This window comes from Peromyscus californicus, unplaced genomic scaffold (genome assembly GCF_007827085.1).
Source record: "Peromyscus californicus insignis strain IS unplaced genomic scaffold, ASM782708v3 Scaffold_12__1_contigs__length_115047231, whole genome shotgun sequence".
Taxonomy (NCBI): Eukaryota; Metazoa; Chordata; class Mammalia; order Rodentia; family Cricetidae; genus Peromyscus; species Peromyscus californicus.
The window spans coordinates 56,880,271-57,024,449 of NW_026294413.1; the positions used below are offsets into that span (position 1 = coordinate 56,880,271).

Below are 144,179 nucleotides of genomic sequence, written 5' to 3' on the forward strand. Positions count from 1 at the left end.
CCTTCCTTCCTTCCTTCCTTCCTTCCTTCCTTCCTTCCTTCCAGCTAAGCTCTCTCTATAGACCTAAAAATTCACTTCTTATGACTTAAGCCTTGCTTCTGCACCATCCATCAGAGTCCCAGGAAGAAGTAAAATAATCTGAGTGTCTGCAGTCTTGGGTTAAGTTGCCATTGCAGTAACTGGAAGGGTGTTTTTTTGTTTGTAACTTATTAGGGCCATAGAATAAAAACTTGCTTTCCTTCACAGCTGATGAAGAAAGCATGCATTGTGATTTGGGTGTTCAAAGCTGAGGCAGGATGGCTGTAGCGGACTGCCTGCTCTCACGCAAAGTTAGGGACGAGGCTTGCAATACTCAGCATAGGAAGGCAGGAGCCAGGCTGGCTGCCAGAAATGGAGGTCAGAGCAAGCCAGGGACTTTACCTTTTAATTCAATTAGTCTCCAATAAGTGTCTTACTCTTAAAGAAACACAAACAAGGTTGCGGAAAACAGGCAAATTGTTATGTAAGTATTGGATTACCTGCTGCGTGTTTTTCTCTTACAAGTACCTGCTAGTGGACTTTTTAACGGCCTCCTCATTTGTCAGCTTGAATTTGATCACCGCTTTTGTAGATGAAAGCTTCTCACTGACCTACCATCCGTCACTGTCCTCTATTCCTCTGCTCTTTACAACTGCTGTCTCTTCTGCTATGACATGGGGACTGGAAAGGGGGGACACTATAGGGCAAGGAGACACTATCCATTGCTCAGATTTTGATCAGTGAGGAGACAAAGGACAGACACTTTTAGTGGACCCATCGTCAACACAGAACCACACGCATTCAGACCTGTTTTGGAGTAGCTTTTGGCTCTGAACGCTTCTGTAGGCTTTGATTTCTCAAGAGGCTGTCTTCTTCCTCATTTCTGGATTAGACTAATGCTAAGGAGGCCACAATGCTCTAGCCAAGGCCACCACACTGTGATGGCTATTGCTGGACCAGAGACATTTTCCACCTGAGAGGTTCTGGGGTAGGGGCCAGGGTAGGAAACCAGAGCAGCATGCTTCAGTGTGAGGAAAGCATGGTGGGAGACGCCATCCCGTGGAGCAGCTGAGGTTTCCAAATGAGGATGGATTCTCTACTTCTTGGCAGGAACCCGGGCAGAGGAGAAGACGTTGCTCTGCTTGTCGCCACAGTGACACTGTGGGAGCAGTAAATCTGTGTACTGTAAGGGCTGCGGTGGGTTATGAAACAGAACTTCATAGGAGAAGTGATCTAGACAGTGTGAGCTACTCAGCGGCCCTGTAGAGGGGAAAGCACATCACTATGGTCCTGAGAGGCTCTGGTGGTAGTGAAAGGAAGGCATCCTCAGAGGTCTTAATTGAAATTCTTTCACCAGAGGTGGCCATCGTGGCCTTTGGTCAGGTTATTTCAGTAGATGGAACCTCATCACAGTGTTCCCAAGAGGCCCTAGTGACCCAGTTCTCAGGACTAAGGTTGCCACTGGTCTTTATTTTTATTTATTTATTTAAAAAAATTTTTTTTTTTTTTTTGGTTTTTCGAGACAGGATTTCTCTGTGTAGCTTTGGTGCCTGTCCTGGATCTCGCTCTGTAGACCAGGCTGGCCTTGAACTCACAGAGATCCGCCTGGCTCTGCCTCCTGAGTGCTGGGATTAAGCCATTGGTCTTTAATCCCACCTTCTTCTGCCTCACTCTAGCTGTGTCGTGGAGGGTCTGTCCCACTCAGTGCCGGGGCTCTGCTTTCCTGGGTGCTGATGCTTCTGGGGGAGAGCAAATGCCCACCTGACCCAAGACATATGCTCCTTGGGCGTCTCTACAGTTGGTGCATAATTAAAGTTACTAAATTTCTGGAAACTCCAGGTCTCCAACTCTTACTCTAAGCTTTCAGATTCTTGTTGGTTTGTCCTCCCAGCCACCAATTCTCCTCCTCTTGCCTGGCTGGGGGTTGAGGGTCTTTCCTCCCTCGGGGATAGAGTGTTGCTGTGTGTGTGTGTGTGTATGTGTGTGTGTGTGTGTGTGTGTGTGTGTGTGTGTGTGTGTGTGTGTGTATACTGAGTGACACAACTGTCCCTGCCCTTCAGAACTTCCATCTGGTTGAGAAGTCAGAACCCATATAAGGTCAATGTAAATGATTCACCTTTCAAAATACTTTAAGTGCTAAGGTTTTAAGAAGCATCCAGGAGATCCAAGCAAGTGCATAATTAGTTGCTAAATACATTTTACAGACAATTGGCATAAAAACTTGGGGGAGGAATAAACAGAAAGGACTGAACTTGAACTTCCTGTCTAGGTAAAGGGTTATGGACTTTTTTTGGTATGGGAAGAAAGGAGAGAGCGTATGGGATCATATGAGTGGAACTGAATGCCTCCTAAATTCCTATTTCAATTTGATCACACGTTTCCTCACAATGTGACTGTGGTTGGAAATAGTCTTTGAAGGTAATTAAGGTGCAGTGAGATCACGGGGACAGATCCTCCGATGTGACCAGTGTTCCTGTAAGAAGTAGAAGACCACACGGGAGTTCAGGGGGAAGTCAAGATCGACTGAAGATGAGACCGCCAGCCAACACCTTGATTTGTGATTTCTAGCACCCAGGACTGTAAGGACACCAGTAAATGTCATTGAAGCCACACAAACCTGCATTATTGGGCAAAAATGGAACCGGGAAATGAACATAGGGCTACCAATGCTGAAGGTGCCAGAAAAACTGGAACACTCACATGGGAGAAGACCCTTCAGGGCAGATGTTTCAAGGGCATGAGAAGGGGAATCCTAAGTTCCAGGAGCACACATGTGTGTGTGGGAGGAACAAGGAACAGAGCCATGGAAGAAACAGCATCCCTGTGGATGGCCCAGCTGAAGGTATGCCTCCTGATGGATCAGTCATTGCTCAGTGTGAAGGGGGAACTGAGTTGACTTGATGGGTTCATCAAGACCTTGAAGGCCCTAGTGAACTCCTAAGAGGGAAAGTCCACAAGAAAGAGAGAACAAAAGCAAGAGACAAAAGGTGATGATGGAGAATAAAAGTTGACTTCGAGCGCATGGGAAAGATGCCCAAAATATGAGAGGTTGATTAAAGTACTCCAGAAACCATTCCAAGCCACAGCTCCTCTGAAATGCAGCTTCACAGTGTGCTTGTGCCCTTCACATGGGGTGGACGGCCCAAGAAGAGAAAGGTAGAAATTCAAGGTGAGGGTCAAGGTTCCGGAAGGGCCAGGGCCCTGAGGATGCTCTCCCCTTGCTGGCCTCATTTCCTGGCCCAGGCTCACGGCCAAAGTTACTGTGATTGCTTTGGGAACTTGTCCTTTTACTCAGAGCATGGAGTACATATCCCACAGACAGGGGCCTAATGAAACACCTTTCATTGTCTGCAGAGCTAGCAGGAGCGCAGGGTTGATTTGTGGGGGTAGGGTGGAATCAGCAAAGGGGCCTAGAAAGGGCAAAGGGTGTAGACACAGCAAGAGGTGGGAGAAAGGCTGTGGAAGGGAAGCTGCCATTCAGCACCCACCCATGCCTTCCTTTCCACTCTCAGGTTGGCTGTGGGGCTTTCGCTGGATGGTGCCAATAGTTCCGGGTCTTTCCAAATGGTGTCTGCCTCCACTGTCCTACCCATAGCCTGGTCACTGAGTCTCCTTTCTCAATACTCAGATGCTGCATAAGTCATGTGATCTGAGCCTTATTTGCATCTGGAACCCCCCTGCTCCTCACTGACCCTTCAGGACTAGAGAGGGAAGGAAGGGGGTTCTCCATCGAAGCGCTGGCTCAGGGAAACATGGCTTTGCACTTCTCAGGGAGTGCTAAGTAAATTTTCTTATAGGGGAGCCATTTCTATTCCATTAGTGAGTTCAATTTAAGAGGAAGAGAAGAAATAAGAAAGAAAGGGAGGCACAGGAGGAGGGAGGCGTGAGAGAAAATTCTGTTCCCATTTATCTTCTGGAAGATGCTCTCTGTGTCCTGTCACTTTTCCTAATGAGTTCCAAGTAGGTTCCAAATGTCCTAAAAGAGGGCACTGTGGTCAGAGAGCCTCTTCGAGAAGCCCCAAAGCTTTCTGGGGATCTCCACTTTGATGAGTTCTGAGGACCTGGGAGAAATTTCAGGACAGCCTTGGGCAAGTGACTGCTCTGAGTTAGACAGATGTTGTAGGGGAAATTGTCTTCTAAGCCTGGAAGTCCCCTGGAGTCACCGTGGCTTCTGTTGACCTACCTGCCCATAGGACACAATGGGGGGAGTGGCATGGGCCTCCCTCTGCTCCTACCACCTGCCTGGAAATGATGAAGATGTGACTTATCGCTTTATGTAACACCTCACACAGTTTGTGAATGTTGGCTTAGTCCAGGGGAGATACACCAGTGACCTATTTTTTATAAGCATGCTGATGACCTATAGCCACATTTCAGTAGATTTGGCTCTGTACCACAAGCTAGTGATGGTGTAGAACATGGATGGAAAATTGGGCCCATGGGTTAAACCTGGTCCACACCTTGCTGTCTTTTGGGCTACAAATGGATCCACAGTTTTGAAAGTCTGCCCATAGCCTCCCACCAAAGAGCCCAAGCAGAGAACTCATAGTCCATCATGACTGAAATGTTAACCATCTAGCCATTTACAGAAAAAGTTTGCCAACTCCTGGTATACATTAAACAGACATTTATTTATTTATTTTTGGTTCCTCTACGAACACCTCCCCATTTATAACAATGCCTCTTGGAAAAACACGCAATTGACTTCTGGACACCTCAACTCAGAATCCTGCCGGCTCGTACACTGAGGACTGTCTCTACCTCCCTTTGGCTTCATGCCAGGCTGGCACAGTGAAGAGAGGCCATCTGGGATTGCTAATCAGAATGTGCCCAATGACCCACAGGTTCCCTTTGGGACCTTTCTGTTCCTGAGGACCTTAGGGTGACAGTCACAGCTGGCTTTGCCTTACATGTCACCCCATTGGGCAGAGCAGCAGCCTTCTGTCCCTGGCTAGTTCCCTGGGTCTGTAGCAGCTTGTCTGTGGAGAAAGAACAGAATGACACGTGCCTGTCTGCTAGCCAAGGAAACAAGAACTTGTGGCCATGTGCTACAAGTTCTTCCCAATTGTTGGCCAGAACAGGAGGGCAGAAGTGTGGACAGAGCTGCAGTTACATGCTGGAACTGAAGAACTGGACTACGAAAATCAGAGAGTCAAAATACATGGCGGACCCTGGGAACATGGAAGCATCGTGAAGAAGGTTGGATATGAGGGTATTCAAAGAAGTTCTTAACTCATGACTTCTATTTCTTCACATGCCAAATGTAGATAAAAACTCCTTCCTTTTCCTTATCCCACACAAGGATGACCTGAGAAAGGTTTGGTAAGTATGTAGTGATACACATATCCATATATATGTATATATGGAAACATCAAATTCATGTAGGAATTTCTGTCTTAGCTGCTTCTCTATGACATTCAAATACACTTATTTTATTCAGCCTATTTCATAGACCAGGATGTTCATTGTGTTTTTTCTCTAAGTGCAGTGCTAAGTTGTGCTAAGATTTTTTTCCCCCACCTAATTAAGTCTGCATTTTTCGTGGCTCAACAATCATCAACCCCAGCTTACAATGGGACAGCGTGGCAGTAACTCCCAAGCCACACGGAAGAAAAGGTCATTATTTTGCCTTCCTGAACAAGCCACCAGTTTCAGGACAGTTCCTTTCTCATCAGCTGTGGCAAAGCATGACTAACCCTCCCAGCTGTGAGCTGAGGCTATGGTCAATCTCCTCCCTCAATGCTCCCTGCCATCCCTACAGCCTTTGTAGGTTCAGCAGTGGCTGTTTGAAACATGACATTCTGCAGAGAGCAGGGAAGGCTCTTTCTCAGCTCACTCTCAGCCATAGGGTCTGGGAAACATGAATGAGATCCTGTCAATGAATGGCACCTTTGGCCAGGGGCCGTCTTCACATACTGAAATCTTAACTCGCTTCCTGGCCCAGCCCCCCACAGCGGTCATGTCCACTTATTCATCTTGCAGGGAACTTGGAGGGCCAGAGGCCACTGTTGCCATGGTTTTTGGAAGACGTGGCCTCAGTCCAACTCCTCAGCATAGTTTGGAGGCCCAGGGCAGGTGCAGTGATCCAACTGGGCTCTTTCGGAGCTGTGCATATACAGGTGGTTTCACGGTTAAAAGTCCTGGTAGTGTAAAAAAGAGACCAGAGTGACCAGTGAGCATCTCTGATGCCTGTACATCTGCTCCCTCTGTCTTCTCTCGATGCCCTGGTTTCCATATCTGCCTGCTTTCCACCTGTTTGCTTTTCCCTTTGCTGATGAGCCAATCTCTTCCCTTAATTAAGTCAGCAAGCATCCATCGGAGAGGCAGCATCATATTTTGGCAAGAGGATGGGGACAGAGATATCCCCAGAAGCAATTAGGAATGTTTGTTAGTGGTGTTTAAGGAATTGTGATTAACACATGAATTATTACCTGCTCAAGAAAATGGTTCCTAAAATAGCTTCACTCCCAGGCTTTCACCCCTAAACACACTGGGCTGAAAGGGCTTCATGATGGTTCATACAGAAAAGGAAGCAAGCTAGGATGCACAGCTGTCTGCCAATGGCCTGTCTTCCAAAACTGCCATGGTCTCTGTCTACCCGGAGACCAGCATTCTGAGTGGCATCCAGGAAAATCACGTGCCTAGTATGGGCTCTGCAATTCCTGGTGGGATGTCTCTAGCCTCGTTCTTTTTTGATAACTTGTAAAATAAAGGTTGGAACTGAGGGGAGCAAGAACAAGTGTTTTATCTGTTGATATATATTTTTGAAGAGGCATACCTCTTAAGTGTCCATGTTAACCATGATTGGCCATTCATGACTTCCACACACCACCCAGGAAGTGTCCCATCTATCACTGGCCTTTTTTATTCTTGACCAATTCTTCCATGTTCTGTTATACGCTCATCTTGTCCTGGTTTAGTAAACCTGTCCTCTATGCAAGGCTTTAGTCATAGCTGGGAGTACTATGTCCTGGAGAGGGGAATGCTCTCTAGTGGTTGGAATTGTAGACACAAGGTTTGGTGGTGTGTTTGCTAAGATTAATATGTAGAAAAACCCCAAGGGAATAAATTAAAGTTTGGGCATGAAATGGTCTCCTGAGAATATTCAGTTCAAACTCCCCTGTCCCAGTGTGTGAAACAGAGGTATCACACAGAACATGAATACCTAGGGGGAAACTCAGTTTTGAGCCACAGTTCCTTCTTGCCCATGGGCAAGTCCTTAGCCTTTCTCAACCATCAGAGTTTCACTTTAGAAATGGTAATGGGAGAGTTTCTAGAGGATCACAGCCACTGATCCATGATGTGCAATAGTGCTAACAGAAGCGCAGTAAGAAAGTGCCTATAACTCAGCTGCCTATCACTGTCTATCTTAAATGGACCAATCCAAGTCAGTGATGAGAGTCAGGAGCCTCAGTGCCTTGCAAAGTGTGTCGCATGCAGAGTGATGCCATGCAGAAGCAGTCTTGGATGAAACTATGACAAGGGGAAGAACTTTTCTTGCAGTGGTATAACCTAGAATTTTCTTTCTTTTTTTTTTTGAGACAGAGTCTTAAGTAGTCTAGGCTTGCTTAAACTTACTAAGTATTCAAGGTTGACCTTGAACTCTTGGTCCTCCTGTTTGTACCTCCTGAATGCTGAGTTTACAGCCATGAGTCACCACTCTTGGTTTTAGGTGCTGCTGGGGTGTGTATGGCAAGCAAGCACCCCACCCACTGAGTGACAACATCTCTGATGCCCTGGACAAATTTTTGAGTAAAGAGATCCAAGGTCCCTCTTCATACACAGTGTCTGAATCTCACACTAGTCTCAAAGTCGCCTACCATAATGCCCCATTGATTTCATGTCATAGAGAGACCATCCCAAAGTGACTTTTTTTTTTTAGAACACACAAGAGAGGACATTTTAACTGGGGTTACTCTGGGTAAATTCCTCAAACTCCAAATAGAAGCAGTAAACACATGAATATAAATATGACAATCATTTGTTTGGCTGCAACCATTTGAGATAGTTTTTGGCACACTTAAAGGTACAGACTTTTTTTTTTTGGCGGGTGATTAAAAAGAAGTTCCACTTTTACGTTGTTGACCCCCGCTTTTGACACCATGTTTTGGTGGCATTATCAATTTCTTATAAATTAGCTGTGTTTCTATTCAGTACCCTGCTATGGGAATGGAAAAAAAACTACTAGATATTTCCTCCTTAGAGGGAGGGATGCCCGCGGAGTGTGCAGCAGTTGTTTATGGGCAACCCTGTATGAATACAATTGTCACGGTTTTTATCTGAGAATGCGAAGATTTTCTAGTTGTTTTTTCCTTCCTGATTAGAACTGGCACCAATGGTACCTTTATAGTGTGCCTAAGTTTTCCCACTTTTAACATTTGCACTTATTCACCAAGGGATTTAAAGATCATCGATAACACGGGATGGTACCCTGCTGAAGAAAAGCTATGATCCTTCTTCCTGTAAGGATATTTTTCTATGGAGGCATGACAAGACCAGGGCGGGGGGTGTTTAGAATTCAAATCTGGAATGAAGTTGATTGGAACAATGAAGCTTACAATAGAGAAGATGCAGGCTTGCATTCTGAAGTTCTCCCTAGATGCTTTGACACCCACATCTGGAAGAGCTGTTAGGAGTTATGCAGAGAGCCCAAGAGAGCCTAAAATCCCAGCCAACTTCTCAGCGGCAGAAGCCAAGTTGAGAACACAAGGCCAAGTGACTACCTTGCTGGCCAACAAGAAGACACGGCTCAGGAAAAGGTGGAGGAAGTGGGTCAGATTCAAAGTCCCAAGACAACCAGTCACAAAACCCACAGCCGCACGCACACACATTTTCTTCATTGCAATGTGGATAAAGATTTGCCTTTAGAAAGACTTACAGGCAGAGTTCAATTTGATGTAAGGGAGGAAAGGAAAGAGGTGAGGCCCAGGAGCCTCTCTGTGAAGGTTTCACAATAGCATCAACCTGCTCTGAAGCTCTTAGGGGAAGAAGTTATGAAAGATGTTGGTTGTGATTCTTTTTTTTTTTTTTTTTTTTTTTTTTTTTGGTTTTTCGAGACAGGGTTTCTCTGTGTAGCTTTGCGCCTTTCCTGGAACTCACTTGGTAGTCCAGGCTGGCCTCGAACTCACAGAGATCCGCCTGGCTCTGCCTCCCGAGTGCTGGGATTAAAGGCGTGCGCCACCACCGCCCGGCCAGTTGGTTGTGATTCTTAGGAGGGTTGTTGCCACAAACATTAAACCTTATTTTACAATTCTTAAGGTGGAATGGCAGGCATGTTTTAATTTTTATGTGTGATTACCATAGTCACCATTCATAATATTGTGAATTATTAAGGATGCAAGGATTTGGTGTACACAAAGCAAAAAAAAATAGCACATTTCCCAATGTTTTGCAAAAACTAGGAATCAATTTGGGCAGTTGTTTTGCAATCAATTAAAATGTTTGAGGGTAAGCATCAGTATGTTGGGAAGCTCAGGAGGGGTGTACCTGGACCCCACAACTCATTCTACATGCCACAGCTGAACCCCATTCACTACATAGCAATGAAGCGAGGGGGAGGTAATGGAAGCCAGTATTCTGCCAGTCCTGGATTTCCATGATGGAGTTCTGGAAAAGGAAGTGGTTTGTCACATCAGAGAAGCTGCATGACAACAGAGCATTAGCCTGGTGTTAGTACCCATCCCATCCCAGCTTCTTGCTCTTTAAGAAGGTAAAAGTAGAAAGCCTTCCTTCACCAGCTCATGCAACTGCGGCCTCAGTTTCCTTCTCTTGAGGAAAGCATGCTGTCCCGGGTTAGTTCTGCTCCTTAGATCCAAGGCTGGAGAATGCACCCCACTTTCAAATGGGGATAAGGAACCCATCAAAAAGCAACCCCTGGGAAACCTGTCCAGGTTCACCAAGCTGAGAATCTGGTGGCGTTTCCAAACTTGCCCTAAAAACATGTTGGCCACTACCTTATACTCCTTCCTCTCTGGGTCCCTGCTCCATAAATGTCAAATGTAGTTGCCAGTAGGTTCAGCCTGAAAATAAAATTCTCTCTCTTCCATCAAGAAATAGCTCCAAACTTAGAGTGTGTGCTCAAAATATTCACAATGAAATCATCATCCTGTATTTATAGTCTTTTGGATTGTGTATGAAATTTTCTTTCCCATGGTATTTCTTGTTGAAAGGGTCAGTTGTGGAAAGCAGGATCAGAGAATGACTGAGGGTTTGAGCTGAAGGGAAATGGCCCTTGCATCATTCAGAACCTATGAGTTACCAGACACCCTGCCCCTTACCCTGTGCCCTACCCACTTGTCCCGTGAGCTGGTACCCTCCCTCTCCCCTTTCCCAGATGGGGACCTCCTTGAATGGTCCTGGCTTGTCCTTCAATAACTCACTGGCCTTCCCAGTGGCAATCAGCAGTACCTAGTGTTAGCCCTCTTCCTGTGACCTTTCCCAGCCTTTAGACTTCCTCCCCATTTTCACCGAGGGAGATGGTGTGGATCTTAATGGTCGGAACTTGGTGATTTTCTTCAAGGCTGGGGGTCGAGGACCCCACACAGCAGCAGACCTGCAAAAAGCTTTTACTCCTCACCCGGGCTGTGGTACAGGCAGATTGGTCCTTCGGCATTGTAATCCTGGCCGATCCATGGGGCGTGGAAGAGAAAAACTTCCACTCACAGACTCCATCTGTCTTGGAGATTTTATAGAAAGTCTCTCCTGAACCCACGGGGATACGCACCATGTCTCTGTGCTGCCCTTCCAGGGCCTGGCTGGGCGGGTGCAGGGTGTAGCCCAGGGCATGCTTAGAGGATTGCCTTCTGCGCAGACACTGGATTCTCAGCACATTCTGAAAGGCTTTCTTGAACTCCTGACTGGAGCATGGGTATATGATGGGATTGATGCAGCTGTTTAGGTACCCAAGCCAAAATACGATTTTGAAAACGGTTTCCGAGGGCTTGAAGTCCGGGAAGAAGGAGCCTGAAAGAGAACACAAAGGATTACACGTGTGATTGGCCAGTCAAGAGGCCAATCAGCTGGAACTACAAACCAACACGCATCTTTTTATATCTGTAAAGAGTTTCAAAAGCTTCCAGATGCATGCAAGTGTTTCATATTTGCTGGTAACCCCTTTGTTATGATTTCAAAGACTATTTCAGACAGATAGACTTGTACCAGCTCCCTCTCTCAGTTGTAGAGAATCATCTTTCGGCCTCCTCAAGTCTTAGAGAGTGCAGCAACCCATTTTTGGTAAAGTCTAGACACACGGTTTTGCCTGAGTTATAAAATAAGACAGGGGAACATTCAAACCCACATCCACATTAAAATTCGATTACCCCAGCCGGGCAGTGATGGCACATGACTTTAATCCCAGCACTCGGGAGGCAGAGGCAGGCAGATCTCTGTGAGTTCGAGGCCAGCGTGGTCTACACTGTGAGTTCCAGGACAGCCAGAGCTGTTACATAGAGAGAATAAAAATGCTATTACCCAGTCATATCCTCTGTGAGCAGAAGGTGCTAGACTGTCCAGCCCAGCACTCCTTATTTTTCCTCCCTAGACATTTACTAGCTCCTTGAAAAGGCATAGTATGATTTTATGTACCCCCAAAGGTCGCTCTTACTCCTTTCAGAGGAAGAAGAGCTTCATGGTCTTTCCCTTCCCCCTTCTCACTCTTGAGCTTCTCTCCTTTCTTTCCTCGACACCTGGAATAGTTTTCTGTCCACTCAGGCGAGTGGCTTTGGGAAGTCTTATGGCACCCGTGGGCTTCCGTTTTTGAAGAAAGTGGGAGGTTGAGTGAGAGTTCTCCTCACGGTCCCACACAACCTTTTTCCTTTCTTTCAGCCTATGGTCTTTAGTATTATTATTTTAATTTATTGTTTGAGAAGTTCACACATGCATATACTGTGTTTGGATCAGATCCACCCAGACATCCTCCCCTCTGATTTCTCCCTTATCCCCACCTCTTTCCCCTCCCAACTTCATGTACTCTTCCTTTACCTCACTGAGCCCACTCAGTTCTGAATGTGCTTTGGAGCAGGAGCAGCCCATCTGGGGATGCATTCCTGAAGAAAACTGATCCTCTGCCTCCTCTAGCAGCCATCAGGTGGTGAAGGACCCTCAGCTGAGAGTGGGATTTCATGAGCCACCTTCTCTATCTATGCTGGGAAGACTATGGTCTTGATTTTTTTGGTTTCTCTTTCCCTCTGAGCTGCAGACCCATCAGAGTCAGGACACATGGCCCGCATGCTGGATGCTCTTACAGACTGCTCCAGCCAACAGTATCCTGAACTCAGTCAGAGACAAAACTCACATTCCATAGAAGTCAAAACAGACAGAATGCTGCAGTGGATGATGGGAACATTTATCACCAAAACACAAATTTTGTCAAGTTCAACATGTCTCAAAGAAATCACAGACACACACAGGGTGACAGGTGTTTACTTTGAAAACCATACAGCTGAGGAAGTTTTATTCTTCAGGTTCCAAGTTTTCAGTCTGTCTAGTTGTTAAAACAAAATTTAGAGCCACCAACTATCTGTCTTGAGTCAGGCAGTGCACTTAACTTTTTGCATAGATTTGAACTATTATTAGTAATATTGTGAGTTACATGACTTCTGGGCTGAGGAGATGGCTCAGTCAGTAAAATATTTGCCTTGCAAGCATGTGGACCTGACTTTGGTACCTAGAACTCCCATTAAAAATACAGCTGTGGTGGCACATGCTCATCCCAGCACTGAGGAGGTGGAGACAGGTGGATCCTTGAGGCTTTCTGGTCAACCAGCCTAGCCTCCTTAGTGAGTTCTAGACCAGTGAGAGACCTTGTTTCCCCCTCCTCCACACACAAAGTGGATGATAGTGCCTTAGAAACAAGACCCAAAGTTCCCTTCTGACCTTTACACTCATGCATGTACACATGCAAGCATATGCACATAGGTACATGCCTATAAACACGTGCCCACATACATTCTTAATATCAATATTTCTATTTTGCTAAGAAAGAAACTGCCATTTAATGAGGCTGAGTAACTCAGCCAAGGGCATTCAGGTAGTCTCTGGCAGGGCTAAGACTTGACATTAGGAAGTTTAATTTCGCGGACTCTCCGAATCTCCTAGACTAACATGTTTCTTGGAAAGAGAACAGTATACATGAACAGTGAGATAAGTAGTCAGGGAAGGCTGTATTAGAATCAAACTTTTCAAACTTTGTCTGGAAGCAGAGAAAGTGGTCTATGTTAACAAGACGACTAGCTTTGTGCAAATACGGTCAATTCTAGGGAAAAATCATTTTGCATTCCAATGTGTATCTATTGTTCAATATTTCTCTCTCATGGTGACAGTAATGTGATTAAGGCAACCCATTTTACAAACCTCTGCCTTTTCCTGGGCTTAATGACTGATGGCAGCAGAGATGAGCTGGGCATAGCAAAACCCACCTTATCTGGAGACTTTGCTACAAACAAATCAGCTAGACAGGGGGAAGAATTTTCCTTATTTGAAGAATTTTTAGCTAACAGCAGCAACAGCACAGCCCATATGCCCTCTGAACATGAAGCTATTAAAGTGATTTGAGAGCCCTGGTTCCCTCCAGGATGCTATTTCTGCATGGAGTCCAGGTTTGCACTAATAATTCTCACTCTTCTCTTTCACTCCTCAGTTTCTGAGCCTCTGTATTCTCCCTGACCCCGCTTCCTTAACCTTGGGTCCAGATGACCCATGGCTAAGTTCCTGTGCTCCCTTCCTGGGGTCTCCATGCTGTGTCCACACTGTCAGCAGGAGGTGCAGTTCTTGTGTCTACACCCACCACTCAAAACATCCCATTGGTTTTTCCTGCAGCTGAGATATAAGGCAAGAAAAGGATTCAGTTTAAAAGCAATCAACATATTAAGATTTGGACCTAAGACAATCTCCAGCCTCAATTCTTTACAAACATTTTCTTTTTAATCCAAGAACTTCTCTGGACATTGGCTGTTCAAACGGTGAATGGGAGATACTTCCAGGCCAAAGACCTTCCCATAAACAGCACCATTTGGTTTATTCCATTAAGTGTGGGACTGTACTGGGATGTGTCTAAGTCTAGTACTTACTTGTCCACTCTCAATCTGCTGATTTCCCTTGAGGCCGGTGGCTGGATCTCCTTTCTTACATAGAGCATTGTTCTTGCTTTAGAGGGGATGCATGTGACTCTCTCTGAGTAGATGCTGATGGGTTGTGCTCAGGGGAGGGATACAGAATAGTACTTCTACTAGCAACTTCCCAGTGGGTGAGAAAGCATGGCAAGGGGATGAGTTCTCCTTTGACTATTAGGCACTCCTCAGCTCTCTTTCCTCACTTCAGTTTCCTGTTTTAGGAGGAGTGCCTGGAGTGGGCTTGGAAAAGTTACTACCACCCAGTTCTCAACAATGTTCCTCATCCCACCGTCTCCTTCCTTGCCTAGACCTGACCACACAGACCCAGTCTTCTTTGAACTCCCCAAACTTCTCTCCCCAAACTCAGTTTCTTGTCGGATCCTTTTCTCCCAGGTTCCTGGTGATGCTTTTGAGAGTTCAAGCACAGTTGGAGAACGCTGTCCGTGGTCCTCCATTAATCAGGAGCACCAGGGTGGAACTAGTCATGCTAAGGTTGTGTGACTGACGGTTCATATTGATTGTCACCTTGACAGGGTCTAGAATCATCCTGGAGGCAAATCGCTGGTCATATCTGTGACAGATTTTCTAAATTAAGTTAATTGGAATGGGAAGACCCACTTTGAATGTGGGTGGCACCATTCTGTGGGTTGGGGTCTTGGGCTGGATGCAAAGGGAGCTGAGCACCGATGTTCATCCTTCTCTGCCTCCTGGCTGGGGATGGAATGTAGCTAGCTGCCTCATATTCTACCACCACGACTTACCCACCATGGTTGACCGTATCCCCTTCAGCCATGAGCTATAAAAAGCCCTTCCTTCTTTAAATTGCTCTTGTTGGGGGTTTTGTCACAGCAGCAGACAAGTAACTAATACAAGATGGTTTCTCTGACCCAGACAGTAGGATATGAACTCCACTCCATCAGGACCTTGTTTTTGCTCACGCACACAGTTCTAGAATCCAGTACAATGACCTGGAAGGCCAACTGCCATTCCCATGAAGTGGCTGACCTGGTTGAGGATGGCTGTAGCTGACTGGATGGCTGAGTGTCCTTGTTTTCTCTATGCTTGTGGCGGCTACCCTGTGACATGGAGCTTTGTCCCAATCACCATAGCACCTTACTTCTCTCCTCGAGCCTGCCTTTCTTCCTATTGTTTTCACTTTTTGTGCACTTTCTAGTCCTCCGTTGTTTTCTGTGTTGGTATTTCTCTCCAGTTTCTCTCCCATTGCGTATCATTTGTTGTCAAATACCCCAGCGTTTCTTGTCATGCTTCATAGGAAGAGTAAGTCTTCTGAAGCCCTCCTGTGAGAAAGTCCTGTTCCTTTGGCCAGCATTGCTGTGCTTCATGCCCCAGTGACCTCTGTCCAGACTTTGCCTCCAGGAATCCAACAGCAATCAGCTTAGTTGCTGAAACATGTTGCCCTGTAGGTCAGGTCACCTTTTACATGTGAATTCGCCTAATTTAATTCTTTTTTTTTTTAAAAAAAAAAAGATTTATTTATTTATTTTATATATACAAATACCCTATCTGCACGTACACCTTTATACCAGAAGAGGGCATCAAATCCCTCTAGAGATGGTTGTGAGCCACCATGTGGGTGCTGGGAATTGAACTCAGGACCTCTGGAAGAGCAGCTAGTACTCTTAAAATGCCAAGCCATCTCTCCAGCTCCCTAATTTAATTCTTGGGCTTTAGAAAATTTTCAATTCTTTGGAGCTTCCTCTTTAAAAATTATTGTATTATTTATTATTTATTTATTTATTCATTTATTCATTGTGTGTGTGTGTGTGTGTGTGTGTGTGACCATGCCACAACATGCTTGTGAAAGTCAGAGGAAGAGCTTTATATGGAAGATTCTTTCTTTCTGCTTCATTGAGGCAGGACTTATTATTATTATTATTATTATTATTATTATTATTATTATTATTAATTTTGCCCCTGTTCTGTGTATTCCAAGCCAACTAGCCTGTGGATTTTGGATTCTGGCCAGTTTGTCTCTGCCTCGCATCCTCCTGTAGGAGTGCCAGGATTATGATGAGTACTGCTGCCTCTGGCGAAGGGTGGGATCCGGGGACTGAACTTGTTTGTCGGGGTTTTATAGTGGGTCCTTTTACCTGAGCTGCCTCTTTGGCTTGGGATCACTGAGTTTCCATCCACTATCGGTTGCTGCTGGTTTATGGACTCTTTTCCAACCAAAACACTGTGACCACCTTAAAACCAGCTGGCTAGAGACATGGAGAGCAGGTGCTCACGGCCAAATGCCAACATCAACAATCTTCTCACCTTTACAGAGTCCGAATCCTCACTTCCATTGCAGAAGCTTCTAGATTCCAAGAAGAAACTGAATCTAGTGAAATAAATTGAAGCCTCCCAGCTTTTCCTCTGAAGTCCTGATCATCAGGAACATCTGACTTCTCGTTTTTGATCTAGGGTTCCATTCATGCGTTGGTAAGAAGACACTAAAAGGCTGGGCTGTTACAGATATATTTCAGCTATGAGGCGACAGAACCATTTTCCCTCAGTGCTCTTGGGAGAAGATCAACCAGTGTTGATTCCCTTACCCACATTGGCTCCCACAGCACTTCCGTTTACTCCCAAACTCAGTGAGAGCAGAAATGGAGTGCCTCAGTTCTAACCCAACAGAGGTACTCAGAGGGCTCGCTTTTCTGGCTCAGCTGCTTCTTCCTGAATCAGGAGGACTGAGTACGGAAGCAGAAAGCTGCTAGCCTCTCAGCATGCGTGCTTCACATTACCTATCCAAAAGCTTGAGATCCCGGTGACAACTTTAAGAGACCCAAAGTTGTGATGAGTCCTAGGTAACTGAAGCCATAGAATTTCTAGGCTTCAAGGATTTCCAGGACTCTAGAGATAGCAGCCTCCCTCTGCCCTGCAGAGATCAAGACAGTTAAGCGGAATCGGCCAGTGATTTCTCCAAAATGCCTGACTCTTCTGTGACTGGGTCAAGACTAGACCCAGATCCTATTTCATTTTCACCAATCTTCACGTGTCTTTTTAGCAATCCAAAGATGGCATGGGCACTGTAGGAGCAATGCAGGCAGCTTCCATTGTATGGCACATATAATAAGGAAGCGTGAACTGGTATAATTGATACCTACATTATTTAAAAAGTTAGAATGTACTGTTCAGAAAGCTTTCTGAACATTCTTATTATCATATTTTGAAAATTAGAGTTTAAATGACTCTAGATTTAATAAAAAAAAAGCTGACTCTAAAGGAGAATCTGATGCTATGTGACCATGGGAGAAAATTACCCTTAATTGTTGATTATTATCTAACCAGTGGTCTCAGTAGTAGGCCTGGTACATAGCCAATGAACAGAGAAGAGAAACAATTGGTCCATTTGCCATGCCAAGGAGCTCCAGTGCCAAGTAACATTCAGGCCAAACAAGTTGGCACCTTAATACCAGAGAGAAAATTGCCTCATCCAATCAAACCCCAGAGAAATGCTAGGTATGACAACATAAGAAGAGACTCAAATTTCTTAGTCTCCTGGGGTCTACCAGATGACCTGTTTTGGGCTCCTCTTTTGACTGTGTCATTGTGACCTGACTGATCATCTCCTGGGGTTCATCCCGGTCACAGTTGGATAGTTCTCAGTTACCAGAAATCTTTAGCGTATCCACATGGAGTGGTGGCCAGGAATCACTGGGAATGCTGCCTGAGTTAGCCCATACAGGAACCCTAGGCTCACAACTCAAGACACATGGACAGATTCCCTGTGAACTATAATTCAAGTCTTTGTATATACAATTTACATTTTTCCTGGGAAGAGATTTCAGTTTTTATTAGCATCTTACAGTGGTCCATGGTGATAGTGAGCATGGTTAAGCCTGGGAAGCTAGTGAGGTGAAGCTGGGCCTTTGCCTGGTGCACCTCCTCCAACCTGTGTCCCATGACAGTGCCCAGCTTATAAGCAGGGCCAGCAGATGTGACTGGAGGGCCTTTCTGGAAGGATCTCTCCTATTCCTTTTTCTGTTTAACTATAACTGGAAACTGCATGGTTCTCATTGTATGCTTGAGTGTAGACAAGTGGTTCCTTCCTTGAGAGAGTCAGAACATTGGGTCTTTCCTTGCTGGCAGAAGGTGAGAAGGAGTGGTGGCATGGGAGCACAGTGAGTAAGAGGAGTGTGCAAGAGTGGAATGGCAAGCTTGGGTCCCCTGGGGGCCTGCCCAGTGTGGGATGGGATGACTATCTGTCCCCTAGACGGGGATCCACTATCACTCCCAGATTAGGAAAGACAAGAAACCAGGAAACGATAGATGAAGAGCACTTTGGCTTTCTCTGGTTAGCCAAACAGAGCTCTGCAGATCCAGGGATTTCCCCCCAAATACATTCAAGTTGCCCAAACCAGAGCTCTTCAAAAGTCCTGTCTCCCTAGCCAACAAGGCCCAGAGCATTCCTTCTCTCCTTCAAAAAGTGAAGCATATGCCAGATGACATGGGTCACACACTGACTTTTTGTTGCTAGTAAGACCGGGTCCAAGATCATTAAATAACATCCTATCACTAAAGATCCTTCATCAAGACCCTGTACTCTCTATACAAGTTTCTCTTCCATTACTTTATTTGCTTAACAAATACTTCTCTGGGTCAGGCAGTGCAGTGGAGGACTAAAGAGGGGGTGGTCAGAAGCAGGCACATAGGTCCTGCCTGGATTCAGAGTCTATACACATGCCTAGTCAATGGCTGTGCAAATGACCCGTGAGTTTCCAATGCAAAGGCTTTCTTCTTGGCACAATAGACTTGTGCTGACTCTTAGTTGATCCACTGAGATCACTACAGCCTCAGAGACATGGCTGTGGTTCTTCTCTCCATTCTCCTCTTCTTCTCAATGACCTGCCTCCTACAGATCCTTACACATAAATCTACTCAAATTCCTTTAGTTTGTTTTCAAGTCTCTGGTCAACATCCCACTCATCTACAAGCCCCATTTACAGCTGCAGTCTAACCTGCTTGTCACTGTTTACACTAACTCAGAAGCTCGTTCTTTCTCTGACATCCACTTCTATTTTCCACAATCCATTTATTTGTTTATTTATTTATTTATTTATTTATTTGTTTATTTATTTATTTATTTATTTGTTTGTTTGTTTGTTTGTTTGTTTGTTGTCCCTAAACCAGAGGACAGGACATTTCACTTTTGGCTTTGCTGTTGTATCCTCAACACTGGCGACAGGCTTTGGGATATGTAGGCTCCTGCCAATATTGTGGAATGGTGTTCTTTACCTCTATGACTCTAGACTTTTTGAAGATGCGTGTTACTTGTGACCCTTTATCTCTGTCTTGGTGACGGGCACAGTGCTCAATGAATGTTTATGGAGTCCATGGATGGCCTCTGTTGATGGAAGAAAACGGTATTTTGAATAAAATTCCTGCTTCATCAACTCACAACTATAAATACACTGAGAGAGAGAGAGAGAGAGAGAGAGAGAGAGAGAGAGAGAGAGAGAGAGAGAGAGAGAGATCTTTACTCAATTCCGAAACTGTATCTTCCTGATCCTCAAGATGCTAATACTTACAAGAAAATAAGAGCATTCTCCAAGCATTTTTATATGGTTAAGTTTCAGGCACTTCATAAAATTATTACTTCCAGTACTTATAAAAACATTTAATAGGGTCTTGAAGGAAGAGCTAAAGCTTGTAACTCAGCTGTGATAGCCATCATCTCCACCCATATATCTGTGGACGTGAGTCCAGAGCCAAACACCATCAATCCAAAGTGGTGACATAAATAACCAAAATCGGTCTTCCTAGGAGGAAGTGTGGGACCTTTTCAGGACTGTGTTCCTTTGCATTGAGCTGAAAAGCCCAATGAAGTCCAAGTCCTGGTTCGTGCCAGCAAGGTCATGGTGTGAGCCAGCTGATGTTGGGGTAGTGAAAAGTGAACAGGGGAGCTCACAAAAAGGCTTTGGTTCTGGATGCTGCTGAATGCTTTCTGGAAATTTTCCCTACTTAGAAACTGTATCATGTACTCTTGATGGTTACTGGGTCACCCATAGGCCAGCCCACTGATTCTAGAGCCACCCTCCAGCAACATGAAGGAATCTGAATAACTACTTGTTTTCCATTGCTGGCTCCTACAGGCCAAACTCCTCCTCCTGCCCACGACGGCCCAGGATGAGCCAGGGATGGGGTTGTCTATGGTCCCTGCTTCTCTCCAGCCATTGAGAGAACCAGGCATGGCTCAGGTTATACTGACTACCATTGTCCCTGATCTCTACTGGATATAGGTATTTTAACTGTTAGAGAAGATACAGCCAAGAGTTTTAATAGCTTATTTAAAAATTGCAGGATTTATTTTGGAATCTATAATATGGCTTCTAACTACAGCAAGGCTAGGCAGTTTTACTATAAGGGATTGGAGCAATTAATTTTTTAAAACAGCAATAGTATATTGATGATAGGCGTCACTGACTGAAAATGAGAGTTGGTTATAGGTCTGTCTTTCATTGTAAATTTTGTGACATTTAGGTACTTCCACTTTGCTTGAAGGAACCATTTTTTACTCTTCAAACTTAATAAAGTTTTCTATGGTCTTTCCTAGGAACTGGGGTACTTCCAGGGAGAAGACTAAGCTTGGAGCAACTCATTGATTTCTGCACCTTGAGTTTCTTCTTTGACCCATGACTCTTACATCCTCTTCCCTAGACTCCATCTGAATCCCTAGCTCCTGTCTCCAGTGCACAAACATCAGACCTTCCTCCTAATGCTCACAAACTGTTTCATCCTTAATAAGCCAAATCTAACTCATTATCTCCCATGGAGCCTACTCTTTCTTCTTATAGTCAATGGTATCCTTTCCCCTCAGTTGCTCAAACCAGAATCCTGCTGGTATCTTCAACCACTCACTCTCCTAACTCCTCCATGACAGCTAAGCAATGGGTCCTGACTGCAGAACTTTCAATGTCCTGTCACTGTCCATCTCCCCTCAGGCTATCATCTCCTTTTCTAGGACCCTGTGTCAGCTCTCCAACTGGCTTCCTGTTGTTGGTCTTACTCCTTCTGTGATGGCTATTCTTGGTTGTTAATTTGACTACATCTGAAATAACTAAAACCCCAAAATGGAGGGGCACACCTGGGAGGGATTTTCATTTAATTTGGAGTGGGAAGATCCACTTCTAATCTGGATCTTTGAGGTAGAAAGATGCACCTTTGCTCTGGATCTTGAGGTGGGAAAACCAACCTCTAATCTGGGCCATATTTTCCATAAGGATATGGAAGAAGGAAGCTTTTGCTCTTTGCCTGCTTGCTCTTTCCTCATTAGCAACTCTATTCCTTCACTGGCATTAGAACCCACTACTTCAGGATTCTGGCATATACTGAAGACCAGCTGGGACACACAGTGATTCTTGGACCTTCTATTCATAGGTGGCCATTGTTGGACTAGCTGGACCACGACCTATAAGTCATTCTAATAAATCATATATATATATATATATTCATTCTATAAGTTCTGTTACTCTAAAGAACCTTGACTTATATACCTTCCAACCTATTTTTCACACTATAGCCAGAGAAATTCGGAGAAAGAGAGAAAAAAGCAAGCCTGATTATATCCTTCCCTTGGTTAATTAAGTTCAGTGACTCTTCTCCAATGAAGTGCAAATTCTAGGAGACTGAACATCCACTTTGTTTGGTAACAAGTTAGTTACATGGTTTTTTTTCTTTTTCTTTCTTTTTTTTTTGTTTTGTTTTTCAAGACAGGGTTTCTCTGTGTAGTTTTGGTGCCTGTCCTGGGTCTCACTCTGTAAACCAGGATAGCCTTGAACTCACAGAGATCCACCTGGTTCTGCCTCCCGAGTGCTGGGATTAAAGGTGTGCACCACCACCACCCGGCTACATGTTTTTTTCTAGTGCCTACCCAAGTCTCTCGAAAGTATCAAAGAAGAACAGGGAATTCAATGTGCAGAATTTGAATACAAGTGTGTTTGTTAAGTCAGTGGTGTGATATAGCTTCTTTCACTCATTATGATTGATGTAAGGCTAGAATGCATGATATATGCAGTGGCTGATGTGTTTACCTCTAGACTAAAAATTTATTTTCTGGGCAGCAACACCTGCGCTAAAAGTCTTCTTAAGACCAAAAGATAGAAACCATGCAGAATATGTAGCAGCTCCACTGGAAGTTCTGACAATGGCTCGGAAAGTCTGGTAAAGCAGCAAAGATGAATCTAAAGCAGGAATCACAGCATTCAAGGCTGTTTGAAAGATCTAATCTTGGAGCCAGAGAGACGGCTCAATGGTTAAGTGTCCTTGCTGCCTTGGCAGAGGACCCAGCTTCTTCCATTCCCTTCACCCACATCAGGCAGCTCACAAGCATCTGTAACTGCAGTTCCAAGGGATCCATTGCCCCCTTCTGGCCTCCACGTGCACCTGCATACATGTGGTATACATACAGACAAGCAGGCACACACATATACATAAACAGAAATAAGTAAAAATTTTAGGAAGAAAGATCCGATCCTGGGTTCAGGGTGTCACTTTCCTGTTATCAAGGGCAGCCATATTTGTCACAGAAAGCTGTTCTCCAGCGTTGTGATTTCTGCCTGACATGTCACCTGGAACGCATTCCCACTAGCAAATTGCTTGAAATCACGTGACTGAAATTCTACTCATTATAGAGTGTCTTCCTGGGGGGTGGTGGTGGAAAAAGGAAGACATGAAGAAGGGAGGGAGGCACCAGGGAAAGCTGGAGCCTGGAGGGCAGTGATGGTGGGTGATAAAAATACATTGTAGAAATGCGTGACATTTTCAAAGAAAAATATTAAAATATAAATTAATGATCCATAAAAGCATGGCCTCTGGTAAGTCGATTGTTCTACAGTTCTACGGTGGAAGACCACATATCCAAGAATATTTCGGCAGCACAATTGATCTTGAGGGATTAAAAACCAAGGCAGCAAAGCTGGATGGGTAAGGAAGGGGGTGGATCTGAGACAAGTTAGTGGGTTAGGAAGGAGAGGGTGGTAAATATCATCAAAACAAGTTTTATGAAACTCTCAAAGAACTAATAAAAGCAAATTAATGAAATAAAAATACTCTTTATGAAGCCTCTTAACCCCGAAGCCTTAGAACTTCTTGAGAAGCAAACAGTACTGAGGGAAAGCTAGTTGGTTGTTTTGAATGTTTTGATTTCTTTTTAATATTGTAACAGAGAAATTGTCCACTGGAACACTTTTAAATGTACATATAAAAGAATATGGGTATTGTGTTTGCTATCACAAGTTACTTAGCTTGACTTACTTGCTTTTGGGAGAGGGTATAGTGGAAATGTTGAAAGGACTTTACAGATTTTCTTCACAGGTGTACATCTTCATCTAAATAATGTTGAAATTATTACCTATCACTGCCTCTAAACCCTTAAGGCAGGAAGAGTCAAGTTGACTGGGCTGCAAATAGGTACAGATATGACTATCCAGGAAAGTAAGGCCCAGGTGAGATGCTTTAATTTTCAAATTCTTGGCTTATAATGCTTCCTGCTAATTAATACACTAAAACTTTCATTTGCAATGGGGGAAAATCCTCTAATTATTTGAGATCTCTCAGGAAACCTACTCAAGAAACATGGGCACTTTTGAGATGACTGTCTGTAGCTGGCATTTAGCTTTCAAGTGTGAGGCCTGGTCCTTATTGTTTGAACTCACAACTTCATATCTATTTCCACTTAGATGTCTCCTAGGACATCTAAGTCCAAAGTGGCACATGTGACTCTGCTTGTCTTCTAGGGCTTCCCACTTTATAAGTGATAGATAGCAACTGCTCATTTGTCACAAAAAGTAGGACATAGTGATGGCTGATCTTTGTCTTTAATTTGGTTAGCTTTAGAAGCGCCTGGGAGATGGATAAGTCACATCTTCACTTAGGCCTTGTGAGGACATTTCTAGAGATTAGTTAAAAAGGAAAGACCTGCCCTAAATGTGGGTGGAATGGCTATAGGCTGGTGGGGGGTCTGGATGGAGTAGGAGAGGAGAGAGGGGAAGGCTAGTTAACCCTCCTTCTTGGATGCTGTTAGTGAACACTCTACCCATCTCTTCCTGGAATGATGGACTAACACCTCTCAAAACATGAGCCAAAGCAAATCTTCCTTTGTTGAAATTGTTTATCTCAGGTGTTTGTCACAACACCTGAATGAAAAGCTCCACAGAATCAATTCTGACATCTTCTTCTGGTCATCCCCAGTAGATGACAAGCCTAACAACACCCAAGTGCTCCATGCCTATCCATTATCTAAGCCAAGTCATAACACTTGTCCCCTTCAAGAGCCTTCTCATATGACTTCTGTGTGTTTTATCACTGTCCCCTTTCCCAAGGGTCATCTTAAAAGTTATAGTTCCAACTTGGTAACATTTCTGCTAATCTACTATAAACATCTTTGTGGATGCTGGGATGAAATCTAGAATCGTTAACATGATCCACGAGGATTGTTGTTTCTTTTTCCTTCCCAGGTTGCTCTGATCTTGCTCTGGCCACTCTGATTCACAGAATGCTTCTTTTCCTTAGGACCTTCTGTCACAATCTTATATGGAGTATTCTCTGCATCTCTGTGTTGATACATTGGGTCCCCCAAAATATTGTATACCCTAATAAAGCTTATCTGAGGATCAGAGGAAAAAGCCAGTCACTATAGTAAACACAGAAGTCAGGCAATGGTAGTGCACAACTTTAATCCTAGCATTCGGGAGGCAGAGATCCATCCGGCTCTCTGTGAGTTCAAGGCCACACTAGGAACAGAGCCAGGTGTGGTGGCACACACCTTTAATCCCAGCACTTGAGATCTCATGTCTTGCTTGGGAGGGACACACTCTTTAATCCCAGGAAGTGATGGTAGGAAGCAGAAAGGTATATAAGGCTTGAGGACCAGGAACTAGAGGCTTTTAAACTTTTAGGCTTTTAAGCAGTTCAGCTGAGATCTAATCGGGTGAGGACTCAGAGGCTTTCAGTCTGAGGAAACAGGATCAGTTGAGGAGTTGTGGCTTGTTCTGTCTCTCTGATCTTTCAGAATTGACCCCAATACCTGGGTCTGGGTTTTTTTTTTATTTTATATTTTTTTTATTAATAAGATCGTTTAGCAATTTGTGTTACACATCTCCATCCCCTTTGTAATGTAAGCTCCTATTTGCTGCTGAGATCTTAGCCTCAATTCCACTTTCCTCTGGAAAGGACCTCTGTTCCCCCTGTACCCAGTCACATGACTCAGACTCCAGTCTAGGAGGAGTTGTCTTGTTAAGCATTGTAAAAACAGCCTGGGCTCTTACATTACAGCATTTAGCACATTTGCTGTTCTCTGAAAATGTGTGTGATGACTTCTTTAATGTCTTTTTCTCTCTCTACATAAATTTCTTTCAGAAAGAAATTGTACTTGGTACAGTATAGATGTTTAATAAATGTTTATTCCTGAATAAAACATGTGTTGAGGTGCGTGCGTGTGCGTGTGCGTGCGTGCGTGCGTGCGTGTGTGTGTGTGTGTGTGTGTGTGTGTGTAGGAGTTTTTAGCATATTGGTTTGTGGTGTTGTCTATTGACAATAACTGTAACAGCAGTGCAATTCATCAGGTATGTTCATACAACTGTGCCGGGTGCTTGCTCTGTGTTACTGAGTTGTCTCAGCTCAACTGTGGAAGTTGCATATAGTTTATTCCCATTTTATAGGTGAGTAAAATGAGACAGAGATATTTTGTAATTTTCCAGAGAACAAATAACCACTGAGTTCTGGGCTACGCTGCCTGGCTTCAGCCCTGCTCTGTAGCCCTCACACTTGCTGAGGCCTGCGTCACCACGCCCACTCTCTCTCCATGCTGTGTGCTACTGAATGCCTGTGGATGAAACTTCATCAGCAAAAATCAGGTCTCAACTTAGACAGCAAAAGCAAAGCAGGTTCAATCAGTGATTTGGATACTTCTAGAAACTTCTCATATAGAAATGTGTAGTGGCTTTCCTTTGAGAATGAGTTTGCCTGTATCTTGGCACCAAAACCATCTGAAAAGGGGTTATTATAGCTGTGCTTAAAAATGGTTGTGTTTGAGTTCCAAATGCCAAATATGTACAATCTGTTACATTAATTCATAATTGGTGTGCCCCTCACTGTGCGTCTATTTTATGCAAGGGATGTTCACATACTCACATTCGTGTGAGTGTGTATACGTAGACATGCACACGGTAAACCAAAGCCAATTGAGATGCTATAGTCTAGAAAGACGGATGTGATGGGCCTTCCCCCAGAACTGTCTTTCCCTTCCCTTCCTTTGGTCTTTCCACACCTTGGCTGCCTCTCCCCATCCCCTTTGCCAAGAATTTGAAGTTCTAAAGGAAAGTCTCACCTAAGGGGGCTACGGTGTTCATAGTTAAATCTTTATTTATTTTTACCCAGAATATCTTTTGGAAATCGTCTTCCTGGGCTCTGGCTCCAAGACTTGATGGACGGTTTAACTGACAGAAAAAGCACCAAGTTTTCCAAAATGAAGTAGGGGAACTGCCACCCCTCCTTTGAGGGGGTGGGCCGGTTGAGTCCATTGTGCAAAAGGATACACACACCCTGAGTGAGGAAGACCCTGACTGCCACGTTACAGCCTGCTTCTTGTCCTTCTGTCCTCTGAGCTCTTGGGGTGAAGCTTTGAGGTGACAGCCGCTCTGTCCTCTAAAGACGCAAACACCATTCCTTCCTTTCAACACTCATCCCCAGAGCACTGGCCTCCGTGTGACACCCCACCTTAAAATCTGGTTACAAGAGCACGTCGTAAACAACTGGGATTGTATTTCTAGCACATGCTTTTGTGACAGCCTTTCTTTATTTTAAAACCACTAACATTCTTCTATTTTATTTTTGTTTCAGAAAACAATTTTTAATGACATAGTGTTTCATCATATGAGTCAAATGAAATTTATTTACCTACTTTGCTAATTTGAATGTTTTGCTTTTTTTTAAGTTCTGTTCATTATAAATAACCAAAAAGTAAATACATATGTATTTGTGGCTGGATTTGGAAGAGCATTCTTTTGTGTGTTTTCTCAAGATACATTCTTAGAAAAGGATTTATGAATCACATGATATATATCTTTCTAAGTGTTTGAACCCATTTTTAAAATTTTTTCTTTGAACAGAGCACACCTATATACATTTGTGCCGGAATGAAAAATAATTGCAGTTGCTGGGTGGTGATGGTGCATGCCTTTAATCCCAGCACTTGGGAGGCAGAGCCAGGCAGATCTCTGTGAGTTCAAGGCCAGCCTGGTCTACAGAGTGAGATTCAGGACAGGCACCAAAGCTACACAGAGAAACTCTGTCTCGAAAAGCAAAATAAAACAAAACAAAAAAATAATTGCGGTCACAGGGAGGTATGATGTGTACTCAATGCAAGGCTTCAAGGTCCTCACAGTGTTTTCAAAATTAAGAAATGACACACCAAATTGGAGCTACAGTTGTCAAATTTCAAGCACTAAATGATAGCAAATAGTGTATGTGTAATTAAAATTATTAGAAAAATGAAAATCTGCACTCAAATGTCACTGTCTAAAATATACATAAAACAAAATATTCGCTAATAATTTTTCAGTTGAAAATAAAAGTTGCAATGATATGGGCCAGGCAAGATTTTGCTCAGTGGGTAAAGATACTTGCCACCAAGCCTGACAACTTGAGTTCAGTCTCAGAACCCACAGTTGAAGGAGAGAACTGACCCTTAAAAATTGTCTTTTGACCTTTATAGGCATACTATGACATGCATACTAACATACACGTTCACACACACACACACACATATACACACACATATGCACACACAAATAAAAGTTAACAACCCTTCAGGGAAGCATTTGAAAACAGATTTGCAGTGACAGGAAACCTGTAGATGTTGGCACTGATAAAAAGAAGCCACAACTGGACTCCACAGAATGTTAGGTAGTCTGTGTGCAGCCAGGGAAGACACAAGAGAGAGCCCAACTGGACATTAGACCTAGCAGCCTTGAAGAGACCCAAAAATTAAAACACAGAAGGTCAAAATAAAGTCCGTGATTAGAAAGCAGAAAATCACCGGGCTGAATCAGGAAGTTTCGGTTGATTCATTGTCGTGACCCCCAGATCAGAGAGTTCCTGAGAAGCCTGCCTGAACATGAGGGACAGCACAGCCGCTTACCAACAGCGAGAAAAGATGCCTTTTCAAATGGTTAGAGGATAAAGGCAACTTTGGGAGAAAACTGGAACTAATCTTAAGATTTGGGGTAATTTTGTAGATATTTGTACAGTTTTACTCAAGGAGATATAAAACTTTTAAATAATGGAAATGACAGGAATTTACCCCAGCAAGTGCTGGGTCCAAACTGTTTATTAATACTGATACACAAATATTTCCAAAGACCTTAAATGTCCAAAGTTTCCCTGATCACTTTTTATTTTTAAAATTTTAAAACTTTGTTATTAAAAATGTTACAAAACAACAACATCAACAGACAACAGACAACAGCCCACGTGGAAATCAGCAGACTCATAGACATACAACTCGATGAACTTCTGTAGAGTTAGAAGAGCTGTTTGCAATGGAAGCTGTGGAGTGTCACATTGGGTGTTACACTCTCACTATTGAATGTATCTTTTATACTCTAATCCACCATCGCAAACAAAAGTCTATGCTGGAATTAGAACTAAAAATCAGTTAACTTTATGTCTTCTTTTATACTTCATGGTTATTTCTCGCAGTCAGTCTTTGTTTATCCCCTAATATTTAGCCTTTCTTGGTCTTTTTCCCACATATTATACTGTACCTATTTGCACATTATTAGCTCGATTCTGTGTATTAGGCATATATGCAGGATATTTTTCTTTCTAAGATTGTGTGATATCACTTAATACTTTACATTCTAAGTCTGTTCTTTTCCTGAAAATTTTGTGATTACATTTTTCTTTAGGGCTGGAGAGATGGCTCAGAGGTTAAGAGCACCGATAGCTCTTCCAGAGGTCCTGAGTTCAATTCCCAGCAACCACATGGTGGCTCACAATCATCTGTAATGAGATTTGGCTCCCTCTTCTGTATACATAACATTTTTCTTTAGAGCTGAATAGTATTCATTCATATATGTACACACACACACACACACACACACACACACACACACACAATTTCATTGTCTACTCATCTGTTGATGGACAACTAGGTTGATTCCAATTCTTTGTTATAGTGAATAAAGCAAATGAAAAGTGATCACTTTTAAAGACAGCAGAATTCTGATGCCCAAAGTCAGAAACATTTCCAAATCAAAGCAAAGGAAATGAGAAATATCAATTATCTATAAAACCACCAAAAGACAAACCTCGGCAAACGGCATCAGGTAGAAGACAAGGTTATGCGATATAACATTATATAATGTTTAATTATATAATAAACTTAAATTAATGAATGTATTTGTCTGTTTACTGAAACACAACAAGACAGAGCAGGGCAGAACCTGGCAAATGTTTTTGTGTGAAGGGCCAGACAGGGACTATTTCTGGTTTTGTAAACCCTAGATCTGGCTGCTTAGCTCAGCCATTGCGTGTGGAAATAGTTGTAGGGATGCACATGAACATGTGAGCCAATAAAACTTTATCTGTAGAAACTAAAATTCAAACTTTGGACAGGCTGTCATGACGTAGATTCTTTTGATTTTCCCCCCAGTCATTTAAAAATGCAAAAATCATTCTTAACTCATGGGTCATGCAAAAAGGGGAGGTGGACTGGTCCAGAACTGATCCAGAGACCACAGTTAACTAACAACTCAGCAGAAATTCTCTCCTATTGTAAAGGGGGATTCTTCTGTCTCCATTGTTACAAACAGAAAACAGATCTTTTAAATGATAGCCAATTAATAATATTCTAGAAGATTAAATCAGTGTAGTGAGAGAAAAAAACGGGAAACAAATAAAAATAATCTTTTTGAACTATATGCTGATGATTTGTTACCTGGAAACATGGTGTATTTAAATTTAATAATATTGTATGTGTTTGTGTGTACACGTGTGCATGCAGGGGCAGGTGTGCCAAGGCAAGTATTTGGGGACCAGAGGAGTTACCTGGAAACATGGTGTATTTAAATTTAATAATATTGTATGTGTTTGTGTGCACAGGTGTGCATGCAGGGGCAGGTGTGCCAAGGCAAGTATTTGGGGACCAGAGGATGACTCTTGTGTGTCAGTTCTCTTGTGACACCTTGTAGGATCCAGGATTGAACTCAGGTCATCAGGGCAGCATGCAAGTGCCTCTATCTCCTGAGTCATCTTGCTGCCCCTACCCCTGATAATATTAATATATATATATATATATATATGAGGAGATATATATATATATATATATATATATATATATATATATATATACCCTCATTTCCTAAATTTGGCTTCTAAAAGTACCTAGAAACAATTCTCAGTGTAGTTGCAGTGAACACGTCATCAGATGGTGCTCCACCTTCTGAGAGGAACTAACCCATTTTGAGGAAACAGCTGGTCTGTGTAGAACACCTGAGGCCAGACTGGCCACAGTGAAGGCAGCCATGAGAGACGGCATGACCATGTCATGAGGCCTTAAAAACTCACCCATAAAGTCGCCATTGGCTAGAAGTGAGACAGTGTGAGAATCAGTAAGGATTTACAGAGGATGAATAATGGTAATAGGATTAGCGATGTGTTTAATTCCATAAGTTCCTAACGATTGTGAGAGAAAAGAAACTCTTACTGAATGTCTCTGAAGGACATTAATTAACCACCTGATTATTGAAAGATCAGATAAATAAGTAAAAGTTCAGCATTAATCCTGCTTTGTGTGTAGTATCTATACCTCAAAGAGCCTATGAGCAATGTTGCTTCTTAGAGATTCTTCCAGCTAAGAAATGAAGACAGAATCCAGAGCTAGAATTTTTTGGTAATCATTATTAATATCTTTTTAATATAAAATTTTTTGAAGGTTTTTATATTCTATCTATCTATCTATCTATCTATCTATCTATCTATCTATCTATCTATCTGTGTGTGAGAGATGTGTGTAGGTACCTTTGGAGACCTAAAGGAGTCAGTCCCTGGAGATTCTGAGCATCTAGATGTAGGTGCCTGGAACTAAACTTGTGCCCCCTGGAAGAGTAGCAGGTGTACTTAACCTCTGAGCTTCTTCTCTAGTTCTGTTTGTTTGTTTTTGAATTTGGAAAAGTTTCTTTTCACAAAAATATATTCGTTATCTTCTCACATATAGGCTTATTATTAGTGCTGTTATTATTGCTGTTGGGTTTGTTTTTGTTATTTCCAATGATTTGCAACTAAAATTTTTCTCAGTTTTGATTTCCAATATGGTACATATTGGAAGATGCAATCTACAAAGACAAAGACCTCCTTGAGGTCCTGTGTGATCCTAGGCATGCAGCCGGGGCCCAGTAATGTCTGAAAACCATTGTCCATTTGTTGAGAAGAATTCCAGAGAAATTTCAAAAGAAAAGAAGTCAAGACATAAATAAATACATAAGTCTATTGGTGATCCTCAAGCACTCCCTGGGTCTGGGGTCCTGATGCTGAAGCAGGAGAGATAGAGACCTCTTCAAGTTATTAAGCTCGCTGTTTGATTCAAAATAATCAAATGGTTGCTGTTTGCACCAACAGACAGATGAGTCTTAAATAACTTTTTAAAATTAAAATTTCTAGCGGGCTTCCTTGTGACTTTTTCATGCATGTATATTATTGTACTTTGCTCATATTCACCCCCATTAGCCTCTGGTGTCTGCCTTCCTATCTCACCGAAATCTTGTCATCCCTCTGAACAGAGGACATTCTTCTAACAATACCCAAGTGTCCAGCCAGCTGGATGAGCAAATTTTATTTTTCAAATTGTTTGTAGTTCTGTATTTAGTGTGAGTGTGTGTGTATGTTTGTGAATGTGTGTGAATGTGTGTGTGTGTGTGTGTGTGTGTGTGTGTTTGCTGGTGTTGGTGTCACAGCTCAAGTGTGGAGTTCAAAGAACAACTGGTGAAAACTGGTTCTAGCCTTCTAACCTGTCCGTCCCAGGGATCGAACTCGGTTTAGAGGCAAGTACCTTTTCCTACTGAGCCACCTCCTGGGGTCAGTTTGGGAGAATGTTTGAACTTCTCCCATTAGGAAACAGCAGTTTTCTTCCCTGAGGTGAGAAGAGCACAGTGTGGGCAGGGCTGAGAAGGCAGTCGGCAGATTCGCGTGTGCGTTCTCTGATCACAGAAGTCAGGAGCGATGGCTCCTCCCCGCCTCCTGCTCCTTCTCATTTACCTTTTATTCATAGGATGTTTCTCATCTCCAAACTGTTTTTCCCAGGCAGAGATAATAATTCTGTTATCTTGACATGCCATTTAATGTATGTGCTGTGAAAGCAGGCTTGTTTGAGTCTCTCGAACCTAATGAAAAATGGAGCTGGGATGCTACCTGGAGAAAATACAACTTATAAGATTATTAAAGTTCACACAAAGGGTATTTGGGAGATTATTGGTAGGTTACCATTCTTCAGATGTGGGGAGGGAGACAGTTTGAAAGAACTTTCTAAAACATACCCACATCAATCCCATGTCAAAACCACACCCTCTGTCTGTGCTCCCAGAGGTACTTTGAACTTCCTAGTTTGTGTGTATCAGCACATGCCAGTTTGCTAATCCCTTTTCTGTTCCCCCCACATCCAGAGAGAGCTTCCCTAGAGACATTTTGACTATTGCTTTCCAACTCCTGCACAGAGCTCTCTATGCACAAATTTCAATAATAGAGTTCAAATTTAATTAGCTAAAAGTTTCTATGAGTTATCTGTGTGATGCAGGAAGCAGCTCAGAAGTTCAGTGCTGGGCCCCAGCCATGGTACAGTCACGGGTGGTGACATACCTTCCTGATGTTAAAAATAATGGATAGAATTGGACACCGCACAAACTTGCCCTTGTTTTCAGCTTTTAGGGTTTTAAGCTCCAGAGGAGAAAATGCACCACTTGAAATGAGCTCAAAGTGCTCTCTCTCTCTCTCTCTCTCTCTCTCTCTCTCTCTCTCTCTCTCTCTCTCATTTTGAATCTGTCACACCGGAAGGGAGGAGCTTGGCCAGAAGCATACTTTGGGTGGAAGAAGCAGAGATTGTTATTCAGGGATGCATAGATGGAATGCACAAGGCAAGTGTTGGGGAGGAGAGGAGAAGACCTGCACGATGCACCAGCAATCTGAAGATGGGTCCTCCCGAACCGAGCTGAGCACGGGGCTGTGCGAGCAAGAGGCAATAACTGCAGGGGAACCAAGGGATCTGTTGAGACTGGACCTTCAGCTTTGCCAACACTCTTAAAGCTTCTAAGAGATACTTTTCTGGGGTCTCAGCTAAGTCTAGATTATGGGATGAAGTTTCTACTCTGCCCTGTTTCCCTTTTAGTGTGTCCACACATGTGTAATCTCTTGAATCACTCCTTAAGACATAGACAGTAATTGAATATTTTGGATGATTTTCTAATAAATCTAATAATGTACATGAGCACATTCTTTGAATAGGCAACACCAAAACCGACTCAAGAAGATTAAAAAAAACCCCTTCAATTGATCAATTTATATGGACATGCAAATGATCTAGGATTGCCAATAAAAAAAGGACAATGTTGGCAGAGTTCTACCAACTTCGTGACTTATGAAGATGATGTAGACATCAAAGCTGTATTGTGTTAATGAGAGGATAGGGGAATGGGTGGACAGAAAAGATCGGACTCAAGGAGAAGACTGCACAAATGTAGTCAAACTGGGTTTTCAACAAAGGTATTAAAGCAATTCGGTGGCGGAAGGAAAGTGTTTTCAATGCATGGGAAAGTGAAACTGGGCATCATAACAAAAAGATGACCATTTATTTGTTCTTTATATTGTACAATAAACATTAACTTGAGATGGATTTGTGAACTTAAAGGTTTAGGCTACACAACTTTCTTCATTGTAAAGATTTGTGTGTGTGTGTGTGTGTGTGTGTGTGTGTGTGTGTGTGTATAGTGTTTGCCAGAATGTGTGTATGTGTACCCATGTGCATGTCTGGTTCCCTCAGAGCCAGAAAGAAGTCTTAGATTTCCTGTAACTGGAGTCATAGATGGTTGTGAACTGCCAACCAGACATTGGGAACTGAACTTGAGTCCTTGTCAAGAGCAGTAAGGGCTCACAACTGCTGGGCTGCCTCTCCAGGGCCCTGACTACAAAGCTGTTTACAAGAAGATAGGGAAATCTCTTTGTGGTCTTAGATTCATAGAATTTTCACAGGACATAAAAACCAATAACCACTAAACTAGATCAACCAGCTTGATAACAGGGCATTAAAAATGAACAGATAAAACAAAACATGGGAGAGATGGCAGGCGTTGCCAACATCTTACGGAATTTGTGTCTAGAAAGCCTGCATGGGGGTGACTACTCAATAATAAAAGTGCCGATCCAGAGAATAGAAAAGCAACGTGAATAGACCCACAGAAGGGAAGATACACAACTGGTTTAAAAGTACATGAAAATATACTTAGCATCATCTGTTCATCAGCTTTCTGTTCCTCTAACAGAATATCTGAGATACTATCCAATCAACTTAAAAAGAAGATAGGTGCACCTTGGCTCATGGTTTGGGAAGTTTTGGTTTGTGGAATGGTTTGGATAAGAATGTTCCCCATGCCGGACGTTGGTGGCATATACCTTTAATCCCAGCCCTCAGGAGGCAGAGGCAGGTGGATCTCTGCGAATTTGAGGCCAGCCTGGGCTACCAAGTGAGTTCCAGGAAAGGCACAAAGCTGCACAGAGAAACTCTGTCTCGAAACAACAACAACAACAACAAAGAATGTTCCCCATAGGCTTAGGTGTACCACCAACTTGGTCCTGTTGGCGGTGATGTTTGGGAAGGTTTAGGAGGTGTGGCCTTGTTGTAGGAAGTTTGTCACTGGAAGTGGGCTTTGAGAGTTGAAAGAATCCAGCTACCTCTAGTTTGTTGTCTCGGCTTCATGCTGTGCTTTAAGATGCGAGCCCTCAGCTTCCTGCTTTTGCCACAGTGCTCCCTGCCAAGAGGGACCCTTAAGTCTCTGGAACTGTAAACCCAAACAAACTCTTCCTTAAATTGCCTTGGTGGTGCTATTTTATCCCACCAACAGAAGAGTAACTAACAACAGTATGTGACAAACTGGCCTCTGGTAGCAAAGCATATCCCCAAGGGAGTGTGTGGTGGAGGAAGCCTGTTTACCTCACAACAGATGCTAGACACAGGGAAAGAGGACGAGGCCAGCATCCCACAAATCCCTTTAAGAGCACAACCTCCCATGACCTAAAACCTCTCTTAGGCCCCACCACTTAAAGGTTTCTGCCAGATTCCTATAGCACCCCAAACTGGGAACCAAGCCTTTAATACACCCCCACTCTCTCAGTTCCACACAATCATGGCATCTTTAGTCATTGGGGACATGGAAATTACAATCTCAACATGATACTACTAACATTGCCTTCACTTTGCGAAAGAATAAAAAATGTGATTTCTTAAAAAGCTAAACACACACCACATTGCCTCTCATCTGATCCAGTGGTTTCTCTCCTTGATGGTTGAGGGAAATAAAGATACATAGTCACACAAAGGCTCCTACTTGCATATTTAAACATTATTTGTAAAAGCACCAAATTGGAAACATACATACATGCTCATTGAAAATTATTCTCTGTACACACATACACATTTCCAGAATAAAGAAAGAACAAGCAGCATGCCTCACATGGATGCATCTCAATATCACTGTGGTGAGTAAATGAAAAAAAAGGCATTTACTGTACGGCTCCTCTTGTGTCCAAATCTAGAAACGGAAAGCTGATGAGGTGATAGATGGCACAGCAGCATCTGCCTGGTGACTGAAATCCACATCGCCATGGGTTGCATAGGCATCTGGTTTTGTTTGGAATCACCTTGCCACGTATCGACGTTTAATCAACAAATGACCATATAAAGTAGAAATCTCTACACTGAAAATCTGGGTCTAGCTCCAGAGTGACACAGACCACCTCTATGTGTTTACTTGGCAGAATAGAAGATGGCTATGGTGGAGTCCAAATGAAACGAGTTATGAAAATAATTGCAATGATAAGGGCTGATGGAAATTTAATTTATTCTTATTGTCTGACATTAACAGCTGAGAGAAGCCACAAAATTGGAATTTCATAGCTCATCAGTGAGCACAGCTTTGGCTTTGTGTTAAAATTGGCTTTGAACACACACACACACACACACACACACACACACACACACACACACTCACTCACTCATGTTCCACAGATTCTGATTCTAACATCTGAGGCAAGGCCTAGATTTTTCTTCTAATGCCATTGGTGATTCTGATGAGCATTGCAGGGTAGGAATCGAATCCCAACAGACCAAATAGATGAATACTCTTTGTGGTCACTGACAATGAGATCTCAGGCATGTCTACACCAGTTTCTCATTCTCTCTTCCTAGTTTTCCCTAGGCAGTCTCAATATATCTATGTCACCTTGGTATAGTAGCTAATTATCCTGGTTGGCTTTGTCAACTCATTATAACCTAGAATCATTTAGGAAGAGAGTCTTAGTGAGGGGTTGTCTACATTGGGTTAGCCTGTGAGTATGCCTTGGAGGATTGTCTTAATGAACTGAATTGGTGTAGGAGGGAAGACCCAGTCCACTGTGAGTGACACCATTCCCTAGGCAGGAGTCCTGAACTAGATAAGAGTGGAGGATTCTAGCTGCGCATAGGTAGGCAAGCAAGTTAGCATGAATGCATTCGTTTCTTTTTGCCCTTGACTGTGGATATGATGGGGCCAGTTGCTTGAAGTTCCTTATAATGATGGGCTTTAACCCAGAATTGTGAGCTGAAACAAACTTTCTCTTAAGTTGTTTTTGGTCAGGATATTTTTTATCACAGCAAAGGACACACTAGTGGTTCTTTATTTCATTCTCCAAGGTATCACAGCTGGATAATAAATTAACGTGAATAATGTGGACTGGCTAGAATTTACAAGGCACAGCCTATACCCTAATTAGAGCAGATCAGCTGTGTACCAGACTACCACGTTGTTACCATGGCTTGAAGTGAAACAGAACCTAGTAGTGACTGTGTGATCACTCTGTGCCCCAGAACTTTTAAATGTGGTTCCTATTATATTATCTCATTTAACTTTTCCAAAGAAGGATGCTAATAGATTAGAATTTCAGAGTAGAAACAGGAATGTGAGGCTAAATTACCTGCCCCAAACTATGTGGGCAGGGGTGGGTTTGAACCCTGGCATCTGACATCTTCTTCTATGCTCTGTTCATACAACAAAGTGCTAAGTCCATCTCTGGTTTTTCTCCTTTGAAGGATGAAAGAAATTTTTTTCCATGGTCTCTTTCCTCCCCATCCCTGCCCTCTCTTCCCTCTAAGCAATACCTAGACCTTGGGGAATTACTGCTTTCCTGCTTTTAATTCATTTAGCCTCCTGTCTTTGAACCAAACTCTCCCTCTACAGCCTTCCTGACTCTAGACGCTAGCTAAGCTTTCACACCTAAGTTGACCTGTTTTTGCTCGTCCTTGTAGGATAATGAACACTAAGAGCATAGGTAACCCTTCATCTAGTTCATAGTGCCTCTAGGTGGGGGAAAAAGAACAGCTCAAGCTTTCTGTGACTTCTGGCCAAGTTTTAATGGAATGTAAGTGCAACGCCAGAGCCTAACAGGAATGAAAACGTTCCAGTGTTCAGGGCCCTGTCTAGGCAGTGAATCACTGCTAAGAGGGTCGTCACACAGTAGGGGATAGATGTCAGGCCTCGATGCATGGGGACGAAACAGCCTACAGTTTAGTGCAAGGCCTCCAACACTGTGGATGGCTCCCCCACTCTCTTCAGTTGCTTCTGAGTTCATGCATTACAATAGGTGCGGTCACCTCTGAGAATGAATCAGGGATGGGTTGTGAGGAATGGAACAGTGACTGTGGCCTGGGCAAAAGTGGTGGAGAGAAAACCTTAGGAAAGAAGAATTGGCTTTGAATCTTCAAGGATGACAAGTGATTTTCTAAATCCAGCTTAGGAGAATTAATTAAGAAATGGGAGAGGCTACGGCCACAACTTACCAGAGTGGGTGCAGGTGGGAGCCATCTACAGACAGGACATATATGAAAGCTATGGCAAGAGGGCAGAGATTGGTCATGTCATGGGCCATGTGACTCTTTTTATTTATTTTATTTTATGCATATGAGTGTTTGCCTAACTGTGTGTGTGTGTGTGTGTGTGTGTGTGTGTGTGTGTGTGTACCATGTGCATGGAGAATCTGAAGACCTGAGCTTGATCTCAGAACTCATACATAAAGACTCATATATGATGACACATGCTTGTAATCCTGGCATGAGAGAGGTGGAGACAGACAGATCTTTGGGGCTTGCCAGGCACCCTGATAGCCTAATTGGTGAGTGCCAGGCTAATGAGCAACCCTGTTCCAAAATACAAGGTGGATAGCCCTTGAGGAATGGCGACTGAGGTTGTCCTCTGGCCTCCACACACAACTGTACCGCCCCCCAGCCCCCAAGAAAAATATGTGTGCTAACTGAATGAGCTTTTGAAAAATCCAGAAGCCTTTCGATCATCAAGATTCTTTTGCAAGGAAAGAGCCTTGCAATCCTCTCAGAGCAAGTCATTATTTCTCTTTATAAGGCTCACGAAGCTAATCTTACTCCCTAAGTAGGGAGCCTGGTAGGGCACACCTGTAATTCCAGCGACTCAGAAAGACAAAGAAGAACTCTAGTTCAAGGCCTGCTTGGATAATTTGAAAAAGATAGAATGAAAGAATAGAATAGAACCTTGATGAGCCAAAGACTTGTGTAATTTTCCTTCTCTTCTTTCTCCATACAATGAGGATGATCGTGCCTATATTCACAGGTCTTATTTGGACAGTTGTGTACCGGTAGAGGTACAAGAATAAAGGAGGGTGACTAAGCCCATGGATAAGGAGATACGGATTGAAGAAATCAATCAATGCCCATGACCAGTGCCTGGAGGCTCAGAAGAGTGGGCTCGCTCTGCCCCTTTGTTTCCTTCTGGCTTGATGAGAGGGAATGTCTTACCTGGTGATGTGTTCCTAGAGTAAATGCCACCTGTCTGGGAAGTTGTTTTAGAAGACCGTGCTGCCCATCAACCCTAACCTTTTAAGGGAGGGACTGGGGCTTGCTCAGCTCTGGGATTCTATGGTGTCTTGGGCAGGTGGGGTTTGGGTGACAGAAGAGTCTTGTGGGTGGGGAATGGCTGGAAGGATGCTCGCTTTGGTAGAACAACAGTATGACCAAAGTGGGAACGTGCGACGAAGGTTCAGGAGAGGACAGAATAAGGACTGTGGGGGACCGACCAGATGGATGTGCCAGAGGGGCCAAGGAGCATCCATCTTTGCCCCCCACCTGTAAATTCTGACCCTGCCTCTTCCTTGTCAAGCTCTTACAGGATGGACAGCTTTCTCTGCTGTCTCCCGTTCCTCTCTGGAAACACATGCTTCTTAAATCTCTCCCACCAGACACATGGCTGTGCATTTCGCACTGCCTTATTTTCCTAAGTTCATGCCCTGAGAATTTAACACTTCCTTGGTTAAAAATTAGAACAATGTACACGATGCACAATGAGCTGTTCTAGCCTTGACCCCATCTCCCCTGTTCTCCTCCAGGCCTGCAGGGGGTCATTTTTATTAGTTTCTTCTTTATACTTCTACTGTTTTTTTATGGAAATATAAGAAAATATGTTTGTATATTCCTACTTCTGACATTGTCTTTCAAAAAGGTACCATGCAACATGATTCTACATGTGTTTAAAAAAATTAATATAACCTAGCCCTCTCATTTCTGATCATGTATAAAGATCTTCAATCTTATAAGCCATTGTCTGTATTCGTGTGTGTGTGTGTGTGTGTGTGTGTGTGTGTGTGTGTGTGTGTGTGTGTTTATTCAACCAATTCCTATTGTTGAGTAGCTAGGTTGCTTATTTTTCACGTTCTATACACTGTGGAAATAGCAACCAACCATGAAGAGCTTGTCATCATGGTTCTTTACATACTTGTTTTCTTTGTTTCCATGGTAACTTGGCTATTCTCGGGACTCTGCAGTTCACATCTGTGGCAGTGATGAAGTTCTCTTGCTCATATTTGTCTCTTGGCCTGCTTCTGGATGCCTGTCTAATATTATAGTGTTGGTATCTCACACACATCTCAACTGCCTCTAAACTCATGTTGATCATTCTGTTCATATTTCTCTGCTATTCTCTTCTCCCAATAAAAAGACTACACTGGCATGCCTCACTCGCTGCTCTCACTGAGCTGAGAAACCTCCGCTGTGGTTGTCTATGCCAAACAGAGCAATAAACTTGGTCTTGTTTTTCGTACAGGGCTTTTCTTTTCATTCTTGTTTGTGAATACCATTGAACTCCTTGGTCTCACTATACATTCCTGTCTGATTTGTAAATCACTGTGTAGACTGGGCTGGCTTATAGACTTGCAACAATCCCCCTGCCTCTACATCTGAGTGCCGGGATTACAGGGTTTACTACCACACCTGGCTATACCTAGTTATTCATAAAACAGTGAATAATTAACCGATAATGAAGTTGCTGAGAAAGAAACCAGGAAGACAGTCCCAACCTCAAGCATCTTACAAAGAAAAAAAGTTCTTAGGCATAAGCTTAGCCAAGGTGGTAGAAAACTTGCACACCAGTGAGGAGAGCAGAAGATGAAAGGATAGTTCATGTCCACGGAGCAGCAGGATCAGTACCGTTAAAATGAGAACGTCACTGAAAACCATCTGTAAACCCAATGCAGTCCCCATCAAAATACAATTGCATTTCTCACAGCTCTAGAAAAATAACCTTAAAATTCTCTAATAGCCAAAACGAACGTGATGAGAACAAAGAGCTAACCAAACCATCACCACACGACACAAAGCAAGCACCTCGTGGAGAACAGCTTACTTAGTACTTGAAACTTGGTACTCAAAACTTAGTACACGAAACTTAGTCCACAAGGGCAGACATGCACAGGAGGGGGATGGAGGAGAGCACCCAGAAGCAACACACACACATCCCCCTGACTGATTCGTAGCAGGGTGCCAAACACATTCCTGGGAGAAAAGACAGTGTCTGACAAGTGGTTCAAAGAAAACAGTGTATCTGCGTGGAAACTAGACCACCATCTCTCCCCATGTGCAGAAATCAACTCAGAATGGACCCAAGGGCTTAGTGTAGGCCTTGAAATTCCTGGAGAAGAATGTAGGGACAAAAACTTCAAGATAGGGCGTGTAGGTACGACTTTCTGAATAGGACTCCAGTAGCTCAGAAGCTTCATCCAAAACTGACAAGTGGGATTTCGTGAAATTAGAAAACTTTTTACAGCAAAGGAAACAACCAAGTGAAGAGACAAGGCTACAGAATCAGAAAAATATCTTTACTAGCTGCATATTCCACAAGATTAATACCTAGAACATATAGAGGAATAAAAAAATCCCTGAGCACCAAGAGATTAAGCCAGTTATTCAATAAATAGGTAAATAAACTGAGCAGATAGATCCCCAAAGAAAACATACAAATGGTATGAAACAAAAATCAACATCCTGAGCCAGGCGTGGTGACACACGCCTTTAATCCCAGCACTCAGGAGGCAGAGGCAGGTGGATCTCTGCATTCCTGGACCGCCAGGGCAATGTAGAGAAACCATGTCTTGAAAAACCAAACCAAACCAAACTGAACAAACAAAACCACCACCACTACCACCAAAAACCCCAACACCCTTAGCCATGATGAAAATGCATATAAAAAACATGCTGAGATTTTGTCTCAAGGTGATCAGAATAGCCATCACCCAAAACCACAAATGCTGGTGGGGATTTGGGGGAAATGAATCCTTCTACACCTATGGTAGGAACGTGAATTAGTCCAGCCACCTTGGAAATCAGTATAGAAGTTCTTCAAAGAACTAAAAACAGAATTACTGTATGATCAAGCCTTATTGTTGTTGAATTTATATGTAAAGGAAGCTAAAGTCAGCCCACAGTGCAGGTGTCTGCTCACTGTGCTTACTGAGGCATTATCACAGCAAGATATGAAATCAATAGATGAATGGGTAGAGAAAATGTATACATCCATATGTACATACATACACACAGTTATAATTATTATAGGAAGATGTGATGGAGTACTATTCAGTTACAAAAGAGTGCTGTTTTCAGGACAATGCTGGAACTAGGGGTCACTGTGGCACCTGTACTAAGCCAAATATAAACAGATAGGTATGACATGTTTTCTCTCCATGTGGAGCTCAGGACAAGTTGATGGGAAAGGAGAAAGGGCACACTAGCTGAGAGGAGGGCAGGAGGAGAGGTGTGTGAGGATAAGGAGGGTAAATGTTTACAAAGGGTTCCATATGGTGCCTAAAAATGTCACGAGGAAACTTTGCATTCTGTACAGTTAATACGCAGTGGCCACAAAAAGCCAGGAGGTATTGTCAGAAGACACCATACCATGAGAAATGTCCTAATGTGAGGGAATAAAAAATATATATACATCAACCTAAAAACAATAGTAACAACAGTAAGAAATAACAATTGATTTTTTTAACCACCCTCTATGTCACTACTACAATTATGTAAAAGGCTAGGAAAGAAAACTCCCACCCTCTTAGGGGCCATCGTGCCCATCACTGGGAATGCAGTTCTTGCTGGTAGTGAAGGAAGCCGCACTGTTGCTTGTCACGAGAGGCCAAGGCTTGTCCATGATAATGCTGAGCTCTGCCAGCCAGGGATTTTGCCCCATTCGCCACTGTCCCCTTGGAATCTGCCATGACGCAGAACAATGCATGTACCTGCCCAGCACACATTCGCTGACCTTGCCTCTGCAGTGTCTTTAACGTGCACTTCCAGCCTCACTGCTTGCCGTACCCCAGACTGAATTTTACGTCACAGCCCATTTGAACTACTACCAAAGATGTCTCCTGGCTCCCATGGCTTGGACGATGCTGTTTTCTCTGCCTAGAAGACTTCTCTTCTTGAGTCTAATCTAAAGTGTATCAATTCCCAATGCCTGGCATCTCTGAAAGGATTACCTAGTTATCCTAAAATCACCAAAGCCCAAAAGAAAACATCTTCCTCAGTAGAGGAATTAGAACCAGGATCCTGCCTGGAATCAGCAGGGAGCCACCATTCCATTTCCCAACAAGCCTGCCACCTTGCCCTTGGAGGCTGAAAGATAAGTACTTTACAACCATGTTGGGGAACAGGGAGGCGTTGGGACAATCAGTGTAGCAACAGTGTATAAAGTCGGAAAGTCTTACATACTTTTGTCAAGCATATAGGGCATGTGCAGTCAATTAAATGAAAGTATATTAACTTTTATTTTTATATTGAGAAAGGTGCTATATGTGGAATGTTATCTTTTGCTGAAGGGAGGAAGGTGGGAAGGAGGGAAAGAGGGAGGGAAGGAGGGAGGGAGGAAATGAGAGAGGATGTGGTAGTTTGAATGTAATTGGCCTCCATAACCTCATAGGGAGTAGCACTATTAGGAGGTGTGGCTTTGTTGGAGTAGGTATGGCCTTGTTGGAGGAAGTGTGTTAACTATGGCTTTGAGATTTCATATATGCCCAAGTCATGCCCAGTGCCTCAGATCATTGCCTGCTGCCTGCCTATCAAGATGTAGGACACTCAGCTACTTCTCCAGCACCATGTCTGCCTGCACGGCACCATGTTGTGCCACAACAATAATGGACTAAACCTCTAAAATGTAAGTGAGCTACCACAATTAAATGTTTTCCTTTGTAAGAATTGCCATGGTCATGGTCTCTTCATAACAATAGAAACCCTAAGACAAAGTGGGAAACAGAGAGGGGGCCTGGAGAGGACTGACAATGAATTATGGCTACTGATTTAGTCTCAGTACATGCAGACTAATGCTACCAACCCACAGGATGATAGCAAAGTGATAGTCCTAGACATGACTTACATCTCCAGTCTACTTGTTTGATTTTGGCAAAGTCTTCAATGAAGTTGGGCCTTACATTTCATAGATGGTCAATGGAAATTCCCTTAGATTGCCTCTCTGTCTTCAGTACCGAGTCCCTGACTTTCGTCACAGCTGTGGAAGTTTGGTTCTGAGAGAGGAAACTTCTGACAGAAGCTGGCTGTCCTGTTACTTCCTGCTTTTCCCTGAACAGAGTCCTGCTGGCTTGTACAAGTCTTTTCTTAGGGCCAACTATTAATACTTAAATATGTTCGGAGGTCATATCAATAACACCAGGATCTTGACCAATTGTGGTCACCACCAAAGCAATTTTTACAAAGGGGCCACCGTGCAATTTTTATTAATTCAGACAAACTTCGCCTCAGACTAATTTCATGCTGCATGTCTGAATTCCCACCGAGTCAATCACGAGTGCAGGATTTTTGTTTTCTTTGCTCCATCTGAAGACTTGGTGACAGGCAACAAGCCTGAAGCAGCTGCTCCGCCTCACTGGGGAGAAAGGCTGCACGTGTTTCCTGAATGGAGCCATCTGCTGGAATCTTCCAGCCATGGGCAAAGGGACGAAGCAGTGGGGAGTGCTTTCAAGAAGCTCAATTAAAGGCAACTGATTACTCGCCATTACTCTCATAATGTTCTGAAACACTCAAATAAGAAGGGACACTTTGGGCAGCTAGATGGCTCAGAGGGTGAAGGCACTTGCTGCCAAGCCTCATGACCCGTGTTGTTCTCTGGGACTTGACTGTTGGAGGGAGAGAACCAGCTCCCACAGGTTGCCTTTTGATCTCCACTTGTATGCTATGGCCTGCCTCCCTTCCTCCCAATAAATAAGGAAACTGTTAAAAAAAAAAAAAAAAAGGAAGGTCTTCATAATGTACCAATACTACGGTGCTTTGGTGATGGTGTTCTGGCACGATCCAGTTTATAGCATGCCCTTGTGATTTTGCTTGTAGGAAATCAACTACCCATCCATCAAATGGTACGGAGACTCTAGAGAAGCAATTTTCAACTTGTGGGCCGTGATCCCTTTGGGGTTGAATGACCCATTCACGGGGGTCGCCTAAGACCATCGGAAAACACAGTTATTTACACTATGATTTATAACAGTAGCAAAAGTACAGTTAACACCGAAAATAATTTTATGGTTGGAGTTCAGCCCAACATGAAGAACTGTATTGAAGTGTCACAGCATTAGGAAGCCTTGAGAACCACTGCTCTAGAGGATACCAGAAGTCGTATTTTGAGGTCATCCTCCTGCGGTAGCATGCCCACCTCTATGTAATCACATATGCTCTCATGACTTTGTTCCTTGAATGGCAGGTTTTGCAACTAATTTTTAACAAGCGTGTGTCATATTCAAGTGAGATGAAGAGAACTGCTTTGATTTCAGCGGCCATCAAGCAATTCATTGGAAAACCTGTAACACTCCCTCCCGCAAAGAAAAATCAGGATTTGCTTGGTGTGGCATTTTAGTTTTTCATCCTTTCTCAGCAACATATTCAGCTAGTGTTCAGGACTTAATTAATACACAATCACGCACTGAAAGGAATGGTTTGAATCCACACAGGACATTCTACAGCCCTGAGTTGATCGACAAACCGGCTGTGTTCATCATTATTTTAGTGGGCTCTTAGAGAAACAGTGACATGGAAGACTGGATCCTGCCTAGGTGAGCTCACTCTCTGTCTGTGCAAAGACAAATTATTCCTGGCCTGAATCTCCCCTCATTTATGGCCACTAAATATCCATCCACTCAGAGCCCACTCCTAAAATGTTTCTCAGCTCTTTATTGAGAGTAATTGATGTTTAGAGATCAACTTGGGGGTTCCTTAAAAAGTTAGGAGTTGAGCTAGAAATATGATCTAGCTGTACCATGGCTAGGCATCTCCCCAAAGGACTCTTTGTCCTACCACAGAAACGCTTGCTCATGCGTGCTCATTGCTGCTTCATTGGCAAGAGCTAGGAAATGGAAACAGCCTAGATGCCCACCAGCTGCTGGACAGATAATGGACATGTGGTACATACACAGAATGAGATTTTGCTCAGTTAGAAAGAAACAAATGAAATTATGAGATTTGCAGGTAATAGATGGAACTGGAAAAATGACACTAAGCAGAGTACCCTGGGTCAGGAAAGACAAATGCCACCTGCTCTCCCTTGGACGTGGATGGCAGCTTCCATTCTTAAGGTTTGTGGTGTAACTTGGAGCATCTCATTTGGGGATGGAGAAAGATTCTAAGGGCACAGTCCTGAAAGGGTTATGTGGTGGTCCTTGGGTACCACAGATGTGTTTTGTTTGGCCAGCACAAACATTTTATGAGTTTAATGTATTACCTGTCATTTGTTTTCTTTGGTTTTTGGAACAAGGTTTCTCTACATAGCCCCAGCTGTCCTGGAACTCACTCTGTAAACCAGGCTGGCCTTGAACTCACAGAGATCCGCCTGCCTCTGCCTCCTGAGTGCTGGGATTAAAGACATGCGCCACTATGGCCTGCACTTGTCAAATTTTAGAGTTAGACTACTTCACATAAAATATGAGACAGGCTTATCTAACGAGAAGAGGGTGTTGAACGGTTCTTAATTCACTTTTTATTGCAGTACTTTTAGTGGGTGTGATTAGATGAAAGTGAGTGGACGGCAAGTTTCATTTTTCAGATTCTAAGATGAGTTGGAATCCAAACTTCACCGTGGACAGGCAGCCTCATTCCTTAGCATAAACTCTTCAGCTCTCAGATCGTTTTGGTGTTTTAGAATGGCACAGTCTCTCCCTTTCCGTCCGTCAAGATTGTTTAGATGCATGGGCCAAAATGTCAAAGATTTCCATTAAACAATTCTCACCAAACCGTACTGGATTAAATCATGTGGGAGAAGACAAGGAAATGGACATCTTCCACTGACACCTGAAGATCATATTTTAGACTTCCAGGTTTGGAAAGAGAACAGTCTAGAAGCTCACGAACTCTCCTGTGGCAGAGCATTTAATTGCTAGATAAATTTTGTCAGGCTCCCTTTGGAGCAGGTGGTTAAATTGGAAAGACAGAAAGATCCTTGTTCAAGGATCAAGAGGTAAGAACGAATAAGAAACGGATGAAACACTGGCCCCAAGCTAGCCTGTGGAGGACTTGGTAGTGTTGATGAAGAAGAGACTGTTGACTAAGAAATAAGTCTTCTCCCCTTCCCTCCCCTCTCCCCCATACTTCTTCTATTTTTGAGACAGGCTCTTGTTATCTAGGCTAGGCTAGAACTTGCAATCCTCTTTCCTCAGCCTCCCAAGTACATTTGTAGGAGTGCATCACCATCACGGGCAGGAAACGTAACTTGCTCGGAGCCACACTGGGACGAGAGATAACGATTTATGTAATATTAGGAAATGTGACCGGTGATCCCTGAATAAGAGCTGGGATCCCATCACAGGGGGGAGAGTCTTCCCACAAGAAGGCCAACCGACTGACTGAAGGACCCTCGTCCGCCTCACAGCATGCAAGACTGTGCTGTGTGGAGACCTGAACGATAACAAAAATACATCGAAGCTTACAGAGTACAGCCCAAGCAGCCATGGGAAATTCGCCGCCTTATGTGTTTCTCACAGGAAAAAAAGAAAGCTGAAAATTGATAGGCAGAGTACTTGTTTCTGCTCCCTATAAAATGGAGGTCAAGGCAAGCGGTGCAGTGCTAAGGCATCTGAGACGTCCAGCCCCAGGGCTGGGCTAGCTGAAGCAGAGGCAAATGGGCCAGGAAGACAGAGAAACAAGGAGAGGTGATGTGTTCAGGCACCTGTTGCTTACTGCAGTATACTCAAGCTCTGGTTGGCCAGCCTTGGATCACTCAGTCACTGCTCTGGAGCTGCAGAAAAGCTAAGCAGAGAACAATGTTCAACCCGTCCCGAGTAGCACTCTGCCCAGCAGGCCCTGGGGAGAGGTGCATTTGCACCCGACATCCATGCACCTTTGTTTCCAGTACAAGAGCCTTCAACCACAAACCCTGTCCCTTTTAAGAAATTTGGAAAAACCATGGAAACCAGGGAAGGGGCTAGGGAAAACCTCTTTAAGGGAGAGGCATTCTTGCTGGCTCAGACTTACAGGATGGGGGATCAGTGAAAAAAATCGAGTCCAAGGACAGAGGCCTAATCAGAACACCAGGGAACACCCCGTCCTGCTCCCCCGGCACCGTCCCACAAACAGAGTAGCAAGTAACTGGGGTTTTCTTAATCTGTCTCGTGCTGCCAAAACATAATACAAATTTACTAAGAACACGAAATTTTAGAAAATCGTTCTGGGCTGGGAAGCCCAAGATCAAAGGGCCATTACTGCTAAGGGCTTTCTTCATTCAAGGTCATCCTATGGGTGCCTGGAAGACGGGATGGCAAGGGGAGAGGGCCAGAGACAGGGTTCAGCCTCAGGCGCTTTGATAATGACATCAATACATTCCAAAGGGTGGACCCCTCAGGATTCAGTCACCTCCCATCAGCTCCCACATCTCCGCACTGTTGCATCACTTGCTTTGTGGGGAGACATTAAACTCTGGGTTACAGCTAGGGGGAGAGGAGGAATGAGAAGAGAGGACCTGGGTGTGGTTCGTTCACAAAGGGAAGACCCAAGCTGAAGACTCAAGTGTGAGGACCAGAGTTAGGATTCCAGGAAGCCTTGGATAATCTGGCTGGGCATGGCAGCAGCCTGTAATTCCAGCCTTGGAAAGCAGAGACAGGAGGGGATTCTCAGAACAAGCTAGTTAGCTAGACTGACTGTGTCAGTGAGCTCTGGGTTTGTTGGAGAGACCCTGCTTCAATGAATAAGGTGCCACAGCAGCTGGGCGGTGGTGGCGCACACCTTCCATCCCAGCACTCTGGAGGCAGAGGCAGGCAGATCTCTGAGTTTGAGGCCAGCCTGGTCTACAAAGTGAGTTCCAGGACAGCCAGGGCTGTTACACAAAGAAACCCTATCTCGAAAAACAAAGACAAAAAAAAAAAAAAGTGCCAAAGTAAATGAGGATGATTCCTGACAGCAACATTGAGCCTCCACGGACTCGTGCAGAAATGTGTACATACCAACACACTCATTTACATATGTGCATATTCATACATGTACAACCTCTGCCCTTAACTCAAGGAAAAGACAACAAAACGTGTTGCTTTTAGTGTCCACTAGGAGAATGGAAGGCAAGCTACAGACTGGGAGGAACAGATTTGCAAATATCGTTCTAGTAAATGACTTGTATTCAGAATACACGAAAATCCTCCAAACTCAACAGTAAGATAACAACTCAATAAAAGCAGGTGCAAAGGATTTTAACTCACAGTTCACCAATAAATGACAACAGCAAATAGCTAGCCTGCTCCATTAGTGGTCTTTAGGAAAAGGGAGATTAAAACAATGAGATACCATTATGCATGCATTAGAATAGTTAAAAACAAGACCAAGCTAGTTCCCCTCCTCAACATGGTTTGAATATGAACGGTCAGGTGTTGTAGGCTCGATCTCCAGCTGGATGATGCTAATTTGGGAGGCTCTGGAAACTTTATCGAGATGGGGCAGAGCTGGAGGAAGTGGGTCACTATGGGCGTGTCCTCGGGGACTGGTAACTAGTCCTGTTCTCCTCTCTGTCTGTGCATCTCTCTGCTTTCTGGCTGTGGAGCGAACAGCCCGTGCCACATGGGCCGCCATGATGCGTTGTCGCACCAAGAGCCCAGTGTCAGTGAAGCCAAGGACTGACTGAAGACTGACGTCTTTGAGACCGAGAAAACACACATCCCCTTCCTTCGCGCGAGGCGCATCGGACATCTTATCGCAATGTGAGGCGCTGGACTAACACATCCTTTCCAACAAAAAACTTCCTTGACAATCCTATCTGAATTGCTCAGAGTAACACAAGACTTTACTGTCACATTGGAAAGCAGTTTGACAGTCCCAGGATGTTAAACTACAGTACTAAAAACAACCCAGCAATTCTCTTGTAGATGTTCACACAAATGAGCTGAGTATTCATTCAGAGATTCATATGTGAATGCCTACAGCAGTTTGGTCGGAAGAGTCAAAAGCTGAGAATACCACCAGTGTCCTCTAGCTGGGAAACAGAAAATGTGGCCTCTTCACACAACAGAGTATGCCTGGGTTTGAGTAAGAAGAATCGTCCACATAACACTGAGGGATCTAAAATGTGGGTGCTGAAGGAAGCCAATTGTGGATGCCTTCATGACTGCATTCTTAGAAAGATAGCATTGCAGAGACAGGAGAGTCAGAAATTGTGTGGTGGGGGCTGGGGTTGGGGGGCAGAAAGCAAGAAGTGGGGAGGGAGGGAGAGAGAGAGGTAGAAATGTGTGTGCTGTAGATGTCTGAAAAGGAGTGCGGGGAAAGTCCTGTGGGTGACAGAACATTTCTTTTTTTTAATTGTGATGGCAGTTACATGACTATATACATTTGTCAAAAACACCTGTAGAACTCCCTACATTAGAACTTAATACATTTTATCGGCTATAAATTATACCTCCACATAATGCTTAGTGGGAATTTTCTATATGAAAATCGTTAACCATTATCAATTTCTTTTAACATGGTGAACTCTAGTTAGCATTTCTACATGCATCCTATCATTTAATTTTTTATAGTTGTCTTAGGAAATGGGTGTAATTATTGTTTCAGTGAGAGAGGTTAAAAGAGACTTTCATTCACTCATTTGTTTCCTTCTGTGTTTCCTTGGGTTGTTTTAAAAGCTTAGAGATGGAATCAGGAAGTGGGTGGGATATGGGGTAAGCATTTCTCTCTTTCACCTCATCTTCATAGAACTACCTGTTTGAACAACACCTGCAGAGGAGTTTCGTGAGCACTCAGAAGCCCAGTAAGGTGGTTCCATGACTCTCTTTCCCCTGCAGCAAAGATGATCTGTGGCTAGATGCACCTTGGAGGTGAGGACGGTTTCACTTCACCTAGGTTACCTTAAGGGTAACTAGAGCCATAGAGAGATCCCTTCAGGCCAAAGAGATGACCATGACTCCCACACACCTCTAGGCCACTGCACAAGAGACCCATTTCTCACTTTACCATGAACACAGAAGGAATCTGCACAGTTGAAGAAACAGTCTGGCAGAAGGGAGAGAGGAAAAGGTGGGGGGTGGGGGGAGGACCCCACAGCAACTGGAGTGTCGACCCTACCTCACTTTCTACTGAGTGCCCTGTGAGGGTTACAACGAGGCCTACCCACAACCCACACCTGTAGAATCCCACATTGCCATCCTCTTCAACTGGTCCACCCTCACCCCAGCACTTAGAGCTTCTCTCCCACGTAGTTGGTACCCACCTGTGCAGTCCTCTAGCCAGGCAGGGCCTATAGAGAAGGCACCCAAACTGAAGGGCACCAGAGCACTGGCCATAGAGAGAAAGGCCATTCACTGAGCACCTCAGAGGTCCCCAAAGGATCAATCAAAAATGATGAGGAAACACATCTAATCAAGAGTTTTGAAAGCTGCTCATGACATAGAAAGCAGATGACATCAGACCACTAACAGCTTGGTCAGTAGATATATTGAAAGACAGGGAAGAGTGGTGTGGTGGACACAAAGCCCTAGGAGGAAGGAAGGGAAGGAAGGGAAGAAGGAAGGAGAAAGAAGGAAGAAGGGAGAAGGAAGAAAGGAAGAAAGGAAACGCCCTGCCAAGTAGGAACTCTATGCCTCACCACGTTGTCCTTCAGAGTCGACAAACAGAAACATTTTCAGGTGAGCAGAAGCTGTGAGTTTGTCCCACCATGCCTGCCTCCCAGGAAACATGAGGGAGCCCTTCAAGTTGAAATGAAAGGACACTAACTGATAACAGGAAAAAACCACAATGAATTGTAAAACGTCCAAAGACAAATGAATGTTGAAACTCGGAATGCTCTAACATTATGAATTATAAATGCCCTTCCCTCTAGTGCAGAAGCACAGGATGCATGTTTTAAAATGACAATAGCTATCTTAACTTAGGAGCTGTGTGATTTAAAAAGGCTTAAAGAGAAGCTGGGTGTGGTGGCTAATGCCTTACCATTCCACTGCTGGAAGGCTGAGCTCCAGGCAGCCTCAGGCACATGGTGAGGCTCTGAACCAACCAACCAATTCTTTGATGTACATTTGAGTTCATTTTTACTGTTCTATTTTTACATTTTTATTTATTTTTTTTCTCTGTGTGTGTATGTGTGTACATTTTTATTTAATTTATTTGCTCTCTCTCTCTCTCTCTCTCTCTCTCTCTCTCTCTCTCTCTCTCTCTGTGTCTGTGTGTGCATATGTATGTGTATGGGCATGCCACAGCACACATGTGGAAGTCAGAAGACAGCTTGTAGGAGCTGGTTCTTTCCTCTCCTCCACCCTATAGGGCCTGCGTATTGAACACAGGTCATCAGGCTTGGGTGGCAAGAACCTTTACCTGCTTGAGCCATCTCTTATGGTGTTTTGAGATCAGGTCCCATGTAGCTAAAGCTGGATTTGAACTTGATGTGTAGCTGAGGATTGCTCTGCACTCCTGAGCTTCCTGCTTCAACCCTCCAAGTGTTGGGATGACAGGCAGCCATCACCATCCCCAGCACTTTTCTATTTCCGATTAGTTTGTGAAGGATTCTTGGGTTATAGTCACACTAGACTCTTAGACTGGTGTTTATTTTTAACGGCCTCTGGTTTTAGTATCAGGGCAATATACGCTTCATGAGAATTTGTGAGGGATTCTACCTTCTAATTCCTGGAAGAAAATGCCTATGATTGTTCTTGACTCTTCTCTTGATTGAATTCTTCAGTGAAGTCATCTGACACTGGCTATTTCTTTTCTGACAGTTTTAAAATTATGAATTCAAGTTCCCAAATGGTTAATGGTGGGGCTGCTCAGTTCATCTATCTGCGGGAGTTATGGTATTTCCAAGACACTAGTCCACTTAATCTAAGACAGTCCTCAAGCTGCCATGGACTGAGTTGCTGGCATTAGTTCTGTACCTTTTTGATATTTGCAGAGCCTGAGGGAATATCCTGCCTCACTTCTGATATTTGAAGTGTATGTCTTCATTCTTAGCTTCTTCCTCAGACTCGTTGAATGTTTGTCAGTTTTATCAATCATTTCAAAGACTTAGTCCTTTCTGTAATTGATTTTTTTCTTTTCAATTTCAGTGACTTCAGATTACTTTCTTCTTCCTCTCCTTTTAAATTTAGTCCTCACTTGCTCTTCTCCTCCTCCTTTCTCTTTAGAAATTATTTATTTTGTTTTGTGTGTATGAATGTTTGCCCCTGGAGTATGTGTACCATGTGTGTGTAATACCCATCAGTGTCAGAAGAGGGCACCAGAGCCCCTGGGACTGGAACAAGCAGCAGACATCTCCATGATTAACTCAGGAGAAATGCAGAGGAGACAGGAAAGAATCATCTAATTGGAGGACAGAGCAATAGCAATGATTCACCTGGAACAGAGGAAGCAAAGGGTTTCTTTGTAGGAGCAGAACCTAGCTTCAGGGACCAACACAACCACAGAGGAAAGGCCTAACATTGTGTCACTAGAGCCTTGGAATGAGAAGAGAAATAAAACTAAGTCAAGAAACCATGCATAGAAAAAAATGGCAGCAATGTCCCCAAATTTAGCAAAAGAACTAACCATACAGATTCAAGAAATGCCTGGAGAGATGGCTCCATGGTTAAAGTACACACTGTTCGAGTGTGAAGACTTGGGATCGGAGTCAGAGATGGCCATGAACTTCATGTGGGTGCTGGAAACTGGACGAGCCATTTCTCTGGCCCCCTATTCTAACATTTTTTTTTTTTTTTTGGAGACAGTCTTATGGTATCTGTAGAGGACTTTTTCTAGAACTCAAATCCATTGGTTACCAGGATACTAAAGTCAGCAAATGCTGAAACTCCTTATATAAAAGGTACCATGTTTGTCTATAACCTACGCACACTCTTTCATAGCATTTCTAGGGGATTTATAATACATGACGTAAATGCTGTTATACCAGGGCTGGAGCAATAGCTTAGCTGTTAATAGTACTTGCTGCTTTTGCAGAGGACCTGGGTTCAATTCCCAGAACCCACATGACAACTCATAACCATCTGTAACTCCAGTTTTAGGGCCTTCAATGTCTTCTTCTGGCCTTTGAGACACTGGACATTCATGTGGTGCATGCATATACATACATGCAGGCAAACACTCACATAAAATAAAAATAGATCTTAAAAAATTGAAGTGGTTATACCGTATTATTTAAAGAATAACCATGCGGCTAGAGAGATGACTTAGTGGTTAAGAGTTTGTGCTACTCTGGCAGAGAACTTGAGTTCAATTCTCAGCATCTATGTTGGACAACTTACAAACACTTGTAATTCTAGCTCCAGGGGATTGGATGCCTCTGGTCTCTTGGGACACCTGAGCTCATTCTCTCTCTCTCTCTCTCTCTCTCTCTCTCTCTCTCTCTCTCTCTCTCTCACACACACACACACACACACACACACACACACACACACACACACACACACACTTAAAAATAATCATAAGAAAGTACTAAGGCTATAACTCTGTATGTGTTCTATAAGATGCAAACCCAACACCCCAGTCTAACTACTCAGCACACATTAGTAGCAATGCCCCCCCCCAGCTGGCTAGAAGAGGAGAGGACTCCTGATAGATGGGGCCTAGGCTCCTCAAGTGTCTCCATTAAGGTCATGGTACATATGGTGAAGTGCATTTTTTTTCAGCTGATGGAGATCAAAGTCCCAGCTCCCTAGACCAGGGTCAGGTGCCTCATCCAAGCCTGGAAAGGGTAGAAGTCTTAGCTACATACTCAGCCTCTGTTGACACGGGTGGGGATGGGGCTACGGGTTTTTTCCTTAGTTGTTTCTTTGAAGTAGAGGAATTATTGTATAAAAAAATGTGTCATACTCTATCTGCTTCTATCAAGGACGTGCGGCTGAAGAAAGCAGCCTTGGCTCACAGTATTTTTTGTTGAACCTGAGTTTCTGCATTGCTGGCTTCTTTAGCTCCAATGAGGTGATTGATGCATAAGGAATAAAGAAATCACAGGGGGTCTGTCACCAGATCACTTCTCAGGTCTCAAGGTCTGTAGCCAGGCATCTCTGTCCAACTCTCAGAATCTTCTCATGTCTACAGCATAAACAGTGCCTAGAATTTTCTATTGTGCTTTTAGTAAGAAGAGCAGGTAAAAGACCTTGTGCCCCCCCTCAGAAGCAGAATGTGCCCAAAGCATCCAGTAAGCATCCTCATGGCTATTTCTCCATCCTGAGAACAGTGTGATAGGATTCTTTAAAAGTGGGACTCAGGAGCCCGACTAGCCAACATCCACCATGCCTCTGCTGTATGCTCTTAGCTCCAAAGCCCAGAATCTTATCTGTAAAGCTGTACTTGCTTAGTGGATCATTTTGCTAAGTCTTGTGAGGGCTAAACATGATCACACACATGTGCTTAACTATTGCACGTGGCTACTGAGAGTTGAAATGTGGCTAGTGTGTGGAGAAGTGAAGCTTTCTATTTGCTCAGTTTTGGAGTCCTTTGAAATGGAATTGCCATATGTGACTAGTGGCTTTTTTATTGGGCAGACAGGCTCACATTTCTATAAAATAAAATCCAATAATCTTTACAGGGTGATGCAAAGCATAAACAAAGATGGGAATGTGCTTTGTAAACATTGCCGCGTACAAACTAAAGTGATTTTACAGTCCATATAATAGCTCGAGGATGTTTGAGTACAGGACGACCTCACCCCCAACTGTAACCTGAAATTCTTTGTTACAAGCACGGGTAGAAAAGCAAGAAGTGAACAAAAGAAGGGAGGGTGGTGGAGGCAAACCATGTGGCTGGTCTTTCTTCAAAGTGTGCCGTTGCCTGTGATGCACACTCAGGCGGCCACATTCTGTAGTGCCCGCCTGCCACATTTCGTCACCTGCTGAGTTTTGCCTTACGGGGCAGCATGGGTGACGGGGGGCTGGGTACTGGCAGTGCACTCTACTCATAACAGGTAATTGACTTTTGAGGCAGGTGCCCAATGATTCCCCTGGTGAGCTTTGTCTCTAGAACCTCCAGAGGAGCCAAGGGAAGTTAGAGTTTTATGGTGGAGAGCTCACAGATCCTCTACAAAGGGTGTGATTTCCATGAAGAGAAAGGAACCTTTCCTATGCTCTTAAAAATGGGGACAAATGGGCTGGCAGAGTTCTCCAGGCGTGAGGCCACCATCATTTGTGCAGAACCAGGAAATTCAGCCCCACTTCTTGCTCAATAGAAGTTTGGGACTAGAAGGCCTAAGAGTCCTGGGACTGTAAGTCCATCATTTACACCTGATGTTTGGAGGATTTTGTGACTTTGAGGGATCAATCCCTTCTATTGCAATGATAAACACCATGACCAAGATCAACTTGTGGAGAAAAGGATTGATTTTATTGTATAGCTTGGAGTTCATTGTGAAGGGGAGTCAGGGCAGGAACTCTAGGCAGGAACCTTGAGGCAGGAACTGAAGCAGAAGCCACATAAGGATGCTGCTTACTGCTCTGCTTTCCTTGGCTTGCTTAGATGGATTCTTATACAACTCAGGACCACCTGCTCAGGGGTGGCACCGCCCACAGTGGTCTTGGCCCTCCTACATCACTAATCAAGAGCATGCACAACGGACTGGCTTGTGGGCCAATCTGATGGAGGCACTTTCTCAATTGAAGTCACCTCTTTCCAGGTGGCTTGTGTCAAAAGTTGACAAAAGAAATCTAAACAGGACATGATAGCTGCAGATCATGATAGCTGGAAAGGTGACACAGAGTGAGAGGTGTGATATCCATATTGGATGCTTCTCAACAAAAAAGATGACGAGGAAACAGAGACCGCAATTTCACATCTCATTCCCATGTTGCTTTGAGCTCATTTAGAAGCAAGTATCACCAAGCCCTAGAAGACTCCGTGATGAACAGAACTGCCTCTCTTCTTCCCAGTCCTTCCCCTCTCCTACCTCTGGGCCTGCTACCCCAGCTCTGGTTTAGATGTGGAAAGAAAGGGAAGAAGAAGAATAGCACAAAAGAGAGAGGAGGGAGCAAGGAAGAGGAAAGTCAGAGAAGATGCTCAATAGCTTCTGCTCAGAAAGGAAAGCACTCGGACACTCAGCAGAGCTGGTGTCTGCATGTTACCGTGAACAGAGCAAGCAAGGGTGGAGGGGCAGAGTGGCAGGTTCCAGGAACCCCAGGTGCATACAACAGATCAAACAATGATAGATGGGCACCGAGGAATCAAGGCCAAGGAGAACTCTGGTTCCACTCTTGTTGCTTCCCAGCTAGGAAACCTTGACCAAAGCAGCCTTTTGGGACTCGATTTGCTCACCAGTGTGAAGGAGGGCATGATGCCAACATTGCAGGGTGTGGGGTAAGTGAGATGAGTGCATAATGCAGCCGTCTGAGGTAAGAATGTAATAGGAGAGAAAGCTTATTAGTTTGGATGAGAACTTAGCCCATTTCAACCAATTCTTCTGACATTATAACACGCTGTCTCTCCTCTTGCCTCCCACACCCCCTCCCATGCCAACTGCTCCCTTAAGCCCTCTAATTAGCTAAATAAAGAGTGCAGACAGGACCTATGTTAAAAAATGATTTCTGAGCCCAGTGAAGTCCCCGGGGAAGCAAAGAAAACCACATGGCCAATTACCGTGGCATCATTTCATTTCCTCAGAGTGACTAATACCCAGAGACAGTCACTTAAACACTAATCACAGGAGAACAGGTAGAAATTATGTTAAATGAGCCCATCTTTATTCCTGAAAGAAAAAAATCAGTGATGCTCTTTGATCCATGAGCACGCTTACTCCTTAATCGTGGGCAAAGAGAAGAGGGTGGCTTCCATTTCTGGTCAGATGCTGAATCTTGGTCGCATGAGGAGTTTTTCTCAAGAACAGATTTAAACATCTACAGTGTGGAGCCCAATCACCATTGCAACTGAGGCGGCTCCACGCTGTCTGCTTTTGGTTTTTCTGAACTCAAGAACTGTATAAAACAATGGTGACTACGTGTTGCAAGGAAGCCGTGGGAACCCACTCATCTTGCCCTCACTTGGCTGTAATTTCAAGGTCTTGGTCCATGCATCTATGATGAGAGAGAGGTAGGAGAAAGTGCTGTTTTCCCGGGGATTTGTGTGTGTGTGTTCATGTGTCTGCACACACCTGTGAATACAAGTGCACAAGTACCTGGATATGTAGGTGCAATTGGAAGCCAGAGGCCAGCCTCAGATGTCATGCCTCAGTTACTGCCCAACCTGCTTTTAGAGACAGGTACCCCTTGCACTAGGACCCGAGGCTCACTGGTTGGCTATGCTGGCTGGCCTGTGAGCCCCAGGAATCCTCCTGTCTCGGCCTTCCAGGTGCTGAGATGACGAGAAGGCACACCATGCCTGGCTTTTTACATATGTCCTGAGAACCATCTCAGGAGTCAAGCACATCACCTACTGGGCTGTTTCTGCAGGCCCTTTATGGGTTGTTTTAAATGGTGGAATTATTTCCTAATGGCTTCTGTGGGTCATCAATCCCTTGCCTGTTTTCTTCTCTCTAGCCCCCTGTGGTTTTCTCCTTATTCCTGCTCATTTTCCTCATATCTTCAATGTTCCTCAGAGACCACAGGCCAAAGGCTTGGCTGCTACTGGGAGATAATGGAAAGTTTAGAAGGTAGGGACTAACTGCAAAAGGAGATTTTTGGAGTCATGCCCTTGAATGGTATATTGGAGCTGTGGTCCCTTTCTCTCCTCATTGCTTCTTGGAAGACATGAGGTGAACAGTTTCTCTGACCATATGATCCATGTCACTCATGATGCACTGCTTTGGCAACAGGAACATGTGGTCAGTGGACTGGCATCTCTGAAACTGAAGGATAAAATACACTTTTTCTCATTTTTAAGTCCACAATGGACAGGTAACTATAGCTTTCTCCTATCAACTACCAAGAGTTTGGGTTGTTTTAAGACATGGGAAGGGTGGGTAGATGGCCTTCCTTTCTTCAGTTCAGAAGTGGTCATGGACATTCATTCCGTGTTGGTTATCCTAGGGTCTCTTGTTCCCCAAAGCCATATTGACCTGTTAAGCATTCTTTTCAAAAACATCCTAATTCCTTCTGTGTCTGTTCCCTCAGGCTCCTGTCACCGTTTTATAATAGATCTGAAATTAGCTCATGACATCATCTGAATTGTATCCATCATGCATGTCAGTCCTGATTGATAATCTTAAGAGAAGGGATCAACCTTTGGTGGTCATGACTTGTGTTTTTGCTATAATCAAATAGCTAACAAAGTCACCTTGAGGATGGAAGGGTTCATCCTGGCTCACAGTTCAAGTACACAGTCCATCATGGTGGGGAAGGCAGGACTGGCGGAGCCTAGACATCTGGTTACATTGTATCTGCAGACGGCTGACAGCTGGTTACATTGTATCTGCAGAAGCAGGGAGACAGATGAACGCTTATCCCTCTGCCTTTTATACATCCTGGGACCCCAGGCCATGGTGCTAGTATTGCCCACTTCCCATCTCATTTAACCTAATCTAGAAAATCTCTCCCAGATATGCCTAGAGATTTGTTTCCAAGGTGACTCTAGATCCTGTGGAGTTGACAAGCACTAGGCACCATACCTTCCACCCTCCGGTGTTCTGCAAAGGGTGTGTTAGCACAGTGCTGGGCAGCGTGGAGTTGTCTATGGAATGGTTACTTACAGAAGAAAGCCAGTCTCTAAGCGTGCTCACTTCGTTTGCATGAGGAAGCAAACTCCATTTCTTGAATTTCTCCAGTGTTCCAGCTACTGAGCTGGGCTCTGGCCCTGCCAGAATCACATTCTGCTCTGTGAGCACTTCCCTCCTCTTCCTGTGGTTGAGGCCAACACCCCCACAAGTTGACCTCATTCTCCTTGTGGAGACAGTGACCATGGGCAGGGCTCCAGCCAAGCTACCACTTTCTGCCTGTCATGGCTCAGAGCTGACTGAATTTCTTTCTGTGGCTTTCCTCAGAATATATAACTCTTAGCATTCTCATTTGTCAAGAAAAAGGCACAAGGAATGCTAAAGCAATTGGTGAAGGTCATGCGTGATCTCTTGAATCTATTTCTAACTGGTAGTTGGGCCTTTGTGGTTGGCAGGTACATGTGCTATAGGAGGGATCCAGACTCTTCCTATTTGTGGCTATACCACCACCGAAATGACTTTGGCTGATCAGCGTCGAGGAGACCACAGGAAGATGGCATGTGGCTTTGTGAGTGCTCCAGCCCAGCTACGTTTGCTTTCATGGGACCCTTCTGCCATGCAGAATACCAACAATAATATTTTATAGCTCTTATTGGTACAAAGATGACTTTATTGTGCATCAGTCCATCTTATTTGACCTAAGGGTTTTTTTTTATTCTGATTTTAAAGGGAATAGAGCATTTCTCTGAGGCCTTCAAAATGTTGTGGTATAGAGCTGGAGCCATAGCTCAGTGGGTAGAAGTGTTTGCCCTGCAAGTGCGAAGACCCGGATTGGGATCTCACCACCCATGTCCGAAGCCAGGTATGGCCATGTATTCACCTATAACCCCCAAACTCTGAGGGATGGAGACAGGAGGATTGCTGGAGCTTACTGGCTGCCAGCTCAGCTCTAGGTTCAGTGAGAGACTCTGTCTCAAGTGAACAGGACAGAGAGTGCTATAGAAGGACACGTGATCACGTCTCCTGGCTGTTGTGTGCATACGAACACACACACACACAAAGATGAGACAGAGACAGAGAGAGTGCATTGTAGACATATGCTTATCAAATTTATGCCCATTATCATCTCTGATCTCACTCGGCTCCACATCCTCAGCATCATCTCATGCTGCCCTCATGGACATCACCTCCCACAGACAGACAGCAGGGAGTGGGTCTCTTGCCTGCTTTCCAGCACACTGTACTGGGCTTTGTCTAGAGCCAAGGCACTGTGCACATGGATGGCATGGCCATGCATGGTTGAACAAGTTTGTGACTCAGTGTTTTCATCTATAAAATGGAGTACAAGAACGTAATTCTTTCGTGGGAGCATTAACTGTGACCACCGTACCCCCGTGATTCAGCACAGTGGCAACTTGTAATTATGGAATACTTAGCCTTTGTAAGAACTGCCGCCGGACAACAGATCCCAGGCTATAATTTCTGCGTCTCACTGTAACCAACAGTTTTGGATCGAGTGTTGAGTGTTGAGGTTTTGTAGAAATGTTTTGGGGTAACACAGGCATGGGTTGAGATCTCAGCTCTGTCACCCACCAGCAAGGTGGGGTGCAGGCCCCATTTTGTTTCTGTCTTGGTTCATTCAGGAATCTATAGCAGAATAGCTCACATTACGTGGCATATAGGTGATGGAGATTCATCCTTCATGGCCCCAGAGGCTGGGAAGGTCAAGATCAAGGAGCTGGCAGAGTCAGTGTCTAATAAGAGTCCATTTCCTGATTCATAGGGGCCATCTTGTAGCTGTGTCTCCACAGGTGGAAGAATTAAAGAGCTCTGTGGGGCCCCTTCATAATGGCAGTGATCTTAACCATCAGGGCTATGTATGTCCTCATGACCTCATCACCTCCTAAAGTTCTCAGGCCTTGCTGCCACCACACTGGTGATAAGGTTTCCTCATATGAATCTGGGGATTCAAATAGTCACACCATAGCACTGAGACCCCATGTTCTCAAATGTGAAACTGTGTGATACTAACATGGTACTTCACACAAAGATCAAAACCCTGTCTCAGATATCCCAGCCACTCCCTCCTCTCTCTCATATTAAGGAATATTGGTGTCTAAACAAATTCTTCTGACTTATTTGTGGCACTTAATCCCCAGGAGCTCACTGGGGACCAGATTTGGAGCTAAGCTCAGGTACGCCGGCTCCCTTCCCTTGTTCCCATCTCTGTTAAATAAAAGCAGTCTTCCTGGAAGAGGTAAGAGGCCATGTACATGTCCCTCATCAGGCACTAACACTTTAACTCATATGTGTTTCTCATTTCCCAGACTAACTGGGGACTTGTGGAGGATCTGAGGATGTAGGCTGGGGAGAGGTGGGAGGTTGGGGGTGTAAGCTGGGACAGGTGGGGGAGCTGAGTATCTAGGCTGGGGGTAGGTATGGGTGTGAGGATACAGGCTAGGTACAGACACGGGTATGATAATATAGGCTGGGGATGTGAGGGGATGTGAAGAGGTAGGTTTGGTACAAAAGAATCTGGGGGGTCGGGTGGAGGTGGCGCATGCCTTTAATCCCAGCACTCGGGAGGCAGAGGCAGGTGGATCTCTGTGAGTTCAAGGCCAGCCTGGTCTACAAAGCGAGTTCCAGGAAAGGCACAAAGCTACACAGAGAAACCGTGTCTCGAAAAACAAAACAAAACAAACAAACAAAAAAAGAATCTGGGACTGACTTGCTTTGTTTTTTTCAAGTGACACTGGCATTTCCACAATATGACAAAAATCCACTTGTTTTGAGAGAGCCTCATGCCCTGAAAAGCCCTTCCCGATGAAGCCATGGCTTGCTATCCCAGTCCTTTCACGTCCTTGTACTTCCTGGTCTGATATTTAGTTGAGCTGAACAACGAAAACAACTTCACAAAGCAATGCCTATGGCCACTTGTCAGGGGCATGTGATCGTCAGACACAGGGCACCCTGGGTAGGAGGAGCCCAGGACCTGGCTCGAATTCTGCCTTTCTCGGGTGCCAACTCATACTGTCTTCGGATTTCCGTGCCTCTTCCTTTACAGTGTCCACCTTAGGAGGCTGCATTCTCAAGGGAGTGCTTGACAACTATCCTATATCTGAGATATATGTAACTTTGCCACGGTGGCAGGTCTCAGTGCTGCAGAGGCACACTAGATCATGACCCCTGGGATCTCAGAGACCTGTCACCTGAGCTGGGATTGGACCATTATCCACAGTGACCAATACAGTATAGGCAGCCCGCTTGTCCTATCCACTGTTAACATCAGAGTCCGGATAAATCCTGCTCCGCACAAGGTGGTTCGGATAGGGAGTTGATGAAAATATGACCACAGCCGAAGCAAATTCAAGTGTGTATGGATATTATCTATTACACAGAACTGCCCCAGCTCACTGACAGTCTTCCTAAAAAGCAAGGAATAGAGATATATGTATCCCTTAGACAAGACAGCAAAGCACCTGGGAAGTGGTGCAGTGGGAAAGTTTCCTTGTGTACAAGCACAAAGACCTGAGCTTGGGTCCCCAGAAACCATTTAAAAGATGGACGTAGTGGCCTGTGTGTAACTTCCAGGTCTGGGCACAGGTGAGAGCGGGGAGGGGCTGAGGACAGGAGCACCACCGATTCCCCAGCCAGTCAGTCCACCTAGCCGGATCAGTGAGCCCTGGATTCAGTCAGAGACTATGTTTCAAGAAATGTGGTTGAGAGTTATACAGAAAGATACTCAATGTAGGCCTCTGGCCCCCACATGCACACACACACACACACACACACACACATACACGTACACACAAAAAATGAATACCAGCATCTGTGCACAATATTGCAAGTTTCCATGTTTCATGTCTTATCTTTAACAGTATGTTATTGTTATAATATAATATATGGTGTATATATACAAATTTGCATGTACATATATAAATACTATATAATAAAATGTAACAACATGTAATTCTAATGAAATATCCCTTGGCACAAATGGAAAAAGGATGAGAATCAGCAGCAAGTGTCCAGCCAGCAACATGATAAGATGCTCAATAAGACATCAAAGAGATGCAGCTAGACATCTCACAGTCCTGCACACCAGGTGCCCTTCTCACACTTGGGTTCATTATAAAGATGAGCAGGGGGCTAGTGATGGGATTCAGAGCAGCCTAAGAGAAAAGGAAGACCTGAGGGAAGGTGAAGATACACCAAGCAGAAGCTTATTCATTTGGGGACTCACGGCTCCTTATTTGTAAATGCTGAGTGTGTGTATGTGTGTGTGTGTGTGTGTGTGTGTGTGTGTGTGTGTGTGTGTGTCTGTGTGTGTGTGTGTGTGTGTGTGTGTGTCTGTGTCTGTGTTAGAAGTTGATTGGGGTGTTTTAGGGTGAAGGAATGTCACATGCTGGAGCAGTGTGTGAGGGTGGCCATTATCTTGAGTTTCTAATATACTCAAGTGTGTGGCACGTGGGAGATCCGCTGAGAACCTGCTCAGGCAGGAAGAGTTGGGCTTTTAGGTGAAAGAATAGGGACTATGTTCATCAGAGTGTGAAAGTTCACCTCCTGCGCTGAGTGTCCCCTGCCAACTACTACCAGTCTGTTTCTGAAAGAACAAAGAAGGCTGGGTAGACACTGGACAACACTAGAAAAAGCCCTGGCAGGCACATTCCTCTTGCACCTGCCATTGAACCTGAGGGTAGCCGTGGGGGTCCTCGTTTCAAAGGAAAGGAAGAACATGACTGTGAATGGCAGTGTTCCCTAAGCTAGTCCTAATGACTGGCTTGAAACGGTGTTTCCTGCCATCTCTAGAACTCCAAATGTAGTCCCTGCAGCTACCTTGTGTCAGGATACCACACATTTGGACCCCTGAGAAGTGACCATAAAAGAAGGTACCATGGGAGCTGGGAGAGATGGCTCAGTTGAAAGAGTGATTGCTGTGAGAGCATGAAGACCCAAGTTTGAAACCTGAACCCACATTAAAAAACAAACAAAAACTCAAACAAAAAGCTGAGTATGGTGGTGTGTGAGCCGAGCACAGGGGAGGCAGAAATGGTGGATGGCTGAGACTTAATAGCCAGCTCACCTAGCTTCAGGTTTAGTAAGAGGCTGCCTCAAAAAAACAAAACAAAACAAACAAAAACAAAAACAAAAAAGAAAATGAAACAACAACAAAAAACACAAAAACAGGGAATGGTAGCAAGGTTGTTCACTGGCCTTCGCACATATGTGCACATACACACATGCACTCGCACGTGCGCGCGCGCACACACACATGCAGATGTACACACATTAGCACACACTCATCCGCACAGATGATACCCTGGAGTCAGATGATACTCCTTTAATACAGAAAAGGCAGCATTAGTACAAAAGAAAACCAAAGACGATCTGGCTGGATGGACAGCACAGTTGGACCTTCTCACCAGTTGTGGCTGCAACAAGAATCTAGGGATATGATGGACAGTTTATTTAAGGGATTAACTAAGAAACGAGCCATTCTGTCCACACCCAGAAGCATTTCCTACCCTAGCCAATCCTCCAAATCACAGAGCCAATTCTACCCCTGAATGTTCTGGAAGCTTCTTTGCCACCTACTGGAGTTGGCCCACATTGCCACAGCAGGCTCTGAGAGGAGATCAGGGTGGGTGGGGGTCTCTCTCTTTCCATTTGTTGTTTATCTACCGTCTACACAAGACTGGATGACTGGGTGAAAACACAAGATGTTGCTGCATATAAGTGCCTTTGTTCACCCTGACTCGTGATCATTCACAATTCCGTAGCTTCTCACGGTTAAAGAAGTATACATTTGAGAGATGATGAATCTGGGGTGCAGATGGTGGGAGAGGGGGGTTGAGGAGCCCCAGATTGTGGAGTTATAACGTAATCACATTTTCTTGGCAGCTGCACAGAGAGCCCCTGCGGATCTGTCAAGCTCACATGGATCTTACGAAGATTAAGATAACAGCATGCCTAACGCAGCTAATGAGGGGGATCTAAAAGAACTGGGAAAATAGATGGAGTTATGAAATGCTTGTTGTGGATAATGACTCTGCCACAAATCAGCCTATAGGGTCAGCTCCACTTCACACATGGATGAGGTGGGGAGAAGATGCCAACCATGCAGAGGCAGGAGCACAGTGATGATGATGCTGTGCCACACGTGCTGGCAGTGAGCCCCTCCGAACTTGCCTGGGAGCCAGCCCTTGACAACACCCCTTCACTGACGATGACCAGTTTATGAAATGTTTAGAGGGGGCCCAGGTGATTGCTTAGCAGGCAAAAGCACTTGCTGTGAAGGCAGGTGTGAGGACCTGAGTTTGAACTCATGTAAAAGCCCAGCAGTGGTCCTGTACATTTGTAACTCCAGCACTGGGGTGTGTGCGCATGTCAGAGGAAAATCACCAGGGTGTATGGGGATGTCAGAGAAGCATCACCAGTGTGGGGATGTCAGAGGAAGATCACCAAGACTTGCTGGCCACCAACTCTAGGTTCAGTGAGAGATAATGTCTTCAGGGAGTAAGACAGAGTGTTACAGAGCAGAACACTTGACATCTTCCTCTGGCCTCTGCAGTACACACACACACACACACACACACACACACACACACACACACACACACGGTTGGGAGGTCATGAAAATTCCAGAGGACACTTGGTGTCTTAGACATTGGAGGAGGTGTGTTGTGCTGCAATAGTCCAAGTGGGTTTTTCTAAATTTAAGAATAGTCATCCTGATTGTCCCCCTCCAGGGCTGGACAGAGGAGCAGCATCAGAGTTCTTTTCCTGTCCTCTCCTCCCCCAGAGAAAAACACAGTGACATACTCACAGGGAACTAAGGACTCTGGGTGTTTCTGCATGCATCTTTCTGCCTATCCTTGCTCCATCTTCAGCTTCTGCCCTCCAGTGCCCCCCACCCCTTTCTGGGGGGCTGTCAGCAGTAGTAGCAGCCTGTGCACTCTTGTGCTTTTTGTCTTGGATAGCCCATACTCCAGGCTGGCTCACCCGGTTTGCAGACTGGGGAGGGGGAGGGAAGGATGCCCTGCTGGTCTCCCATCTGCTTAGAGGAAGAGCCACCAAGAGCCTAGGCACTTCCCTTCCTTGGAGACCACCGGTCTTCCTTTTCTCCTGGCAAATTCCTCCTTCCATCAACATGGGAGCAGTGAGAAGCGATGCAGCTGGGAACACAGTGGCCTGGCTTGCCCATCGGTTTGCAGGTGGGATGCTTACAGGGCCAAGAAACAGCAGGCTGCTCTCCTTCATGGCTAGAGAAACATGCTCCAGCTTCCTAAGAAAGGGAACTGGTGACATTTTTGTCTTACAACTGTAAGCATGCCAGCCCCTTCATCTGGCACTCTCCAGTTAGAAGTCTATCTCATCATAGTGAAATCACCTATGCCCATTGAGGCACTGTTAGTGGAGTTTGGTGTTGTTCAAATCTTAGATGGTCTTTTAATAAAAAATCCAGAGCCAGATATCAGGATGAAAGCTGAAAGATCAGAGAAGCAGAACAGTCAGCCACTGGTTCTTACCTCTACGAAATCCTCAGCCTAAAGAGAGTGAGTTCCTGTTTCCTCACACCTTACATACCTTTCTCTGCCCTGCCATATTATTTCCTGGGATTAAGGGCATGTGTGCTTCCCAAGCAAAGGCATGAGATCTCAAGTGCTGGGATTAAAGGTGTGTGCCACCACTGTTTGACCTCTATGTCTAATCTAGTGGCTGGCTCTGTCCTCTGATCCTCAGGCAAGTTTATTAGGGTACACAATATATCACCACAGTCTGGGGCAAGGTAGGTGGTTACAGAGGAAGCAAGGTCTCCAAGACACTATGGATAGCTTTCACTGAAAATGTGAAGAGAAAAAAAAGCAGGTACAGATTGGATTGTACATGGGGCAAGAGATGGGGAGAAATAAAAGGTGTGGTGGAGCTGGAGAGACCATTCAGTTGGTAGAGTAATTGCTTTGCAAGTTCAAGGACCTGGGTTTGGTCCCTAGAACCCATGTAAGAAAAGCCAGATGTGGTGGCATGAGCTTGGGAACCCAGTCCCAGTCGGGGAGAGAAATGCAAAGCCTTGGGCTCACTGGCAGGGTAGCGTAGTCTACTTGGCAAGTCCCAGCCCAGTGGCAGACACTGTCTTTAAAAAGACCAGGATGGATGGCATTTGAAGAAAGACAACAGAGGGTGACTTCTGGCCTCCATATGCTCGTATACACACACACACACACACACACACACACACACACACACACACATGCACCCATGGGGATATACATGGATAGATATACATGAATGTACACAGAATGACGTCAAACAAATTGTGTAGGCTAAGGGAGGAGGCTGAGTTGGACGCGCACCTCCAGTCAGCTTACTGGACCTGTCCCCAGTGTCATACCTGAGGGAGCAAGGTGAGTCGAACGCAGGAGAGAGAAGAGCTGGTCTACAACAAAGCCAGGACCAAGGCCTTAGCCCACCTCTAGAGAGTGGGCAGTCTGGGCTGGTCTTATGTCAACTTTACACAAGCTAGAGTCATCTGAAAGGAGGGAACCTCAATTGAGAAAATGCCTCCATAAGATATGGCTGTAGGGCATTTTCTTAATTAGTGATTGATGGAGGAGGTCCCAGTCCCTGGTGGGTGGTACCATTCCTGGGCTGGTGGTCCTGGGTTCTATAAGAAAGAGGCTGAGCAAGTCATGATGAGCAAGATAGCTCCCATCTGCAGAGGGCAGCCATCAGGGCTGACACTCAACTGTCTGCTGTCAATCATCCACACACACTGGAGTGGATGTGAATGGGCTGATGGCTCATCACAGCACTTGGGGTATGGGGGGTACAGGTTGTATAGATCTGTGAAGCGATAGGCATGTGTGTGCAACTCTAAAAAAAAACAAGCAGAAGAAAGCTCTTTAATTCTTGATTCATAAAATATATCAATGCCAATCACTCTAAGGCTGACAGGACTCCCTTTCAATGGGGGAGAGACAAGCCCCTGGCTGGTTCTGTCTCAGGACCGATGGTTCTCTCTGACCTTGTCACAATGGCAGCAGGTGCTTGGCCTCCTGGCTGAGTGCAAACCAGTTCCTGAGAGCTCACTGCTTTCTATTTCTGAATGGGATGAAAATAGAACCAAGGGATAAATTTTTATCTCCCTTTGACCTGTCTGCAGTACCTTGAATATGGATTCATACCAGCCCCGAGGATAAATCACAGAGTAAAGGCCCTAAGCAGACACCCCACTGTCTGCCTTAGGCAGAGAGTGACTCAGAGTACTGAAAAAATGAAGGTACTTTCTCTACCTCTGCCCTAAACAAGCAGCCCAGTGTGACTCAGGCTCTCCTCCTGAGACTAATTAAGATGCTATAAAAATGGAAGGACCTCATCACTAGACACTTTCTCCCCTAACTGTATCACCAAAGCAAGTAGAAATGATGCATTCAACCTGTTAGTTCCTCCCAAGATTGCTGTTCAGCGTGGGATTCTGTTTTTATTAGCAAGTGTTGGAGGGAGGATGAAGGTAAAGAGGAGGTTCTCCCACAACCTCAAAGTAACCTGTTGCTTTTGACATGGGAGTAGCAGTTCAGAAGATTGTCATATTCTAACTGGGTATTTTCATCTATTTGGTGCTGGTGATAGTGTTGTCACCTTGATAGACTCTATTATTACCCAGGAGATAAGCTTCAGGGCATACCTGGAAAAGATTAATTCCATTGCCTTAATAGGTGGGAAGACCCACCCACTGTGAGTGGTAGCATTCCCTGGGCAGAGATCCTGGACCACATAAAATAGAGAAAGCAAGCTGAGCACTAAGGAACATTCATTGCTCCATGCAGTTTCTTGGCTGTGGATATAACATGACCAGTGAGCTTCAAGCTCCTGCTGCCTTGATTTCTCTACCATGATGGCCTGTACCTTGAACCATGAGTCAGAATAAGTCCGTTCTTCCTTAAATTGCTTCTGTCAGGGGATTTTATCACAGTAACAGGGAAAGAAACTAAGACTGGGCTGTTCTGGAAGTAACAGCCAGTGCGGCCAGCCAAGAGAAAGTCCAATTATGAGTACTGGAAAGAGGAGGCAGCTGGTCAGTTAGGATGGTGTTTATATGCTTGGATAACCCATGGGGATTAGCTGGAAGTAATTAGCAGTATAGTAGGAAAGCAGAAACATATCTGGCTAAACAATAAATGCCTAAAACCATGTGGCTTTATTTAGTAATGACACAACCAGAATTTGGCACAATGGAAGACAAGATTCCATTCATGTTAGTAGCAAAAACATGAAATACCTAGGGATACACTTAGCAAAGAGATACAGCATGAGCAACAAGAAAAACTGCGCAAATGGGCCGACTCACAGGAAACTGTTACTTTTTTCAAGAGGACATGCTTACACTGTGACTGTATCAGTTTTATCCATTTGAATATATTAGTGAACAGAATCCCAAACTATTGAACGCCGGACAAAGCCTTCTTAATTCCACCTGGAGGAATCAATGTGGGTGAAAAGACAAAATGAGATGGAGCAGGGGATGAATGCTGACTGGTTAGATTTTAAATTGTGTTTTAAAGCTGCATACAGGCCAGCAAGATGGTGTACCGGGTATAAGTGCCAGCTGTGAAGCCTGACAGCATGTGTTTGATCCCAGAGTAGCTGTAAAGGTGAAAGGAGACAGAAAGATCCACCAAGTTTTTGTCTGACCTCCATATATGCACCACAGCATGCACAGTGTACACACACACACACACACACACACACACACACACAAATAAAATATGTGAAAATAAAGTTGTGTATATTATAAACACTTGTAATAAAATACAGATCAGGCTTTCTGTTGATTACCCTGTGGTGTTAGTGTGTTCCCCAAAATATTGTGCACCCTAATAAACTTATCTGGGGTCAGAGAACAGAAGAGCCACTAGATATAGAGGCCAGAAAATGGTGGCACACACGCCTTTAATCCTATCACTTGGGAGGCAGAGATCCATACGGATCTCTGTGAGTTTAAAGCCACACTGGAAACAGCCAAGCATGGTGACTCACGCCTTTAATCCCAGGAAGTGATGTCAGAAAGCAGAAAGGTATATAAGGCATGAAAACTAGGAACTAGAAGCTTTTGGCTGGCTAAGCTTTTAGGCTTTTGAGCAGCGGTTCAGCTGAGATCTATTTGGATGAGGACTCAGAGGCTTCCAGTCTGAGGAAACAGGATCAGCTGAGGAGTTGGTGAGGTGAGGAAGCTGTGGCTTGTTCTGCTTCTCTGATCTTCCAGCGTTCACCCCAATACCCAGCTCCAAGTTTGGTCTTATTAATAAGACCATTTAAGATTCATGCTACATTACCCAGCCAACATTTCTGGACACAGAAATCAGCAGTCTCTCCTCAGGCAAGTGGGTTCTCGTAGATATCATTTTGCACAGGGGCTTCTTCTACCCCAGTCCACCAGCCCAAGAGAGCCCCCATCCCTGAACTCTCCAGGCATTATCTTAGACAAAGTAGTGCAGGCCTACAATTTGGACCTTTGTCTACTGATGACACTGAGAGAGCCTGTAGCTCAGTGCACATCCTGTGGCTGGGTCTCCATGACAACAAACATCTGGCTGAGAAGTGGCCCATCCAGCTGGAACACTGGCTGCTTCCCACTTCCTGTGGGCCTCATACCTCATGGGTGAAAGGTATAGACCTCAGTTTTAATTTTTAATGTGCCTGGCAGACTTTTGAGGCCTCACATGGTGGTAATGGCCACATCCTTTGTGTGGAGAGCCAGCATTTTCAAATCTATCAGGTGCTCATTGTAAATGTAAGAGAAACAAGAAAAGCAGCTGCTGGTTTTATTATGTTCGGCAGCAGACAGAAGGTTGGTCTCATTGTTGCTATTAATGTCTCCAAACACTTAGCTTTCTTAGGCGGCCCTCACTGACTGCTGTGTAACTCATCAGAGAAAGCCTGGCTTCCTTTGGAGTGGGCAGACCTTCATGCCTCATGATCTATGCAACACTGTCTTATAAATCCATAATGCTTCATTGCCTATGGTATACAAATCGCTTCTCTTTTGGAAGTCCCCAATAATCTATCTCTGAGCTCCATGGGGAACTTGTTACACACTCCATTTTGTGGGTGCTTAGAGAAACACTCCACAGCGTACCCTGAGTGGGTAGTGTCTAAGCCAGAATGTGTTCTATAGTGTTCTCCTTCATGATCCTGGGTTCTTCCTACTCCTCAATAGAGTCAAGTATGTGGCAAAGGACTGGGGCCTCTAGTCTGCAGCTCAGTGAGAAGATCTGGCTGTGGTGCTGGACACATGGCCATAAATGCCAAAGCCCCTTTCCTGGGACCAATGCTGAGGCTCCCATGCGGTATCTGTGTAAGAGGAAGTGGCAAATGACCTGTCAGTCAGAAAGCAGGTGTATTTCAGAAACAATAAATATATCACATTGTTGCTAAGTCACTGAAGACTTCCTAAATGCTAAGAGCACAGATGTGGTTGGGTATGGTGGTGCCTGCCTGCAATCCTAGGGCAGGAGGATGAAGAGTTTGAGGGCAGCCTGGGCTGTAGTAAGACCCTTTCTCAATAAACACAAAATGGGAGGGTGGGGGGGCGGCTCAGTACCATAACTGTAAACAAAGCAATTTTTGCAAATGTAGTATCTGCCTGCATAAACACGTATGAGAGCAAGCCAGTAGCTCTCATATGCCCAGTTGTAAACCACAAACAGATTTCAGAACTGTCAAGCAAAACCCAGGTGGTTGTTCAGAAGCGGTGCTCACCCTGTGTTGTGCAGGTGTGCTCCCCTGTGTTGTGCAGGTGTGCTCTTCAGTGTTATATAGGTGTGCTCTTCAGGGTTATGTAGGTGTGCCCCCCTGTGTTGTGCAGGTGTGCCCCCTGTGTTGTGCAGGTGTGTTCCCCTGTGTTGTGCAGGTGTGCTCCCCTGTGTTGTGCAGGTATGTTTCTCTGTGCTGTGCAGGTGTGCTCCCTTGTGTTGTGCAGATGTGCTCCCCTGTGTTATGCAGGTGTGCTCCCCTGTGTTGTGCAGGTGTGTTTCCCTGTGTTGTATAGGTGTGCCCCCCTGTGTTGTGCAGGTGTGCTCCTCAGTGTTGTGCAGGTGTGCCCCCCTGTGTTGTGCAGGTGTGCCCCCCTGTGTTGTGCAGGTATGCTCCCCTGTGTTGTGCAGTTGTGCTCCCCTGTGTTGTGCAGGTGTGCTCCCCTGTGTTGTGCAGTTGTGCTCCCCTGTGTTGTGCAGTTGTGCTCCCCTGTGCTGTGCAGGTGTGCTCCCCTGTGTTGTGCAGGTGTGCTCCCCTGTGTTGTGCAGGTGTGCTCCCCTGTGTTGTGCAGGTGTGCTCCCCTGTGTTGTGCAGGTGTGCTCCCCTGTGTTGTGCGGGTGTGCTCCTCAGTGTTGTGCAGGTGTGCTCCCCTGTGTTGTGCAGGTGTGCCCCTCTGTGTTGTGCAGGTGTGCCCCCCTGTGTTGTGCAGGTGTGCCCCTCTGTGTTGTGCAGGTGTGCCCCCCTGTGTTGTGCAGGTGTGCTCCCCTGTGTTGTGCAGGTGTGTTTCCCTATGTTGTGCAGGTAGGTGTGTTTCCCTGTGTTGTGCAGGTGTGCTCCCCTGTGTTGTGTAGGTGTGCCCCCCTGTGTTGTGCAGGTGTGTTTCCCTGTGTTGTGCAGGTGTGTTTCCCTGTGTTGTGCAGATGTGTTTCCCTGTGTTGTGCAGGTGTGTTTCCCTGTGTTGTGCAGGTGTGCTCCCCTGTGTTGTGTAGGTGTGCCCCCCTGTGTTGTGCAGGTGTGTTTCCCTGTGTTGTGCAGGTGTGTTTCCCTGTGTTGTGCAGATGTGTTTCCCTGTGTTGTGCAGGTGTGTTTCCCTGTGTTGTGCAGGTGTGCTCCCCTGTGCTGTGCAGGTGTTCTCCCCTGTGTTGTGCAGGTGTGCCCCCCTGTGTTGTGCAGGTGTGCTCCCCTGTGTTGTGCAGGTGTGCTCCCCTGTGTTGTGCAGGTGTGCCCCCCTGTGTTGTGCAGGTGTGCTCCCCTGTGTTGTGCAGGTGTGCTCCCCTGTGTTCTGCAGGTGTGCCCCCTGTGTCCATTACCAGGGGCCATGTGGGTGGTGAGTCAAGGTTAGTATCAAAGTCACACTGGGCTGTGCACAGCTAAACGAGGCTCTAAAGGGCAGAGGAGAGAACAGAGGTCCATAGCAGACCAGGAGAGCCACGCAGCTGGGAAAGGCGCTAACTCTAGACTCTAGAGGTCCTGGGTAGAATGCCAGCCCAGCCACTTCCTAACTCATGATCGTGTATCTGCTGTGCCCAAGAATTATTATTAGTAAACAATGAGAAAAGGAGCTTGACTGACACAGAGTCACCAGTTGACCTTGGGAATTTTAATAAAACTAACCCTCGTCGATTTCATCTTTTTCTGCTTACACCCCTTCAGCCCTATCTGAAGAGACTGTCAAGTCCTTTTGCCCCTATAATTTTCATACCATGTAGGATGAAACAGTTTCAGGAGGAGAACAGATTTTACATTTAAAAAAGTCCACATACACAGAGAGACGGAGAAATGAGAAGATTAATATGAAAGTCTCTAATAGGCATGGGAACAGAGCGACTGAAGGCCCTGGAGATGGACATCTTGAATGGGAGAGGCTGCTTGATGGAGGCTGATCAGATGCCTGAACTGGTGAGCTAGCCTGTTTGCAGATGACTCTGTGACTGGACACGTGACTCAGAATGGTCCCAGCTTCAGTGGCTCCTCCCACCCTGCACACGCGCGTGTGTGTGTGTTTGTGCGTGTGCGTATGCACGCGCCGCATGCATGCATGCATGCATGCACAAACTTTCTCATGGGCTCCAGATATGGAGGCCAGAGAACAACCTCAGGTGTTATTCCTCAGTACTGTCCTTTTTGGGGGGAGGGGCAGCAGCTTTTTCCCTGGCCTGGAACTTGCCAACTAGTCTATACTGTCTGGCCAGAAAGCCCCAAGGATGTTTCTGTCTCTGTCTCCTCAGTGATGGGATTTTTAACATGACTTCTGAGGATGGAACTGAGGTCCTCACAATTGTAAGGCACACATTTGCCAACTGCGCCATCTCCCCGGTGACGTTTAGTGAGTGACCTTGATGTCTGTCTTTCTGTATTGCTTTAGTCTTTATCGAAGTACCGCAGAAGGCAAGGAAATCAGATTCATCAACTTGTTGTAAGCGGGACACACAATCAGGACAATTCAGATTTTTTTTCCTGGCTTGAGTTGCTCCAGCTGGCTGTCTACACCAATCACAAGACTCCTGCTTCTCCAGGCTGTGGAAAGTTAAGCCAAGTAACTGAGTACAAACCAGGCAGGCAGTTAATCATACAGATGTTTCACACCATTTTTTTCCCTCCTAGGCATAAAAAAACTGCTAGGATACATGTTTTTTAAGTTTGTAGACCATACTTAAGCACCTTGGATAAACGAATTGCTTTTCCCATGTGTATTTACATATTCAACAACATGTGACCCAAATCCAGGACTTGTCTGAATTTCCATCTTAAGAAGCCTGCTTGGACCTAGTTAAAGATCAAATCACTAAGGCCACCTTTGGAGTCTAGGTGACAGGCAGAAAACCCAAGCTTCCTGTATTAAACAAACTACAGCTGGCCAGGTACTCTCCAATGAAATACAATGAGACTTTCATTCTCTTTAATTTAATTCAATAAATATTTATTCAGCACTTACTACTGATGCCTAGTAGGTCTTGAGAATTCAAATATGATTAAGACAGATCCAGGTTAGGCCCATAGAATAAGTTCTGGGGCTTAAGTACTGATCCCTAAGCCAGTCCAGCTGTCCTGCTGATGGAGCACAGAGGCCTGCCTGGAGACAAGGGAGCTTTCCAAGGGTACACAGGGCAAGGGAGAGTTTGGGCAGTTTAGATGCTGGAATTCATCAGACTGTCCTGGATTCCATTACTACAAAGTAAGCAAGCAAACAAGCAAACAAAAGCAACGGCAGATAAAACCCAAGCCCAAGGTGCTCCTCCGTAGCCCTGGGGTTCAGGGAACCTCCCATCCCTTCTCTGGATACACACCTCCAGACCACACAGGGCCACCTCCTCTCAGAGATAAGCTCTCTGTCCTCCAACCAATCCTCTCCGATTTGGAAGTAGAGTACAATTCATTATGACTGATTGTGTTCTTAGCTGGGTAAGTTAGATATCGAACTCAAACTAGTAAAAGACTAAGTTTTCATATGGAAGATCTGCTATTAAGGGACAGAGAGAGTCCGGTTGCTTGCGAATGTGGGGATCTAAAGTATGTGATACAGGGCTGGGGGTGATGGCCCAGTCCACACAGTACCTGACATCTAAGTACAAGGACCTGAGTTTGAGCCTCAGAATCTATGTTTTAAACAAAGCCAGGTGTGTGGGTAAGCGTCTCTAATCTCGGCACTAGAGAGGCAGAGGCAGGCAGACCTCGAGGACTCAATGGCCACCCGGCTTAACCTACTTGGTGAGCTTCAGGCCGGAGTAAAACCCCGTCTCAAAGCATAAGGTGAGCAGCACGGAAGGAGCAGCACCTCAAATTGACTTCTGGCTTCCATAGTCCCCTCCCCCCATAGCCGCACCCGCACCTCCCACCCAGCACACAAAACAAACTTGTGGGTCAGAGAGACCGCTCCTTTGACAAAGTGCTTACCACGCAAGCAGCAAGACCTGAATCTGGATTCCCAGTGCCCCTATAGGCTGCTGGGTGTGGTGGCATGTGCCTGTCATCTCAGTGCTGGGGAGGCAAAGACAAGAGGGTCCGTGGGGCTGGTTGGCCAGCTAGTCTAGCCGCATCAGTGAGCTCCAGGTTCAGGGAGGGACCCTGTCTCAAAACGTAAGGTAGAGAGTGATTAAGAAAGACACCCAGCATCAACCTCTTGTCTCCAGAAGCATGTTCATCCACACATACACACACAGCCACATACACACGGACATGAGTACACATGCGCGCGCACACGCGCGCGCACACACACACACACACACACACACAGAGAGAGAGAGAGAGAAAGAGAGAGAGAGAGAGAGAGAGAGAGAGAGAGAGAGAGAGAGAGAGAGAGAGAGATTGAGATTCAAATGCCCACTAATAGTCTCAGCAGGTGATAGGTTGTGAGCCTAGAGGGATACTCTGACCCCCTTTGACTATACCTGTGACCATCAGAGCCCTGTGCTGAGCTTGGTCACAGGCCAACTGTGAAGGCAGAGGTTTTTGGAGTCTGGCATTCACTAGGGTTTCAGTGTGTTTCTTAAAGCTATTCGGAACCCTAGTCCAGTCTGGGATAGCTCTCCAGAAGAGGTGCACTGGAGTTCATTTTAAGAAGTAGAACTGATGTGGTGAAAGGGGTGTGTATTTTTCTCTGTCCTTCCCAGAGACTAGAAATTCGAAGAAAAGATGGACTGGGGATGGAGAGAAGAGCATGGAGTCAGGGGCACTGTGTAGTCATGATTTCATGACTCCTAGGTGACTGGAGGGTCAGGCAAGTTAAGTTAGCCAAGGTCAAGAGAGAGAAAGGCCCTTGGCACTACCTCCTGCCATATGTTCTCCATATGAGACACTTTGGCATGGAGCTGCACACTGACCTTGGACCTCGCTTCCATCTGCGAGCCTGGGTGAATCACAGGAAGGCAATACGCAGTTTCTCAAGTTTGTGTTTGGCTCACGCTGTCAAATCTCCATCCTGACCCTTGTGAAACACTATTACCCAAGAACACTCAGAGGGAGTCAACATTAGTAAACTAAGGGCCTGTGGCTATTATTCGCTTCTAAGGGACACAATTGGACTATAGAGATGTTCACAGTGGGATGCAGGCAGTGGGCTGACTTTGAGAGGACAGTGATTCTGGGTAGCACTGAGAACTTGGTCCACACAGTAGCAGGACGTGGGAAGGCAGTGACTGGGTGGGAGATGGTACTGCGCACAGGACTTTTCTTTCTGGTGTTTGTCCCAGAAGATCCATTTGATATTGGCACCTGACCTTTGACACACATCCAGTTCTTGCCAATGGCTTCTACACAAACATCATTATTTATATCAGCCGAGATAAAGGCAGTTACCATGAAAATCCCAGACTTGGGTTTGGAGAGCATAAGTGAGATTTATGTTGACCATGGAGATGGCTTATACCAATGTACTTCTTGGGGCATTTCTTTTTTATTCTAAACATTGGCATTCTCTTTCTTTCTTTCTTTCTTTCTTTCTTTCTTTCTTTCTTTCTTTCTTTCTTTCTTTCTTTCTTTCTTCCTTCCTTCCTTCCTTCCTTCATTCCTTCTCTCTCTCTCTCTCTCTCTCTCTCTCTCTCTCTCTCTCTCTCTCTCTCTCTTTAATATGTTGTCCTGTGGAATTTGGCAAAAGAAAAATTTTAAATCAGATTAGAAATATCACCTTCCCAGTTACATAGCTGAAGCAGGAGGTTTTGATTTATTCAGACTATATTTGTTTGAAGACAAATTTAACTCTAAACGGAGAAACTGCTCAAAGGTCAAGCTTGGCCTTAGTTACTTTAGAGGAGTTGCTAAAGCACTTTTGTCCCCTGTGGAGGCCAGGCCGACACTGGGAGGTGTTATTTGTGTTATTTCCCACACCCATTTTTCCACCTCTCAGTAACAAGACAGAATTACGGCTCAAAGGAGCAAACGAATCCTTATGTGGGCATGGGCACAGCTGTGGACATGCCACTCACCATAGCAGGAGAAGACTGGCCTCTCTAGCATGCTTGTCTGGAGGGCACAGGGGACATTAAGGGCATGAGTTTTGGCACCAGGGAGATCCAGACTCCAGCTCTCGCTCTGCCACACGCTGGTTGCGTGACCCCGGGTGAGTTACTTCATCTCACCCTGCCACACTTTCTTTTTCAAAATGAGAACCGAAATCGCTGCTCTAAACATCTCCAAGGGTTGCGTGAGTGAACAGATATAAAGGACTGCATATCAGATAGCAGTTTGCTAAGGTCTAAGAGCAAGTCAATCCAAAAGAAGAATCCAGGGAAGACGGAAATGAAAGTGATCGGATGCGCTGAGACATTTCTGTCTTCCAGTCCACCTGTGGCTCCTTTCACCCGAGACCCCAAACTCTACCCCCTCCCCCTTCCCTTCCTCATCCATCCACATGTGGGGGCAGTCATTCCTGTGGATACTGCCGTGGCCATACTGACTGACTGTGTCACTCGGCACTGTGTAGGAGACAGACCTCTGTGTGCCTCTGTGAGGAAGTTTCTAGATTTGGATAACTGAGGTGAGAAGACCCACACTGAAGGTGTGGGGGGCACCATTCCAAGGGATGGGGTTCGGGGCTGAATGAAAAGGAGAGAACAAATGTGAACATTCATCTCCCTGCTTCCTGACAGCAGGCACAATGGAACCCCAGGCCTCATGTCCGTGCCACCACGGCTTCCTGACTAGGATGGACTGTAACCTCGAACTGTGAACCAGAGTAAACCCCTTGCTTCCTTAATCGCTGTCTTAGTTGGTGTCTACCTGGGGAAGAAAGGGTTGCTTCAGCTTGTGACTATTAGGCTACAGGCCATCACTGAGGAGAGTCAGGGTAGGAACTCAAGGCAGGAACACGGAGGCAGGGACAGAAGCAGAAGCCAGGAAGGAACTCTGTTTACTGGCTTGCCCCTCATTGCTCACTCAGCCTGCTTTCTGATACAATGGAGGACCCTTCTAGGGGTGGCCCGGCCCACAGTGAGCTAGGCCCTCCCACATCAATCATGAATCAAGACAAGGCCCAACCGTCTTGTCTACAGGCCAATCTTTTTTGTTGTGTTTGTTTTTTTATTTTTTCAAGACAGGCTTTCTCTGTGTGGTCCCGACTGTCCTGGAACTAGCTCTCTGTAGACCAGACTGGCCTCAAATTCACAGAGCTCCACCTGCCTCTGCCTCCCGAGTGCTAGGATTAAAGGCGTGTGCCACTACCACCCAGCTGCCTGCAGGCCAATCTGGAGACATTTTCTCAGTTGAGAAACCCTTTCCAGGTCCTGAATGCTACACAGCCTGAGATGGGACTTCGCTGCCAGTGAGAACTCTTTCCCACTCTGCGCGGAGTCTGGTAGGTTACAGACGACCTCAGGTGACTGCCGCAGTGTTCCTGTGGCTTTCTTCCCCTCTGCCTTTATTGCTATGTTTGATAATTGTCTCTTTTTTTCTTGTATCAGGATTTTATACTATCCTAAATGTCTACTTCCCTCAAACCTCAGGGAGATTATGTTTGTTGTTCTGTTCCTTCCTTCCAATTGCACCCATGTCCAAAAATTCATCTCCCAGCCCTCCTTGAGAAATGCCCAGTGTCTTATATTCATGATTTCCCCATTGGCATCAGGAACAGGGAAATGGGTTGCTTGCTCTCTCCTCCTCAAAGCACCGATATTGGTCCTGATCGCTAAAGCAGTCTTACCCAAAAGAACACTTTGAGGAGATGGGCTATTTATCTCTACTGTCCAATATGGGCGCCACTAGCTCCATGTAGAGATGGAACACTTGGCAGTGTGGTGACTGACTTTTAACTTTACCTAATTTAAATTTAATTAGTACAACCCTTGGGAAGTTCTTAGTCAGATACCATGTGTCTAGGGGCATCTTGTAGGGCAGCACTTCTACAGAATAATATTGGTTGAATATTATCAAAACTCAAGGTCTGCTGGGGCCGCCTGTTTGCCCATCACCTCTACCTATGTAGTATTCCACATGGCCCTCCACCCTTGAATGCCCGTGAATTTCACTCTGATCCTCCTGCATGTGTGTGACCTCTGGCTCCTTCTGATCTGCCTTGAAATGTTTCTCCTCTCTTCCCTGTCTTCTGCGTCGCCCTGTCATATCTCTGCCATTAAAATCTGAGAATCAGCCTGAACTTCTCATCTCCACACATGCTTCTGAACTTACTCTAACCCTGTTACTTTATGTTTCTTAGCTGTTTGCAGATTCTCAGTGGTTTCTCACTTCTTCTTAGTTCAAGACTCAAATGTTTATCTGATTTTCAAAAAGACTTTAAGAATAATGTCCCACCCAACCCAATCATTGTTTACTCCATGACTCTTTCAATCTATATGACACTTCCCCTACACATGCACACACACACACACACACACACACACACACACACACACACACACCCCACTGATTATCTCACTAGGCTATTCTCATGCATCTTCTATGCCTGCCCTTGGCATTTTGACCAGCTTTTCCAATCCTACTTTTCAAGACCCCATTGAACTCCCTTTCTCCAAGGAGTATCTTGTGACTACCTAAGCTCTCCCTCCCTGCTACATCGTATCTCTGAGCTTCTGGACCATTCCTAATACACATGATTTCGTCCTGATGACTGTTGTTTCATTTGCAGAATGCTTTTTCTCAAAGTAGGCAGTGGGTCTTCTTCCAAGTACCTCACGAGACTCAGCTCAGGACTGAGGATACAGTAAATACCCCCGTGCTTCCTAAGACCTCATGATTAATCAGCAAGTTCAGGGTCAGCACTGGATATGAACAAACCAGAGAACCCAGTGGACATTAGACTACAGAGTTAATCATTTGCTCCCTGCTTCCCTGATCCCCTGCTCCTCGTGGCTTTCTCTGGCTTGAGCTCCTTTGTTTCTCCTCTCGTGCTGGGGACAAGAAGAGCTATTAATATCTGGGGTGGGGTGGAAAGTGTGGGGTTGTCTGTTTTCTCCTGAAATGACGGCCACAATTAATGCTGCATTTGCCAAAGAAAATTAACATGACAAGGAAGAAAACACCGGCAGAGCTTCTCTTGCGTAGTAGCTTGGTAGCATCAGCTAAATTATTTATCATCTATGAACCCCATTAATAGGAGCAGAAAATGTGACAAAAAAAATACTCTTAAAGTCCTACCGGCAAACTATAGAGTGAGTAAAATAAGCTATGATCTTTGACTGGTTATGCCCGAGGCAGAACATATGCACCTCAGGGATGGCCTGGGCGTTGTGATCTGAAGGGATAATCCAGAAGGGCAAAGCTCAATCAAAGAGACTGATTAAGGTTCAAATTTGAAGACTGTAAGCAAAACAGAAGGAGGAGAATTGTCAGGAATCACAGTGGATCCAGGAATAACCCAGAAGCACGCCATGCCTTAGCCAGCAGAGCTCAGGGGTGCCGTCAGTGTTAGCTGCACAAACCAAATGTGGCTATTAATCATCTTGGTGTATTTCTAAGTGGAGACCGGAAATCCTCAGAGTTCTGAGCCCTGTGAGGTAACTACCTACAATTCCTTTCCCTGAATCTTTGGAGTTAAATCTGTTTTGGAATTTAGATTTTCATAAAGGTAAGGAGTTGTATACTACATATTGTGTAATATTTCTAGTGAGGTATGTGCCCAAATAAAATATGAACACTTGTGAAACATATTGTATGAGTTTAAAATCTACAAATAGGTTCATGAGTTCAGATTGCATTCTCTGCCAAGAGAGTTCTCAACAGGTCAGGCTATGGTCCCCATTATTATTTTAATTATAACTATTTATGAGGTGCCTCTTGATAACTTACTGTGTATAGACACTGAGTGATCCTATCAGGAAGGTTAGCATTTTTATATCTTAGAATGTTTAAAAATAATTTATCAGCACCACAACTTGCTAATATTGAACCTTCTGTCGTGGTAGGTTTTAGAATTAGACATTCCAAAGAAAACGTGATTCCGTACCACACTACACAATTTTCTATAAGAAGTAATAATTTTTGAAAGCTTCCATTTCGTGTCCAGAGATATAAAAAATAGTGAGTAGCAATTTCAAAACTTACTCCAAACTACAATAGTCAGAACAGTGTGTTGCTAAAGTAAAGATAACATACCTATGGGATACGCAACTGGACTCCACATAGGGGGGTGGGAACCCGTGAGATGGCTCAGTCAGTAACGTGACTGCCAAACAAGCATGAGGACCCCAGTTCTGATCTCAGGCACCGATGTTAACAACAACAACAAAAAAAGAAAGAAAGAAAGAAAGAAAGAAAGAAAGAAAGAAAGAAAGAAAGAAAGAAAAGAAAAGCAAGCTAGGAACCGTGTCTCATGACTGTAACCAGTGCTCGTGGGGCAGAGGCGGACACAGCTGGCCTACGCAGAGTGGTGAGCTGTAAGTCTACTGAGGATATGAGAAGATGGCGGACAGCAGTTGAGAACACAGTCACCCTCAGGCCTCTATATGGGCATATGAGCAATGTGTCTGCGTGCCACAGCTGCTCAGTGGGGGAGAGAGCAGTCACTTCGGTCATGGCGCTGAAACAGCTGGATCTCTCCATGCTGAAGAAAAAGGGTGGGACCTTACCTGACACCAAATACAAGAATCGATTCACAGCTAACCGTGAGAGCTAAAGCATGAAATTCTTATAAGTAGATGTAGGAATAAATCTTTCTAATCTTGGATTAGGCAGTGGTTCCGATATATGGCAACCTGATACAAACCACAAAAGAAAAAGAAGATGAACTGCATCACATAAAAATTCAAGACAGGCCGGGTGGCGGTGGCACATGCCTTTAATCCCAGTACTCTGGAGGCAGAGCCAGGTGGCCCTCTGTGAGTTCGAGACGCGCCTGGACTACAGAGTGAGTTCCAGGAAAGGCTCAAAGCTACACAGGGAAACCCTGTCTCAAAAAACCAAAAAAATAAAATAAATAAATAAATAAATAAATAAAAAAAACCCCTCAGTGTCCATGGCTGTAGCGATTACAGGCAAGAAAAGAAGATGTGGTGGCTGTGGTGACGGAACTGGGACCCTTGTGCATTGGGTGGCTGCAGACAGTGGGCCAGCTGCTGTGGGACACGGCTGGCCAGACCCTCTGCAAATCAAACATGGAAGCCTCAGATGGTTCAGCGATTCCACTTCTGATCATGTATCCAAATGAACTGCAACAGAATATTGGCAAATATTCAAAACTAATCCAAAGGTGGAAACCATTCAGCTGCCCATCAGTGGATGGAGAGGTAAGTAAAACATAGTATATCCACACGATGACATATTAGCCAATCACCAACAAAGCGACTACATGCTGACAAGTGTCACGACAGGGGTGACTTTCAGAAGAGCAGGCTAAGGGAAGGGCATACAGAAGGCCACACATTGTGTCATTCCTTATGGATCTGGTACTAAGGACAGGCCAGTCACGGAGAAGGATGGATGACTGACTGCCAGAGGCAAGAGAGGAGTCACTGCTGATGGATACAGTTCCATGTGGGTGATGGGACCACAACCCTCAGTGTACTGTTCAATGCTACTGAACTGACGCTTGAAAATGGTTAAAACAGCAAGCTGTATGTCATGTGAATAACCACAGGTAAACACACACATAGACACAGGACGATGGAAAGACTTTTTAAGAACCTCCAAGAATCTGGGGGTTAAAAAATCATTATTTAAGATGTGGGGAGCACAGTAGACTACGGTGGCACATGCCGGTCATTCTTGTAGCACTTTGGAGATGGAGACAGGAGGGTCAGACGTTTAAGGCCATTCTTCACTCCATAAGCAGGTTGAGGTCAGCCTGATATGCATGAAATATGGCTCAAAATTTTTCTGTTTCTAAGATTGCCAATTAGTAATTGGCCAGTGATAGTGAAACACAAGAAAAATAAGCCAACACCATTGTAGACCACAGGGATCCTTCCAAAACATTTCTCATAATGAGGGACAGATCTACACAGTCAGCTCGTGAATAGTAGGTTTCTAACTTGCAACTAGATGCCTGGCAGTAAGCTGAATGTGAACAACACATTTAAAAAAAAAAGTGAGTGTGCAAACTGTTCCCTTCTCAAACCCTTTTTGGGCAAAGGCTACTGCTCCGCAGGCATTCCAGAATAAGGACAGCCTGTGAGCCCAGGTCAGCTCTGTCCCCTTCCTTCTGGAGAAGGCAGGCTGCTCTCCCTGCAGCAGTCTTCTCTAGACCGTTTATTGAGTCTGGAATTTGACACCCTTGGTGAAGATCAACCTGTGTTCTGATCCTCTGGCAGGGCTGCCAGCAGGAAGCGGCAGGGGGTGGGGTGGCACTTAGTGCCCAGGACTCAGGGTTTCCAGTCTGCTGTCACCAGCAAGGCACCGCTTGTATCCAGTTTATATCTTGGGTATAGTTTACACAGAATTCTGAAAGTCGGTTTGAAAGCTACCAGCCTAATGCAACGCCGCTCCCTCCTCCCCGGGATAAGCAGGCAGAGTACAGAAGATGGGCAGTGTCCTGTGAGGGAGAGCCTAGGGCATGAGTTGGACAGAGAGGCCCTTTGCAGGGTCCCAGGCAAGGCGGCCACCCAGGGCTAGCAGGAAGTCACTGACTCCCCATTGGATCTCAGTTCTCTCACTTTCTATCAGTGCTGCAGCTTCTATCCTGAAGTCTAAGGATTAAATTGATGCCATAAATGACGTACACACACACACACACACCAGTGGCACAGAAGCACCGGGTGCTCATGCTCCCCACTGGTATGGTGAAGCTCCTGTCTTCAGTGTGGCGGGGTGTGGGCAGATGAGAAGTTACTAGAACTCAATGAGGTCGTGGGGTGGAGACTTATGAGGGGACCGATGTCCTTATAAGGAGAAGAGGGTTTAATTCTTTTGCCATGTGAAGACACAGGGAAGGTGACTGTGAGTCTGGAAACTGATCCTGCCTCCTCCTGAGCCTGAGCCCAGCCGGGAGTCATCACAGCCTCCAGAGCTGCGAGGAGTAAATGATGCTATTTAAGCCTCCAGTCTGTGCTACTCTGTTATGGCAGCCCCAGGCTGACAAAGACAGTTTCCCATCAGGCTACACAGAAGTACCCACAAGCAACCCAGGAGCAGTGGGAGTGTACCAGCCCTCAGAACATTCGGCAAACTAGATAATGGATAAGGGTAAAAATGAGAGAAATGAATCGTCAACATGCATCTATTGAACGCTAAATCTATGAAGCATACGAACTATTGATCATCTATTAATTCTAAAAGCCTCAATTATTTCCATAGCTAAAAAGTTACCGAGTTTACATTTTCTGATTAGAATAGAGTTAATTAGAATTAATTTTAAGAAACTAGGCAATAAATACCAATTATTTTCAAATTAACCACTACCAAAGGACTCCTTTGACATCTACACAGAACAAAAGAAAAACCAAAATTAGAAATATAGACCAAGGAGATGAGAAAAGACATTAGGGGAAGAAATGAGAACTTGCTTAGAGGAAAATGAATAGCTTTGATTGTTTTCAATCTCCAATAAGAGAGAACCAAAACACACAAACATTGTGGTCAGGTCCAAACTGAAAAACAAAACTGTAACCAGGAAATGAAACTGGTAGAGACGAAATTAACTAATTGGAAAACAGATGAAAATAATAAACGCTGAATCTGAAATTGTTGAAAGAAAATTTAAAAAAAAAAAAACCTAAAAAAATTGACAGTCTTCCCGTTTGTCACAGTGAACAGGGATGGTGTCAGAGAAAGAGGTCGCTGTTGTCTAACAAGGAAGATGAGAAAGGTGTCCAAGAGAGGGGAAATTATAGAACGCCATGTATAAATCCAAACTGAAATGTTCAACAGCAAGGCGAAGGAAAATGGAAAATAAAAGAAAAAATTATCAAACCTGACAATCAGAATAGATCAGTATCCATGGAAGGAATAGAAAGGAGCCTCAAGGACTTACATCCATAAAAGGAGCCGAGCCCAAGTGTTTTATGGGGCAAATTTTTCAAAGCTTCAGGGCACACATAATTCTTATGCTAGTTCAACTGTTCCTGATGGTCGGAAAAGAAGATGAAAAGTGTCACGGTTTTCTTCATAAAGCCATTTCCCAAAAGGAGTAAAGATGATTGACTGCGTGTGGAAGCTGAAATACAACTACAAGTTAAGTATTTAATGGGGCGGCTTTCTAGTCCGTCAACACCTAATCCAAAGACGTAAGATAGGACAATGGGATAGGAGGAAGTTGTGTCAATGTCACCAAAAGAGACTGAAAAGAAAACCTGTGCTTGACGAAGCTGTAGATCCAGCTCTGATGAAACAGCGTTCCAAATTGGAAATAAATTAAAATGCACTTTCTAACAGGACCTGAATAGTTCTATAAACTATGCAAAGGTCCTTCCTCAACTTGAGGTGTACTGACCCATAACCAACAGTCAGTGTCGTGTGTGTGTGTGTGTGTGTGTGTGTGTGTGTGTGTGTGTGTGTGTGTGTTTAAAGTATCAAGGCAGAACCACCTAAAGCCATTGTCACAAATGGGTTTTGGGAGACGTGTGCCCGAAGCCGAGAGACAGCAACAGTTGTTGGGTCCAGAAGAACAGTGACACCAAGAGCCCAGAGGATTCTGGGAAGAGTAGACACTCAAAAATGCATGGAATAATTTTGAAAAGGAATATTCACTCAGGAGTCTTAAACCAGGAGGTCTTAAACGGATCAACGTCCCTTGCAAACACATAAGGAGCTGTGGAGGAACGTAGGAAAATAAAGTAATACAGAGGCACAACAACTCAGTCAGTGTGGCACCAACACCCAAGTACAGAGGCTGATGAATGGGAGAGAAGTAAAACAGATTCACTGTCCCTGTCACACGACAACCAGCAGTTTCAAAGTATGATCCGATCCGATAGATTATTCAATAAATCTATGGAGATGGATCTAAAACCATTTCAAAATTAATACAGTTATGGGTCGTCTACCAAGATACAAACAAAAACTTCCAGATAGGATATACACCATGCTTTGGAGGAAATCGGCTATCTGACTCACACTGGGGAAGCGTCTCCAAGTGTCCCCAGAGGACACATTCCATGAAGAAATGGATTAAAATATTTGCCTGCATCACTATTTTCTATGTCTACACGACCGAAAAAAAATAAACCCCATAAAACTCAAATAAAAATGGTCACCATGTATAAGGATTAGACAAATATATCTCCAGTCTTCTCTTTAAACCCATTTTTGTCTCTCAGCAGTTTGTTGGCTATGGTTGTTCTATAGAAGCTGGGTGCTCCCTGGGAAGTTGGGGGGCAAGATTCAAAGCAGAATCCCATTTATTTGCCAAAGGAAGAGTCCTCAGCCTTGTCTACTCTGGGGGACTGTGAAGAGAGAGAAGGAGATGGTGGAAAGGGCAGGTAATCATTTGTTCTGAGCTCCTTCCTCAACACAGCTCCAGGAGCCAATAAAATGACCCGAGGACAAAGGAGGGCAGGGAAGGTTCTCACACTCTCCATTCCTGGTGTGTGGGGAAGGCAGTCTAGTGTGGAGGGCCATGCAGCTGACCAGAGACAGAGAGCAAGCCTGGGCCAGTACTGGGACCAGGATGAAAATGCCACTGAGACTTTGGCTTGGGAGTTACCAGAGGTGGGCAAGGGGGCTCTTGGGACAGAGTGACTCCCTGCCTAATGGCAATGAGCAAGTGGACCCTAGCCAGGGCTGGTGGCATCACAGTCAGGCCTTGAGGGTCTATAATTGAAGGGAGGGTAGAGTGTGGCTGGCTTACCAGGTGAGGAGTAGTTTGTGTGTGATCAGCCTGAGGTTCCTCAGGTGTGAGAGTCAGAAACTAGATATCCAAGGGCCAGTCACTGTGCTAACCAACCTCCCTGTGCAGGACACTAAAAAACCACAAACTAACAAGACAAACTTAGGGTCATAGTCCGTATGCTAAACATCTTGTAATGGGTTCCATAAAGGCTTACTCCCAGGACTGGCAGTTTAGGGTGACCCTGTGGACCTTCAGCAGGTGGGAACTTACAGGAAGTCCTTACGTCACTGTGCATCAGCTCTAAGGTGGATAGGGGATTCCTGTTCTCTCATCTTTGGTTGATTTTCTGGCTCACGAAGTTAAGCACTTACTCTGCCATAGTCTCCCATCATGGTGCACTGTCTTTATCAGAAGCCCAAAGTAGTGAGGCCACTAAACCTTGGACTGCAATCTGCTGAGCCATGAGCCCAAACAAGCCCATCTCCTTGGGTAACCCATCATAGCAGTGGTTCTCAACCTCTGGGTCACGACCCCTTTGGGGCTGAATGACCTTTCACGAGGGTAGCCTAAGATCATCAGAAAACACAGATATTTATATTACGATTCATAACAGTAACAAAATCAAAGTTACAAAGTAGCAACGAAATAATTTTATGGTTGGGGGTCAACACAACATGCAGAACTATATTAAAGGATTGCAGCATTAAGAAGGTTGAGAACCACTCACTGCCTTATAGTGATGGGAAGCTGACTAACACAAGCCCTTATTTCCTGTCTCTGACAACCCTGGAGTTTTACAGGAATCTGGCATAGTCAGCATGTTCGAGGAAAGTTCTAGAAGGCCAAGTCCTCTGCTCTGAGGGCTCTCTGCTCCACGTGTGTATGTTGACATCTCAGCCTTCAATAGAATGGTGTTAGGAGGTAGGGGCTTTGGGATGGGATGAGGGAAAAGGCCCCCAAAACTCCCTTCTTCCATCATGACAGCTAGAACAATGTATGAACCAGAACATCTGGCCTCGCTACAAACCCAATCTGCTGGTTCCTTGATTTGGACCTACCAGTGTCAGAGCTTTGGGAAATAAGTTTCTGTTGTTTAGAAATGACCTGGTGTAGAATGACGTCAAGGTGGACCAAGGCACCGAGTCAGGTGAAGGAGACAGGGCAGGTAGGATGATCCGATCTGAAGGAGCTAGTTTGGGATGTTATTAAAAGTGGGAGTAGCTGTGTGTGTGAGTGTTTGTGGTGTGTCTGTGTGTGTGTGTGTGTGTGTTGCTGTGGAAATGAAAACAAAGCAGCTCTGACTCCTCAACCCATATGAGTTCTGCAGAAGGCAGGCAAGCCAGTAGTTATGAGTGATTACCGTCTTCCATGGACGGAAGACCATAGAGAAACAGAAAAGTGCCCTCAAAGCACAGACAAGCAATTTCGCCAAAGGGAAGGAAATATAAGTGACCAATACAAACGTGCAAAGAAATGTCCGAAGAGCAGAGAAATCCGCTATGAAAAATGAAAGGCCGCTATGTAAGTGTCAGACGGGCGAGCTAAATTGTAGAGTGGGAAGAAGAGAAATTCGTTAGACAAAGAAAATGCCTCTGCAAACATCCTCTCCCCCACCTAAAGCTCTGAGGTACGGCTATCGCTGTGTTCCTTACGTGGTGCCTCCAGAGTTAGGCTTCCTCGGGCTAAGACCTTGCCAGGCTAGGCAAGTGCTTAGAAAGAACCAGCTATTGTTCAAAGCACTGCGGGAGTCACGGCCAATAGCTCCCGAGCCAGTAATGCGTTCTTTTGAATATGGCCGTCCGTCTTCAAGACGGATTGGTCCTGTGGAGGGAGCCGACGTCAATTTAAGGCCAACCGCGGGTATACTATTTGTGAGGATGAGATATGTTCTCTTGTAAATCAGAACGCAGGAGGCGCTGACCAAAGAGGCGCCCACGAGCCGTGCAGAGGCTCCTGGAAAGAACACGTGATGCAGACCACGCCTGGCAGGCGATAGCTCAGCCTGTCCGATGGATGCAGAAGTCTCACAACTGGTCTAGCCCCAATCCTGCTTTCATCAAGTCTGTGAGATGTTGGAATGTGAGCTTGTCATCTTTGTCGCTCTGGCTGTCGCTGGATTAAAAACAACTTGTAAAACGGCTCTCAAACCTGGCCTGATCTGGTACCTCTCTTTGCAGCTTCATCTGACACCCACAGGAGCATCTGGAGAATCCCTGGGAGCATCAGGCTGGCCCTGCCAAACTCTGTATACATTCTGGTTTTTTTTTTTTTTTTTTTTGATAAGGTATCATGTAGCCCAGGCTGGCCCTTGAACTCACTACATAGTAGGCTTGAGCTGCTGAACCTCTGGAACCTCCTGCCTCCACCTCTGAGTGCTGCGATTCCAGGTGTGCACCACACGCCTGGTTGATTCATTGCTGGGGATGGAGTCTAGTGTGCTTCCTGCATGTTACAGGAACGCTCTACCGACGGAGCCACATATCCAGCTCTCCCACTCACTTTTAAGCACTAGTGATCAACCAGTTATGTAGATCTTGACCCAAAGGTTAGGTCATTCTGTGAGAGAATTTCAATCTTTGATGCCTAGGACCATCCTAGTACACTGTATGGGTTTTTAAAGTACCATCTAGACCCACTTTCTAGCATTGTATATGGTTTGGGGTTGTTTGTGTGTGTCTGGAAATTGGAAACCTGCAGGAAGGACAAAAAAGACCTTGAGTGTTATGCAAAGTACAGCTCATGAGAAATTCTCAATGTAGCCAGTAGATAAAAGAGAGAGGCTATTTGACACATCCATGATGAGCACTTGGCAGGAAGACGACAATTTTCCTTCATCCCTATGTGGATTTACTCCTCCCATATCAAGACACTGACTGGTCTGCTTCTCTTTGGACTAAGGTGGGTCTCCTCACTTGCTTTAATCCAGAAAGAGGAAGTGGTGATGTTGGGCCCAAGGTAGATGTAGCTTGTTCCACAGAGGCCTGGTAATACTCTATCATGGAGACAAATGGTCCCACTATAAGAAAATTGATATAAAGCATTGGAGGAATGGAGGCCACCATTGAAGGCCAGCCAGTTCTGATCACTATCCAAGCTGGGTTCTGACTTACATCCACAGACTCACATGTGGTTACAGTGGATGCTGTCTTGTGGCACTGTGTTGGGGTGGTTTGTGATGAAATACTGGTCTTTTATTTTAAACCCTGATCATGATTAAATTGTCTTCACACTACTGTCTCTAAGACTTCAACCCTTTCTGTAAGAACTAGGGGCCCGGTCCCATGTTACCTACAGGGAAGCAATGACTGACACCTGTTACCTGGGCACCTATTGAGGAACCAGTCATTATGTGACAGTAGAAGCTGTTCTATGCATCAGTGGTATATTTTATGCATCTTTGGTATATTTTCAGCTGTCTGAAGCCTTTGCTACATATTCAGTTGTCCTGATTTTCAGGGGTTTGACATCATTATCTCCAGTGATTCTCTAGCCACCTAAAACGGAGTAGATAGTCTATGAAACTGTATTGAGTAAACGCATTGTTTTCTCTGTTCCCATTTGGTAAGCATCTTGCCAGCTCTTCCTTCACCCCAGCATCCCAGCTTAGAACACATTCTCCCTCACTGCCGCTATACATTTTCTGTCTTCTGGGAAGCACAATTCTCAAATGCTCTCTGCCCATACAAGTCAAAATCCAACCTATTTATTGTCTCCTTTGATGCAGAAGCAACAATATGGATCCAACAGCAATGCCAGGCATTGGGTTGAAACAGGGTACTATACACAGAATTCAGGCATGTAACTATATGTTTGATAAATGGTGCCCCCTCTTGCTTTCCAATGCGCTCTCCCTCTCATACCCCCAGGGACATGCACCATCCATGGCAACAGCCATCCCCCCATGGCAACAGCCATATGTCAACATATCCATAATAATTTGTAGCTCATATGAGTCCTAATAAGATCAGTAATTGTCATTTGCTCTGAGCTAGGCACTACTAGGAAAGTTGGTTTGTATGGCATCCTCTGTTTTATGAGAAAGGGAGCTAAGTCTCAGCCCTCAGGAAGTGGTAGGTGACGGACAAGGGGTTAAGTACCAAAGATGATCTCATGCAGCTGCTGGACCTTCCCTAGGGGACAGTCTCCAGCCTTTCTCCCTTTCCACAGTTGAAGGCTGACACCTTCCTAGCCTCTCCACACACCTCTACCGCCAACACTCACTTTTTACAAGCTGTCACTGCGACTTCAGAATGGCTGACAGCAGCCTCCAGTGTGACCTCCCTCAGCTGAATGGCTTCTGAGTTTCAGCCGAACAATTGACTCGCAGAAAGGAAACAGGACAAGCAAGACTTGGGTTTGAAAGCAGTTCAGTCGGACTCTCACCTGCAGACACACTATTCAATCCAGCATGCATCCCAGGCTCGGTGGGGAGAAGCTTGGGGGGAAGGGGCTTGTCCTAGCAATGTCAGAGTGACAAAGCCTCTTCCTGGTCTCCATGGGGACTTTTGAAGGACAGGTCTCTCGTAACCCAGGCTACTCTCTAACTCACTGTAGTTTGAGTGTGGTGTAGTGGAGGGTGATCTTGAACTCTTGGTCTTCCGGCCATCACCTGTCAAGTGCTGAGATCACAGGTATGAGCCATCACACCTCAGTGGTCAGAAACCTTTGGTAACGAAAAGGATTCCCTCATTTGGTTTTCCTTAGACAGTACGCATGTGGGTGTTTCACTCTCAGCTTGCCACACCCCCTTCCTTTGAGACCCAATTTTCTTTCTATCTTTTCATTCTCGAATTGCCTAATGCAGATTGATGGCCTCTTCTCTTGGGGTTTGGTAACATAATGGCGTATTTATTTTTCTGTTCACATCTTGTGTGAAAAATGCATTTGAGGCTGCTAATGAAAACAAATAACATCTCACTGATGTCTCAGCTGAAGTAGTGCTGTCTTAAGAACCTGCTCCATCAGCAGTGGTATTCTAGAAGCTTCTTCAATGATTTCCAGATGACTACAACTGCTATATTCCTCACCACAAGGTCCTAACACTGTTTGAGCATCAGTCTCTTGGGCCCATGCTAATTACTCACTTTGTCTCTTTAACTAGCTTGCCAGGCCCTGGAAAGCAAGGGCATGCTGTATGCATCTTTCCACTCTTTCTGCTTTGGTATTTGGGATTTATCACCTGTCCGCATCTCCTGGGAGAAACATCTTCATATTCCTTTGGTGTTAGAAGGAAATTACCAGTCACTTATTGGTGAGTTTAGGGGTCTCCCACCTCACTGAGCGGCCTTCTGACACACTGTTAACTGTAGCTTTTCAATTTTCCTCTTGACTCCGTGTCCTTTTATTTTTTATTTTTTTACATCACAAGTCCCTCTGTCACAACATCTTTACCCAAGCATTATCAACTCCTTGAGAGTGCACGTAAGCCCAGGAGAAGACTCCATTAAGTCCCAGGCATCCACCTGCCCTTCAGGATATCAGGACTTGAGTCATTATGTCCCATCTCTTTTAGAACCCGTCACCAACACAATCCTGAGGTCCCAGGTATCCATCGTCTCTAACCCTTTCCACCATCTGCTCTGTGTGGGCTGTGATCTGACCTAGTCCATGTCCATCCATTACAGATGTGCCCTCTTTACCCTGCTCCCTAGAACTCGTATCTATCCTCAACCACATTCTTGTAGCCATCAGCCACTTAGCTTTGGGAGAGCATCATATAGCCTTCTTCCCTGCTCTGTTTCATATTCATGATCATAAATTCCAAATGGGCCCTTGGGACTTTACTGTCTTGACTAAATTTTCATAATACACAGACTCTCGTTCCTAAGATATTTCGTGTCTTTTCAACAGACACGTTCCTCATTCCTTCCCCTCTCTGCTTCTCAGCTCACTGGGGGATATTGAAGCATCCTGAAGAGATCTCTAATGCTCTCCTTCACTCCTTCTTGCTACGGTGCTCACGTCCTTGACTTCTTTGTCGTGTCCTTCTCTTGGACACTTCTCTCTGCTCTTGCCTATGTCATCGCTGTCCTGCTCTATCCGATCTTTCCCATCAGAATACAAACACCATGGCCTGTCTTCTGCTTTTGAGAATTGCCTCTGGATCTCTCCAGCAACACCCTTTCCCGACTCTACTCTAGCAAACTCTTCCTAAGAGCTGCTTTTCCTCACCGCCCTTGATCTCCCATTCTTCCTCGAAGATGCACAGTTGGGCTTTTGTTCCCATCTCTTTACAGGAGTGACCAGCCCCGCCTGACCACTGTCCATCAGTTAGGACTGCCTCATCATCAAGGCCACTGCTGGTGTCCGGTCCTCCACTTGCTCTGCCCAAGAGCTGTGTGTGACACAATTGATTGTTCTTATTTTTGTTGTTATTTTTTGAGACAGGGTTTCTCTGTGTAACAGCCCTGGCAGTCCTGGAACTCACTCTGTAGATCAAGCTATTCTTGTTTTAAACATTTATCTTCTGCCTTGGGGATTCCACATTCTCCTCATTTTTCTCCTACCTCCTGGGCCACATTCCTCCTCGCTCCTCTCTGCTTTCCTTCCTGCCTGACACCTATGAGACTCAGTTCTTCTCTGTCTTTTCTCTGGATGCCTCCTCTCTGGTGGATCTCCCCATGCCTCTTGATGTACACATGGATGTGTCCAGTGTTTTACTCTTAGCCCATGTCCCTGCAAAGTTCCAAGTTCGCACCACTACCCACCTTGTAGACACTCAGATGTCTAATAGACATTCCCAGCATCGGTGCTATCATGTGCCACCTTCTCCAGCCTTTCCCAGCTCTCTCTCTCTCTCTCTCTCTCTCTCTCTCTCTCTCTCTCTCTCTCTCTGTCTCTCCCCACCCCCATCCCCCATCAAATATATCACCATTTACCCAGTTATTCAGGTTCTGAACTTGGAAATCACACTTGATTTCTCCTTTTTTTTTTTTTTCCCTGTCCACATTTGTCAGCTCTACCTTTGAGGGAAGTGCCCAGTGTGCTCCCTCCCCACTGCCTCCACTTGCCCAGTAGTCCAAGGCCACACAACCTCTCTCCCAGACCTTTCCGCCTCTTCGCTGGTCTCCCTGTTTCCACTCTTGCTTGCAATCAGCCATTCTCCACCCAGCTACTACAATAATCATTACAAAGTACAAAGACGAGCCACTTAGTTGCTTAAAAACCCGCCAACGGCTTCCAACAGCTTCCAACCGCAAGTAGACAAGTACGCGAATTTTACTTGACCAAAGAGACCTCACATGCCGTGACCTCATCTGCCCTCAGCCTCCTTTTGCCCTTGCCTCTTGCCCTTGCTTGAGCAGATGAAGCTTTCCTATCTCTGCATCTGCTGTTGCCTCTGCCAACCCACTCTTCCTTCTGGATTTTACAAGCTCAGTTGAGTCAATGCTCTGCTTGAATGTCTCTACACTGCATAGAACTTCCCAGACTGATCCATCGTCCTTAGGCTCCCTGGCCTCTCACTCTGCTTGCTCTCTGATAGCTCTTATAAATCCTTAACCTTTAGGGCACATTTGCACATGTCTACTTCATGGGCAAAGGCTTTTCTGCCTTGTTCCTCGCTAGCAGCTAAAACCAGGGGTCAGCGAGCATTTGTAGAGTGAGCAGGTACAGCTATAATAGTGTACTCTCAGGGATGCAGAAAGAGGAGGAATGTGGGAAAAGAAGTAAGCAGAGAGGCTAAAGAGTGTCCTGTAAACTCAAAGCTCCAACATCCTTCCAGGAGAAGAGTTAGGAACAGTGATAGGCAGGCACAAAGAAGGTCATACGGCGAGTCGCCTCTCCGGTAGCCTTGTTCTACAGAAATCCCACAACAGTAGAAATCACCTGTGTCCCTACTGTCTCAAAAATGTAGCTCCTGGTCATAGCTGGTCATTGAGCACTTGAGAAGTGGCTAGTGGGATTGAGAGATGGAATTTGGGTATAATTTAATTTTAATCCACACTTAAACAGTTACACATGACTGGTGGCTATATCATTTGATAGAAATTGAAAAGTGTCTTTCTTCCACCTGTGGTGGCTGGATGATAGTTTGGTTGAAAAGTCTGGTCAACATCTGGGGCACTGCTGGCACTCAAAAACTAGACCTATTATTTTGGCGCAATGTTGCAAAGTATGGTACTGTAGTTGACACTGGCCTCATAGGAACTTTAGAGCGGTTGTGTTATTGTCGTTATTTGCTATAATTTATGTTTGTTAGAGTTCGTGGTAACCAGCCTGCGAGTCTGGGTTTTAGCTTACAAACTAAAAATAGCAAAGAAGTGCTTTGGGATTGCATCGAAGGCCTTCCAGAGACCGGGGACTGTTCTGAGTAGATCAGCTTGTTGATACTTAAAATGAGCTAATTAATTTTGATAACAGCTAATTTTGCATCTGCAAAAATTGGATTTGCAGCATTATTGTACTGTTTTCAAGCTGTCATCTGTAACTTCCGGGATGATTTTGGGTAAGAGTGATGTCTGTTTTCAAACTCGCTGCTGAAAATGAAAGAGTATTTGCTTACTGGGATTGATATGGTGGATTCTTTACAGTTTTTAATTGGTTTGCATGTAAAAAAAAAAACCAAAAACCATTTCTGTTGTCATGGGTGGCTTACCATATTCTCTTCCGTAATGAATTCAGAAAACAAAATGGGCAGACAGAGCCTAAGCAGACGCTAGAACTAACACAATGGAACGAACCATCTAACCCAATCCTGCTGTCACACATTTGCCCAGAATTCAGCATGGTGGTTATTTACAAGCCAATGGGACTTGCTTCCCCACCCATCCTAGAGCACAAGCAGTATTCTGTAGTCTGCTTTGGGGACACTAAAGGGAGTGAGTAGATTTAAAATAAACAGGCTTAAAAGCAGTAGGAAAAGTTGACATTCTCGATAAAGAGACCAGCGAATCTGGAGCAGCCTTCTTTGCTGCAGAGGACCGAGTGACCTAGGACCCAGTGCAAAGGAGACTGGAATAGAAAGAGGGAAAACTCTAATCCCCACCAGGGCGTCCTTCCGTGCACTTTGAAATGCAGACCCCCTCCTCCCACCCTAGGCGAGGTCTCCCGTGGAGACTCCCCTCCCTGTAAACCCTAAGCAGTGGGGCTGAGAACACTCACCAATGGGCATCACTAGGAAGAAAGGCAGCCAGCAGAGAACGAAGCAGCCCACCACGATGCCCAGAGTCTTGGCGGCTTTCTTCTCTCGGGAAAACTTGAGCAGCCTCACGGAGAAGTGAGTCTTATTCTTGGCACCATTCACCCCACCGCCTCCTGCCGGGACATTTTTCCGGTGGATACGGAGCGTCACTTGCTCTGAGTCCGACTTGTCGGTCTTGAGGCCGGACTTGAGGCCTCGGCTTTCTCTCTTGGCTACCACGTAGACTCGGCAGTACATAACCAGGATGATGGCCAGTGGCACGTAGAAAGAGCCCAGCGCGGAGAACAGCACGTAGCCAGGTTCCTCATTAATCTGGCAGATGGTCTCATCCTCAGGTGCCGGCTGCCTCCAGCCAAACAAGGGTCCGATGGAGATGACCAGGGAAAGCGCCCAGACGCAGAGCAGAGCCCTGACGCCCCTCCTCTGGGTGACAATGGTGGGGTAGCGCAGCGGGTAGCTCACACCAATGTATCGGTCGATGGAGATGATGCAGAGGCCCATGATGGACGCTGTGCAACATAGGACGTCCACCGCCGCCCAGATGTTGCAGAAGACCCTGCCGAAGGCCCAGTAGCCCAGGATCTCAAAGATGGCCGAGAAGGGCAATACGGTGGAGGTGAGGAGAAGGTCTGCCACCGCGAGGTTGACGATGTAGTAGTGAGTCACCGAGTGCAGATGCCGATGACAGGCCACTGAGAGGATCACTAAGATGTTCCCCAGCACCCCGAAGAGGATGAGTCCCCCCAAGATCACCCCGAGCAGAATGGCCTTAGAAATGTTCACCGGTGCTGGTGGGTGGGTGCAGTTGGAACCTTCGGAAACATTTTCAGCGAGAAGCACCATGATCCCAGGGAAGGGGGCTAGGTCCGGCTCTGGACGGCCACCCTCTGGTGGGGGGCGGAGGTGGGAGTGAGGAAGCCAAGTCAAAACACCTCAGCTTGGGGGAATCCTGCCCGCTGGGTTGGGCTGGGGAAGGGAGAGGACACACCTGTTGGAAACCACCCTGGGCAGCCCTGGCAACCCTCAGAGGGCCACACTAAGTCACAGATCATTAACGGTGACATGGCCAGAAAAGCTCTGGACTGCTGGGGACACCTTCCCTACCCTAAGCATGCAGCGAGGTTCAAGGGGACCCGCTGTGAATGCAATCCCAGAGATTACAGGAGCTCACTTTTCTGTGTGGTCTGATCCATCCTGTGCATTCACAGGTAAATTAGAAATCCACAAGTCTATTGCCAGTCTTTGCCGAAAGGGTAGCAGCTAAGTGTGGCTCAGCCGTCGAAGTTCAAAAGGAGGGACGCTGGGCATCTGGGCGCTGCAGCTGGCCGGTGTTTACTCTCAGCTTGGTCGCCCAACTATGGGCTCCTGCTAGCTCCAGCCTCTAGGCGTTCTGGCGAGGTTGCATGGGTCTGAAATATTTGCTGAGACCAAAGCGGCCCTGGAGCTTCGTTCATCTGAATCCAGCTGAAAATAAAAAGCGCAAAGAAAAAGGCGGACAGTGAGCCAGGGGCCCTAGACAGTCAGGCCCTGCTGAGCTCGCCCAGTAACCAGACTCCTGCTGGGAGCCCGCTGCTCTGCAGTCCAGGAGTGGCTTTGTGCGGCCTTGACGCAGGCGATGAGTGGACACAGGAGGGGATCGCGTGCTCTGTCCCTTTTCTCAGTCCTCCCCAGTCCTCCCCTCTGGGAGGCTGCCTTCGAGTGCTCCACCTCCCCGTGGCTGACCAAGTTCAATACCCAAAACAACCCCCCCCCCAAAAAAAAAAACAAAAAACAAAACAAAACAACATCCCCACCTCAAATAATGACAACCAAACCCCAAGCTGCAGTAGCTGGAAGCTGGATTTCCGAGAGCCAGCCTGGAGAAAATAAAAGCCCTGAAACGCCCCCCTCCCTGCACCACCACCCCAGCTCCACAGCCTCATCTGCGGCGGCGGGTTGTCGCACAGAGTCTAGCGGGCGGAATCTGGAGGATTCTCCGGGTCGCCTTTTGAACAGGTTGCTCCACAGTCACCTGGAGAGGGCGGCCTGGGAGAGCGAACCTCAGAGAGCACGGAACCGCAGGGCCACGCGCACGCTCACTCCCGCGGAATTGGCGCTCGTGGGAGCAGAGCGCGCGAGTCTGTCTACCTGCCAAGCTACCCGCGCGCGAGAGCCAGGTTCCCAGCAAAGCCGATCCCCATGGCTAAACAGGGCCCTGATGGATTCAGGCAAGATCTCCAAGGGGCGTCCGCCCTACGGATTCCAGCCTCTAGCCACACCCGGGCTTCTGGGGGAGCTGAATAGGAGCGCATCACTCCTCGGACCAGGCTTTGCGAGTAACAGTCACTGCGGATTCCCTAAGGGTCTTAAAAAAAAAAAAATCAAACCTGCGTGCCAGCAGTCGGGGATGTCTGGGACTTTCTGGGCCAGGGGTCATGATCTACCTAAATAACCTTAATAACTACCTAAATAACCTAAATAGCTGCAAAAGGACCCGGAAACATGGGACAGGAGTGCCGGGCTTGGGGACATGCACACTTGTCTTTTGAGGTTGAGTCCCAAGGCAGGGATCTCTGGCGAAGGCTGCTGTGAAAACCCCAAGTTCAAGCCTTCACAGGCGATATCAAAACCACGCCACTGCGGAACCCGCTTTCTCCCATCTGGGGTCTATAACTGGGTTAAAATGACACTTGTTAACTAGAAGGTAACTTCTCATGGCAAACCAGGAAAACACAGAGCTCTGGGGTCCTGGTATTCAAGTCGGGTCCCAAAGCGGAGACGCAGGGCTAAGTGGAGGTCCAGTGTCAACTGGAAGCCAGGCACACCTGCCCACCCCCACTCGGCCCTGCGGGATGCCTGCGCCCGGCACCGCAGCGCTACTCACCTGCTGCGCGGATGCAGAGGCCCCGGCGTGGGGAAGAGCGGACCTTCAGTCCTTGCTGCTCCAGCTGCTTCTCTGCAGGGAGGAGAGGGGGACTGTCTCCAAAGACCAAGTCCCAGTCCTTAGCACCCGCTGACTCACCCACCACTGCCGAGCACCTTAAACTCCGGGCTCGCTTCTGTTTCTCCTGGATCTTTTAAAAATAAAGACTGGTAACAGAGAAAAGAAAAGACAAATATAACGAGTCAATAACTCCGCGATCACCGGTTTGATATTCAGTTCCTGGACACCAGAAAAGAGAAGCGAGGAACTTTGCGGCTCTGGTTGACGTAGTACAGGCAGTAGCCCAGAGAGTACCGTAATCTCCAGCTGTTACCGTATTCCTCTGCGGCAACCCGCACAATCTCGTAAACCTCGGAGTTGGTGTCTTTCTCCTTCCTGCCTGGAAGTGGATTCATCTTGCCCCTCTCTGTTTCTCTGTCCCTCTGTGTCTCTCTTCCCCTTTTCCTTTCCTCTCCTCCCTCTCTTCACTCTCGACCCCTTTCCCTCCTTCCCTTCTCTGGGTCTCCACCTATCAAGGGACTGATACATACATTAAAAACAAACCAACAAACAAACACAGTCATCCTTCCAAGTTTTTACTGAATACACCATGTGTTTACAGAAATTCCCCAAAGGTTACTTTAAAAAGTTTAGTCACGGCCCGGGTTTGTTTAAGTCAGGAAGTGGTGTCAGAAGTGTAAGTGCATGGCATTATCTGCAGATGTTTAAAAAGTACGCAAACCAGAGAAGACTGCTTAGGTTTGATTGCAATAGTTTCAGGAAAATAAAGTCTATTAAAAATATGATACAACTTGCATTTGGTTAGACAGGGTTTTAAAAATTGTATGTTCTCAAGACAGTTTCTACCACAATGTAGTATCTTTAAACCTATCTGTTCCCAATTCTCAAAAGAAAATGTATCCTTGGAGGAGAATTTCTTCTCTTCCGTTTTTTTTAATAGTTTTTGAGTGGAGGGCTCACACAGTCTTATTTATTTATCTCTTCCTGACAAATTCCATGGTCTGCTTAACTTAGGACTACTCAGAATATTAAGAGCAAACAAGAGTTTGCCCAGTATGGTGCCCATTTCTGAGGTCATCCTCTTTTGTCGTTATTGACTCAGACAGAACATAATTTTTTTGAAGTGCTTTCTAGAATCCCTTAAGTCTGGTATACGAAAGTAGCCTTAGAAGAACATAGGGCTGCAGCTGCGTGTAGTAGGTAGAGTCTTTGCTTGCATGCGTGGATGAAAGCCTGGGTTGGACCACTAGAGTGCTGTGCCTGTATTCTGTCTCCTGAGCAAAAATGTGTTAATACTATTCATTTTCCAAAAAAGATGTTTACAGACTTTTTTTTTAAATAGCAGTATTCAACAGTGTGCAGAGACACAGTCATGTGGTGAGGTCAGGGGTCCTTTAATACTGAATAACTGGTACTTAGAGTTCTTTCTCCTCTATACATAAAATCCCCCAACCCCATGCCTGGAGACATAATACCCACACCTACTACGTTTGATTTGACTTTACATTAGTGGCATTGAAAGAGTGTGTGTGCAAATGGCTTGCTTCTTCACAAACTGACTCTTGGAGTCTAGAACAAGCCTGGTGAATGTGCAGACAAGAAATTCGGCTCTTTTAACACTAGCCCATTAATGACTAGGTTATATGCTTTCTGAGATTCTCCTCCCCATTTAGAGGAGGCTGCTCTACAACTTCTAAGACTTTCACCCCATCTGATAAATGTGTAAGAGTTCTTCGGGAATCTCGCCCTCTAGAGGGAGAGCCATTGTTCAGATTTGTATCCTTTTACCCTGCATCATGAACATTCATTCTCTTTAACATATGTTCCATGGTAGAGAAGGGAAGTGGTTTTATCTGCAAGAAAACAAGCTCTGGAAGGGGAAAATGAATGAAGGTCTTTGGAATTCCTGAGTCTCTAAGCCCGACAAATGGGAACACATCCATCCCAACCACTAACTACCTGTTGCCCAAGTCTAACATCCATTCTCTGCAACCAAGAAGGTTTCAGCTTTCAGATGTCAGTCTTTACAAAGAAGACTCTCAACACAAGCCTTCTGGTTGCTAACCACCAACTCACAAATGGGAAACTACCTACTCTTAGCTGTTTTTTAAAATCAGCTTATATTTATTATACAAAATGATAGCTTTAAAAATGATGTTTTTATTAAACTATGTCATGCACTTTGACCATATTCACCCCCATTATGCTCTCCCACTAGTTCCCTAAATCTTCACAAATTGTTCCCATTCTACATTCGTGTCATATACAATATTTATGTATTTTATACTCATATATGTATAGATCAAGTTGCGCACATGAAAGAAAATAGGCAGTGTTTGCCTTTCTGAGTCTGGCTTATTTCACTTAGCATGATGGTTGCCAGTTCCATATCTTTCTTGTAAATGACATAATGTTGTTCTTCATGGCTGAATCAAACTCCATTGTGTGCATACTACACATTTTCTTTAGACATTCTGTAATGCATGGTTGACACCACAGACTCCTGGAAGGTGTAGGGAAGAGACAGTGGCCATGGAGACCTGAGGAGCAAGCCCCACCTCCTGTGAGACTTTTCTGGGTCTTGATTTTCTAATTTTTACAGGGAACAGTGAAACCTAGCAGAGTTGCTAGTGAGCTCGAATGAAATTAACTCTCTGAAGAATATTGCTCCTGGTCCTAATTGGCTCTCACTACTAATCTTATGAATGAATTAATCATGTGAATTCCTTTTTCCCCCTGTACATTTTGGGTTACTTTAAGTTGAAATATGCATCTAACCTAACATAGGCCGTGGATGCTCAGCTTGAAAAGTCACTTGGGAAAATGATGACATCAAAAGGATCCAACATGGCACACTTGGACCTGCTCTTCTTCTCTCCCTGTGTCTGCAGGGGTCATGCAACTTCATGTGAACCCCTTAGACCAGACATCCTGAGAGCCACCTGTTGGCAGTGGATCTTAACAAGTACAAATTTGTGATGTCTGTCCAGAGAGGATGGAGACAGATGAAATTCCTAAAGGCTAGAAAGAGAAGACTGTGACTATTCAGAGTTCAGGTGTCAATAAGACAAGACTTTAGTCCCTTGGACCCTTTATAGCAAGGAGAAGTCTGTGGCTACAGGGAGTCAGAGCTGGGTTCTCTTACCTAGAAACCCAACCCCAGGAGAGGCTCCTCTTGCTCCACTCTGAAGTATGTGTGGCCAGGTGTGATGGAGGTCAAGAAACGCTGTTGGTGGTGAGGTTCTGGGAAAGCCTGTGGGCGATGCCACTTGACTGAAGGATCTCAGGATAAGCCAGATTCAGTTGATAGATAGAAATGGGAAAAACAACTGATAGAGTTGAGTCACAAAGTGTGTGTGTGTGTGTGTGTGTGTGTGTCTTTTCCTCAAGCATTCAGTAACATTGGAAGAACCGTTCTGATTGGAGAAGGACTGGCCAGTCAGCACATATCTGACACCATTGGCTGGTAGGATTGTGTTAGTGATTAGGGAGAAAGTAAGAGTTTGAGGTTTGGAGGATCAAAAAAAAAAAAAAAAAAAGGCAATCTATCAACCTGCTTCTTAAAACAACGCACAACAGAATTGGGACCATTTTCTGGGATTTATGATTTGAAGTGGCAGAGTAGATGGCTTAACGTTAGTATCCACCATAGCGACCTGGCCTTATCCATCAATTCTCTTAAGGCTTAGCAAGTTAAAGCGAGAGGAAAATGAAAAACATTGCTCAGAAGACTGTGGATGAAGCAACAAATCACACTTCCCCAAACGAGCATTATGTTCCAGTCCTCTGACAACCCGTGTAAACCGCACAGAGCACAGACACTGTGGAAGGAGGCTTCGTGAGATCATAATTCTGACTTCGCCATCATTCCCCCAAACCGCAGCTACCTGGGAAAACAACCTGCTGCCAACTGTGTGAATCCAGCCTGCCATCTTCGCCTTGTAGAGCAGCGCAGTACAGTCCAGACAGCCCTTTGCCGCTCAGGCAACTTTGCTCTTGTAGAGCACATCTGACTTGATCCATGTCAATCAAGTGCTCTTGGTCCCTCGATCAAATAATACCTCAAGCCTGCTAAGACTGAGCATGTCTGACACTCTACTAACCACCCAGGCTTCTCATTCCTCTCCACGTCCTGGCTGGATTTGGATCTCCCTGCCTTCTCCATTTCCACCTTCCTTTGCCCATCACAGGTATTTCCTCAGCAAGCTACTTCTCTGCTTAATCACGCTCTCTTCTCTGCTTCTTGGAGGAGTGAAATTAATGCATGAAATGAGTGTCTGTGAGATGTAGCCATTCTTCTCCTCACAGGCATTTAAAGAAACATGTTATATATGTGTTTATATGGAGAGACTCTCCACTTTAGCTATGCTCTAACCATCACAGAGTGTCGCATGTATGCCTAGGTCACTGAAGAACTGCATCTGTCTGTATTTCATGCACACGATGCAGGAGTTTATGAGATCCTCCTTCTGTGATGAGGAACAGTGATCTCGTGGAAGAGCTTACCCTTATCCTCTCTGAATTTCCCTTGCACGTTTCAGACTTACTTTAGGACTGAAATTAAGTCGTGTGAGCCAGACGAGAACTGACACTAATTTTAAAGGTTCCCTGAGGGACAGAAGAGATGGCTCAGTCAGCTAAATGCTTGCCATGCAGGCATGAAGACCTGAGTTCAGTTCCCAGAACCAGAAGAAACTGGGCATGATGGCACATGCTTGTCAACAACACCGAAGAGGATAGACGGGAGGATCCCTAGAGATAGATAGCCAGCCTGGCAAAACCAGCGAGCTCCAGGCCAGTGAGGGACCCCTTCTCAACAAATGAGGTGGACAGTGACTGAGGGACACGTGAGGTTCATTGACCTCTGACCTCCACAAACACATGCACACACATTTATATAAGAATAGACATAATTCTTTTTTTTCTTCCCTAGACAGGGTTTCTCTGTGTGGCCCTGGCTGTCCTGGGACTAGATTAATATGCCAGGTTGGCCTCGAACTCAGAGATCTACCTACCTCTGCCCCTCAAGTGCTGGTATTAAAGGCATGCACCACCACTGCCTGACTGAACACACATACTGCTCTAAAATCTTTTTGGAAGTCTTTCTGAAATGAAGACCAGGTAGAACATTGGAACAGAGATGTTTCTTAGTTTCCTCTTGCTTCAGTTCAGTAAAAATATGACATCATCTGAAGGCTTGAAACAGCAGAGGCTTTATTCTTTTTATTGAAGGCTAAGCTTGCACTCTGGATCAATATCCAGACCTCTATCCAGTCTTGTTAATTTAACTGCCAACGATGCAGCCCTTCTAGAAGTCATGAGACATAAATTGGTAAGACGGTCTTGTTCCTCATATCAGCAAAATCAGGGTACAATAAATTGTACTGCTTTAAAAAAGTTCTGAAGTGGGCTTTATTATTATTGCACTCAATGGGAGCAATCAATGTCCCCACTGGGGAGGACTCTAATATGCATAAGAGAGGGGGAAAAGGAGAAAAGATAAATTTAAAAGTTGGCTGATCTGATGATCACACCAACAGTAACTAGAAGCCACTGAAAACCCACCGGAACTGTAAGCCCCAAATGTGCTCTTCCTTCTATAGCTGCCTTGGTCATTCATGTCTTATCACAACAATTGAAGAGTAAGTGAGGCAGGGGCTTACATAATCAGCTGAGGGAAAACAAATAAGATGAGGTCTTGAAAACAGAGACTCCTCAGCATTTATTTGCTCTTTTCAGTCAATTTCTAATGAAGTAAGTTAAATGCTATTTCATACTAACATGGTTGGGGTTGATGTTCATCAACCTTCTGGATATGACCACACCAAATATATAACATTTAAGTTAAAATGATGTATTCATCTTTTAAACCAAGCTTCAAGGTTAGATATCCATCTCTTCTCCCATAAAATGTGTTCCTTAGTTCCCATCTCCAAACATCCTGCAGCTAACAGTGGTCTATGGGGAGAATAGCAAGATGGATGGATAGTCAAATTATTGATTAGGATGAGTCAGCATGTGAGATTCTAAAAAGTTCAGAAATGACTGTTGTCCTTGGTTATAAACAACGGTGAGTTAAGTCAGTTTCTTACTTCAGTGCAGGTCCAGATGCTGAGGGAGGAGATCGGACCCAGAAGGGCTTCCCTGGAGAGGGTGGGGCTGCGCTTGGGATTTTGGATAATTGGGGTTAGGGGAATGTTTTTTTCTTTTTTCTTTTTTTTTTTTTTTTTTTTGGTTTTTCGAGACAGGGTTTCTCTGTGTAGCTTTGCGCCTGTCCTGGAACTCACTTGGTAGCCCAGGCTGGCCTCGAACTCACAGAGATCCGCCTGGCTCTGCCTCCCGAGTGCTGGGATTAAAGGCGTGCGCCACCACCGCCCGGCTAGGGGAATGTTTTTAACAAGACACCAAGACCTCTGGGTTTGTGCGGTGGTTCAGCCACAGAGGCGCTTGCTGCCGAGCCTGCAGACCCGAGTTTGACCCCCTAAAACTCCCATGGTGGAAGAAGAGAATCAACTCTGCAAGTTGCCCTCTGACCCCCACACACAGGCTGTGGCACACACAGGGCTCACACACAATAAGTAGACATTAAAAACCCAGAACTTGTTAAAAAAAAAAAAAGGCAGTGACTTGAGCCACATGAATATCCAACATGTCATTATAATAAAAAGGAGAAATTGGCAATGTTGAATCACAACTTTAATTGGGAGAGAGATATTTAAAATACTTTAACAAACAAGATTATTTTTGGAATGTGTATATTCTCTGGTTTTCTGTACACTATTGTCCTGGGAGTCTGTCAAGTGTCCATTACTGAAGGCAGCAGACTATGTTTCTCTTCTGGTTCTAGCATTTTCTCTTTGACCTGTGTCTGCTCGGCTAGGATGCATGCGTGGTTTTATAGTGGTCTCGTCGAGCTCCTGGTTCTGTACATTTAGTTTCTCTTTTGTTTATTTCACTTTCCTATGTTTATTATTCTTTATTATTTCTCCTTCTTATTCATTTATTATTCTTTCAGATGTATAGTACCTTGACTATATCCTTCCCCCATTACCTTTTCTGTTCTCTCTCTTATCTTCTTGTTAAGGCCACTACTGTACCAGTGCACACATGCTGCCTGGCAAGTTGGCACTGGAGTTCTGGTTATCAGACTGTGGTGTGTGTGTGTGTTGTGTGTGTGTGTGTGTGTGTGTGTGTGTGTGTGTGTGTGTGCTATTTTTCACTTTTAATGAGGAGAATGTTTGGGGACAATAGAACAGCCTGGAGAGTTCTCATGTCTTTGAGGCCCACAGAAGACCCAGGGAGTAAAGGAACTGGAAGAATCAAATTTTAAAATGTCAAGTTGTTGTTTTTTTAAAGCTGTGGATGCCAAATGCTACATATAAATAATGATAAAGCATATTAAAGATAAAAAGACAAAGTATAGAATTGGAGATGGCTTCTAATACATATTTTATAAACGGTCTTACTTTGCCTTCAGTACACCTTTAGAGGGTTGTAGGAAGAAGATAAAGTCAGCTTTTGTCAGTGGCAGTTCAGTGATATTTAATACTGTTTAATTCTTAAATGTGTTGGGCAGGGAAGCCTTGCAGTTACTGTTATTACCCATTTACATGGAACTTTTTTTAATGAGGTATATTATGCTAATTATCAGCAAGATCTAAATTTTTCTCAAGCAATAAGTCTTCAGGCATTTTATTTTTAGGAGGATGAAATCTTTGGCATTTATAATTGACTTCTCAAAATATTTGCTAGAAAAATAATTTTTTCTTTTGTGGTTTTTAATCCATCGAATGCAGAAAGTCAAGAAACCACAACTTTTCCCCCAAAAAGTAGTTTCCCATATAAACAAAATAACAGCTTCTAAGAAAAGCTCGGTGCTTCCTAATAATTTATGATTCAAGCCAATATTTCTTTAGGATTTTCCCACACTCTATCACTGGAACCAAATCCATACAAACTAATCCATGATGTCTTCTGAGAATTAATATCTTCTTGGAGTTCAGTGACATTCACGGTCCCCAAAGCAAGGCTTTACGTGCAGTTTGGAGTTGGTAAAGAATTTTCACATTCCTTCTCTAAGGCACTATGGATCATGGTTTTAAGACAATTCTAACTGGATAGAAGTTCACTGAGTGTATAGGCTTCAGGCCTGGTTAATCTTGGTGTGTGATATTTCTATTTACTTGCATTTTAAAAAATAATAAGGCACCTTAACTTTTTTTTTAAAGACAAAATAACTGGGACCTGGAGAGAGGCTCAGTGGTTAAGAGTACCGGGTATTCATGCAGAGGACCAGGGTTCCGTTCCCACCACCCCCATGGTAGTTCACAACCATCTGTAACCCCAGTTCTGAAGGATCTAGTGCCTTCTCCTGACCTCTAGAGTACCACATGCTGGCACCACACATGCATACCTGTAGGCAAAACCCTCAAATATGTAGAATAAAAATAAATTTTAAAATCTTTAAGACAAGGTAACTAAATCTTAGAGAAATCAAATGGATTGAGGGCTGAATCACACAGAGACTCCGAGACAGACAGGTTTTTGGAAACTAAACCACTAGCTCTTTTCAACATGAAAATGTCCAAAATAAAGTGAAATTCATGTCATGTTGTGTGCATCATCAAATGGAAAGAATAATGCCATCTTCTAGCAGCTAATTTGACATTTCTCAGGAGTTAGCAAAGCTATATTTCAAGGGCAAAATATGACCCTCTACCTTATTCTTATTAATTATTTTTGAATGTTTGCATTTATTTATTTGTTTGTTTATCTTGTGTATGTGTGCGGGTGTGTGTGCCCACTGCACATGTGTGGAGTCAGGAGACAGTTTGTCTGAAGTCAATTCTCTCCTTCTACCACATGTCTCAGGGATCAAACTCGGGTAGTCAGGTTTGGTGGCAAGCACCCTTAGCCAATGAGCCTTCTTGCCAGCCCGGTGAATTTTTCATATTCAAGTAAAGTGGCAAGTTTTATCATAGTGTTTTCGGCATATGTGACATTATATGCTACAGGAATGCACTCCCCTCCCCCACGTGCTCTCCCACGCTTTCTACACCCCCTACCCCCATCTCACTTTTTCCCTGCAGTAACCCTCCTTCTGCTTTCATTTCTTCTCTGTTCCATTATCCTCTCCTCCCCAGGTTCAAAGCTCTTCCCCCGCTCTCAGGATCCCCTTTCTAGTGTCCTGACCCCCACCCACACATATAAACAAACACATGTATACACACACATATCACACACACACACACACACACACACACACACACACACACATATGTATAAAATTTAAACTCTATGTCTCACAATGGGAGAAAATGTGATAGTTCTCATTTCGAGTCTGCCTTATTTCACTTAATATAATGATTCTAGCTCCACTTATTTTTTCTGCAAATACCACAGTTTCATATTTCTTCTCAGCAGTTTAAAATCCACTGAGCCTAGACTACCACACTTCCTTTAATTTTTTAGTTTTTGATTGTAATTTTGTTTTTGTTTTTGTTTTTTGAGACAGGGTTTCTCCTTGTAATTTTGGTGCCTGTCCTAGATCTCACTCTGTAGACCAGGCTGGCCTCAAACTCACAGAGATCTGCCTGGCTTTGCCTCCAGAGTACTGGAATTAAAGGCGTGCACCACCACTGCCCGGTTTACACTTTCTTATCTGTGTATTTGTTGATGGCCATCTAGGCTGGTCTCCTCCCTGGCTATTGTTACTGGTACAGCAATGATTGTGAGTGTGCTGTAGAGCATCATCCTGGAGCCCCGTACAGTCTAATGTTTTTATGATTCTCCAACTAAGAATGTTCTATATATTTTTAAAGTTTATAAAAACAGCGAGCAACACTCGCCCCACAAAGAACATGCAACTGAGATGTTCGAAAGCCATAATGGCTAAAATAACTTTGTTTTAGTTCTTTTTTAGATTGGTTTTGCAGAACCTTGCCTGGTCTGTGGTGTTGTAGGTACCAGGGACAAGAGGAGTAGGAAAACTGTTGGCTGGCAGATGTTCTTGGAGGTTGACATCTTTGCGGGGAGGATTGCCTGGAGTTTTTCAATGCGACACTGCAGGTAATATGCATAGAGAGACATATCCCATGGAAAATCTCTAGAAATCAATGTGCCATGCAGTTTTGGGTTGAGATTACTGAACTTCAGTAGGAAAGGTCATTCGTTCTGGGACTGGCTCCCCCTGGGCTTCTGAAAAAGGCTCAGGCTGGCTGTGCATTTGCCCCCATGAGTCCTTTGGGTCTGTGTGTGAGAGAGCAATCATGGAGCTGCTATGTATTTCAAGCTTGTCTAGCAGAATTCTGAGATGCCTGATGCAGTGCCCTGCCTCAGGGTACCAGAGAGGACAGTTCTCAATGGTGAGTTCAAAGGTTACCTCATTCACTGCAGTGTGAGAGACAATGTAGAAGAGACCAAAGATGATCTGTGGTGGTATTGTGTTCCCCAAAATATTGTGTATCCTAATAAATTTATCTGGGGTCAGAGAACAGACAGCCACTAGATACAGAGGCTAGAAAATGGTGGCACTCACGCCTTTAATCCTAGCATTCCAGAGATAGAAATCCCTCTGGATCTCTGTGAATCCAAGGCCACATTGGAAACAGCCAGGCATAGTGACACATGCCTTTAATCCCAGAAAGCCAGACTTTAATCCCAGGGAGTGGTGGTAGAAAGCAGAAAGATATATGAGGCGTGAGGACCAGAAACTAGAGGCATTTGGCTGGTTAAGCATTTGGCCTGGTTAAGCATTCAGGCTTTTGAGCAGCAATTCAGCTGAGACCCATTCTGGATGAGGATTCAGAGGCCTCCAGTCTGAGGAGACAAGACCAGCTGAGGATCCGGCGAGGTGAGATAGCTGTGGCTTGTTCTGTCTCTCTGACCTTCCAGCATTGACCCCAATAACTGGCCTCGGGTTTGATTTTATTAATAAGACTCTCTAAGATTCATGCTACAATGATCCCATTCACTGTGGTGTGAGAGACGATGTAGAGGAGACAAAGATAATCTCACTCACCATGGTGGAAGAGATGATGTAGAGGAGACAGGCTTGAGTAGACATCCTTTCATTCAACGTATTCACCTGAGTTTATTGCTTCTGTTATTTAACTATTTAACATGAGATGAAGCTTGCTAAGGATGTCTTTTTCAACAGACTTTTATTTAATACCTGTTTTGAAAAGTATTGTGCCAAATGTTAAGAATGGTGAAGGTGAGAAAGACAACTGAGGACTTCAGAGACACACGTGTAATGACATTAATATATTGTAGTAATATTGAAGGGAAGTTTAACACAGACATGATCATATTTCAGGTCTTGAATATAACTGGGTTGTGACACTTATTGCTCTTGTATCTTCTTTATTAAAGAGTTTCCTGCTATCAATGTCTTGTCAGTGAAGGGGCACTAAATTCTACAATCACTCATCAAGTACCCACTGTCACCAGGCAACTCCCAATGAGTTCACCTAAGAGAATTTAATAAACAAGGTAACAATCAACTCTTCAGTCTCCAACAGAGTGTTGAGCCAGAGATCTCACCACTGGTTAGAACCACCTCAGACAGGCACCACCAGATATCAAACCTATGTGCCATGTTGCAGAGGGCACAGGACCTTGTTTGTGTTCCTGAGCAGGCACTCGGGAAACCAGGAATATTAAACATGCAGAGTTGTCTCTTCAATGAGAGATGTAGGTCCAGGTTTCCACCCAAAAGGCTGGGAATGGATGTGGTTAATAGCCTGGTGAACTCTGCACTATCTATATGACTGAGACCATGACTGCCTCCCCATACTCTTACAATCAGGACTGGAGATGGTAACCTTTACACTGTCGGTATGACTGAGAACACAGCAGATCCTCCCGTAGGCCCTTAAGATGACACATGTAATCTATCTACAGAACCATCTTTATGGAAGAGGTGACATGTACTTTGAAAAGAGTTTCAATGCAATTATGCCTTAAGCTGTATTGTGCATAAAGGATTGTGTTACACAAGGAAACTTCTTTCTAACTTTTACTGTACTTAATATGCCTAAAATAAACTACCCGGCATCAGACTAGAAGTTTGACCCAGCACAGTCCACTGAATTGTGTTGAACTGAATTCCTCCTTGCCTCTCATAGATTGACACTCTGTGCTGGCCACGGTGTTTGCAGAGACCCCCCACACCATGTCTGCTTGGTGACAGTCTATACCAGCAGTTCTCAACCTGTGGGTCATGACCCTTTGGGAGGTCAAATGACCCTTTCACAGGGCTTGTCTAAGACCATTGGAAATATCAGATATTTATATTATGATTCATAGCAGTAGCAAAATCACACTTATGAAGTAACAATGAAAACAATTTTATGGTTGGGGGTCACCACAACATGAGGAACTGTGTCAAAGGGTCACAGCCTTAGGAAGGTTGAGACCCACTGGTCTATAATGTATAGCTGGCAATCAGAGCAGGTTTGGTACAGGGAAGTCTCTGTTACATGAGTTCGTGTTGCTAAATGGCAGTTCCTTGGAACGGCTCTGTCCTCGGTGTTTTGAGTCACATGCAAATGTGATCTTCATCTGCTGCCATCACTGACTGGCTCTGTTTCCCACACACCAGTTTGCCCATTCACCTCCCAGACATCCCAGCTTCTACTTTGCACAAGAGCAAAGTCATTTTCCCTGCCACTGTTCTTGCAGTTCATCCTCTCCTGGGTCAGCAATTCCAAAAGGGAGATTTCACTGCAGTGAAAACAGGTCTCCTGGCTCTGTTCACAAAATTTCCCTCACACTCTGGAGTTAACTTGGGCCATCGAGGCATTTTTAGCCACTCTAGGCTTCAAGAGGAACTATGGGAATCAGCAGTGAGGGAAGGGTTGATGCCAGACCAAATTCAGATAGAATGATGTCAGTCATTCTCCTTGGAGACCCTTGCAAACTTGGGATTGTGCAAAGCACACACAAGAGGCCTTCCTGTTCTGCATCACCCAAAAGACATGCATAGGCTGCTGCTCCCAGGTCACTGCATCCAGAGGGACCAGAAGATTCTCTTCTGCAGCAAGAGAGGTCACTTGGAGCAAAGTCAGCTGGAAGAGTAAGAGAATTTAATTGCAAAAGGGACAAGCGAGACTTTTCAGAGTTTTTGTGTTTATTAGAAGAAATGCATGTGTATGTAAGAAAGCCCATGCCACATCCATGTTGAGCCATAAGCAAGGTGTGCAGCAGGGAATACAGTGACAGCTGCTACAGATGGGGCAGAATTTCAGTGGCAGGGGCATGAGGGTGAGGATGCACTCTTAACGGTGATGACTTCAGAGGAGCCAAGTGAAGGATTTCCTGTCTTCCGATTGCATCTGACTCAAGACCACTCCTTCCAGCTCATTTTCAAGGTGCTTAAGTAAGGGATGGCTCAGCAGTGGAGAGCAGTTAGCTGCTCTTCCGGGGGGACCAGAGTTTGGTTCCCAGCATCCATGTTGAGTGGCTTACAATTGCCTGTAACTCCAGTGCCAAGAGATCTGATGCCCTCTTCTGGCTTTCATGCGCACACACACACACACACACACACACACAAAACCAATCAACCAACCAAAAAATCTCAAATCTCTATATCTTCAGAGCCAAGTGCCAGTGGGGTAAAGCAAGGGGACAAGCAGGCAGTTAGTGGGAATCACCTCAGAAGCCAGCAGAGCAGGTGATGTGCTTTGTGGATGGAGTCTGCCTGGGGTGGTTGATGCTTTCCTGTGGATACATCTTTATCTGTTTGCGGTGAATCTGGGGATAGGGACCACATGCAGCTAGAAAGTAGCAAGAACCTAACAGCAGAAGCTAATTCTCAGCTGAGGCAAGGAGACTAAAGTTTCTTAACAGAATAGGAAACAGGCAGGTGAACAAGAGAGAGCAGAGTCCTTTTAGGCAAGTGAGGTTTTAAAGTTTTTCTCTCTCTTTCCTCCCACCTCCCCACTTCTCAGCATGGAGCATTTTGCTTTATCTTTCCACCCATTTTGCCTTCAGCGACTCTCCTCATAGAGGTGTGAAGGGGAGGTAAAAGTCAAAGAGGAGGTGGTTTCACAGCACAGGGCTGGAGAGCTGAGGTCTGGGCCTGAGAGGCCGTCCATAATCTCATACCATGTGCTGCAGATTTGCAGCGATGAGAACAGAGAAGGGAGGCGACTCCGTGAGGTGATCCATAGGTTCGTTTCCCTGGCTGTAGCAAGCATCTCCCTACTCGACCGACCGACTGTGTGTCAGAACACGATGTTACACACTTCAAAGTATAAAACAAACTAGGGCTAGCACCCCGAAGTTCAATTGCAAAAAACAAACAAAAGGACGAATGGGGGGTGGCGGAATGAAGATTTAAATGTAAATATGTTAAATCTAGAGTAGCATCTGAGAACTGAATTTTTTTAGCAGGGCCAGTGAGATGGCTCCCAGGTAGGAGCGCTTGCTGCCAAGCCGGACTCCCTGAGTTTCATCCCCCAACCCCAGACCCCACGTGGTGGGAGGGGGGAACTAATGCCTGATGGCTGTTCTCTGACCTCCACACATGTGCTGGCCATTGCACACACCCCCTCAAATAAATAAATGCGACATTTTAAAATTTCTTCATCAGTGTCACCTGTGTGACCATGTTTGGTTTTGTTTTTACAATTTCAGACATTTCAAAATTCCCTAACTCATCTTAGCAGGGTCTTCTGGCTGAGGAAACAATACATTTAACCCCTGGAACCACCTTCCTGCTCACTGCTAATGCATTTTGAAGATGCCCACCCCTTCCCCCCCAAGGCAGAATCACTTCTTTAGAGAATTGCAAAGTTAGCTCATTTTGTGTATCTCATGGGAATAAAGCCATTTTGGAGGAATTTTGCCTTACTAAAAATGACAAGGAACCCTCCCTGGACTCTGGCGGAACTTTGGTGATCCAAGATGGAAGCAGTCCAAGGTTTATACGGAAGAGGGGCTGAGCTAGCTGTCCCACCGTAGAACTGCTGCTAGGGACAGTGCCTAAGAAGGACACAGAGGTCGTGGTACTTCTGTCACTGGACAGTGGCAGCAGGAACAACCCTGGTGAAGATGCCTGAGACTACCGCAGGTGGCGGGAAAGAGGTGGAGTTGATGGTTCTGTGGTGGCAGCCATGTTGGGTGAGTCTAGAGCCTGCGGTGGGCAGGGCCGATTCTAAGATGTAAAATACAGCTGCAGAGCTGAGAATGTAACTGTCAGGAGAAGAGGCCTTGCTTCTCCTTTGGGTTCTTCCATCAATCTCTTATGTATTCTCGGAGAATGTTGCTATCATGGGAAGCAGCATTTTCTACAACTTTAAAGTGAAGGTACGGAGATATGTGTTCTTCGGGTGGTGGGGAAAGGGCTCGGGGGTGAAGTTGCTTTGCAAGCGCAGGGACCTGAGTTTGATTCTCAGCACCCATGCAAAACTCCTAGGCACCATGATGCATTTTACAGTCCCAGCACAGAAGGTGAGAAGCGGAGATGGGTGAGTTCTGGAGGCTTGTTGGTTGGTCAGCCTAGCCAAAAATGGTCTAAAAAGGAGAAGAGGAGGAGGAGGAGGAGGAGGAGGAGGAGGAGGAGGAGGAGGAGGAGGAGAGGAAAAGAAACAATTGGGGGAGTGGACATCCAGACATCAGCCTCCTGGCGCGCACACACACACACACACACACACACACGCACACACATGCACACACACACACACATGCACACGCTCACACACACGCACACACGTCCACACACACGCACACGCACATACACACACGCATGCTGTTCTTCGAGTTCCTCTGGAGCTCTAAAAGTCTCTGATGTGTTCTACCTTACCCTTGAAACCTAAAGAAAAGCAGATCAACTGTTATCATAATCATCCACAATCTGTCATCTTTATTCAATAGCAATTTACATCTTGCTACATCTGCTTTATCTAACTTTTGACTAATTTAAAAAAAACCACACATGTCTTGACATTCACCTCGCTAAATGCTTTAAAGCACTCTTCTGAAAAGTGGTTACTTTTGCTGAAATAAACACAGCATCATTATCACAATGAATATGACAGTTAACTCCGTTATATTGGTTTATGCCCAGTCTGTAGTTGAATTTCCCTAGTTCTCCACAAAATATTTCTGACTTGTAGCTGGAAACAGTTGTTGATACCCACACATTGCATTTGGTTGTTGGTGCATTAAAATGTTCTTTTAACAACAACCAGTACTGGGGCTGGAGAGATAACTCAGTGGTTAAGAGCACCTGATGTTCTTCCAGAGGACCTGGGTTCGGTTCCCAGCACCCACTTATTGGCTTACAGTCATCTGTAACTCCAGCCCCAGGGGATTCAATGCCCTCTTCTGGCCTCTGAGGGCACCAGACGAATGTGCAATACATAGACACACAAGCAGACAAAACACCTATTCACATAAAATAAATACTAAATAAAATAAAAGCAAGTTCTTTGGATTTGGATTTGAGAGATATCTGGGCTTTGAAAGTGATTGCTGTGCAAACGTGAAGATCTGAGTTTGATTCCAGAACCCACATAAAAAGTCTGACTGTGGATTATTAGCTCATGCACAGACACACACATATGCATGCACATATCCTATTTGGCCAGTTCCAGATCAACCTGTCTCAAAAATACAAAGTGGATGACCCTTGAGAAACAAGTTCCAAGGTTGACCTCAGTCTTACACATACATATATGTGTGCATATCACACATGCACCTATACACACACACACACACACACACACACACACACACACACACACACACACACACATACCTCTTTTTCACCTTTTTTTAAAGAAAAAAAACCATTAACTTATTGAGGAAAATATAGTTTTGGTGACACATAAGCATTCTCCTCCTCGCCACAGGTGCAGTGCTGGGCTGCGTCCGGCTGGTTTGTAAACACCACTGGACTCAAAGTGCTGTCTCTAGGAACCTCGCTCTAAGTAAGAAGCAAACAGAACAAAACTGACATCTTGGGCTCAGAGAACTATGACTCAAAGCGACGAGCTCCTGTTCCCAGTCTCTGGAGTCACAATTCGTCAGAGAGCCAGACGGGGGTGCAGAGGGTCACGGCTGGTAAATGCACATGGAGACAGAAAGAAAATGTTTTCCTTGCAGTATGGGGAGACATTTAATGGGAACATTAAACCTGCAATATCATTTTAAGGAGTTTCTATTTTATTAAATACAAGCTTCTAGTTCCTTCGGTCCCAGGGGAATTCTTAAAAACATCCAGCTCTGCTTCTTCCATTACAAAAGCTGTAACTTTTAATTCACTTCTTGAGGATAATTTAGAGAATGATTATGATTTTTTTTAATGTTATTGAAGAACACGAGGTTTGGGGAGGGGAACTTTATCTAAACACCGATCAAACCATTTGGAACCAGACTGCTCCTTCTGTAGATGTCTCGGCAGAGTGCCCTATGCCAACGCTCTTTTCAGTTGGAGTGTGAAATGTCCATGTTTTGGCATTTGTTACCATGTGAGCACTTGAATCCTTAATACTAGCTATCCATAAGCTGCTTAAATGCTGGTCCCTCGGGAGCTGGAGTTACAGGTAGTTGTGAGCAGGCTGATACGGGTCCTGTCTTCCGCCAGAGCTGCTAGCCAGTGCTCCTGGCCACTGAGCCCTCACTTTAGCCCCGGGGCTGGGATTTTTAACTAGCTTGAGAGTATGAATCTTGTTCCCTTATCTTCGTCGGAAGGCTTGTTGGTTTGGATGAGGTGTCGCTCATCTTCTCAGGCATTCGAATACTGGGTCCCCAGGGGGTGGCCCTGTTTTGGTAGGTTTAACAGGTGTGGCCACGCTGGAAAAACTACGTCACTGGGGGCAGACTTTGAGATGCCAAGTACCACTCCTAGTTAGCTGTTTCTACTTCCTGTCACTGCGATGACAAGACACTTGATCAAAACAAGGCGGGCCAGATTTATCTGCGCTCACACTTTCAGAGGTTTCAATCCAAGAAAGCAACTCGGTTGCTTCCAGGAGATGTTCAGATATCACTACCGGAGGGTGTGGTAGTGAGGAGCTGCTCCCCCTGTAGCACTGGAAAGACAGGAAGGAAAGAGACAGAAGATACACCACCTGGAAACCACCTCCCAGCTAGGCCACACCTTCCCCATTCCCCTGCCTTCACACTGTCTACTCCGATTTTGAATCCAGAATGGATTAATCCCTTGATGAAGCCATAAACTGGTGGCATTATTAGGAGGGGGCTAGAAACTTAGAGGTGGGACCAGGCTAGAGGACAAGGAGCATGGGGGATGCCTCCAGAGGGTTTGTCTTATCTGTGTCCCTTCCTGTCAGAACTTCTCTGCTTCCCAGTAGCCATGGGGTGAGCACTTGGCTCTACCAGGATGCTCTGCCATAATAAGGGAGCCAGTGGACCAGGGGCTGAAATCTTTCAAACCAGGAGCCAGAATAAATCCATTCTTTAAGTTGCTTTGTTAGGCACTGTCACAGCAAAGAAGACACCAACTGATGCCATCACTGGAGTCAAAATTTGTGTTTACTAAAACTCCATGGGTCAGCATTGGCGTCTTCCATCAGTGAGAGGCAATCTTCCATGCTATAGGGACCAGGGCCACAAACATTTCATGATCATGGTAACACTAAATCTCACATCCCGGGCACATTAAAGAGGATTACATAGTTACCTTTACAGCTCTTAGGGTGGGTCAGTGACACCAGCTTCTGTATCACCAAGCTGCAGTGGGAGGGAGAGGGTGCCCTCTGTGCTTTGGGAACCTCTCCTTGCCTTATGGTGAACTTCAGCATCTTGGGGTACCATCCCTAACTCTTCATGGACTGCAGTGACTTCCTGGACTCTGTGTCTGGATTGACCTAGGTCGGATCCCTGTTAAACTCTCACTTTAGAGTCTCTCGTGCTCTCTGCATCTTTCTGGCGCTCTTCCCATGTACCCCTAACAGTCTGAATTAGTGAGGTCTGTCATTCTTTTCAATGTTTATTTACTTTTATAATTTTGTGTATGTGTGTATATGCTCATGTGTGTTTGTATGTCAACATCGGGTGTCTTCCTCTATCATTCTCCCTTGTAGTTTTTGAAGGAGAGTCTCTCATTTAAACCAGAGATCAGTGACTCAGCTAGACTAGCTTGCCAGAGACTGCCAGGGATTCTGCTGTCTCCGCTCCCTAGTGCTAAGCTCACAGGTGTGTGCTACAGTGCTCAGCTTTTTTTTTTTTTTTTTGGTTTTTTTTCGAGACAGGGTTTCTCTGTGTTGCTTTGCGCCTTTCCTGGAACTCACTCTGTAGACCAGGCTGGCCTCGAACTCACAGAGATCTGCCTGCCTCTGCCTCCCGAGTGCTGGGATTAAAGGCGTGCGCCACCACCGCCCGGCGTGCTTAGCTTTTTTACGTGAGTGCTGGGGGTTGAACTCGGGTTCTTGTGCTTGCATAGGACTGACTGAGCTGTCCTCCCAGCTCATGGAATACCATTCTTAATTAAAGCCTGCAGTTACCATCGGGGGTAACTCTGGTGCTGTACACTCTATTGGTTTGAGTGACAGTGTAATGACAAGGTCATAGAGGATTTCACCAGGCCCAAAGGTCTCTGAAGCTCCACCTACTAGTCTCTCTTTCTCTCCAGACCCTGGCAACCACTGGTCTTTTGTCTCCATAGTTTTGTCTTTTACAGAATAGCATATAGTGATGCTATACACTTCTATGTTGTACTCCAATCCATTTTAAAACTGCTAGTCTCGTTCTCAGCGCTCATTGTCCCAGCTGCCTCAGCTTCTTTCTTCCTGAGTTGACTCACTCACCATTCTTAACTTTGTATATTCTGTCTGGGGGTTTCTGTGCCCACCAGGTGTGTAATTTGACTCTTGCCCTGGATCAGCACAGGGAATGAAGTAGATAGAGATTACTATTTATCAGTGCTGCTCATCACTGTCTATGAATACTGACTTCCCTAACAGTGGGGCTGAAGGTAAGCCAATGGAGTGATGATCTCAGATTGCAAGTCTCCAACTTGGTGTGTTATTTACCAATCTCATCTGTTCCAGACATTATGCCAACTGAGAGGGCCAGCTGGACTCTTCAGTGGGTCCCCCAAGAGTCTTGTTTAATACATTTTATGTCACATCCATCTCTAGCAATAATATTTAGCTACTTCACAAAATGAAAACTTCAAGCAGTCTAAGGGTGTTTTGGCCACTGTTCTATTGCCGTGAAGAGACACCATGACCACGGCGACTCTTACAAAGGACAGCATTTAATTGGGACTGGCTTACAGTTATGGAGGTTTAGTTCATTATCCTCATGGTGGAAAGCATGGCAGCATGCAGGCAGACATGGTAGCTGAGAGTTCTACATCCAGATCTGAAGCATCAGGAAGAGCCAGCCACTGGGCCTGGCTTGAGCTTTTGAAAGCTCAAAACCTGTTCACAGTGACACATTTCCTTCTACAAGACCGCATATCCCAATGCTTTCAAATAGAGCCACTCCCTGGTAACTAAGCATTCAAACAGATGAACCTGCGAGGGCCACTCTTATTCAAACCATCACAAAGCGTGTGCACTTCCTTTGAAGGAGAATGAAAGAACACCAGGAGTGGTGAGCTGGCCATGCTCCCTTATGACAAAATTGCTTGGGTTTCTTTCTTGCTGACTGCTGGCTTCCCTGCCACGATACCTCCCATTACAGTGCCATCCACCATGATGTGTTGCAGCCCTGGGGGTTCTCACCAGAACCAGTGCCACACTGACTGAATTTTCAGCCTATAAGAGAGTGAGCTACATAACCTCTCTTCTTTATAAGTCTCCAACCTCAGGCACTTCATTACAGTAACAAAATGTGGACCAAGGCAAGGAATTACCTGTAACGAGGACTGGTCAGTAAGTTCACTGGTTGAACAGACAGGACAAAATACAACACAGGCAACAATAACCCCCAAGAATCCTGTGAGGTGTTTATAAAACAAATGGACACGGTCTGAAGTCTTTAACCCTGCATAGTAATGTAAGGATACAACCATAAACAGCTTGTTCATACGCTGCTGCTGTATAAACTGAAACACAGAAAGTGATCTCATATACTGTACAGTTCATTATTTAAATTGTTTTTATTTCTCCTAAAAATGCCAGGGTTTTTGCAATATACTAATAGAAGAATGGTACTGGTTATTAGTTTGTAAATGTTTTTATGTACTGAATATTACTTCTCTAACTATTTAAATACCGATATTGATGTTTTTAGACCTCTAACGGGACCACCATGTGTATTTTCTTTTTGTTTTGATGATGTGATTTGTGTGAATAGATTTCCAAATATGAAGTCTTCTTTCCTGTTTTCAGATCGGGTTTTCTTGATAGAGTCATTCATTATTCTTTAAGCAACCTAACCATATTTTCTATAGTCTTTCTAGAGGTATCATTTTAAGGACTGGATACTAAAGTATGTTAGCTTCATAAAACACATTGGGAAAGGTCATGGACTGAGGCATTCCTTTGCAATGCTCTGTAGTTGTTTATATCACACAAGAATAATTTGTGCTGTGAAACTTTGAACACACATTTGGGTGTAATTTTGTATGTAAATTTTGTAGTTTATAAATATGTGTATTTTATAATCCCAACAGTCTCTGGTGTAGTGTTTATTCCTTTCTTAGCTTTTGAAGATTTCTCTTTGTTTTTAATTTGTGTATATGTTTGTGTATAGGTATGTGCACAATAGTGCAGTGTCAGTGGAGGCCAGATGAGGGTGTCAGGTCTCCTGGAAGTTGTTGGTTCAGGTGGTTGTGAGTCACCCACTGTGGGTGCTTGGAACTGAATTCTGGTCCTTTGCAAGATCATACAAGCTCTTAATCACCAAGTTACCTCTCCAGCCCCTGTATTGGTCCTTGTTTTGATCCCGGAACACTATCCAGGAGTTTGAAGATACTTTGCATATATGATTCTCTCTCTCTCTTTTTTGCTACTAAGTTTAACTTTATTATATTGGGCAGGGGATCACCACTTGGACAATTTCTACTCTACCCTTTTTCAGTTTGTTACTATGTACTAAAATGGTGCCTGAAAGTGTGCCAGTAACTTTCCTACGCTCAGAAAAGGTAATTTATGGTTTAACGGCAGTGTGTCATGGAGAATGATTCAGTCATTCCTACTCTGTAGATTGGTTTGTCATGGACCAGGGACACTCCGTATTTGAGGGCTGGCCAGTGTCATTTCATGTCTGTCATTTTCTTTCATCTTTGCAGCAGATTTTGCTGTACATATTTTGGTACAAGTTTCTGGTGCAGAGAAGTTAGTGATAATGACCTTTTCATTTTAATCATAAATTTAGCAGTATAATATAATCTCTACCTGAGCCTCTTGCTCCACCTCCTTAGCGCTGAACTACAGGTGTGCCCGTCATGCCCGGCTTTAGCCTTCCTTTTCATGTCCTAATTCATATGTTTGTTCCAATCGTTTCTTCTGGTGTCTAGATTATCTCGGGTTTCTTGTCTGTGTTCAATGAGATCACGTACAGCATCCCCTCAAGGTCAAGAACACACTGCACCTTCCTCTTCAGGGTCTTCTATAGTTGGTGTCTTATGATCGATCACCTGCCCTGGTCTCATATCCAAAATTCTGCTTTAAACTGTAACAGAGATGACACAACTTCCTTAACATTCCCCTGTTTTGGCTGACTGTATCAGAACATGGTCTCTTCTCTTGATACAAAGCATGGTGGTTTTAATGGCTTTCTGCTTATCCTCCAAAAGGAAGGTTTGCCAAGTGTTGGCTTTTAGACTCATATTTTATGGCATGTGTACTTTGAGACTAAATTAAACAGGGTCTGGAGAGATGACTCAGTGGCTAACCACCACTGCGCACATACATATACACACATGTGAATACACATATGTGGACGTGGCACTGGCTTTTCCTTCCTCTCAAACCAGAATGTTCAGTGTGTGTACTCACATCATCTGTACCTCTTGGAATCATATTGCTTTTGGATGTTTTCTGAGAGTCTCATGCAGCTCGCTCAGCAGCCAGCAGAGAACTGAACACAGACTTCCTTACATTTCCCATAGCCTAAGAAGCACATTATAAGGCAGTTACGTTTTGCTAACAGGAGATGCATTGAATTCTAATACAATCTTCTCCATCTCCCCACTCCCCAAATCCAGGCTTTGAATATCAATATTTTTTTTGTGGGTAGGGATTCTTAGAGCAGCAGATAAGAGAAATTTTCTGTAATCCATTTAATAAAATAATTGGGTTAATATGCCTGGGTGTGCGGCATTGTGGATAAAGCTCACGCTTCACCGCTCCTGCCCTGACTGGATTGCCCAGGGAAGCTGATAGATTCTGGTGAGAATAGCAGCCTGTCTCCCTGGTCACCCCTCCCCCACCATCATATTCTGCTTGTACCCGAAGAACAAGACAACAATCGAGAGCGGTTTAAATCTCTTCTGAGATGTTTACAAGGCTTGGATGCTGGTAGCTGCTGTGAAAGTCAAGGCTAAGCCAGTGAATTACTTGAAGACATCATCTGTGAAGGCCGTGTCTGAGGATGTGAGCCCACTAACGATGGCTGGCCTCAGGAAGGACATCACTCTGAAATGACAGACTGCCTTCTGGCTCTTTCTTTAAAGACAGAAGTAGTGTGTTTATTTGTGTGGGAGTGCGTTTGTTTGTGCAAGGCATGCTTATTGGGGTTAGAGGGCAGCTTGCAGGAGTTGGTACCCTCCTTCCACCATGTAGGTTCTTGGGTTTGAACTCAGGCCATTAGGTTTGGCAGCAGGCTCCCTTACCCATGGAGCCATCTCACTGGCTCTGGTCTTTTCTTACAAAGGCTCTAATCCCACTGTTACATCAGGTCCCTTTAATTGTCTCTTCACAGGCCCTAGGAGAGGTTAGGGCTTCAAATACTGTCCTGAATTTGAAGGACATTATTTACCCTGCAGCAGCTAGACTGATGGGATGTGTCATATGTGGAGAGAGTGGGATTGAGATCCCAAGAATTTCTTTGCTTCTCTAGGAACTGTGAGCATTCCACAAGTCATCTCCTATTTTGAGTCTCCATACTGCCGTGTGAAGGACATAGAACCTTCTCCCCTTCTACTCCGTCCAGGACAGTCTACCTCGCTGCCTTCCTTGACTTTTCTTCATAGCACAGATGACTCTTTGGGGTGTTGTGAGTTTTTTCCATTGTCATTGTTTACTGTCCCTGCCACTCATGGACCCCAGCTAAAGACCAAGCACCCTTGGGGGAGGGGCAGCTCCCAAACCCACACCATCACCTGGACTAAAACAGTAGACGAATTACAGAGTGAAAGAGGCTGAGCAAGTGTGGTGTTTCTGAAGGATGAGGGAGATCTCATTTGCCATATAACAGAAGGGCCTTCTGGACACAGTGATTTCTGTGCACAAATGAGGAATGGCTCATCACAAGCCATCAATGCAGGTGTGTGGGGCTGCACTGCTCTGGAGGCCAAGGTTCTAGGGTGCAGAGGTAGTAGCTAATCCAACCGCTCTGTACTTGTGGGCTACACACTGGAGGGACACAAGTGGCTTGGCCCACAATTACATAAAGGGGGTGGCAAGGAGCTGGGAGGGGGCTGGGGAGGGGAAAACACAATTCAACTATATTGTATGAAAAAAACAGTTTTTTTTTTTTTTTAAAAAAAGTTCCTATACCTCTAGAATAAGAGAGAACGTTTTCAAATAATAAATCTGATAGAGGACAGGTATGTGAAATATATAATTCAGTTCCTTAGGAAGAGAAGCAACCTGGCCTGGCATGGTCATGCACACCTGTAATATAAACACTTGGGATGGCTAGACAGGCCACATAGCTAGACCTTGTCACAAACAAACAAACAAACAGACTTCCTAATTAACGTATGAAGAGTTACCTAAATACCGAGATAAATAAACAGCCAGAAACGACATGGAAAAAAAAATCTCTCAGCATCATTACCCATTCAGAAAATGTGGATCAAACCCAGAATGAGAAGCTTCCTACCTGCCAGGGTTGCTGGAAGCTTCAGTTTATCATGAAGTTCAAATAGTCTTGGAGTTGAAGCAATTTGTGTCCAAAGCCTGCATCTGAGTACCTGTACACAAATGAACTGCTCATTCAAGACACAGCACATCTCTAGTGACAGCGGACTCCTGGCTCATCAGCTCACGCCCTTTCCCATACCTCCACAGCCTCCCAGGCACGGCCAGCAGGAAGTTCAGCAGCTGTACTCCCAGAGACCTACGTTATCCTGCCCCACTTGGAACCCTATTTAGTTTACTTACTGTGCAGTAGACAGTCATTGTTGGGCACTGAGCTATCTTTGGTTTAACGGACCACCTTTTTTCTGTTGTCACAGGTACAGTTGTTATGATTTATTTATAATACATCCTGTGTGCACATAAATATAAATTTCAAGTTGATTTTTTTTAATGGTAAGAGAATAAGCATGGGTGAGATGCACAGAAATCAGAACCTTCATATGCTGGTGGTAGCCAGTTTAAAAAAAAAAAACCAGTAACAGGAATCTAGAGTTGGGGATGTGGCTTAGTTGGTAGAGTGCTTGCCCAGCAGGCACAAAGCCCTGGGTTTGATCTCCATGTTGCATGGAGCCAGATGTGGTAGTGCACAGCTGTAATCCCAGCACTTAGGAAGTAGAGGCAGGGCATCGGAAGTTTGAGGTCATCCTTCGCTATCTAGTGAGTTAGATGCCAGCCTGGGCTGCATGAGACCCTGTCTCAAAATAAAACACGCTCCCATCGCAGGAACAACCGAGACACCGCTGAAGAAAGCACACACAGAGTTATTTACTCCACTAAAGACACTCCTGAAAATAGACACAGCAATGAGAGCAGGTGTCTGCCTAGAAGCTGTGTAAGGATGTTCAGAAAAGCATTGGCTAGAACAGCAAAAAGAATGAACAAGCCAAAATGGCCATCAACTGATGGATTGATGCAACAGAGTCCCTCCATAAACTGAATATTACTCAGCTATAAGAATGGAGTACTGATACATGGATGGACTTTGGATGGAAAATTATGCTACACCAAAGAAGTAAGTTATATGAGGCCCCTCATTAGACAAGACTGTTGGCGTGAAACATGCAGAACAGATGTGTACAGTCAAGAGATGGATGTGTAGAGTCAAAGAGCTGACTAATGATGGTCCGGCGCAGGAGGGTGTGAGCAAAGGGAGTTGATGAGTAATGGCTAACAGCTACTGGATGTGTGTGTGTGTGAATATGTGTGTGTGGGTACAAACATGTTCTAAAACTGGGGTGATGGCTGCATGACTCTGAAAATACTAAGAACACTAAGTTGGACACTTTTATGTGGTGGACGACATGGTATGTGACTCATAGTTCAGGAAGTTACTTTTAAAAAGGTCCTGAGGTGACTTTAATGTTCAGCTAGAATTGAAAATTTCTTTCTGGAACTGGAGAGATGACTCAGCAGCTAAATCTTGCAGAGGACCTACAATCTGTTTAATAGCACCCATATTGGATGACTCACAGCCACCTATAATTCTAGCTCCAAGGGGATCCCATTGTCTCTGGCCTCTGTGGGCACTTACATGCACATGTACATGCACACACATAATTGAAAATAATACAAATAAAGTATTTTTTAGAGAGAAAAATCTCTCTTCCTCCATGCTGAGCTGGCCCTGGTGTCCTGGAGTCCAGGGTGGTAAAGTGCAGGCTGAAACACGCTCAGTCATTAGGCTGTAATATTGAGAGACCAGATCGGTTTGGACATGAGATAGTCATAACTGAGGGTTATACAGATATGGTGGCTGTGGTCGTCCCTGCCTCATGACACTGTGACAGGCTTGACAGGTTGTTGAGCCAGTGGGAGAAGAAGGCTCCATCTGTCCAAGGCCACTTCCAATCCAGGGAAGACAGAGTGAGCAACACTGGCCCCTCACACACACTGAACACCCTGCCCTACAGACTCACCATGCCTTGTCGGCTGGCTACCGCCTGAAGTGGACTATCCTTCAAGGAAACATGGATGCCATTTACGGGCCGATCACAGGACTCAGGGATGGGCCTGTGAGAAGAACGGGAGACAGAGCACGGGCTAACCTGTGGGCTTTATTGAATTTAATGATGCTGACATGGTGTTAAAACAACAGGCAAAAGTCTATCTTAATGAGTAATGAGAAAATCAGTCACAGAACCTTAAATATGGATTAGTCTTCAAGGAGCAATAAATCGGAGTTAGATGTTTCTGATGATCAAGCAGGGGGCACACAAAGGCTGGTTGACCACCCCAGCACATCTCAGGCATTTCCAAAACTGTGTAGGAGCCTCCTTCCACCTTGGGGCAATACCTGAAACCCCTATAGGGCTATGTGAAGTTGGAGTTTCCAGGAAAACAGCACCAATACATTGGAAATGTGTGTTGTGTGTACAGTCTCCTCAGGTGTCTAAGATTCCCTGAAGGATGGAACCAGATGCTCATCTCTCGTATCTAATGGTACCTTAAAAATATGTCTCCTTGCCAGGTGGTGGTGGTGCACGCCTTTAATCCCAGCACTCGGGAGGCAGAGCCAGGAGGATCTCTGTGAGTTCAAGGCCAGCCTGGGCTACCAAGTGAGTTCCAGGAAAGGTGCAAAGCTACACAGAGAAACCCTGTCTCGAAAAACCAAAAAAAAAAAAAAAAAAAAAAAAAAAGTCTCCTATGCACATCTTTCTGCCTACCCTAAATCATTTCTAGATTACTAATGCAATGCAAATACTAGATTACATAAGTAGCTGTTATGGTTTGGGGAATAAACAAATATTAATTCAATGAATAGAATAGTTGTGTTATTTAGGGATTGATGACAAAAAAGGTCAGGAATTGTTGGGTACAGGTGCAGGCCTATCCCCAGAATCTTTGACCTGTGGTTGTTTAAAACTGGATGGCAATGAGGGGCTGAACGAACATGACGGGTTATGGGTTATCAGCAACTGGCTCCTTTGGTCGTAAGGTCTGCCATAGGCAAGCTGGAGACTGACTGCTGCTCAGTGTTGCTCATATGAGTTCAAAGCCCCAAGAACCAAGATTTGGTCATATGAGTTCAAGCTTGGGTCTAAAGTCAAGAGAAAAACCAGTATCCCTGAGAGTGTATGTGGGTGTGTGTAGTGTATGTAAGTATGCGGTGTGTGTATGTGGTGTGTGAGTGTAGTGTATGTGAGTGTGTGGGGTGTGTGTGTAGTGTAAGTATGTGATGTATGTGGGAATGTGATGTGTGTGTATGGTTTATGAATGTGGTGTGTGTGTGTGTGTGTGTGTGTGTGTGTGTGTGTGTGTGTGTTTGTGTGTGATGTGGTGAACATGCAAGTGTTGAGATAAGAGGTTGCTTTCACGTGTCTTCCTCAGTCTCTCTCCCCCATATTTTTTTTTGAGACAAGGTTCACTGAACCTGAAGCTTGCTGTTCTGGTTAGACTGACTAGCCAGTAGTCTCTGGGATCCACCTGTCTCTCTCACTCTTTTTTTTTTTTTTTTGGACAGGGTTTCTCTGTGTAGTTTTGGTGCCTGTCCTGGATCTCGTTTTGTAGACCAGGCTGGCCTCAGATGCTCAGAGATCCATCTGGCTCTGCCTCCCGAGTGCTGGGATTAAAGGCATGTGCCACCACCACCTGGCCCACCTGTCTCTTTCCTCTCAGTGTTGGGATGCAGAAATGGGCTTGGTTTTTCTGTAGGTTCTGAACTCCTGTCTTCATGCTCTTCCAGCAAACACTTGACCCCTGAGGCCCCATTTTCATCCATTGTTTAATTTAGATCTTCAACAGATGGGATAGGGCCCATGAGCATTGAGGAGGGCAACTTGTTTACCCAGCCTACTGATTCAGTTATTAACTCTGCCTAGAAACAGCCCCACAGACACACTCAGACCATTGACCAAATATCCGAGCACCCCGTGGTTCTGACAAGTGAATTCACAAAATTACCAGTCATAACTCTCGGTTCTGATGACATCTGGCCTTACACAGCAACACCAGTCACTTTACAGACTGTGGGTTTGGAGTCTCCATGTTGGCATCTCCATACTCCATGGTGTCGATTCTGAGCAAGACTCTTGCATGAGGCAGAAAACTGGACAAAGGCTGGGGACACAGGAGGCCACTGTGGCACTGTAAGTAGAGAGAGGACCTCACAATGGTAAGATCATTGAGGTCCAGAGTGGATGGAGGAGACTTCGTGAACCAAAGAAGCTTTAAAATGATGGCACTTTTTCCAGGGACAGGAGAGAGAGGTGATCCCGCTGAGGAAGCAGTGTAACCAGGTCTGGGCATTGTTGTGAAGGAATAGATGGAGCAGTGGGCAGGAAACAGCCTAAGCAAAGCAGAGCATGCTGGGAATCAGAGAGAGTCACACACAGATGAACGGGGCATCCGAGAAATTCTAAGGAAGAACTGAGACTTCCTGCAAATCGTAGCAGGAAGCCACATCGCCAAGCCAGGGATTCCCCTGACACCTTCTAGAAAAGTTGTCTGCTTTTTCAACTCAATTCTTAGCCATGAATGGCTCCCACAGTTTGCTGTGGGATGGTCTGTATGTCAAATTGCTCTGATTGATCAATAAATAAAACACTGATTGGCCATTGGCCAGGCAGGAAGTATAGGCGGGACTAACAGAGAGGAGAATTGAGAGAACAGGAAGGTGGAGGGAGACACTGCCAGCCGCTGCCATGACAAGCAGCATGTGAAGATGCTGGTAAGCCACAAGCCACGTGGCAAGGTACAGATTTATAGAAATGGATTAATTTAAGATGTAAGAACTAGATAGCTAGAAGCCTGAGCCAATAGGCAAAACAGTTTAAACAATATAAGTCTCCGTGTTTACTTGGTTGGGTCTGAGCAGCTGTGGGACTGGCGGGTGACAGATTTGTCCTGACTGTGGGCCAGGCAGGAAAACTCTAGCTACAACAGTTAGTCACCCATGCAATCATAATTAAATGTATCTCACTAAAATACAACAATGGGAATGAGGGCAGTAATAACAAAAATTCTATTTTTTATTCCAATCTTCATGTACTGAAAGAACTCAGAATAAACTCTCGAGACTTTGTGTGAAGTTAAGAAACATATGGGAAGTGGAGGCAGAGTATAGCATATGGAATAACAGTGTAGACTTTCTAAGCCTGGTATAGTAACTATCATTTTTAAAACTCACCTTTAATAGTTTGCAACAATATAATTGACTGGAATATAATTGACTCTGGGGATATTTTATTTACTTCTTATTTGTAGCCCAACATTACAGGATAATGCTCTCTTAATTACTGAACAACTGTATCATGCTCCTGGCTTACATTTTACCAGTGTAGTTTTTCCCCAGCACCTGCTCAGAAAGCAGAGCTGACAGCACTGGGAGCCAAGCAGAGGAACGTAAAAATTATTTTACAGCCTGCAGTTCTCCGATCTTCCACGTGGAAGGGACATTCCTAGGTCACAAGTTCCAAGAGCTCCTCCAGGGCCATCCCCAGCTTTGTAACAAACAACAAACAAACAAACAACAAAGCAAAACAGAGAAGCTGTGTCATGGGCGCTGTGTTTATAATTTCTGTAGGGTGGGATGATTGCCCGCTGGTATTTGAAGATAGATTTGAATGGGAATACCCACCTTACAAGGCTGATATCTGTATTTGCAAGAAATCTCATCCAGGATGTTCACCTTCCCCTGTAAATGTCAGTATGGACCCTTTTAAAGACACAAGGCAGGAGGAGCAGGGGCAGAATCTGCAAGATAGCGGTGTTCCAGAGAGGATAATCTACTTGCTGGTACTCAGCTGCACACTGCAATTACCTAGATTTTTCAGACCCTCCCTTCCCCTCTCCTCTTGGCCCCTCCTTTCTTTCCCTTCCTCTCTCTCTTCCTGGAAAGTCCTTATTTCTTTTTAATTGACATTTCCTAATCATGTCTATTCATTGGCTACAGAGTGATGCTTTGGTTTATGTGTGTTGAAAGATTCAGTTCAAGGGCCATACCACCCTGAATGTGCCTGATCTTGTCTGATCCCAGAAGCTAAGCAGGATCTGGCCTGGTTAGTTCTTGAATGGGAGGCCACCTGAGAATACCAGGTGCTGTACGTATGGTGAGACACACCCTTAATCCCAGCCCTTGAGAGCCAGAGGCAGGTGGAGCTCTGAGTTCGAGGCCAACCTGGTCTACAGAGTGAGTTCCAGGACAGCTAGGGTTATGCAGGGAAAGTCTGTATCAGAAAAAACTGAAAAGAAAAATTTAGTTCAGCTGATTAACTTATCAATTACCTCATAAAGGTAATAGTACTTTGTCTTTAGGACCGCCATCCCACAAATAACAACATGGAGACTTCTTATTAATTATGCAAGCTTGGCCTTAGCTTTGGCTTGCCCCCAGCTAGCACTTATAACTTAAATTAATCTGCTTCTATTAATCTACATTCCACCATGTGGCTTTTTTTAACCTCTTTTCCGTTTCTGTATGTCCTACTTGTTCTTCATCTCCTCCACATCCAGACTCTTTTTCCCAGTTTCTCGCTCTCTGCCTGGAAGTTCCACCTATACCTCCTGCCTAGCTATTGACCATTCAGCTTTTTATTGCACCAGTCACAGCCATACATCTTCACATGGTGTACATCAACTTACTTATTTTTTGTTTGTTTGTTTGTTTGTTTTTGAAACAAGGAGACAGGGTTTCTCTATGTAACAGCTCTGGCTGTTCTGGAACTCACTCTATAGATCAGAGTGGCCTAGAACTCACAGAGATCCTTCTGCCTCTGGCTTCCAGGATTAAAGGCATGTGCCACCACTGCTCACAACTTACTTATTTTTGTGTTGAGGCTAAAAACCTATTTTTCCAGGGCTTAAGCAATGGCTCAGCTGTTGAGAACACTGGCTGCTCTTGCAGAGGACCAAGGTTCAGTTTTCATCACCTACATGGTAGTTCACAAGCACCTGTAACTCCAGTTGCAGGGATTCCAGCACCCTTTTCTGGCCTTAGCAGGCACTAGGCATGTGGTGAATATTTGTACAGGAAAGCAAGCACTCACTTACATAAAATGAAAACAAACAAAAAGCAATTAAAAAATCTATTTTTCACTGCAGGGCATTAGGTCCCTCTTGACCACACCTGTCACCCTGCAACATCCCCACTTGTCTGCTGCCTTTCCATGAGACCAGCAGTTTTGAGACTTCCTCTGTGTGTGGGATCACAGAGTCTTTGTCTTCCTAGGCTTGGCTCTTCTTATTCCTGAAGCCTTGGCCTTGGGTCCCAAGATTCTGTTTTAACTGTTGTGGAGCACAGCCTTTCCCAAGGCCCCCAGGTGACATTCACTTACACCCCAGGCTGAGACACTGAAGAGTCTTAAATTCAACTTAAGCAGTCTTAAGTTCAAGTGGAACCTTAACTGTGGGGTATTGGAGGCACCACATGGTCTGTGTGAACCCTCTCTTTCTTGTGTGTGAAGAACAGTAAACTGTCTTCTACAGGGCCATGGTGAGCATCAAATGGAATATTGCTGAAATATAAAGAACTCATCAACAGGTGAGTGGATGGTGAAAATGTGGTCCATGTTCACAATGAAATTGTGTGTGTGTGTGTGTGTGTGTGTGTGAGAGAGAGAGAGAGAGAGAGAGAGAGAGAGAGAGATAGAGAGAGAGAGATAGGGTTTTTATTGCTGTGAAAGGACACCATGACCACAGCAACTCTTTTAGAGTAAAACATTTAACTAGGTGATTACAGTTTCAGAGGTTCAGTCCATTATCATCATAGCAGAACATGATGACATACAGGCAGACGTGCTGGAGAAGGAGCTGAGAGTGGAGAAGTAGCTACATCTTGATCCTGCAGGCAACAGGAAGTAGTCTGAGACTCTGGGCATTGCTTGAGCATATATGAGACCTCAAAGCCTGCCCCCACAGTGACATACTTCCTCCAACAAGGCCACATCTCCTAATATGGCACTCCCTTTGGGGGCCATTTTCTTTCAAACCATCACTATATATATGTGTATATATAGTATATATCGTATGTCATATATTATATATTATACATTATATATTACATATATAGATAGATAGATACAGATATAAATGCACTCAAGAAAGGCAAATGCCTTCTTTCATAGACAGAGCACGGCTTCCAGTCATGTATGAACATCAGTGTGTGAGGCCAAGACACAAGAAAGGAGACCATGAGATGGGAATAAAAAGAGTTTTGAGGGAGGAGGGTGAGAGGGTACTAGGACCAATGTGTTCTGAGAGTAGAAAGGGGAGGCATACTGGGGAACTGAGGGTGGTGGGGTACAGTGTGGATGGGGGTCAGAGACATGGAGAGAAGTGCAGCATGTATGAAATACAAACTAAGTATTATGAAAAGTCATAAGGAAACTTGTTACTTTGTATTCTGATTGAAAACTAAATAAATTGGGCTGACAAGATGGTTCAGTTGGTAAAGGTATTTGCCATCAATCCTGACAACCTGGGTTCGATCCCCAGAACCTACATGGTGGAAAGAAAGAACTGACTCCTTTGAGCTGTCCTCTGACTGCCACATGCATGTTGTGGCATGTATGTGAACACACATGCACACATACACGCACGCATGCACACATGCACGCACGCACGCACACAATGTAATATAAAGAAAAACACAAATTAAAAATATATATAAAGGACTCCACAATTTTACATCCCTAGAGATCCTGGGGTGTTTTTTTTCTATAAAGACATTTTATAAATTTCTATAAAAACATTTTAACAATCTAATTTGTACAAGAAAACTGTGATTCAGTCACAATAGCGGGAAACAAATGTCCTACCAGTGGTTAAGACTCATCTCCCTGGTAGATTTCATACCAACAAGAGAATATTTAAATACTATCAATGAAGCAGATATAGACACAATTTATAATTCTCCAAAATTTTCTTTTTCAAAAAATAATTTCCCTTAGTGGGAAAAGGAGGTAAGTATATTGGCTGCAGGATTTTATCTTGACATAAATTAGATGCAGATTTTTTAAAAAAAAAATCACAGGTAGAATATAGAAAATGAGCTGATGAATGTGAAAAATTCTCTAAGGGCAGAAGAGTTCTGCAAATAAAAATTGGTGAAAATGAAGACAGAGAGGTGGACCGTGCAACCCACAGCACAGAGGGGACTTGAGACACATGTGGGGATGGTGTCTACAAAGAACTGGTCGATAAAATCCAAGGAAAGTGCAGAATTGCCATGAAGACGGATGGAGGTGGGAAAAAGCGTCACATGAAGGACATTTGAGGTCAAGTGAGGTTTCCCCATAAGATCCTGGAAACCAGTGGGGTGATGTCTGGAATTAAGGGCTGAAGTTGAAGAAATAGGCTCCCTGTGGGTGAGGTCTTCCAGAGGGCTGGTGAGGGGCCACTTCAACGGAGAGGTGTTTGATAGGAAAAGGGCCCGCCCATCTGCAATAAGAGCAGAAGCAGAGGCAATGGGTACACTCTCTGCTGGGCATGAATGTGAGGACCCAAAGACTGAACCTGATGAGTGAGGTGTGCTGCAAGACTGCCATGTGGGGGTGGGGAGGAGGACGCAGAGAGCAGGAGGCAGGAGACTGTAGTGCTAGAGTGTGAGAACAGACACGTTGTAAAGTGAAAAAGGACGCTCGTGGGTGTTTTGTGTCAGTTTCTTAGTGGTGGTCATGAGTGGATGAGGTCAGCTGGTCCTTGAATGGCTATATCAGAACAGGCATGGGAAATGTGGGTAGTCGAGTTCATACAAGACAATGATTTTGACTGGTAAGTGTCATGAAGGAGTTACAGTAGCAAAGGGTTTGCCTCCAGGCAATATTTAATGATCACTTGCTGGTGGTGGAGGGTACAGAATGATTCCTGATAGAGGTTGTGTGACAAATGTCTCCTGAAGGTCTGTGTGTCAAAGGCTCGGTCCCTGGGGTGGTGCTATTGGGAGATGGTAGAATCTTTGGGAGGTGGGTGCTGAGGGAAGGTCCTTAGGTTAGGAGGTTCTGTGTGGGTGCTGAGGGCAGGTCCTTAGGTTAGCAGGTTCTGTGTGGGTGCTGAGGGAAGGTCCTTAGGTCATGGAGGTTCTGTGTGGGTGCTGAGGGCAAGGTCCTTAGGTCATGGAGGTTCTGTGTGGGTGCTGAGGGCAAGGTCCTTAGGTCAGGAGGTTCTGTGTGGGTGCTGAGGGCAGGTCCTTAGGTCAGGAGGTTCTGTGTGGGTGCTGAGGGAAGGTCCTTAGGTCAGTAGGTTCTGTGTGGGTGCTGAGGGCAGGTCCTTAGGTCAGGAGGTTCTGTGTGGGTGCTGAGGGCAGGTCCTTAGGTCAGGAGGTTCTGTGTGGGTGCTGAGGGCAGGTCCTTAGGTCAGGAGGTTCTGTGTGGGTACTGAGGGAAGGTCCTTAGGTCATGGAGGTTCTGTGTGGGTGCTGAGGGAAGGTCCTTAGGTCATGGAGGTTCTGTGTGGGTACTGAGGGAAGGTCCTTAGGTCAGGAGGTTCTGTGTGGGTGCTGAGGGAAGGTCCTTAGGTCAGGAGGTTCTGTGTGGGTGCTGAGGGCAGGTCCTTAGGTCAGGAGGTTTTGTATGGGTGCTGAGGGAAGGTCCTTAGATCATGAAGGTTCTGTGTGGGTGCTGAGGGAAGGTCCTTAGGTCATGGAGGTTCTGTGTGGGTGCTGAGGGCAGGTCCTTAGGTCATGGAGGTTCTGTGTGGGTGCTGAGGGCAAGGTCCTTAGGTCATGGAGGTTCTGTGTGGGTGCTGAGGGAAGATCCTTAGGTCATGGAGGTTCTGTGTGGGTGCTCAGGGCAGGTCCTTAGGTTAGGAGGTTCTGTGTGGGTGCTGAGGGAAGGTCTTTAGGTCATGGAGGTTCTGTGTGTGTATCCTGAGGGAAGGTCCTTAGGTCAGGGAGGTTCTGCCACCTAGGTAGAATTGTGGCACCCCATCTGCTCTCACTTGCTCCTGTTGCAGTTTACTGCTCTCACCAGTGCCCCAAATCAATGATACCACATATCGTGGACTTGAATTTCCACCATGGACCCCAAATAGCTCTCCTTTCATTTCATAAGTGGCTTGTGCCAGGTGTTTATAGTGCTGGGAAGCTGACTAGCATACTGTCATAGAAACTCCTCTTTCCAGTGTCTCTTCCTTAAGTCGGTACACAATGTTTGTTGTTTCTCTAGCAATAGCTAGATTTGGGGTGGGACTAACTGGACATGCTCAGAACAGGAAGTGGTCTCCATGGTGCTCTAAAGCATTAACATGCATCAGAATACAGGAGTAGCCAGTTCAGATTTCCACGTGGGCTCCTTACCTGCCGGTATTTGGTGGAATGGTTACTGTTTAGAAGATATGTCACCAGAATCTGCACATATGACCTTCTTTAGAAAAACAGTGTTTGCAGATAGAATTACGGATCTTGCGTGAGATCATCCTTAAAGCCAATGACAGTGACCTTATAAAATAAAGCGTGGGGAGTACACACAGGGGAGAGTCATGTGACCGTGGAGGGGAGGTTAGGATTATACAGCCAAAACCAGAAGCTGGCAAAGGCAAAGAAGAAATCTTCGGGGCCTCTGAAAGACGCATGGCTTCATTGATACCCTGACCTCGGGCTCCTGGCGTCCATACGGAAGGAAAATGAGTTTCAGTTGTTTTAAGCCACTAAGTTATAGCAATTTGTTAGAGGCTCCACACGGTACACTAATATAACTGTCAATGTAAATAGACCCTGCTTCCAAGAAAATGAACAGAGTCCCCAATTAAATAAGAAAGTAATAAAAATAGTAAATCTTGCCTGGTCTCATCTAGGTGGGTGGAGTGGCCTCATGGCGTAGATTCTGCAGCTTCTAAGACTATACACTAATCCTTATCTAGTCAGTTGACAGCGTCTGATGACATCAGCAGAGCCATCGAATTCTGACACGACACACTACACAGCAAGGAGCTATTCTCCAGGAAGATGGTGACTCATCTCCTCAATGCTAAAAATGTAATAAAGTTCCATCTGAGAATTTTGTCTTTTAGAAAAGGGAAAAGGGAAAAAAAAAACCCAATAACTTTTGAAATCCTCAAAAAGAGAACAGTGAAGAAAGAAAAGGTATGTCTCAGCCTTTTCATTTTTTTAGTGGAAAAAAATTTAGCAAACGCTTTTGTTCCTGCTTCCCTCTCATGGGTGGGTGGGCCCTCCTGGCACAGGAGTCGACTCCTACCTCAGTCTCAAGGAGGAGGGGAAGTGGAGCAACATTGGACACGTTGCTGTTTCAGGTAGTGGATGCCAAGAGGGCAGCTGAAGTTAGATTGGGCTAGAGCACTGCTCTCACCCACGCCAAAGGAAGAAGATGTCTTTCCACTGTGCTACCTTCAGCATGAATAGCTCACTGCATGGCCCGGAACCTGACAGCCCCTGGATAGTGTGAACGGCACCAGAGCAGGAGTCCCAGTTCATCCCCGCTTTCCTGCTCTGGCTTCCAGAATGTGGGGAGGAAACATAGCATAAGATCTGGGAACCGAAGTGCCAGGTGTGCTGTACATGTGTGTGTGTGAGTGTGTGTGTGTGTGTGTGTGTGTGTGTGTGTGTGTGTGTGTAGAAATATGTCTATGATACATATGTGCTTGTGTGTTGAGGCTTCCTTAATCCGGTGTCTTACATCATCATCATCATCATCATCATCATCATCATCATCATCCCACCTCTACTTATGTTTTCTAGCAGGGTCTCTCACTGAACCTGGAGCTCAAGGATTCAGTTAGACTGAGTGGCCAGCAAGCCCCAGGAATCCTTCTGCCTTTCCCTCTGCGATGTTGGGACTAAGTGAGTGTAGGGTTTTCATGTTTACATGACAAGCTCTTCACTGACGTGCTCTTTACATGACTGCTTCTGGCCCTCCCAGCTACCTACAGCTTTGATATTGACAACCCTGCCTTGGAGAACGGCTTGACCCAAGGTGCAAAGGGGGGCATTTCTGTCCTGCTTTTGAACTCATTGTAAGAAATCTCACTGAAGAGGTAGCGTTGGCTAGAACTACCCACCTAGAAGTAGGAACAGAAGGACCCAAGGCCAGGTTGAGGTAGTAAAGACCATGAGAGATGGAAATATTTGGGTTACTGACCACAAGTAAATAGGATGGGCTCACCCAGAAGCCCAATAATGGAATGTGGACAGCCGGAGAGCAGAGCTGGGAGGCTTTATAAATTGTACACCTCTGGGCTGGGAAGATGGATCAGTGGGTAAAACACTTGCCATGTAAGCTGGCCTGAGTTTGGGTCCAGGAAACCATATAAAAGCCAGGCATGGTAGCCAGTATGTAATCCTAGCACTCTGACAGGAAGATGGAATGTGGGTAGAGACAGGAATACCCCCCAAAGTTCATCGAACAGCCAGGCTGGTGTACTGAGCTGGGAGACCCTACCTCAAACAAGGCGGAAGTGTGGTTCAACACCTGAGGTTGTCCTCTGAGCTCCATACACATGAGCATGCACCAACAATACACTCAAATAAGCAAATAAATAAATAATATAATTCTGATTGTAACATAAATAAATTATATACTTAATAAATGTGAATTCTATGCAAACACACATTATACCATATTACTTTGGAACTAATAGCAAGAAAAATACAGATTAATAACAAAAAATATAGATTGAAAATCCAGAGATCTGTAGGACAGACTGTGTATACTCCCATCTCCCATCTCCAATTTCTTTCACTTAACTTACTGGTGGAGGTGAGGCTGGGGCCTGAGACCTTCCTAGCATGAAGTATAGGTGAGGGAAATATAACATCTATTTTCAAACATCCTATAATGGCTCATGGGAAAAATGACACAATTGTCTTACGGTTTAATAGCCTTAAATGGCTAACCCGTATTTACGATCACTGATATCCAGCGGGGGTTTGAATTTTCTGATGGAGCTTGTCATCTCACAGTGCTATGCCAGAAAATTAAAGTATCTTCCTTCCCAGCAAAACAGAACAAGAAAGCAGGTTTATCTCACCCTTAGTTGAACAATGAACACTATCTAGTAATGTGACAATGAACAGAGGATGAGCGAGTCTAGAAAAGTGAGTCTTCTCCTTGGCACAAGCAGCCAGTGCCTCTGTATAATGATGAAAACAATCAGACTCCAGCCATCCCTGGAGCAGCTTCTGGACACTGCACACTGGCTTGGCCCTGCTTGTTCTTGATGGGTGGAGTGACTAAGCCATTCCAGAGCCTGTGATCTAGGGACATAACAGGGAAGGAAGAGAGGAAAATGAGGGTTGGTGTGTGTTACTCCATGAGACAATATTGAGTTAAAACACAATCATATTCCTGTGTATTTAAGGCCCATTGAATTTCCTTAAAGTAAATTTCATCACTCTCCAGTGATGAAATAGTTGAGCCTGTGAAGTGAGGGCCTTGCGAGTGTGGCGATCTGAAGTCAATGTTCCATCGTCCATCCATACAAAGAGAAAGAAACAAACCAAAAAAAAAAAAAAAAAAGAGCACAATATTAAACAAAACAAAGGCACAGTGACTAGGACTTATCACACCAGCCCTGAGGAGGGAGAGACAGGCAGATCCCAGGGCTCGATGACCAGCTAGGCTAGCTATGGTGAGCTCCAGGCCAGTGAGAGACCCTGTCTCAAAATCACATCCTAACACAAGGTGCTGCTGAGGCTGGTATCTTCTGGCTTCCACGTGCACCTGCGCATGCGTGCATACACACACACATACACACACCTTTACACACATGGACACATGGATTCCTCAACCATTCCTGCGGTCTTGGTGGTTCTGAGTCCTTCCACACACCCACCTTCCACTGACCCTTCGCCATCAGAGAAGGAGATTCTGACTTCCAGTTAAGAAGACTATCTTGTAGTCTTCCTCTAAGGAAACTATCATTTATGGAGAAATCAGAGGGGAAGAGGCACATGCACACACACACATATGTATTTCAACGTAGTCAGTCACTGGGTTTAATAAAATCACTTCCACAACACTGGAAAATGTTAGTGGTGACTCTTCCTGGGTTAAGAACAGACCACAGGCAACACATTTTCAAGAGCCAAAATACATTAGAACTAGCAAAGCCCTTGAGATAATACCCTTAGTCACCTGGTCTTCTCTCCCTCTCCCTTTATGGTAGCTGCTATTGAACTTGGGGCTACATGCTGGGGACAAGCTTTCTTCAGAAGTGTGTGAATGGGAACTAGTCCCCATCATGCTCATTAAAAAAAAAAAAAAAAACAGCATCTTTTTCTTTGAGAATTATTGTTTATTTGTTCCACCTTGGGGATCCAGACACTGGTGTGACTGCTCTGTGGTTAGTAATTTATTTAACTTTCATGATATATCATACACAGAATGAAACCACTCTGATCTGATTTTACAGAGAAGCAAGTGACGGCTGAGCTGCTCTTCTGGCAGACCTGTGCTCTTAGCCACCAGGCTGTCCTTCTGCTGTCCTGCCTCTTCAAGGGCCTTGTTCATGAGGACTGGCTTAAGCGCTCTCTTGCCTTGAGTCTTCTTCCCATACATATTTTTTTGGACAATTCTCAGAAAGTTGAATGGTTTTCTAAACCCTAAACAGTGTGTGGAGCTGAACTCAGAATCTGATCCCAGACCTTATTATCTTGAATGACATCACACAACTGGGGAGAGCTAACGTTTTCAGCTTAGGAACCATTGGCTCTCAAGAAAAATAGCTGGCACTATTTCACTTTTTTCAGAAATACATTCCAGATGGATTTAAGAATTAAATCTTGTGAGGGAAACCATAAAAGTACTGGGGGAAGTTTGCGTGAATATTTATGTAACCCTGGGGTGACAAAGGTCATTCTAAAAATGGCCCTAAAGTCAGAAAGATGGATATATTAGATTTCACAAATATAAAAAAAAACCCAGTCTGTGAAAACACTATAAATAAAAAGGAAAGTTGTCCAACTCAGTACGGGTGACTTTCTTTTTGTTGATTATCATTGATTTGTTCCAAAAAAGCTGGTCATGGGGTAAAATGGAGTTCAAAACAGACAATATCCCAGCCTTTCTTCTCGTGTCTGTGTGTGTCGTCCATGACCAAATGTGTCAGTGCACACACGTACATGTGTATGGGCATGTGGAGGCCAGTGGTTTACATCCAGCATCTTCCTCAACTGTCTTCGGCCTTATAGCTCAGGCTTGTCTCTCCCTTGAACCCAGAGCTTCTGATGTAGCCACTCTACTCAGCCCTGTGCTCCAGGGACCTCGGGCCTCTGCCTCCCTTGTGCTGAGGTTACCCTTTGACCTCCACAGCCACCCACCATGCGTGCTGGGGATCTGAACTCGGGTCTTCATGCTTGTGAAGCAATTACTTTACCCACCGTGTGGTTGATACATTGTGCACCCCAATAAACTTATCTGGGGTCAGAGAACAGGACAGCCACTAGATAGACATAGAAGCCAGATATGGTGGCACACACGCCTTTAATCCCAGGACTTGAGATCTCATGTCTTGCTTGGGAAAGACACACACCTTTAATCCCAGGTAGTGATGGCAGGAAGCGGAAAGGTATATAAGACCAGGAACTAGAGGTCTTTTTAAGCTTTTAGGCTTTTAGCAGCAGTTCATCTGAGATCCATTGGGTGAGGACTCAGAGGCTTCCAGTTTGAGGAAACAAGATCAGCTGAGAAGTGGGCGAGGCGAGGCTGGATATGGCTTGTTCTGTTTCTCTGATCTTTCAGCATTCACCCCAATAACTGGCTCTCGAGTTTTTAATAATAAGACCATTTAAGATTCGTGTTACACCACTGAGCCATCTTCTAAGAACCCCTTCATGGAGCCTTGCAGTCCAGAGGAGTCAACACGGATTGAGGAATGCACAACAATTACACGAGGCAGCAAGGGATGGTTTCGTGACAGCAGAGATCAGAAGAGTCTAACAGCACCAGGAAAGCCTGTAAAGTAGTGTTCAAGGAGTTAACTCAGCTTGGGAAAGGGCAGCAAGGTATATCCCAAGAGAGAATATCATCCCTTTTGGAGAAGGAGAGCAGAGTCCAGCTGATGAATGAGAGAAAGCCAGTGTAGGCCAGAAATATAGCTCAGTTGATTGAATGCTTGCCTCTATCTGTGAACCCTGGGCTGAATTCCAGAACTGCATAAAACCAGTATAGTGGTGTATGCTTGTAATCTTTGGCTACATAGCGAATCTGAGAACGGAGTGAGCAATGTGGAACTTTCTCTCAGAGGGAGGGGGAAGGAGGGAGGAAGGGGGAAGGAGGGAGGGAGGAAGAGAGAGAGAGAGAGAGAGAGAGAGAGAGAGAGAGAGAGAGAGAGAGAGAGAGAGAGAGAGATATCATTTTAACCCAAAGCCAATCTCATGGTATGAGCTAAGGGAGAGATATGTGCTTGTCTTAGTTAGGATTTCTATTGCTGTGATGAAACTTCATGACCAAAATCAACTTGAGGAGGAAAGGGTTTACTTCGGTTTACAACTTGTAGTCCATCATCCAGGGACTCAGGACAGGAACTCTGCAGGAACCTGGAGGCAGGAGCTGATGCAGAGGCCATGGAGGGGTGCTGCTTACTGGCTTGTTCCTCATGGCTTGCTCAGCCTGCTTTCTTGTACCAACCAAGAACACCTGCCCACAGGTGGCACTACCCCTGTGGGCTGAGCTCTCCCACATGCATCATTAATCAAGAAAATGCGTCACAGGCTGGCCAACGGGCCGATCCAGTGGAGACATTTCCTCAGTTGAGCTTTCTCTTCCAAGATGACCTTAGGTTGTGTCTAGTTGACAAAAAAACCAGTGAGTGTAGCCCTTAATTCAAATAGGAAGCAGTTTGGGACAGACAGAACCCTAAGACTTTGACCTTGAACACATTTGAGGTATCCTTCTGGAGGTATCCTTTAACATGCAAGTGGGGATGTTCATCAAAGTCCAGAGGAAGAAGTTCTGGAGTGTGGGCTAGGAGCCACGGGTCATGGGTGTCGTGAAGCCACCATCATAGATAAAAACATGCAGGGAGGAAGGATAGGACGGGAAGAGTGTTGAGGGCAGAGTTCTGAAGAATGCTGGTATTTAGTGGCCAAGTAAAAGTTGAACCTACAAAAGCAACCGTGAAGGCTGAGCTACAGGGAAGGCCGAGAGGGGGCAATATCACAGGAGGAGATGGCTTAGTTCTTTTTGCTACTGCAGGCAGTATGCCCACAGCTGGGTAGTGTATAAACAGACATTTATTCAACTCATAGTTCCAGAGGCTGAGGAATTGCATCTGTAAGAATCTCGTTTTTGTGTCATCCCATAGCAGGAGGGTGAAAGGACAGGTGCCAGGGGCCACCAGGGGGAAGGGTGTTGCACCCATCCTTTTCCTTCTTTAAAATAATTTGTTTTCGTAGCTGGGTGGTGGTGGCTCACGCCTTTAATCCCAGCCCTCGGGAGGCAGAGGCAGGCGGATCTTTGTGAGTTCGAGGCCAGCCTAGGCTACAGAGTGAGTTCCAGGACAGGCTCCAAAACTACACAGAGAAACCCTGTCTCAAAAAAAAAAAATATTTTCACTTTATTTGTGTCAGTGTATTGCCTGCATGTATATCTTGTGGGAGGGTATCAGACCCCGGAGTTATAGACAGTTGTGAGCTGCCATGATGGTGCTGGGAATTGAACCTGGGTCCTCTGGAAGAGTAATCAGTGCTCTTAACCACTGAGCCATCTCTCCAGCCCCAACACCCATCCTTTTCTGAGGAACCCACTTGACCAATATCTAACCTGCCTCACACAACAGTGGTATTTGCCATCTCTTAGCGGTCTCCTCTCTCTCAACGCTGTTTCATTAAAGAGTAAGTTGCCAGCACATGAACTCAGAAAGACGCATTAAAACCACAACACGAAGAAGGCAGGTGTTTAGGAAGGGAGACAGCACAGTATCAGTGTGTTTACAGATGAAAGAAATACTGAAAATACCCCAAAGGCCCACTGTATTCAGGAGCGTGGTATGGAATGATGGGGGAGCTGTGTTGGAGCAGGATGGGTTGTGAATGCGAAGAACCTGAAATAGCAAGATAAGGGTAGAAA

At 45.0% G+C, this 144,179-nt stretch overlaps 1 protein-coding gene across 5 annotated transcripts; it reads right to left on the reverse strand.

Annotated features, from left to right (window-relative positions):
* Nucleotides 1-4,630: 4,630 nt before the first annotated feature.
* On the reverse strand, nt 4,631-100,778 carry Adra1a (adrenoceptor alpha 1A). Of its 5 annotated transcripts, none has more exons than XM_052732882.1 (4): nt 100,154-100,778; nt 97,251-98,754; nt 10,595-10,980; nt 4,631-6,158 (listed from the first exon to the last, which is right to left on the reverse strand). In XM_052732882.1, exons 2-4 carry the CDS (start codon nt 98,131-98,133, stop codon nt 6,150-6,152), a joined length of 1,278 nt encoding a protein of 425 aa, XP_052588842.1. In that variant the 5' UTR covers nt 98,134-98,754; nt 100,154-100,778; the 3' UTR covers nt 4,631-6,149. The 5 variants fall into 5 exon arrangements, with proteins under 5 accessions (XP_052588842.1, XP_052588843.1, XP_052588838.1 ...); XM_052732883.1 differs by having other exon boundaries at nt 10,742-10,980; nt 100,154-100,770; XM_052732878.1 differs by lacking the exon at nt 4,631-6,158 and having other exon boundaries at nt 9,076-10,980; nt 100,154-100,770.
* Nucleotides 100,779-144,179: the final 43,401 nt, after the last annotated feature.

What these genes read in the sequence shown, in the direction of transcription:
- Adra1a (XM_052732878.1), bottom strand. Translation starts at nt 98,133, where the DNA reads ATGGTGCTTCTCGCTGAAAATGTTTCCGAAGGTTCCAACTGCACCCAC. An exon ending in CTTCCTAGTGATGCCCATTG is followed by an intron (nt 10,981 to 97,250) that starts GTGAGTGTTCTC and finishes GTTCTCTTTCAG; the next exon opens with GCTCCTTCTTCCCGGACTTC.